Source organism: Pholcus phalangioides, unplaced genomic scaffold (assembly GCF_987345545.1).
Source record: "Pholcus phalangioides strain wild (caught in Gottingen) unplaced genomic scaffold, Ppha-v1.0 ptg000007l_1, whole genome shotgun sequence".
NCBI classification, from domain to species: Eukaryota; Metazoa; Arthropoda; class Arachnida; order Araneae; family Pholcidae; genus Pholcus; species Pholcus phalangioides.
The window spans coordinates 5,504,575-5,618,184 of NW_028301600.1; the positions used below are offsets into that span (position 1 = coordinate 5,504,575).

A 113,610-nucleotide genomic window follows, 5' to 3' on the forward strand; every position below is an offset into this window, starting at 1 on the left:
TGCGGGAATGTGCGTGTACGTGTAGTGCACCCTAACGTAAAGTTTGTTTCTGTGTAATGCTTGTTATGTGTAGTGCTGTCATCTGCCCCCAGTTTTACTAACTATGAGTGAAGTGTTATGGTTGAATGATTTACCGTTGTAGGACTGTTGCTCTCTGTGGCGAGACTTTTTAACGGGGAGATCGGCTCGCATTTGCGCCTTGAAGTTGGGAACCACAGAAAACCAACTTCAGCCGACCACCACTGTGGGGTTCGAACCCGGATCCTCGCATCACGAGTCCGGCACTATAACCACTCGACCACCACAGCGGCAATATGCGCTATAATTATTATTTTCCGGGAGAATCATTTTCTGGAAGTTTTTATTTTCGCTTATCATTTTTCATATTTTACTTTGGAATCAATCATAGAATTTTTACTCCTATTAAGGCAGCGGTTCTCAAACATTTAGCACACCGGCAAGAATAACGTTACAACTCAAAAATTCACGAATTTGGGTTAACTTCATATACAAAACTACAATTTTTTCCTTTACAAGTCAGTAATATTCACATTCCTGTAACTACAAAACTGGCCGCTAAGCAGCAAATGTTTCGTTCAAGTAAACAGCCTTTTGTACTGAAAAAGTGAAGTTTATTTTCGTTATTCTGCAATTTTAGTTTTGAGTTGTGACGTTATTCTTGCCGGTGTGCGATTTGTCACCCACGGCTTTTTTTACCCAATTCATGGTTCATTTGCGGCTCTCCAGAATAATTTGGTAGGTATTTTTCCCCTGTAAAATAACCACTTCAAAGCTTAAATAGACACACAAATCAATATCTCCAACTCGCCGCGACGTCCCTGACAAAGGTTGGTGACGCCCCGAAGAGGCGCGACTAACACTTTGAGAAGCATTGCATTATATAAGGATATTCTACGTCAATGTTTCGCAACCTTTTCTGAAAAAAAAAGACCAGTAAAATGTCTAGACAATTTGACGGACCATTTGTGTCTTTTATTACGAGAAATTCCTGTAATTTTCGTTGTTCGGATTTTTTTTATACATTCGTCCTGTTTTTTCAGCGATATTTATTTGAATTTGTAATATTTACCATTTTCGCGAATGCACACACACAGCGTTTTCATAACATAAATTATACTATGGCAAAAATTATAAATAATATTCATCCCGCACATTTGTCAGGTTTAATGTCTGTTTTGTCCTCAATTTTTTTAGAATTTTAATTACAATTGGTGATTGTGCCTACTTCTGACAGTGTTTCTGAAGACTATTGGCGATGTCCCGTATTTTTTGGATTATTATTTAAGATCACAGTTAACTGAATTTTATTTTTCTCAATGAAATATGGTCATCAGATCATTTGAACATTTTTTTTGTGAAATACGTTTTTGTTTACTATGATTAGTAGCAGCTCTTTATTTCCACACCTTTACCAATTTTAAAGTAATTTTCCGTAAGTAGCAAATTGAATTTAAAGCAATGAATTGCAATGTTTTTGGAAAATTTAGTGGTGTCCCGTATTTAGGATCGAAACTTCCTGCATTCTCATCGATAGATGTATGGTGAACCCAAAATATGGGATACCACTAATATCAATTACAACGGGTGAATAATTTTATCAAATCTGCCTGCGGACCACCTATGCCATCGTCGCGGACCGTAGGTTGAGAAACGCTGTTCTACGTGAAACATTCTGCATAAAATCTGTCACGTAAGTGCATCATAAAAAGTATGTCGGTATATTAAAAAATTTCCATTTAAAGTTTGCTGGAATCTTGGTAGATCGTCAGTTGCATTGTGTACTTTCTGTTAGAAAATATCCAACCTTTCTCCTGCATTGTTATGGGACGCGCATAAAGAGTGAAAACGACAATGAATGGATGAATGACACTGAAATGCATGGGAGCTCTTAACAAAGGATATCTTCTTTTGTTGCCAAAATATATTATGGAGATAAGCATCTTTTTTTTCCTGTGGGAGGGAGAGTTTCTTTTTAGCCTAATTCAAACTCGCAACGTGTAGGAAACGTAGAGCCGACAAGGCATACAATAAAGTTTCTTTTATCGAACGTGATTCTTTGGTTGAAAAAAAACTCTCGCCACAAAAAAAGAGGAGGAGGATTCATGTTCTTGCATGCATTTACAATGATGGTACAAATCCAAGCTGAATTCCTGTTAAAAGAAATTGCATCATATGGGCCGGTGGACAAATAAATTGGTGGTTGTGCGAAGTATATCCGAAAATATTTTATTCGATTTGTAGCACATTGTGCATGGTCCCCACAAGAGGTGGGCTGACAAGGCTCCAGCCCTTGGGCCCGGGACAATTTTCACAATTTTTTTTGCTTTTTCACGCTATAAATTCATCATAAAGGGGCCCGTGAAAGATTCCGGCCTAGGGGCCCTACTCCAGGATGTGGGGGCCATGACATTGTGTAGTGTGTAATTCGAGCGATTGTAACCAATAGGCTTATTGGTTTTTTTTTTTTTTTTTTTTTTTCAAGTTTTATCAATGAACTTATGTGAAACTTTTATAGTGTAATTCCGGCCTACGGGTATGGCCTCCACATACTAGACCGGTGCCCCTAGGCTGGAATCTTTGGCGGGCTCCCGGACCAAACTTTTCACGGGCCTTTCTATATTGAATTTATAGCGCGAAAAAAAAAACCGGTTATAATTGTCCCAAGCCGCAGGGCTGGAGATCTGTCGGCCCTGCCCTTGTGGGGGCCATGCCTACGGGATTACATTATAGAAATTTAGCAAAATTCTTTTACAAAACTAGAAAAAAACAACTAATAAGCCTATTGGTTACATTAGCTCGAATGTAATCGATACGCTTATTGGTTGCATATTTCGCGTTTTATGAAAGAACTATTTAAAATTTTTTATGGTGTAATGCCTGCTTTAAGGATAGGCAGGGATTACAATATAAAAGTTTAATAAAAGATATTTTACAAAACTTGAAAAAAAATTGGTTGGCTCGAATGCAACCGATATTGAATGCATTTTTCAAGTTTTATCAAACTTTTATAGTATATAATCCCGGCTTTATAACAAAAAGATATTCTATTTATTCTTAAATTTAAGTAAGGTGTGAAAAACTTTTAAGACAAAAAAAAAAAACTGAATATATATTACATATCAGGGGTGCTCAACCTTTAGGAGAGGGGAGCCATTTCTTTGTTTGAAAACATATCGCGGGTCACTCAAGTCATCTGTAATTGTGCCGCGAGAAACTGAAGTGACGTAGAACTGCACCGCGGGCCTCTTAGATGCTCTGCAACTGTATTGAAGGTCACTTAAGTGCATAGTCAGTTAAGTGGTATAAATATACCACGGGTCTTTTAGAAGATCTGTAAATGTGCCGTGGCTACTTTAGTGACCTGCAAATGTGATGCGGGCCACTTAAGTGATGCGAAAGTGCACCGCGGCTCACTTAGTTATCTGTAAAACGTACTGTAAGTCCCTTAAGTGATCTGGAAATGTGCAGCTTAGTTAATTTTTAAAAATTATGTCTGACGTAGCAGGACGTATCAGATGGCTCCGAGGGCCACATTTGGCCTACGGGCAATGGGCTGAGCATATATGATATACAGGGTGTCCTGCAAGTCCTAATTCGACGGGGTGTAATGTGATAGGCCTCCTCGTGGTGCACTCTGGGTAACGCCAAATCTATCACACGTCATTGTCATCGCTTTTTGTGCTCATATACTTCACCTTCAATAGCCCAAATTACACGTTTATTTCTACACATCTTGCAGTACATGTCTTGCGTCTCGTTTTGTCCTGTACATGTTTGTCTTCTGTGTCCAACCCCTCATTGTGGGCCCCGCTCCGGCGGGGAGGGGTCCTCCCGGATGGGGCATTGCTTCTAGCGTATGCTCCATCCGGGACGCTGTCTACCTGCGTGTTTGCCGTGCGTGGAGACCCGTAAGGCTGGAGATGGGGATCCTGGTTAGCCTGATGCGCTAGCTTTGGCCTCGGATTCAGCCGAAACGGGAGGCTTGGATTAGCCCCGTCCAGGTCAATCGGCTGTGGTCGCCTCGGTGGCTGAAGGGGTTACACTACTGGGCAGGTAGAGGGGCCGGGCCTGCCGGACGTCGTTGAGGTTTGTTGGTGCTGCTTCACGACGATCTTGGATCTTGAACGCGTCTGCTCGCCTGCTTTGGTGGTGTATAGCTCCCACCTAACCTGACGTTGCTACTAACCTTCACCGGTTACGTGTGCGCGTCCCCTCGTAGGGCTCCATGGTGGGCATGGTGGGTGGGAGTGGAACAATACCCATTCAAATATGGGAAAAACAAAAAATGCACCAAAACGTCAAAGAACTACTTTAAGTGAAACTATTGTCACAGAAACCGCTTCTTCAAATCTGTCATCTGTCTCATTCTTCTTCTTGCATAGCTCTGATACCAATAAACAGCTGTCAAAAGTATCACCATTCTTGATTGATAAAGCTCTCTATGGCGCAGTTGGAACTCTGAAATCAGTGAAGGCTCTCCGTTCAGGAGACCTTCTCGTCGAAACTAACACTCCTAAACAAGCCGAACTCATTCAAAAGCTCACATCTCTCGGGGACATTCCCATAACAATCAAAATCCACCCCACGCTGAATTATTCACGTGGTGTCATCTCAGACCCTAACTTAATTAACATGGATGAAGATGAACTAACTCAGGAGCTAGCGTCTCAAGGCGTAACATCTGCCAAACATATCATGAGCCGCAAAGATGGCAATCTAGCTCCATCACGTAATATAATCCTGACATTTTCATCCCCAACATTGCCGAAAGATGTCAAAATCGGTTACTATAACCTCCATATCCGGCCATACATACCTAACCCTGTAAGATGTTTCAACTGCCAAAAATTCGGTCACTCACGAATGGCGTGCCGTGGTCAACCCACCTGCGCAAAGTGCGGCGAGAGGGACCACATTTCGGACAACTGCACTAATTCACCATTCAAGTGCGTCAATTGCGGTGGCGACCACCCCGCATTTGACAGAAAGTGTCCGAAATGGAATGAAGAAAAAGAGATCCAGAAGATCAAGGTTCTCAATAACATCTCATATATTGAAGCACGCCGTCGTGTAATCCCTAACCAAACTCCAATAGCTGGTACATCATACTCTAATATGGTAACAAATCCATCAACAGCTAATAAGACTAACAATGTCACCAAAGCATCTGTGACAACTCAGACCGAACCCATAGCTGATACATCCACTCAAACATCATCTAACCAACCATGTAATAGTTGTGGCTGCTGTTGCTCTGCTGGAATACGGAAGGAGTCCACCACCTCCGAAGAAGCAGGAAAAGCAACAGCGAACACATTCAAAGTAACTACAGCTACTAAGCCAAAAATCAATAGTGGAAATAAATCTAAAATAAAACTATTCAAGACCGGATATTCAAGAAAAGCCATTCAGAGAGCAAAGAAGAACCCTACATTACAAAACATGTCACTGCTTGATGACAAATCAATTGGTGACATGGATCTCGATAATCCGCCAGAATCCGGTGGTACTCGCCGGAAATTAGACCGAAATAAGTTCAAGGACCTTGAACCGTCTACATCCATTTAAAATTTATGGCCAACATTATTCAATGGAACATTCGTGGTCTTAGATCCAATTACGAAGATCTAAAGGATTTAATCAATCGCTATCATCCTGTTTGCGTGGCACTCCAGGAAACTTTTACGAAGCCCTCGGAGACATGGAACATCAGGCGACATTCCCTGTTCCGTATCGATTACGATGACGGGAGTAGAGCTTGCCGCGGTGTTGCTCTGCTGGTTCCACATCACGTGTCGTCGCGCGTTTTAACGCTGCGCACGAACCTGCAAGCCATCGCGGTGGAAATCTCTACAGGCCTAAGAGTTACCATCTGTTCCATTTATTTGCCACCAAATGACACATTCTTACAGAGAGATCTAGAACAACTGATTGATCAATTACCACCACCATTTTTTCTTCTTGGAGACTTCAATGCACATAACATGATTTGGGGTTCTAACAGCAACACCCCTCGTGGGGAAATGGTTGAACGATTGTTAGATGACATGGACCTTACCATCATGAATGATGGCAGTTTCACTCATTTCCATGCCCCAAACAATAGTTTCACTGCAATAGATTTATCATTATGCTCACCTTCACTCTTGCCGAACTGGTCCTGGTCGGTTGATCCAGACCTCCACGGGAGCAATCATTTCCCTCTAGTGGTTAAGTGCCTTGATCGAAGCCATAGCATACCTGAGGGTCCTCCTCGGTGGAAGCTTGTGGCCGCCCGATGGGCAGACTTCACGGTCAAGGCAGAAATCACGGAGGATATGGTTTCGCAACCCGACGTCGACCATTGTGTCGATCTTGTGACCAGTTGTATGATCTCAGCAGCCAATGAAACAATACCGAAAGTCTCCTCGAAACTTCCTAAATTTCCTAAACCTTGGTGGAACCACGAATGTAATCTCACTATTAAAGCACAAAAGAAAGCGTGGAGTAGGTTCCGGCGGTATCCTACCCATGACAACAAGTTGGCATTTTTAGAAGCAAAGGCGATAGCAAGAAGAACCAGGCGCCAGGCTCAACGCGAGTCCTGGCAAAAGTTTACCACGGGAATCAATTCATCTACTTCATCTAAAGTCATTTGGGACCGGATCCGAAAAATCAATGGTCATTATCAGTCTCATCCCATCACTATTTTAAACACCAATGGCACTATCATCAGCGATGTGAGGGATATTGCGGATACCATCGCCGCCCATTTCGCCACTGTCTCCAGTGATGCGAACTATCCCCCATCGTTTCATCCCATTAAATCATCAGCCGAACGTACATCGTACACCTTCCGGCCTTTTACACCGGAAGGGTACAACTCATTGTTCACCCTTCATGAACTGACGACGGCCTTGCAGCGAAGTCCTGACTCAGCTGTAGGGCCCGATGCTATTCATTATTCCATGATTCGGCATCTCTCACCAGAATCACTGTCACATATACTCATTTTATTTAATCGGATCTGGCTCAGTCATTCATTTCCTGACACCTGGCGAGCAGCCATTGTTCTTGCATTCCCGAAGCCTGGAAAAAATCCTCAGCAACCTAACAGTTACAGACCTATTGCTTTGACCAGTTGTTTGTGTAAGCTCATGGAACGCATGGTCAACTATCGCCTTATGCACTACCTTGAGGTTAACAATATTTTATCTAAACATCAAAGCGGCTTTAGACGGTTCAGGTCCACAACATGCAATCTATTACGCCTTGAGACATCAATAAGACAAGCATTCGTAAAGAGGGAGCATATGCTAGCCATATTTTTCGACATAGAAAAGGCCTACGATCGTACTTGGAGGCACGGAATTCTTTCCGACCTCTATAATTGCGGCTTGCGGGGCAACTTGCCTATTTTCATTAAGAACTTTCTCGCTCGACGCATCTTCCAGGTACGGATCGGAAGTACATTATCAGCTCCCCAAATCCAAGAACAAGGTGTACCTCAAGGTAGCATTTTAAGTGTAACACTTTTTATTTTAAGACTCAACGGGGTGTTGAACCAACTCCCGTTGTCTGTCACTGGCGCACTCTACGTGGATGATCTGTTGATATCTTACCAATCAGTGAATATGAGGTCAGCCGAGAGACAATTACAAACCGCTCTCAACAAGATTAGCAAGTGGGCTCATAATAACGGCTTTTCATTCTCCGCTGACAAGACTGTTGCTATGCACTTTTGTCGGCGTCGAGACCTACATGATGACCCACAATTGTTTCTCAATAACAATCTAATACCTATTGTAGAAAATACTAAATTCCTCGGCATCACATTTGACAAGAAACTCACTTTCAAACCTCAAATTGCGCAACTAAGAGCTCGTTGCATGAAGACGATGAACCTCTTGAAGGTCATCTCTTCTACATCGTGGGGAGCTGACCGTAAGTCGCTCCTTCACTTATATAAAGCTTTAATAAGATCGAAGCTCGACTACGGCTCCATTGTATACGGGTCGGCATCTCGGAGCTATCTGAGTGTGCTCGACCCAGTCCACCATCTCGCCCTGCGGATTTGTTCTGGAGCTTTCCGGACGTCTCCAATGGAGAGCCTGTATGTCGAATGCAACGAACCATCACTGACATCAAGACGCCAACAACTTTCTTTGAAATATTATATCAAAATGAAGTCTTTACCAGGTCATCCACTTCATCGTGTCATTTTTAATCCCTCATTTAATAGACTGTTTGCTGCTCGCCCTTCATGTGTTCCATCTTACGGTCTTCGTATGAGGGCACTTGTGGAAGAACTAGAATTAGACATCAGTCGTGTGGCCCCAGTTGCTTGGCAACTGGCACCATGGGAGCAGTCTCTGCCAGATGTCTCTCTATCATTATCATTATACCCTAGAGCCACCACAGCAGATGTCATATATCGACAGATATTCTTTAGGCACAGGGGTAGGTACAACAGGTACTTCCCCATATATACCGACGGCTCCAAGAGCCCTGGCCATGTCGGTTGTGCCTACATTTGCTGTGAGGAGACATCTTTCAAACTTCCAGACACATTCACTATATATTCGGCTGAACTGTACGCAATCCTTCAGGCTCTACGTCATATACGACGCAAACGCCACCGACGATGCATTATCTATAGCGACTCTCTCAGCGCATTACAAGCACTGTGTTCCTGTACGTTTCACACTCATCCATTCATTCATTCCATTTTTCATGAACTGCATTACCTCATTCATCATGGTACCACAGTAAAATTTTACTGGGTACCAGGTCATGTAGGAATACCGGGCAACGAAAGAGCAGACACTGCAGCTCGAACAACAACTAACATTGACAATAACCTTTTGGTACCTGCCAGTGACCACTTCTCAATCCTCCGGGAAGTGATGCATCACCGCTGGCAGGACCATTGGAACAATCAAATTAATAACAAATTACATGCCATCAAGCCCACACTTGGCCATTGGCGTTCGAGCTGCAGAACTAACCGAAAGGAGGAAGTTCTGCTTGCCCGGTTGCGCATAGGACACAGTCGTATCACACAATCATATCTTTTATTACGAGAGAGTCAGCCACAGTGCCTACATTGTCAAAGTCCATTAACCATTGCTCATGCTTTTACTTGCTCACATCATCGTCATCATTTTACGACCGCTTTTGGTCAAAGTCATCTTTCACTTCATGACATTTTAAATGACCACAGCGATGCATCTCGCATTTTTAAATTCATCAAAGCCATTGGTTTTTATAACAAATTATAGATTTTTACAATTCATGTCATTTTTTTATGCTTTACGTTGCTTTTTATCATGCATGATTTTAGTATTTTGACATGACAAAAGGATGATTTTTCTTATTTTTATAATTTGTTTTGGCGCAGTTTGATCAAATTGGTCCTTGCGCCAGAAAATTTAAAATCCAATCCAATCCAATCCAATCCTAATTCGACCTTCGTCTCGTCAACCGTTCGTCGGAGAGGTATAAAACCCAACTAGAAAGTTGTTGTTCAGTCTCTTTTGAGGCCAACAAATTTTTTTTAACATTTCCATGAGCAATATTCGAGCAATATATGAGATAATTGAATTCAAAAATCGGAGAAAATCATCATAAACTAACGAAAAGCATTTCTTTCCCTCATTTATGCTGTTCTTTCCTATTTTTTCTCCGATTTTTCAAATATCTCAGCATATATTCCACTTAGAAACGTGGATTTTTTTTTGTCGTCCTTACTGGAAACAGGGCAACAACTTTTTAATCGGTTTTGGGTACAACGAGGCGGATCGAGCTTACCTGCCGCTCGAGTGTGAAGCCTCATGTGCCGCTCATAAAGTCGACTCTTGCTGGTGGTTGACAAGGCTTAGGCCTTCCTTCGGGACCCTGGGATGAACCTGATTTTATTTCCTGTAAATACCGCACACATTGTTTACTAAGCAAAGTGGGTATGGGCATGACCATACGTCCTGCTTTTACAGAAACTGTCTCGCTCTTCGGTCCATGATTATTTTATCGTTCTTGATTATGCCAGATAATAACAGATAATGATGAGCCATTATTACTTGCAATTACTCTGCATAACGAGTATAGTGCAACTTTTGATAAGAAATTCTCAATAATTCGAGTCTCGAAACTTCAAGGTTCCGGATAATCCGTCGTACTGGAATTTTTCGGAATTCCTTTTTCAAAACCTCTGTTTTTCCCGCCAAGTACGTATTTTGTTTCATTTTGTCCCATTTTCACACGAATGCGAGTAATTTCAATTAGAAAGAGACTCTGGTGGATCCCTAGGGACATCTATAGTAAATTTACAGTGGAAAAAAAAATTTATATCAGACCACACTAGGGCCTGAGATTCTGTCAGCTTCCCTCAACCAGAGTCTATGGGTTCTAGTAGGAGTTTTCCCCCCCTGGAAAGCCGTTTTCTATTATTTTTCGTATAATCCGAATTTTCATTAATTCGAGGTAGTCCATTACCTCCTAGAGATACATAAAGATGTATCTAGGAGGTAATGGGTAGTCTCCGTCCCGTTTACCACAGATTATCGAGACTCCGCTGTATATTTCTGGTAGTACGGTTTCAGGCCCTGTTTGTTCCCGTTTTCTGAACATCTGTGTCACCAAGGTAAGGTATGACTTAAAAGTGTGATGTCGAGTAAATTTTTTCACAATTTGAAATTTTTAAATTTTTTGGGGTCTAGCTATAGCCTATCCTACGCTGCCTTATAATTTGCTACCCGGGTGCACCGCACCTCTTGCACGCTCGCTTGAGCCGCCTCTGGAGCACAGGGTTTCCGTATAAAAAGTTAATTTTTCTGTTTGGAAAACTATACAGCCCCTTGCAATATGAATGGCGTATCTGAGGTCCACACGTTAATTGGATGCTTTTTCTTATTGGAAGTATGCCTCTAAGATCAACTGTTCGCCAGTTAAATGCAGTGCGAGATGTTAGCTATGCACCCTGCATAGGTGTTAACAGGATTTTCTCGGGGGGGGGGGGGGGGTTCAATTTTTTTTTCTTCTTGGGGGTTTACGTTTTTTCTTGCAAAAGAACACTATAATCTCGGTTCGGCCTTTGCGCACTCCAATGGCACCCTGTATATACAGGAATGCTGGAAATTATCCATGAAAAAAAATATAAACACAGAGTTAAATGTAAATTAACAGAAAAAAAATTAATGAAGATTTCCAATTGAAGTAAGATTTAAATTGATGAAAGAAATAATTGCAAAACCAATTAAAATTAGGACCTAATTCAGTTCAGTTCAGATTATTCATTTCTAGATGAAAAATTAGTATTCCTTAATGACGAAAATTCCAGAATTGACGCGAAAATTCAGAATTTATGTAAGAAATAATTCAAGAATTTTGATGAAAATTCAGAATTTATAAAAGAAATTATTATTACCGTAAGTGTGGGGCCCTGTGTGACCGCACCAGTCGCCCCCATGGTGGAGCATCACCATTTTTTTACTCACTAAACGCGGGGCCCCGCACCTGTGGCACATCCCTAAGGACGGCTCTGCATAAATCTCACCAAAGAGAGAAAACATCCATCTCTTCCCTCAAAAATAAATTAGCATCTTTTTGTCTCAGAAAAAATCTTTTACGACTGTCTGTGTGTGAAGTGGTTCCTCTCTAACCCCCGAATTAGAATTTGATGTGCTGACTTATGGGTCTCAGTTTTAACAAGTACTTGAGTGTTTAGAATGTCCAAAAAAATTAGTGGATTGCTCATTTGTTTGTTTCAGTCACGTGAAAGTTTGAAGCGTTACAGTATTTTATACATGTATGAGTTTTTACGCACTTCAAAACGGCAACCGTTACACGTATGAAACGCAAATTAACGTAAGCAGGATGGAAGTGCTTTATCCGCTAGAATTCATCAGATGATCAGATTTAATCAATCGGTAGCACTTATCTCTGTTGATGTTGCACTCCATATACAGTATTAACAATAGCTTGTGTCATAAAAAGGAAACGAGAATCATAAAAGCTTACACCAAAATCTAGGAGTAAATTAATCTACGCGCGAAAAAACAAATTTAATCATATCATATCAACATGTTTACGCTATCTAAGATTGTCGTGAGTTGAAAAATGAATTCTGTATTTTTGGGAACTGCGCTCTTCACACCCGAAGCGCCCAAAGCTATTTCAAGAATTACTTACCGATTCTATATTTTTAGAATCTGGATCAAAATGAAATATAAAATTATATGCAAGTATTCGAGGGACATTTAATTGACAGCATGCTAATCTAATGACAATTGCAAGCATGCAAGTACGCAGAATTTTCTCGAGGAGGGTTTCGAAAATTTTTTCCTTCTGAAAGGGGGATTTACGTGTTTTTCTGAAAAATAACACTATAATCTCGGCTTGAGAGGGGGGTTAGAATCCCAAAACCCCCCTTTGCGTACCCATGCATTTAAATAAGAATTAAATCAATTTAATGAAAAAAAATCAATAAAATGAAACCAAAATAGGGAAATTCTAACATGTAATTATTTTACTCACTAATGCTGAAGGTACACGTGGATCTCATATAATATCATTACTAGATCCCGGATTATATGCAACTAAAAATGCCAAAACATGTACTTAAAAATGCCGAAATACGCATTAAAAACCCCAAAATGCGCATAATAACCCAAAATAAGTTATGCACTGAAAAATCTTGAAAAAGTTAAAACTTCCGAGAAATATGTACCAAAAATGAGAAAATATGCATTAAAAAAAATCACCAAACACAAAAAAAAAGCAGATTTGTGTTCAAAATGCATGTTTTATACTGCTTAGTGTGTATTCATTACAAAAAGTATCCCGCTATATGCATATACTGCAAATGCAAATAACTTCTACATCTTTTCTATTCAGGCATTTTTAATTTCTAGTTTTTTGTAGAGGTTCAGAAACGAATTACCAGTAACCAAAGAATTTCTCAACACTATTTCTAAAAAATTGTAACACTTTTGACATACGTCTAGAACTAGCCTTACAATAAACCAGTTGATGTTTGGAAAAAATCCAGTATATTACAAACATCTTTATTAATTCACTAAATTTCACTTGCGGGAGAAAACCGATGTTATGAAAATATTATGAGCAATATTTATTTAAAAAATTACAAAAAAGAAATGATTGAGCTTATGAGTGAGTGATAAACCTTCAAAAATATGCACTTATTCTGAAAATTCTTTGTTAAGCATTTACACATGCATTAATGCTAAAAAAAAGCCAAAATACGCAAATGCATATGCACAGCCACCTCGTTGGGCAATTCGCCTGTTGTGGCCCTTGTATTTGTATATGCATTTGCATATAATCCGGGCACTAATCGTGACAACGTAGCCGGTCAATTTGTCGCAATCAACTTGTCGCGCTCAACTCGTCGCGCATCAATTTGTCGCAGTGCCAATTCGTCGCGGTACAAATTCGTCGCAGAGCCAATTCGTCGCGATACAAATTCGTCGCGGTACAAATTCGTCGCGATACAAATTCGTCGCGGTACAAATTCGTCGCAGAGCCAATTCGTCGCGGTACAAATTCGTCGCAGAGCCAATTCGTCGCGGTACAAATTCGTCGCAGTGACAATTTGTCGTGTAACCAATTCGTCGGGACGTCAATTTATCGCAGAGTCAACTCGTCACGCGATCTGTATGTAGGTTTTTTTGTCTCATACGTGAAAAAATAAACATGAAGAAAAGTTTTTTTCCATCAAGAAATGCACACAGTTTACTAAATTTTTTTTTTTGTCATTTCGAAAAAAATCATCGAAATTACATCGAAATTAAAATTACAATTGATATTAATGTTTTATTATTTAATTATTGTAAATGTTAAAAAAATCATTTTTTCTATGATAAAATTTTAAAATTCTGTAAAAAAATGTCGGTGTTTATGATATTCCCCAAATTACAGTACAGCGGAGGCTGTCTTTAAGTGTAAACTTGTATCTGTCCCATGTGGAATCGAGACTCCCACCAACATTAACCACTACAGTATCTCCACAAGAACCTGAAATAATTAATAATTTAATTTAATTAATATTTCATTTTCACCGGATAAGCCACACTTGTCGCTTTCTCTCGAGATTTGCATTACTCGTAGCGAGGGGAGTTGGGGCGCACACCGAGATGATAAATTGCGATCACATACATTTTCAAAATTTAATTTGCACCGGATAAGTTGCTCAAGTTAAAAACTCAAAAAATCCAACCAATAAAGTTCATAGGTTACATTCGAGCAAATGCAACCGATAATCTTATTGGTTGAATTTTTCAAGTTTTATAAAAGGACTTTTAGAACACTTTCATAGTGTAATGCTAGCCTTAGATATATTGTCGGTAAAAAATTCCTCAAAGATGTATTCCCTACATGGCAGATACATATTCAATAGTGAATTAGGGCCATTCAAGTATTACGTGAGCAGATTTTCAGCCATTTTTGACCCCCTCCCCCTTGTCAGCAAAAATCAGCAAAACACTGACCCCCATCCCCTCCCCCGTCAGCAAAATTTCACCAGAAGCTTAGAATATTTCATATCTTCAAAAAGGGGTGGTTGATGACGTAAGCGACCTTCAACCCCCCCCCCCGCCATCAAAAGTCAACAAATCCGAAACTCCCTCCCCGATCCTGACGTAATACTTGAATGACCCCTTAGGCAAATTGTGCTTTGGGATGGGCATTGATCCTAATTTATCATCTTGGTGTGTTCCCGCAACACCCCTCGCTGCGAGAAATGGAGATCCCGCCAGAAAGCGGGAGTGCGGCTTATACGGTGAAAATTTAATTTTGAAAATTTATTTTATCGTAATTTATCATCTTGGTGTGTTCGCCCAACGCCACTCGCTGCGAGAAATGGAGATCCCGCCAGAAAGCGGGAGTGCGGCTTATACGGTGAAAATTTAATTTTGAAAATTTATTTTATCGTAATTTATCATCTTGGTGTGTTCGCCCAACGCCACTCGCTGCGAGAAATGGAGATCCCGCCAGAAAGCGGGAGTGCGGCTTATACGGTGAAAATTTAATTTTGAAAATTTATTTTATCGTAATTTATCATCTTGGTGTGTTCGCCCAACGCCCCTCGCTGCGAGAAATGGAGATCCCGCCAGAAAGCGGGAGTGCGGCTTATACGGTGAAAATTTAATTTTGAAAATTTATTTGATCGGCGTACTGACTCTGCGACAAATTTGTACCGCGACGAACTGATTCTGCGACAAATTCGTACCGCGACGAACTGATTCTGCGACAAATTTGTACCGCGACGAACTGACTCTGCGACAAATTTGTACCGCGACGAAATGAGTCTGCGACAAATTTTCACCGCGACGAACTGACTCTGCGACAAATTTGTACCGCGACGAACTGACTCTGCGACAAATTTGTACCGCGACGAGTTTGTAGCACGACGAATTGACGCTGCGACAAATTGATTGCGACGAATTGTCGTGCGACAAGTTGATCGCGACGAATTGACCTAGACCCTCGTGACAATAACATCACTACATGTGTGGATCTCAATTTGCTGCTCTTGAAAAAAGAAGGCATAACCAGCTAAAATCTGTTTTCAACAGCCACCTGAAACTGCGCCGTTTTCAACTTTTAAAGAATTAAAAAAGAAAACAATTAAAAATTAATGAAGTTTCGAGGAAGACCTAATGCCATGATTTTGTTAATACGACTTTGTTCATCTTCTCTCGTTAAATAACTATGAACATTTGTCGGTATTATCTTTAAGTCCAGACCTGTTCAAATGTGTCAACAAGAGTCAGAATTGTGAGTGATACTTACCGTATATTTTAAAAATTATCTGTAGGTCCATATATGTTGAAATCAAGAATAAAGAGAGAGAGAGGATAATATCAACGTAACCAATCTCTAAAATGTAATATCTTGAGAATTGAAAGGTCAAATCTAACTACGATGTTAATTTAAGGAGCTTATTTTCAAAAGGGAATACCTCCAATTTTGCTAAATTTAAAGTAGAAGTAAAAAAACTTTTTTCTCTGGAATGGACTGCTTTACAAAAGTAGAAAATAGCTCAACAGGTAGCATCAATAAGGTAGTGGTCTAAGAATATTTAAATGCAGTAACCTCTCTTTCGCGAGCACTGACAGGATAAAAAAATTCGTCCGTAAAAGAGGGGTGGCCGTTAATCAGAGGTTTGAAATACATACTTTTATTATAGAACTCGAAATTATTATTTGGCCGTGAAAGAGGGGTGACCGCATCTGAGGGGGGTGTCCGTTAAGAGGGGTTTTACTGTATTATGTCTCTTGATCAACATTCAAGAGAGTTATCTACATTCAAATTTTGGAAATGTTCTGGTTTGAAAGAAAATTAGTGGAAATATTACCTTTTGATCAATATTGGAGCTGGTTAAGTCCGCTAACATTGGAAATTTCTACGCCACCCTTTGATTCCAGAAGGTTTCACCTAACTAAGTAAGATACCCTTACTTCTTTTTTCGTGAATAACATAAAAAACACGATCATTCTACAGTGGAACCTCTTATAATGTACATTCCGTTAGCGGACATCTCCACAAACGAACACAATTTTGAATTACATCAACGGGACTCAATGTATCTTACGTGATTATGTATTAGTCCATTAAAACGGGCTTTCCTCATTAGCGGACAAAGTTTTCGGTCCCATGGATGCCCGTTATCGAGAGATGAAAAACACCGAAGTGTATGAAAAAAGTGGATACTGTATGTTATCTTTTGATAGAAATAACTAACTTTACATTGTTATTTCTACCAAAAATATTATCGTTTGAATAATCCCGGTTTCATAATCTGACACAACTTAGCGCAAAGATTCACAAACCATTGGAAAGTGCATTAAAAAAAATTGGAAATGTTCCTTTTTGAAAATAAGCTCCTCATTTGCGTATATAAACACATTTGCTTTCATTCAACTAGAAAAAGTGTCAAGTTTAGAGATAAGTTCACAGATTGTTAATCACATTGGAGAAAAGCAACCAAAGAATATGGAATTTTTTGGTGGGGAAGATTCTTTTCCTAAATTTTTCTGTCACATTTCCAGCATATTTCTACTCCATAAGTAAATGGAACCATAAAAATAACAGTTCTCATAGATCTTGTTGTTGTTGTTGTTGCTAAGTAAGGCACTTGTTTTTTCAAAGAACGACTCAAGTCCACAGGTGAGATTGAGAACCTTCCCTTAAACTTTGTGTGTGGGTTCTTTTTTCCTACTTGATGACCTTTAAAAGCATAGAAAAAATAAAATGAAATAACCTCTAGGAGGGGTTCTTCTATCAGGGGGTGCATAAATATATGGGAGAGAAATAACCATCTTGACGCCGAACGCATATCTCCGCTTTGCCCTTTTGGTCATTGTGTCCTTCACGTATACTTACTGCACATACAGTATAAAAAAAAGTTTAAAAGGTCTTTCTCCCCACCATCGCAAGGGAACAAACAAGAGGGGGCTTCTAAAAATAGGATCCTAAAAATCTCTTCTGACAGGTATTTCTTTAGTAAAAGCACCTTCTCTCTCTCCACTTTCAGCATTCAATACCTTCTGCTTGTGCTGATCGGTCAGACATTTCAAGTTTGGTTTGGATATTAATTCTTTTGTGGGAGAGAAAAGCTGAGTAAGTATTCTTCCATCTATTACCCCAACTCAAATATATTTCTCGTATTATTTCAGTTTTGATTTACTTCAATATTATGTCCATATATTTTTATATTAGTTTAGAAAGTGATTTGTTGAGAAACCACAGATCTTGGTATCCTGTGGTCTATCAACTACTCTTCACGACCCCGTGCATGTTGTATAATATGTGGAATTTGTACGAGAAATATCTTGTTTCTTCGGATAAATATGTACAGGCATTCCTCGCTCTACGCTATTAATTAGTTCCACAAAATCATCGCGTGAAGTGAGTTGAATTCAACACGGGTAAGAACATAGGATTGAGATTTGCTTCAGAGAAAGATATAAAAATATACCAACTTCCAGCAGCAAAATAAGTTTTTTAATGAATTGAATTCAAACTTTTACATAAATCTCGTAAATTAAAGCTATATGAAGGAATTCAATTAATCCTTTTACTTCTCTGTCTTCAGTAGGTACTTCCGATTAATTTTAGTGTGAATGTTGATGTTTTCTTTTCAGAAGAGCCTGGTATGATCGGCTGATAACTTTCTTAATGAAACAAGTCGATATTCAGGTCACAAACTGCATTCTTCATCTCTATGAAAACTTCAGTGGCAAGAGAATTGCCATAGAATTATGAATATACTTCGCAAATACAATTCTAGTTTCATTAGGTTTTTTTCCTTTGATTAAAATTCTGATAGTTAATGATTAAAATTCTGATAGTTAATGATTCAAATTCTGATAGTTAATGATTCAAATTCTGATAGTCAATGTTATCAATAAATGTTGATTAGTGAGATTTGGTGAACTGGATTTAAACTTTTTTTCCCACATCTTTCTCATCCAAATCATAAAATCTAAAGGATTTTGTCATTTTGACTGCATCACATATCTTAAATTTGCAAGTCCATTTTCAGGATGAACATCAAAACTCCAGGCTAAATTTCACAGGTTACGATTTCTAAAATCAAATATTCAAAATCGCGTTATAGAGAAATCGCGTAAAGTGATATCACGTAAAACGAGGGATACCTGTATGTGAAAATTCGGTTCAAATTGTGTGGGAAGTAATTAGTGATGACCAGGAAAAAGATATGATTCTTTGAAGTTTATTAAGCAAACACATAATTAATTTGCCTCATCACTGCTAGTTTAAGTTATTTGATTTTATTGGAACTTATAGCAAATTCCCAAAAGTGATATCCATGAAATAGAGCTATATGATGATGAGAATAAAGCTCTAATTAATCTTATATGAAGCGTAATTTGTTTTAAACATGCATATCTTATTTCCATAGTTAATGTTATTAATAGTTTATTTCATGCTTAGATAGTTGACTAAAAATTAAAAGTAGGGTTGAATTTGACTTGGGGAAGAAAGAATTATTGTAAGAAAAACGCATCTATTCATAATTTGTATTCCATAAGAAATATTCTCAATTCCGTATGAAATTCTTTTCATGTATTTTACAGTAAATTTCAAAGGAACTCTGTGGTAGTATCAACATTTTTAAAAACCATCTTGCATAGTTTTAAAAAATATGAGCTTTCCTTATACGACTGCACTTTATACAGAGTGCATAGCTAACACATTGCACCGCAATTTGCTGGCGAACCGTTGATCCTAGAGGCATACTTTCGATTAGAAAAAGTATCCAGATAACGTGTAGACCTTAGAGGTTCGTAATTAATAATTAAGATTGCGCGTAATTAAGATTAATACTGCAAATGATTGTATAGCTATTAAAATAAAAAACTAACATTTTAAATGGACACCCTGTCCTCAAAAACCCAATTAGAAAGTTGTTGCGCTGTCTCTCTTGATGCCAACAAAAATATTTCCACGTTTCTAAGTGCAATATTTGCTGAAATATTTTTGAATTCAAATATCGGAAAAAAGTTGGGAAAAAGACAGCATAAATAAGAAAAAAAACCATTTTCCGTTACTTTATACTGTATTTTCCAACTTTTCTCCGTTTTTGAATTCAAATATTCCACTGAATATTGTACTTAGAAACAAGGAATTTCTGTTGTTGGCCTCAGAAAAGATAGGGCAATAATTTTCTAATTCGGTTTTTGAGCACAGGGTGTCAGTGTAAAAAGTTAATTTTTTTTTCCATTTGTTAACTATACAACCCCTTGCAATATGAATGACGTATCTGAGGTCCACACGTTATTTGAATCCTTCTTCTAATTGGAGAAGTACAGATATCTCTAGAATCAACGGTTCGCCAGTGAATTGCGGTGCAAGCTGCTAGCTATGCACCTTGTATAGCCCAGAGTGGAGATTTAAGGAAGTTTTGACGCTTGTGACACCCTTGGGAACTTAAAATATCTCGCTGCACTCCGGCTTAATTCCGAGGCACTTTGATGGCACCTTAAATTAGCGGGACACATTGGTTGAAAATTGAACTCCATCACTAAGCTCAGTGTAATTAAAAATCTGAAATACTTCGTGGCATGGCCACACCGATTTTCTAGTACATCTTGGAATCGCTACTGCCATATTATTGTAACCATTTTGAACTGCCTATATACGGCATATGTTAAGGTAAACCTGACAAATCCTATGATTGTGTATAATCATAGGTTATTTTGGCAATTTTGATAAATTTTGTTGTTGTATTTCGAATTTTTATTACATTTACGGGTGATTATGTATGACTCCAGTTCGTGTTGGTGGTTCGTGATATGATAAATCACCAATGTGAATTTGATTCACTATATTTAACAACAATTAATTGTAATTTGACCGGAATTATGCTTAAACTTCATTTGATATATAATGTTGGTTTTGTTTGACATGTTGATACATGTGAAGGAAACCAACCTGAAAATTGCTGATAATAACTTTTATCTTTTTGATAATTATTTTAATTTAATTTAATTTTCGTGGCAAAATACATGGGGTACATCAAAACTTACTGATTCCATTCGGGAATTATGCATAATCTCCAGTAAATGTGATAAATGTAGTGAAATATATCAAATTTACAAAGACACGATTTGCGATTATTTACAACAACAGGCGATTACGCATATTTACCCATTTTACATTTTTACCGTAACATATATATACTTACGTATTTGACCTTTTCCTCTTCTACGCCGGATCTCGTCCGACATATTTTTTCTTACGCGTACACTTCACAATTTAGGTCTATTGGACCCCCTAATTATTTTATGAAACTAATAGCAATAATAAAATCGTCAGATGAGATCACAATTATGAATTTAAAATTTTAATACTTAAGATTATTACATTTAATTTCCCAAAATCTTCCTGCTGAAAATAAAAGCGAGTTGTGGGCAGTATCCTCATCAAACCTGAGCCAAAACTGACAATGAAAAAAAAATTTTGATTGACTTGTATTTGGGGTGTCAATATTCCCTATAAAAAGAAAAAAAATCAATTAATTAGTTTGGATCGAACTACTGGTTACTAAGGTTACTAAGACCATTTCAGTTAGGTACCGTTACGCATACCTCAAGTCTTAACTTGAAACAAAAATCATTGAAGACCATTTAAAATCGTTAAAAATTAGGTACATCTATGCGTACCTCTGGAGTGAAGATGTTGTTGGCAGGAAAATAAGGAAGGTATAAAATTATTTTCGTGTAAGTAACCATGTACGTAGACACGGATGGGAATCCTTTAACGAGGATTACGGTGAAATGAAAAAAAACAAACTTTTAGGCCGGCATTACACACACTATAAAAATTTTAGAAAAGTACTTTTATAAAACTTGAAAAATGCAACCAATAAGCGTATCATTTGAGCGAATGTAACTAATACACATATTAGTTGTTTTTTTTTCAAGTTTTGTAAAAGAACTTTCTAAAACTTTTATAGTGCAATGATGGCCTTAGAAAAACATGAACCTAATCACATAATTAAAATACAGTATGCATGACATATAGTATACAAAGTGATTCCATAATTCTCGTTTGCCGCATTTTACTGACGAATCTTTGATCTTAGAGGCATACAAGAATAAGAAAAAGTATTCAAATAACGTGTAGAATTCAGATACGTCTTTCATGTTGCAAGGAGGTGCAACATGAGGGGTATAGTTATGCGGTATAGTTATTAAAAAAATAACTTTTTTATGCGGACACCCTGTCCTCAAAAACCTAATTAGAAGGTTGTTGCGCTGTCTCTCCTGTGTGTGAGGCCAACAAAAAATTCCGCGTTTCTAAGTGCAATATTGGCTGAGATATTTGAATTCATAAAACGAAGAAAAATTAGGAAAGTTAGGACCAACATTAACTAACGGATAACGTTCCCTCATTTATGCCGTTTTTTCCCCAACTTTTCACTGATCTTTTAATTCAAAAAAATATCTCAGCAAATATTTCACTTAGAAACGTGGAATTTTTTGTTGTCCTCAGGAAAGGCAGGGCAAGAACTTTCTAATTGGGTTTTTAGGACAGGTGTCCGTATAAAAAGTTAATTTTAATACTTTAATAACTATATAACCCCTTGCAACATGAATGACGTATATTTGAGTTTTACACGTTATTTGGATACTTTTTCTAATTGGAAGTATGCCTCTCTAGATCATAGTCTCCCAAACTTTTTGTTCCATCTCGCCCCCTTCATCAGAAATTTTTTCCTCTCATCGCCCCTCAACTCAAGTAAACCCATAGGATCCTATGTTAAATCAGTATATTTTATCGCCCCCTTGGACCATTCCATCGCCCACCAGGAGGCGATATTGCCCACTTTGGGAAACACTGCTCTAGATCATAGTTTCCCAACCTTTTTTCTCCCATCGCCCCCCAACTCAATCTAACCCATAGGATCCTATGTTATACCCGTAGCTTCTACAGCCCCCTGGAACATTCCATCGTCCCCAAGGAGGCGTAACGCCCACGTTGGGAATCACTGCTCTAGATCAACGGTTCACCAGTAAAATGCGGCTAGCGGAATTATGGAATCACCCCGTGAATAAAAAATAGTGTAAAAGTGGCTATGTACAAACTTTAATCTAAGCAAGTGCAGACCATCACTACGTTAAGAAGATTATGCTTTCTATTAAATTTTGAAAATGGCTTTATCAAAAAGGTGGTAATTTGCAAACAGCAGAACTTATGAATGCTTATATGAACTGTGGTAAAAGCGTATCTTGAGCGAATCGTTTGAAAACCCGAATTCCAATACGTATTCTTACTTGTTTCTAGTTTTAGAAGAGATTCCCAGCTATATTTGAGGCTGGAGAGACTCTTGAATACCACGAATAAATTATAACCTCTTAGTTTATAAATTTGGTCATTTGAATGAACAACAGGGTACAGAGATTGTGCTTAAGATGTGGTAAATTTATTTGGGGCCAAATTTGATTAACCTTTTAAGCGGCCAGCAGAAATCACTAAACTCCCTTCAAAATGTTGTCTTTTTTTTTAATGAAGTAGGCTTTCTTCCGATTTTTAACAGGTGAAAACTAAGGAGTATAGGAATAAGAATTTAATTGAGAAATCAACTTTTTTTTCACAAAATATCTGGATTGTCAATGCTAAAATAAGAGACTTTTAAGGAGGAGAGATATCTTGTCAAAGTCGCTTAAAGGGTTAAGGCCTTTTTATCAGTGTTTTCATTAAAGTGTCGATTGGTGAGTAATTTTGCATGTTAAGTATAATTTAGGGATGGATGCTAACCAGAGAATGAGAGCTGATCCCATAATATGTCAGTGACGTGCAATAAATATAATCAGCAAGACAACGATTATTGATTTTCCTCGACACTTTATCCAAGTTTTATGGGAATGTTTGCTTGTTTGAAAACTGCAAAAAGAGCGATAATATTATAATGTTAAAAATTTTTACCAAAAAAAATGAAAATTTATTATATACATATTTTACATAAATATGTTAATATTACAAAATTTTACATAAATTTTATCCCATTATTTGACAGATTCCGAAAATGTTATATTTATTTTATTTTTCTTTCACATTATTGATTGATTTTTATTATTATTATTTTATTGACGCAAATTCACCAGTAAGGAAATTACCATGATTGTGATGGTAGCGCAGGAAATCACCAGAATCATTCGGCAAATTTCTTTGATTTCTAATAAACGTTAAAAAAAGCCTAAGTGAACCGATATCCTGCTTCACAGTATATAAATGCCAACAGAATCTGATCAATTACAGTACACTAGTAAGAATGCATTTGGTATATAACAGAGAACAGAGTTCCGATACTTGCGTCAAAATGAGGGATCAGGGTAAACGCGTATAGTTTGACGTTAACTTAAAGTACTTATTCACACCCTGTTAATACAAATGATTTGGGTTCGTAAAGTAGAAGGAAAGAGAAACAGGGTTTTTTTTTGATAAATAGTGTTAATCGTGATACAGTCATACTACTTGGTTCAGAATAATGACAGGTATATATACATAATTTGTATTTATAAACTTACTAACAATTTATGAATTTTACTTGTTTTAGAAACTTAAAATTTTGGAAAATTGTAACTGAGATCAGGACAATAAAACCATGAATTTTTAAGGGAACTTGAACTGATTCGAGTGCAATGATTTTGTAATTTCTGTATGTGTGGAAACATTATTATATATATATTGTATACATCTACGTATCTACAGGTGGGTTAATTTATTTCGATTTTTTTTTTTCGTAGACTATGCACCCGGAAATGTGCTACATACATTTCTGCCTTCTGATGATTGGAGCTGTACATTCCAGTGAACCCGGTAAATATGTGAATGGATTTATTTTAATCAAAATAATCATTTTTACGATCTTCATCATTGATGAAGGTGAATGTATTGTTTGATTGTATACGTTTATTTTTTTTTATCATTTTCCGTAATTTAAACTGATTAAAAATCATATAACTATGTCATAGAACAGCGTTTCTCAACATATGGTCCACGAAGATGGAACACATATAAGGCAGACTTGAAAATTTAATTTTTAACATAATGCCACTATGAGGTTGATGTCACTCTCCGCTATCCATACAAAGGTTTTTAACAGCTGGGTTATGCGAAGATATATTTTGGAAAAAGAAAAAATACGACGCGTAATTACAATCCCTACTTACTTAGTAAGACAGGAAGCATTAGCACGCCGGTGATTGGTTACTGCGAGCAAAAAAGCTAGCAAGACATCACGAGAGGCGGAGTTTTGGGTGAAACTGAATTTCAAAGTTCATTAACGAAAAATGAAAGCATTTTTTATTGAATCAGTAAATGATAGCTAGGCCCAGCTTCGCGAGCCATTATTATTGTCGTCTCGATGCACGTGAACCGCATTTAATTAAATCAGAAACAAAAATTGAAACAATTTTTTAGTAATTCAGTGACAGCAAAGATTTAAGGATGGGTAAAAAAAATTGTACGAGTTTCAGACCGAATCGAACACACAAGCTTCGGTACGTGAGTTTCCTACTATAGCGATTATTCCAACGATGGATGCCGGATTCAAGCACAATTAAATGTATCTATTGTTAAACGTCGCCTGCAAAAATTTCACCATGTGACGTAATGATTCATCACTCATTTCGGCCAATCACGATGCGCTAAATTTCTACAATGTAGCTAAAAATGTAGGGATTGTTTATAAGTGGTCCGAGACCGTCCATTCATGGTCCCGTTCAGTGCAGACGAGCTCCAAGGAAAGTTCGAGATTTTCGTTGCCTTTGTAGTCTAGGATGTTCACCTGGAAAATGAAAGGACGTGGATTCGATTCCCTGCAGGGGCACAGTTGAGTTTTCTCTCTTTCCAAAATATATCTTCGCATCAGCCAGCTGTTAAAAACCTTTATGCCACTCTCCGCTGTATACCACAAATATTAGTAATATTTCAGACATTTTACTGTTCCTTGGTTTCACGCTGTCATAGAAGACTTTCTATTGCCTAGAAGCATGGCTCCCCACAAGGGTGGGGTCGACAGGGCTCCAGCCCTGGGGGGGGGCCTGGGACAATTAATATCGTTTTTTTCATGCTATAAATTTACTGTAAAATGACCCGTAAAATGTCTGGCTTATGTTTTGACCCGCCCATGATCCCAGTCCGAGGGGGCCATACTTTAACCCCCGGCTGGTGCAGTGGTAACATGGTCTCATGGTCTTCCACCATGAAGGTTGCCGTCAATGTCCACGGGTTCGAATCCGGCGAAGAACATCAGAAACAAGTTCCTTACCTACCGAGTCTGGGGTGACTACCGATATAGACGGTGCCTTCATTTCTTACCCAACTCCACTGGTTGGAAATTACCGTATGGCGATATATGACCGGAGTTGGTGTGCGGTAAATTAGACTGCGTGGCCCCACTCCGATAAATCATGGGGAGCCATTCTAGAGGATCGTGATATTCTTATCGTTTCTTCTAAAATTTCCACTTTACTCTAATAAACACTCAATACCTCTTAGATAGCTTAAAATACGTGATATCCAGGAGGAATTGCTTTTATTCCTCCGGTGTGAAAGAGTTCCGAAATCTGTGGCTGAATCATTACTCCTAAATTTTTATATCTAAAAAGATTTGTAGTACTGTATTTCTGTTTTTGAACTTATTGGGGTCTATAGCAGTGGTTCTCAACCTTTAGAAGCCCGCGGTCCGGTAAATTTCTTTTGCGCAAGTGTGAAAGGCTCAGTCATACACATAATAACGAGAAATTAATGGGAAAAATGAAACTGCGAATCACTCACGGCCCGGTGTGACTTGTGTTACAGTCTGGTACTGTGCCCTAACACTAGTCACATCAGACCGTGAGTGATTCGTGGTTCCATTTTTCCCATTAGAGGCCTTTCACACGGAGCGGATGCAGACGCGGGTCCGGAAGAAGTTTTAACAATTGGGATATACTGAGACTTTCAGACGAGCCGAAATATCTCCGCACCTAGGAAATGTTCATGCGGGTCCGGACGTCGTCCGCATGTGTCAAAATCTAAGTGCGGGCTCCGCATATGCACATAGAAGTTTTGACAATTGGGTTATTCGGGGCTATTCACACGATGCGGATGCGGAGCGAATTCGTCCGCATCTTTGGCTACTTTTTTAAAGATGGTTTTGCACGGAATTTTTTTAATTATTTGCCATAAAAACACCATATGAAGGTACCTGTTCATCAATAAGATGTACCCACATACGTCTATCCCTCCGGTTCCTTCTGAGATAAGGAGATATAGCAACTTTAACTGCCTTATGTTCATACTTTACAATTTTATCCAATAAAACCTGCCAACAACGGCCACTGACGGAACTAAAATAATAAGCCGTTCTGCTCATTACGAATATTTAATTGACTAAATACTTTAATAACTTTTAAATTTAATTTAAAAATTTAAATTTTTTTCTTTTTAAATTTTTAAAATTATTTAAAAAATAAATATTTGAAATATTATTTTAAATATTTATTATTTTTTTAATTTTTAATCTTTTAATTTTTTTAAACTTAAAAAAAAATACTTTTATTAAACAATGTTATCCACGTACGGTGTTCACTCAGGGCCAGATTAAGACGTTTGAAGACCCTAGCACTTGGATGTTTTTGGTGGTTCCCCCGAAACCTACAAGTTTATTTTACTCGATATTCAGTCTATAAACTGAAAAAAAATGAAATTTTATATTTCAGAAATGACTAATCTAAGGATGGGATTTCACTATAAAAAGTTTATGAAAGTTATTTTATAAAACTTGAAAAAAGCAACTAATAAATTTATTAGTGGCTTTTTTTAAAAGAATTACTATAAACTTTTTATAGTGCAATCTGGACTTAAGGCCGGGATTATACTATAAAGTTTTATAAAAGCACTTTTATAAAACTTGAAAAATGTAACCAATAAACACATCTGTTACATTCGAGCGAACTTAACTGATTCGCCTATTGGTTGCATTTTTCAAGTTTTATAAACGAACTTTTATAGTGTAATTCCGGTCTAAGACAGAATTGTGATGTGAATATTTCTAAGCACAGACATTTTGAAAGTCTCCACCCCTCCCCTTTTTGCTACTTGCAAATTCTTTGATATCTCCTGAAATTTTTTTTTTTTGGAACATCGACTGTTTTGGATGTTTTTGGATTTGATTTTTCGAACATTGGATGTTTTTGGAATTTTTCTTTCATATTTTTCCGAAAACACAGATTTTTTTTCAAAATATTTTGAAAATATTTTAAGACATTTTCTCCCATCGACTACTTGTGAGGATCGGAATGAAGACATCTTTGGACCCATATTCTAAGGGACTCTAGACTAAACCACCAAAGAATGCCTCTAGGCTGCCTATGGGCACTGAATCAGGGGTGAAGGAAAAAATAATTACAAAAATTGCGAAAAAATAGTTTTTATGCACGAATTTCAAGGACCCGCGTCCACATCCGCATCCGCGTCTGCTCCGTGTGAAAAAGGGGCCTTAATCTCTCGTTATATGTGTATGACTGGGACTTTCACGCAAAAGAGATTTACCGGGTCGCGGGTTTCCAAAGGTTGAGAACCACTGGTCGTCTGTCGATGATCATGTGATTACGTTCTCAATTAAATTTTTTTTTTCACTATTCTTGTATATACTTTACTGTATTTTCAGTCAATGGATTTTTTATTTATTTTTCCGGTGACAGCGGTATGGAATAAAATACTTCGAGGAGTACCAGGAATGGACTTTCCAGTGTTTAATAGTATACCACCAACAACATTCCAATGTCCGGAAGATGATACATACGGTACCAGATATTTTGCTGATCCTGAAACCGGTTGCCAGGTAATCAAGCGCAGACCATATTTTTATTTTAGATTTCTTGGTGTCTTGTAAAATAAATTACACACTGAAAAAAATCGTTATAATTGAGATGTAAACTATTAGTTACAGTTACAGATATGAAATAACTGTCATTTATGTGATTGTAGCAATTCAACTTCACTCATTTGCGCGGTAAGCAAAACCGATCTTGATATACATACCTTACGTTGAAGTTAAAAATTGCGACAATTTAAAAAACCATTATTTCCAGAAAATGTTTTCAAAGTACCATCCATTTTATATTAATAATACGAAACATTTAGTTGAAATTCTAACAAAATAAACTTTGTTGGAAATACTTTTTTTTCAACTTCATATCAGCAAGAAGTAGGAAGATTCAGGATGATTGGAAAAAAATCACTGAAAGTAAAAATTATTATACATACCTAGACAGGGTGCCCCGTAAGTGCTAATGCGGCCTTTATCTCATCAACTGTTCGTTGTGGAGGTATAGTTTCAATTTAAAAAATACTCAAAAATTTCCCTATAACAGTTTTGAGTGTGAAAATACAGTGTGTCACAAAATGAAAATCTACAGTTTTATACGGTCCCTTGTCCTTCCAATTAGAAAGTTGTTGCCCCGTCTTTAATGTTTAAAGATATTCGAATTAAAAAATGTGAGAAAAGTTGGGAAAGGAGTTGTTGTTCGCTACTTTTTCCTGTCATTTCCCAACTTTGTATTAAAATATCTCAGTGAATATTGCAGTCAAAAACATGGGATTTTTTGTTGGGCTCAGAAAAGACAGGGCAAGAATTTTCTAATTGGAAGTTAGAGGACAAAGAGACAGTATAAAAATTTAGTGTTGCTGAGGGTATCGTCCCTAGGGATTGGAAGCTTACGAATGTTGTTCCGATATTTAAAAAGGGTAGTAGAAGCGCTGTGTCTAATTATCGTCCAGTGAGTTTGACGAGCTCCCTCTCGAAAATTTTTGGAATTATTATCAAAAGGCAATTGGTAAAGTGGATAGACGAGAATAATTTATTGTCGGATAATCAGCATGGGTTCAGGAAGGGGAAGTCATGTGTAACTAACCTCCTTTGGTTCTATGACTACGTGACCACAAGCGTACGCAGAATTTTCTGAAGGGGGGTTTAATTTTTTTTTCTCAAGAGGGGTTTACATTTTGTTCTGCAAAATAACACTATAATCTCGGCTTGAGGGGGGGGGGGTTAGAACACCCCCCCCCCTGCGTATGCCAATGTACGTGACTAAGGCTTTGGGTAAGGGCAAAAATGTAGATATTGTTTACCTTGATTTCCAGAAGGAATTCGATCGGGTCCAACACGGTAAACTCTTGAAGTGTTTACACGAGATTGGGATTGGGGGCAACTTGCTGAATTGGATAGAATCGTGCTTAAGAGATAGGTCACAACGAGTTATGGTGAACGGGGACTTCTCCGATTGGACAGGCGTCACATCAGGGTATCGATGGGATTACTAGCAAATTCGCAGATGATGTGAAGCTAATGGGGGTAATCGGAAATCAATGCGATAGGGAGTTGCTCCAGAACAACTTGAACAGGATTGCAGAATGGGCAAATGAATGGAGCATGACGTTTAGCGTTGATAAGTGCATGGTCGTTCATTTTGGTTCGAACAACCCACGGTTCTCTTACGGGTTGAATGGTGTCCCTATCCCGAATGCAAGTAGGGTCACCGATTTGGAAATTCTCATTGACGAGGAGCTTAGGTTTTCTGAACATTGTTCAGCGGTGGTCAAAAAGAGAACAGAATGCTCGGTTTCATTTTCAAAAAGGTCTCTTCGATTTCTCCTAAAGACATTCTTCCGTTTTTCCGAGGCTTAGTTCGTCTTGGACTGTAGTATGGTGTAAGATTTTGGAGACCATATCTACAGAGGGACATAGACTTGGTTGAAGGGATGCAGAGAAGAGCTAAGCGTATCCTTGTTGGCACACGGAGCTTGAGTAATGAAGAGAGACTTCATTTTTTGAATATGTTTACATTGGATGAACGCAGGTGTCGAGGATATATGATCGAAGTGTTCAAAATTTTCAACGGGATGGATAGGACGGACCATGAACTTTTAGTATACTGCCAATCGACTGCTTTTGCAAGGGGACACCAGTATCGATTGGTAAGGGACAATTCTAGGTTGTACTGTTACAGGGAATTTGTCTCTAATAGGGTTGCTAATAAATGGAATAGCTTACCTATAGTAAATTCTAACAAAATTGACACGTTTAAAAAAAAAATACGATAAACTTGTTGGGGTAAATCGAGAAGCTATGCGTACTTAGATAAAACAACCGTAAATATATTTTATGGAATTGTATAATATTATAATATTTTATCATGTATATATAGTTTTTATAATTGCATTTTTGATTGGGTTGCTGTATTTTAGAAGTATATGACATCCATATTTGTTATGGACATCTTTTTCTCAGCCACCTCGTTGGGCATTTTGCCTGTTGTGGTGTTGTATTTGTATTTAGAATTTTTTATTTTGTGACACACTGTATTCTATCTTATTACTGGTACAGGGTAATTTTTGCACGCCTTTTGAGCATTTTTTATGTTGGAATCATACTTCTACGACAGGTGGTTGATGAGATAAATGCCGCATTAGCACTTACAGGACACCCTGTATAGTAGAATCATGGCCCCAGGGCCAAGGACGATTCTCATCATTTTTCATTTTTCTAAGCTATAAATTTACTATAGAGGGTCCCGTGAACAGTCTGGTCTGATGGCCAGATAAAGGTCACAGCCTAGGGTCCTTGCTCCAGGATGTAGGGACCATGAGTAAAATGTTGACCCCACATTTAGCTTGAATAACAGTACCAAACGTCGTAGTAATGATTCAATCAGGTGCTGTAAATGAGATTTTGCTATTGCCGTCCAGGAATTCAGAAATGACTGTCACCACGCATCCAGAAAGCCTGGTGATTGGTGAGCAAGAAGTGAGCATATTTCCATTAGATCTAGTGATTCTCAAGTCAGTGATTCTCAAAATTTTTCACCTACGGCAACCTTTCCCCTAGTCATAGTTTATTTGAGGCGCCGCAGAATGATCCTGAAGCCAGTTGTCAGTTATTGGGGTAGGGCATTGAAAACAGCGTTTTCATTCAGAAAAAAAAATGTCCTAAAAGCTGAGAGATGAAATAAATCTAATGAAGCATCTTTCCCCGGCTCAACCAGTGTACTTCTGTACAATAAATAACGTCATCATGCTCAGCTTCCAAATCCTCTAAGAATTTTTGAAACTGTCTATGGTTAAGCCTTTTGGATCGAATGAAGTTAACCGCTATCAATGCAACAGACATTACATGTTCAAAGTTGAAGAAAAACTTTCTGCACAAGTTTTTCTGGTGTATGGTGTAGTGGAAAGCCATCATCTTCGTATTTCCTCATATTTCAGCGCATCTGATGACTTTATCAATGTGATTACCTCTGTCTTCTGACCTATCATAGAGGGAGGACAGTTCAGCTTCGATTTCAGTTCATTGACTTTTTACTTCGAAAATGTCCCTCTAATCCAGAATACTTCTCACTATGCTTGATATCGTAATTTCTCTTAATATTGTATTATTTCTTCATGGCTACGCTCTCATTGCAAATGAGACAAACTGCTTCAGCTTTCTGTTCGACGAAAAAATAAAGGGATGACCACTTTTCTTGGAAAAATCTCACTTTTTCTTCAACTTTCTTTTTTCCGCTATCATGGTTCGCCATCATGCACTCATTTAAAGACTAAAAGGCTTCTGACAAAAGGCTTCAAAGACCAAAAACACAAGTAAATTAACTGTACCAATATTGTACAAATCCCTTCTTCCAACCAATCAAGATGCATGCATCCACTTGCTCCTTTCCCAACCATGCACCCGAGAAATACGATACCATGGAAATTCCGTTCATTTCTGCTTTCTCCCACTGAAGGAGGATGGGATGTACTCGAAGTTATTTATGATGAAGAAGTGTATGAATACTATACACTGTGATCAGCCTGTGCTTGCCTAAAAGTCTGTATGAAGCTGGGTGACTTTTTTGCCGAAATCTTCGTTTTACCCTATTTTTGAATGATATTGCGTCAATCGATTGAAATGTTTTAGCGGCATGGGTGGAGATACGGGGGGGGGGGGGGGCATTCCCCCCAGCGTCAAATTGGAAGTTGACTAATCTAATGTATATATGCATATATGAATTGACATAATCATCATCGTGCCCCCCACCAGAAATAATGACCGTGCCCCCCCCCCAGACTTCCAAGTCTATCTCCGCCTATGTTTGGCGGGTCACAGGTTGAAGACCCCTATCCTAGGCCACTAGACTACAGAGGCAACGAATGTCTCAACCTTTCCTTGGAGCTCGTGTGCACTGAACGGGACAGTAAATGGACGGTCGGACCTAACTCAGGCCAAAGCTCACAATTACTGACAATGCCACCAGATGGCGATTCCATTACTTTCTCTTTCCACTTTTTACAGGTTCACGGACATCCAGGTGACATTATATCACTCAATCGCTAACTTCCCGCACAAACTTTTTCTTCCATCACAAGAGGTACGATGGATGCTGAGGATTTCCAAGAAAATACTCCTCAAACTGTCACACAACCACTTGCAAGAGAAATACCTCTTTTTATGGAGTTTTTACCACACGTGCTATCCGACCAGATAACACATTTGATACCACATGAAACGGTATTTTGCAAACTAAATCCTCAAATCAAGAAATTTTCTGGCTATTATGCCGAGGTGAACATGGGAAAGAAAAGATGGTTGTATCTCCGCCGCAAATCTTGGACTTCTTGCAAAACGGGCAAGCTATCTCTATCGCCTCATAGTTGTGTGTCTTGTGATCGACATAAGGAAGCGAGAGAGATATGAACGTGTCTGCTACGATATTTCGCTTTGGTAGGGTACGGTGTGAATAGTCTTTGCGTATAGCGTTCATAAGTGCATGTTCGCTCATTTCGGTTCGAGCAACCCACGTTTCACTTACGAGTTGAACGGTGGTGCCATTCCGGATGCAACTATGATCACCGATTTTGGAATCCTTATTGACTAGCGGCTTATGTTTTCCGACCAATTCTTCAGCAGTGGTTAAAAAACGTATAGAATGTTCGGTTTCACATTCTCCAAAATGTCTCTTCGCGTTCTCCCAAAGTGATCCTTCCACTTTTCCGGGGCCTAGTTTGCTCTGGAATACAAATACAAATACAAATACAACACCACAACAGGCAAAATGCCCAACGAGGTGGCTGATAAAAAGATGCCCATAAAAATATGGTTGTCATATGTTTCAAAAATACAGCAACCCAATTAAAAATGCAATTAACACAAATTACAAACAATATATACACATGATAAAATATTATACAATGCCCATAAAGAATACTTATGGTTGTCTTATTCTAAGAATGGATAGCTTCCCGATTTACCCCAACATGTTTATCGTATTTCTTTTTAAACGTGTCAATTGTGTTACAATTTACTACCTCCGGGGGTAAGCTATTCCATTTATTAACAACCCTATTGGAGAAAAATTCCCTGCGACACCATAACCTTGCATTGTCCCTCACCAATCGATACTGGTGTCCCCTTGTAAAAGCAGTCGATTGGCGGTGTACTAAAAGTTCATGGTCCATCCTATCCATCCCATTGAAAATTTTGAACACTTCGATCATATCTCCTCGACACCTGCGTTCATCCAATGTAAACATATTCAAAAAATGAAGTCTTTCTTCATAACTCAAGCCCTGTGTGCCAATAAGGACACGCGTAGCTCTTCTCTGCACCCCTTCAACCAAGTCTATGTCCCTCTGTAGGTATGGTCTCCAAAACCTTACAGCATACTCCAGTCCAGGACGAACCAAGCCTCGAAAAAGCGGAAGAATGACTTTAGGAGAACGCGAAGAGACCTTTTTGAAAATGAGACCAAGCATTCTATTCGATTTTTTGACAACCGCTGAACAATGTTCAGAAAACTTAAGTCGCTCGTCAATGAGAATTCCCAAATCGGTGACTCTAGTTGTATCCGGGATAGTGACACCATTCAACTCGTAAGAGAACCGTGGGTTGTTCGAACCAAAATGAGCGACCATGCACTTATCTACGCTAAACGTCATGCTCCATTCATTTGCCCATGCTGCAATCTTGTTTAAGTTGGTCTGGAGCAACTCCCTATCGCTTTCATTCCCGATTACCCCCATTAGCTTCACATCATCTGCGAATTTGCTAGTAATTCCATCGATACCCTGATCGAGTTTATCGATAAAAAGTGAAAAAAGTATGGGGCCAAGGACACTTCCCTGAGGAACTCCACTTGTGACGTCTGTCCAACCAGAGAATTCCCCGTTCACCATAACTCGTTGCGACCTATCTCTTAACCACGATTCTATCCAATTCAGCAAGTTGCCCCCTATTCCAATCTCGTGTAAACGCTTCAGGAGTTTGCCATGTTGGACCCGATCGAATGCCTTCTGGAAATCAAGGTAAACCACGTCGACATTTTCGCTCTTACCCAAAGCCTTAGTCACGTAATCATAGAAGCAAAGGAGGTTAGTTACACATGACTTCCCCTTCCTGAACCCATGCTGATTATCCGACAATACATTATTCTCGTCTATCCACTTCACAAACTGCCTTTTGATGATAATTTCCAAAATTTTCGAGAGGGAGCTCGTCAAACTCACTGGACGATAATTAGACACCACTTCTCTACTACCCTTCTTAAATATAGGAACAACGTTAGCCAGTTTCCAATCTCTCGGGACGATACCCTCAGCAACACTACTCCTGTATATCTGTGCGACTGGCCCCAACAATTCATTAGCACCTTCCCTGAGAACCCTGGGATAGATATCATCTGGTCCTGGTGCTTTGCTTGCACATACATTTCTTAGAAGATTTAGGACCTCCACGTCTTCTACTTGAATATTGTTGAGGGTTTTATTACCCCATGCAACACCCGTATATCGAATATCATTATCTCCATTAAAAACCGACGCGAAAAAGTCATTGAAAGCACTACACATGCCTACATTGCTCTCTACTTTTGAGCCTCCTATCGAGAGGGGGCCAACTGTCCCCTTACATCCATTATTGACGTATCGAAAAAATGATTTTGGGTCAGAGCCAATGTTATCTGCCAACCTAGATTCAACTTGCTTTTTACTATCCCTTATCGCTTTCTTCAACAGTCTTCTTTTATCAGTAAACAATGATAGGTCACCTCGTCCACTTTTATACTCTCTGAATGCTCTTTTCTTTTCAAGATAAAGGTTCCGCACGCTATCCGTGAACCATAGAGGGTGTGATGTACAAACACGCTTTTTTCGAACAAAGGGTATGACGTCGTGCAAAACAGAGGACAGCTTCGTACTAAATTCTTCCCATTGACTTACCACCCCTACTGATTCCAACCGGTCTTTGAAAACTTCCGCTAACCTTCTTCGCAAAACATCAAAGTTAGTTCTCCGAAAACAAGGAACCAGTCTTTTGTTATCAACCTTACCCGAGGAAAAGTTACAGAGAAATCTGACGATACGATGATCACTGGAAGAAAACTCTTCCCCCACCGAAACATGTTCAACTAGATCCTCAGAACTAGTAAGAACTAAATCCAAAATAGCAGTACCCCTAGTGGCTTCTGATACATGCTGATACAAAAAATTTTCGAGCACCAACTTAAGAAAGTCTCTTTCATACTGATTTCCAGATGAAAGGTTCTCCCAATCAATACCCGGGTAATTGAAATCCCCTAGTATGAGAACCCTCTTTCGCTTACACATGTAGGAAATTTCATCATGCATTTTGGCGATATAATTTTGATCCCTATTCAGTGGATTGTAACAAACCCCAACAATAAGCTTATGACGTCTTTTGTTCTCAAGTTCAACCCATATGGTTTCAATATCACTTCTCTGCACGTTACACTCTCTAGCCTTCAAACATGATTTCACGTATATCAACACTCCACCCCCTTTCCTATCAGATCTATTTCTCAAAAAAGTATCGTATCCGGAGATGTGTAAGAAAGATTCATCCCCATCGTTTGCCCAAGATTCTGTAATGGCTATAAGATCCAAGTCCTCCACAACTATCATAGTTTCTAAAAAATCTTTCTTGTTACCCAAGCTCCTGGCATTTATTAACACACATTTTAATTTGCCCGGTGGTTTGTTGTCAATCGAGAAGCCATCCAAGTCAGAGGTGGGTAATTCCCCGTCAGTACTGTTGTGATTATCATTAACTAACCCGCATTCCCGACTACGTGGTCTGGGAGTAAAAAACCTGACCTAAGACTATCGTAAACCTCCCAGACCCCTCTCTTATTTAGATGGATCCCATCCGAACGAAGCCACCTATCGGTAAATGCGGGAAGCTCCAAGAACGTGACCCCAAGTGAGGAGCAAATGTCCTTCAGGCCTATATTGAATTGGTGGATCCTACTCCTATATCCCCTACTACCCCTTGGCAGCACTGGAATCACTGCCACATCTGAACCCCCCTCCCTAGCGGATAATAGTAAATCCCGGTATTCTGACAGAGACTCACTAATATTCGCTCCTACCTGATTTGTTCCCACCCACAGAATCACCCGCAAGGGCAACTTTCGGCGATGAAAAACGTCTCGAACGTTGCCAATCTTCCCCCCAGGAAGACAACAGCGCTCGAAACCCCGAAAATCCCTACACACTCGGTTCCCAAGTTCCCTAACCATAGAATCGCCGATGATTAAACCCCTATCACTATCCCCCTCTACCTCATCCACGACCTCCCATTCGCCCTCTAAAATGTCGTTGTTCGTGGAGATTGCTTCTTCATCAATAGGTGGCTCGACGACCAGAGGGTCCGTTATAACCGGACCCTCTAGCACCCTAACTTTTTCCCGTAAAGCTTCGACCTCGTGTTCCAGCCTTTTTCTATCCAAGCACCCTTTACAATTGAAACTATCAGCTACTATACCCCTAGACCAGGGAAACCTCCCGTCGCAAGCTCTACACAACACTAGTCGAGGTCGAGGCATACTAACACTATTGCTAAAGCTAGATAATAATAATAATACTTAACAATACGAAAATGAGAAACGTTAACTGGAAATTAAAATAATGTAAAATACATTACTATGCAAAATATACGTAAGAGATTATACGAAAAAATTACGTAAAGTAGAATGCTCAGCACTAAATCACGAAGAATAAAATAAATATGTATATAAAGAATACAACACCCTCTAAAAAAAGTATTAAGCTACGAAGTACAATTTATACTTATTAGAATTAGCTAACTATCTCAAAACACTAACACTACAACAATAGGCCCAAATGGAAGGAAAACAACGTTATTGAGAGTACCCGGGAAAAAGTATACACTGTTTGCTAACACTAACGTCCAAAAACCTACGAACTTATATCAAAGAAGCGACCGAACCTGGCGAAAAAACAACGACAATGAAATGCGAACGAGAAAAATAAATATAAGTCGATCGAAAATACACAACGAAAATTTAAAAAAAAAAAAATGAGAGCAATATAAAAAAAAAAAAAACCACTTATCTCACAATCCAACGTGCGCTAAAAAAAAAAAAGAAAATCACCGCAGAATATGACCCAACAATAAACAACACGCTAAGTAAAACTCACGAGAACGAAGAAAAACACAAAGAAAGACACAAAATGGCGCACTGGCGTGTCGGTGAGCGGAGCGCGATAATAGCACGATAATATGCGTTAAGTTTTCAAGACTATACTTCTAAAGGAACATTCACTTGGTCGCAGGGGTGCAGAGAAGAGCCAAGTCTACTCTTCATGACGCACGAGGCTTAAGCTATGAAGAGGGACTTTATATTTTGAAAATGTTCACATTGGAAGAGCGCAGGTGTCGGGGAATATGATCGAAGTGTTTTAAATTTTGAACGAGATGAATAAATACAAATACAAATACAAAAACAACTCCACAACAGGCAAAATGCCCAACGAGGTGGCTGAGAAAAAGATGCCCATAAAAATATGGATGTCGTATATTTCAAAAATACAGAAACCCAATTAAAAATGCATTTACAAAAATTATAAACAATATATACATGTGATAAATATCATACAATGCCCAAATTTACTTATACATAGTACTTATGGTTGTCTTATTCTAAGTATGGATAGCTTCTCGATTTACCCCAACATGTTTATCGTATTTATTTTTAAACGTGTCAATTGTGTTACAATTTACTACCTCCGGGGGTAAGCTATTCCATTTATTAATGGACAAATAGACAATGAGTATTAATACGCCGTCAATCGACTGTTTTGACAAAAGGACACCAGTGTCGTTGAGTAAGTGACGATTTCAAGTTCTGGTGTCACAGGGAGTTTTTTCTAATATGGTTGTTGATAAATGGAATAGCTTACCTCCGGTGGTCGTGAGTTCTAACACGATTGACACGTTTAGAAAGAAATTTGATAAACATATTGTGATAAACCGAGAAGCTATCCATACTTGGATGAGAGAACCATTATTTTTTTCTGTTTAATTTTATGGGTGGTGTGTTATATTTTTATCATTGTTATTAGTGTTTTATTGCTCTTATTGGGTTGCTGTATTTTATTATGGTTTAGATATATTTAATATTCATATTTTGTTTATGGGAATTTTTTTTTCAGCCACCTCGTTCAGCATTTTGCCAGTTGTGGCCTTTGTTTTCGTATTTGTATAGGCTTGTCGGTACAACTCCATTAAATGCTGAGGTGATTAGTTGCAAATAACTCTTTCTATTATTTAAAACTATGCGAGATAGCTCGTTCATCTCTAGAATCAATTCCTTGTTATCACCAGAGCTTTCTCTTTAAGCTAAAGTTTTTCCACATCATCCCATATTCATTCGTGCATTTACAAGGGGAGGGGAAACGGTTATAGCTCAGGGCAGCACGTCTAGAAGAGCGGCAAATATGAGTAACGAGTGGTCAAGAAGATTAGATTGAAAGGATGTTGGCAAAACCCCATAAATCCGCTTCTGCACTTAGTCGTAATCAGTAATTGTTTTAGCTTAATGTGCTACATGTGCAACTGTGCACAGGAGTAATAGGAACACCGTTGAAAAAAGTTTAATAATTGCAAAATGATCTTTTAAATACTGTTTCAAAGAACAAAATATGACCATGCAGGAACACGAAGGAAAGTGAAAAAACGGCCCCCGCACATTTTACGATTATTTTGTTTATTAGAAGAAACGGATGTGTATCTACATCGATTAAAACGAAAATACAGTATTAGCCTCACTAGTGCCAGCAGTAATACCCCTCCCTCTTTATTCAGTTATTGTGTTAATCTAGCAAGAGTGGTAATTGTAAACAAAAACTCACCCTGTCACCCAGGGTGAGCATCCATTTTCAAGTCCTCCTTCGTAATTTTTAACAAACAAATAGTAATTTCACCCCCTTCCGGTATGGAGCTCAGGGCATTTTATCCGCCTATGGTCGATCTTCCTATAGTTACGGGCCCTGGATCCAGCTTAAAGCTTGAGGAGAAACGGTCAAACGAAAAAAATTCTATCTACTTTAATGTTTTGCTAATTCATTATTTAATTTTTATTACTATTATTTTTAAATTGAATTAAAAAAACTGAATTAGTCTGAATTATACAGTCGATTCTGTTTATGAAGACACATATTGGTTATTACGATTTTCTCATTCTCTTGAACTTATAATCCAGAATGTGGATCGAAGGTACCACGAGAACTCATTCATTTGAATTTATTTCTTTTTTTATTTGCAGTCACAACACGATACAATTTTACTTTATTCATTACTTCTGTTTCAGAATAATAGTTTTGTAACGTATATTTAAAACTGATAACAATTTTCAAACATATTCTCACAGGTATTTCACCTTTGCTCTGAGGATGGTTTTGAAAGCTTCATTTGCTCGCCGGGGACCCTTTTCAGTGAGAAAAAGAATGCTTGTGATTTCTGGTACAAAGTGAAATGCCCTTCTGTTTCATCAACGCTGGAAAACTTGATTTTGCAACATCGAACACGTTTCGACCGTAGTATGTCCCATAAGCATACTACTAGGCGTCCTTGCCCTGGTGAAAGTACAACATCAACAACTTCCAGACCAACTACAACAACATATAAACCCAAACTTACTACTACACCATGCCCGGGATCGATTCCAACGACCACAACTAAATCTACCACGTTAACTAGTGAACGCCCCTCAACCAAACAGCCATGCTCTTGTAACCAAATGAAAACTTCAACGCAAAGAATCTATATAAGTACTACAGTTCAACCAGAAAAACCTTGCCCCATCCATACCACTACCACTCAGAGCTCGAAAGCTTATGAAAAAACATCATCTACTTCACGCGCATCTACGCCTTACCCAATTCAACCAACACCTTATCCAATTCAATCAACACGTAGTTCCACGAGAAGACCTGAAATACGCACACCAACTGCTGCACCCCGGAAAACAACTCAAGCAAGTACGATCAAACCTAGCACTACTATTAAAAGTAGTACGCCACCATGTGAGAATGACAGAGTTCCAACAACAACCACAACACAAAAGTCCACGACCATCACACCGTGTTCACCTAAAACCTCGACTACCAGTACACCGAAAACAACAACGCAAACATCTACACCATCAGTTCAAACCCGACCTACTTATCCATGTCCATGCAGTCAAACTCCAACCACAGAAAAACCTACAACTACAACAGTATATACTACAAGCACAACATCGCGATATACCAGCATACCTCCATGCAAATGTCCAACAGAACCTTCGGTTGCTGCGAGAAATACTGATAAACAGGAGAACAGACGGTTGGCAACAGAGCCTTCGGCTCCTGTGAAAACTACCCATAGGGAAGACAACAGACAAATGGTAACAGAAGAACCTAAAGCTGCTCCGAGAGCTACTCATAAAAATGACGACAGACAAGTGCCGACAACAGAAACACCCAAGCGAAGGCAGCAAATCGTGAGCAACATTCACGTAAATGTTAACGCTCAGCCTCGTGTGAAAACGAATACATATGTTTTAATTTTACGAGATGGAAATAAAGTCGAACTGGTTCCCGTAGATAATAATGAAACAAGAAAACCAATACAATCATTATTATCAAATCCACAAGTTTCACCCGATACTTCGGATGAATTTCCAGAGGTGTTCGTGGAAGGTGACATAGCTCCGGAAGAATTACAGACTCGAATTTATTCTAAGAGAGATGTTGGTGATAATGAGATGAAAGAACCTGTTGCTGATGAAACGACCACGATGAAATCGGAAGAGCAGAAAACATCTTTAGTCGAATCAGTTCTTTCCAGGGTTCTTAGTCACCTGAGCTCTTTTACATCAAGAAACTTCAACAAAACTAGCCCAACAAGTTCGAATTCGTCATCAAAAATCCCTGTAAGCGACTCACCGACAGTTTCTGACGTAACTAAAGACAAAGGCGGCGTCTTCTCTAGTATATCAGAAGGAATCTCGTCAGCAATGAAAACTGTTACTCCCGTTTTCAGTGGATTTTTACGCAGCGGAGAAAATTTAAGAAAAAAACGTGAAACTGGAGATCTTATCATTCAGCCAAGTAATGGAATTCCAAGACCTCGAGGCTCCGTATTCAACCAATTGCCATCTTCGTACAAAACTCCAGTAAGCTCTTTTCTGCACGAACTGTCTAAGAGAGTCAAGGAACGTGTCCTTCGCACTAACGAAGTCAAACATCAGTAAATTTGCTCACAAAAAAATAATAATAATTATTAAAGACAGAAAGAAAACATCAAAATACGTGTTTTACAGTGAATTTGAACTTTTTTATCTTTACTTTTTTCGGTATATAAGTTAATTAAGAAATCTTAAATGTGCTGCTCACGTGCAAAGTGTTCTAAATTGCTCAAATATCTTTGAATTATTGAATTTTTTTTTCAAAATGTTTTGCACTACATTATATTGTGTTCGTACTTTTCATGTAACATTTTAAGAGGATGTCTCTCCAGGTGTTATTCATTTTCAATAAATATGAATCTTCTCTAACTGATAGTCAATATTCAGTTACGAAATCGTGTTCTTAGAAATTAAATATGTATTAAATATAGTTCAAATACTGTATTCAGTTTCAAATATTTTTCGTATGTTTCGTGTTCTTTATTTTTGATTTCCGTTTCCTAAAACTTTTCATTAGTTAAACTAAATTAAAACTGATATTATAATTTAATTGTAATACATATACTACCATTGTACTATAATTGCATTATACTACTACTTAACATATAATACTGTACAGTGTACACCGTATTACTGAATGAATTGGGGAAATAAATCTACAGGGAAATTAAAAAAATATATATTATCCTATGGATATATAATATACAGAGTGATTCAGAAAAGATGGGAAAAACTTTAAGAGGTACCAATACAAACAATAGTCATCAAAGAATGCATGGTCTAACATGAAACAGCCACTCCCCAAACATTAAAACAGCATTTCTGATGGAACTTATCGGGAGAAAAAGAACACCATGCATGCAAATGTAACCTGGGGAAGAAGAAGAAACTGTATGCAAATCTGCGTCACAGTGAATGATCCCGTACGTTATAACTGTTAGAACAATTGCACGCTGGAATAACTTCACAGGGCTGGTATCTGCACTTTTTATTCACGGTAACGCAGATTTGCATACGGTTTCTTCTTCTCCAGGTTACATTTGCATACATGGTGTTTTTTTCTCCCGATAAATTTTAACAGGAATTCCGTTTTAACGTTTGCTGAGCGGCCGTTTCGAAACGCGCTAGCGCGTTTGCGTTTGCGTTTCATGTTAGACCATGCATTCTTTGATGACTATTGTTTGTATTGGTATGTACTATCACCTCTTAAAGTTTTTCCATCTTTTCTGAATCTCCCTGTATCCATGTTGCATAGGTAACAGGGCGTATGGTATTTTACTGGCGAACCATTGATCTTAGAGGGATACTTCCAGTTAGAAAAAGTATCCAAATAACGTGCAGTACTCAGACATGTTGTTCATGTTGCAAGGGGTTGTATATATAGATATTAAAATAAAAATATATAAACTTCCTATACGGACACCCAATTACTTACAATTATACAATGTTGTTGCCCAAAAAAATACCAACAAAAAATTTCACGTTTCTAATGTTCACTGAGATATTCGACTTCGAAAAACGGAGGAAATTTGGGTAAAAAAACATCGTTAAATGCGGGTGAAACGGTTCAACCGTATTTAACGCTGTTTTTTTCCTCCGTTTTTCGCATTCGAATATCTCATTCTGTACTAAATGTGAAAATGTTTTTGTTGGTAGCAGAAGATACAACAACTTTGTAACTGCACAGTCAGAAGCTAGCTCCCTAACCACTGGACTGCCAGGCGGCTTTCTAGGAAGATTTGTTTTTCATGTGACCTCTTTCTCTCTCCTGCCAACGACAGGCATCGTGTGGGCTGGATCAGACAAAGCATAATATTTAACACGCACGTGTACAACGTATTATATCTAATATTCATACACAGTTTAAGATAAAAGTGAAAAATTCGGTAATAATATACAAAGGCCACGGCAGGCAAATTTTCACGAAAAGGTGGCTGAAAAAATTATGCCCATAATAAATATGAATGTCAAATATAACCAAAATACCCAATATAAAAGCATATATCACCAAAATAATGCAATAATATATAATACACTGCCCATAAAAAGATTATGGTTGTCTTATCTAAGTATTTATCCCACTATGTTTAACATACTTTTTTTTAAACGTATCAATTGTGTTACCCCCGGAGGTAAGCTATTACATTTCATTGACAACCCTATTAGAGAAAAACTCCCTGTGACACCACAACCTGGAATTTTCCTTTACTAAACGATATTGTGTCCCCTTGTCGAAGCAGTTGATTGATAGTGTATTAATAACTCAAGGTCCATCCTATCCATCCTAATGAAAATTTTAAACACTTGATTATATACCCCCGACACCTGCGTTTCTCCAATGTAACATGAGGTACTCATGAACTCCAATGTATTCATGAAATCAAGCCTTTCTTCATGACTCAAGCTTTGTGTGCCAACAGGAGCACGCGTATCACTTCTCTACACCCCATCAACCATATCCATGTCTCTCTGTAGGTATGGTGTCCAAAACTTTACTACTCCAGTTCAGGACGAACTAAGACTCGGAAAAGCGGAAAAATGACTCCAGGAGAACGCGAAGAGACCTTTTTGTAAATGAAAATTTTGATTTATTATGCATAATCATTTTGATAAGTTTAATAGATTCTGTTCATATACCAAAACTTCATCACATTTATCGGTGATTATGTATATTCCCGAGTTCGTAAGGTCGTATTGGTAAATATAATAAATCGTCAATGAATTACTTGAATTTACCAAAAATTATGCATTTGATCGGCAATGTTGGTTTTATTTGTACATAATTATGTGTGTGAAGAAAATCTTTCGACATTTATTTTAATTTAATTTTTATGGTAAAATGCGTGTCGTGGACGTATCGCAAACTAATAAACAGGTTAAATGAAAACAACAGAAGTGATCATTTTTTTTACATTTACCAAATATACAGACTTCAATTAGGAATTATGGATAATCGCCGGTGAAAGTGATGAACACATTAAAATTCATTGAATTTACCGAGCCGATCAGTGATTGTGCATAATCGCAACTTTAGTGACTTTCCCGCAACATTTATGGGTAAAAAATAGTTTGGAGTGAAATATTCCAAAAACATTCGACATTCGAGTGATAAAAAAAATAGTTGAAGTAAACTACCAATGTAATGCGGATACAGCCCCTATACAACTCCTATCGACTTCAGGAAGGCAATAAAAGAAAGTAGGGGGTAGAAAGGGATTTTTTTTTTTTTAATGATGTGATCTTCACGCATTCCCAAGGGATCAGCATGATCCGTCCAGGGAATTTGTTAGTGTTAGTAAACATCCATGCCCGAACCGGGATTCGAACCCAGACCTGTACACAGTGAGAAGCTAGTTCCCTAACCACTCGACTGCCAGGCGACTGCTGAAGGGGCTTTTGATTTGTGCGGAAATATGTGTCCAAAATCCCCCTATGCGGAAATGCACCGTGCGGATCTACCGCCAAAACGACTCAAAGATTTGAGTATTTTAAGTCCACACCCTTATTCTGTAGAACTTGGCTTGCTCTTAAATTTGTCATTTTTGTATTGATTTGGTATTTATCATATTGGTTGGGAATGATAATGATTTGTTTTTTTGATGCGTGGGTCTCACCCGGACACAACCCAAGGACCTCGTGACAAGTAGATCTGTTTACAATTTGCGAGAGTTAGTATGCAGATTGGTAGGCAGGAATTTTTAGCTTGTAGAGGGTCCCTCAAAAACATCACTTTGCCAAAGGGCCTCCCATGATGCTGTTAAAATAGCTCAAGCTAACTTCATAGAAATTGAACGAAATCTCATTCCAAAAGCTCAGCATTAACGTGATCTCTAGTTTGCAATAATATCAATTCTTTTGATGAATATCTTTAACTATACAATCAATCGAAAATTGTAGGATTTTCTGCCGGATGCTTGATGCTGTACAAAAATGGTACATAAAAAAAACAAAAAAAAAACATTTTGGCAACTTTTTGTGGTGCCCCTTTCCTCTTGATGCCCTAATCACGTGCTTATTTTGCTTAATGGTTAATCCGGCCCTAGGTTGTACAGTTATTGAAATCAAAAACTAACTTTTTATACGGACACCCTGTCCTCAAAACTCAATTAGAAAGTTGTTGCCTCGTTTCTTTTGAGGCCAACAAAAAATTCCACGTTTGTAAGCGCAATGTTCACTGAGATATTGGAATGCAAAAGTTGGAGAAAAATTGGGAAAGAACAGCAAAAAGTGACGGAAAACGCTTTTTTCCCTTATTTATGCTTCTAAAACACGAACATATTTTTAAACTCGTTGATACTATACCCAAAAAGATCCGAAACAATATTTAGCAATATGAGTCATTATTTATTCTGTTTCCCGTGGGACTTTGTTATTCAAAGCAATTATTTATCCAAGTTTATTTACGTACCAAGTTTGGTACACGACATTTTAGTTTGAAGTGTCTAGACAGCCACTTAATTCTTGTTTGCGGTCCTGGACGAAACCAAACGTCTTCCTTTGAAATTTCCACAAAAGTAGAGGAAAAAGTGACACCGGTTGCGGTTGCCGATGGCATTTAGCAGTTTTATGTTCATATATCCAAAAAAGACTTTTTATTATCTTTCACATTAATTATCTGACCCTGCGTCGGGACCCAGTCATAGTGCGAAGGCCGATTTTCGTTCTTAGGCCTGGATGGTCACTTCTGTTTGGGGACCTGGACGGCCATTTTCATTCCCAGGCCTAGACAGTCACTTTCATTCTGGTTTGCGGGTCTGGACTAGAGATTAACGTTTCCCGGGTTTTTCTTAATCCCGGGATTCGGTTATCGTAAACATATGAGCAATTTAAGTAAATTTAAAGACATTTGATAACAAATCGAAAGTTTATTAACAAATATAATTAATAAAATTATGTGTTTATTAATTTATTATTAAAAAAATTCTACATTGATTTGTGTAACTAATACATTGATTTGTGTGTGTGGAGATAATTTTTTCTTTTCTCACCGAAGGTTCGACTCCAAAACAGGTCAATGTGTCTGCGAGGGGTGAATGTATCTTGCGGATTGCCAATATGATTTAAGTCTAAAATACTATTTAGTAAATGGTGCAGTTTATAACTTATTATAATTAAACGGTTATGCTATAATATTTTCATTAATTCGAAGAATTATCGCAGAGTAAACTATTCTACAGCATTGTTGACAATAACGTAATTTTATAAAACACATTCTTTAGAAAATAGATATAATCGAATTTATCAAGTGCCAAAATCAAATAAAACATTATATAAAAAGAGCTTTTCCTTCATTGCCACTAAGATATTAAACATTTTTCGCACTGAAAATCAATTTAATAATAATCAAAACATAAATCATGTGATTTTTGACTTCGTCAGACGCATAGATTACGAAACGATTTAGATGAAAGTATTGAAAGAGTATATGAAAACAATATTGAACCGAGTAAAAGTAGAGTATAATATAAAAAAAGAGAAATATATATGATGTGTGATAATATTATATTATACTAGCTATAATACTCGGCGTTGCCCGGGTTTCCTTCATTGAGGCTTTTTGGATCATGCGATATCTCCCTCTTTCTTTGACGGACATGCAAACCGTGTCAAAGTTAACCAACATGGCGACTTCCAACACGACTCATGAAAGAAACAAATCTAGATTTAAGGAAACGTAGAAATGAATATTTTTTCCCCTTTTTTAAGGGCGCTAAGTATTTCGATTCCCTGCTCTTTTGAACTTCAATTTATCCATCTGCCTATTTCAGCTTCCAAAAATGCCTAATTAAAGCTGTGGAATTTCTTCGATGTATTTTACGGGCCCCCTACACGTTATTTGGATACTTTTTCTAATTGGAAGCAGTGCGTAGTCGGGAGGGGGGAGGAGAAGGGGAGTAATTGCTCCCCTAATCAAAGTTTTACCTATATTGCCGCCTATTCTCTTAAATGACATTTGATCCACAAAAGAAATGTAAAAAAGTTATTTTTGTTCTGCCTCCATTCACTGAGAAATACCTAAGTGAGGAAAAAAAACCACTCCATTTGCATGCTTTCTCTTTCAGTTTCACTTTGACTGGGTTTGTGCCATACATTTGAAAGAAGACAGAGAAAAGTGTAGGGATAGACTGACTCTCTCTCTTCCATTTTTTAAAATTGGCGTTAAGCTCTGAAAGCATGCATGGTCATACTAGGCAATTCCAAACAAGATTTAAAAAATATCATTGTAGAGGCATTTATCGAGTGTTGTTGTAGCGAGGTTTTACTGTATATACAAACTCTGTAGCGTACGTAGGATTTTCTCATCGGGGGGGGGGGGGCGAAGGCATTCACTCAGCATTTCTTCCCTTCCCGAAAGAAGTTTCGTTTTTTTGCAAAAATAACTCATAATCTCAGCTGGGGGGGGGGGTGCGCGCAAAATTTTTCGGGGTTGAGGGAGGCCCGTGATAAATCCTGACCTGGGGGACATGGTTACAGCTGAATTATATGGGGTTCCTGGTTAAATTCGTTGGTTAAGTCCTTGCAAACACCGTATATAAGCCGACCCCAAAAAATCCGTGCAGTTTAGAGAAAAAAAACTGATATTTTCATGAAAAACTAATAGCTTGCGGAAACTTACAATAGAAAATGATTCAAACTTTTTAATCCGTTTCTTCTAAGTCTCCAAGCTCATGGTAATCCATCAGATCATCATAGGGGTGCGGCATCTTCGTTTTTATCCTTATCTGGGCTGTCATCGCCATTGTCACTTTCAAAGAGGATATCATCTTCAAAATGATATCCTCATTTTGAAGGATCGGATGATAATTTCGGCGGAAACAGAATTCCACACCTCATGTACCCATTAGCACACTTGGCCAATGTCAGGTTTCTTCAAGGTACCACTTTTTGTAGTTTCTTTATCATCGGAACTCATCCATTCAATCCACAAATTCCTCAAATAGTCTGAGAGGCTTGTTGATGCTCACATCTAAAGGATCGATGTTAGCCCACCTGGTATCAAACATGGAGGTATTAGCCAACTTCCATGGTATCAAAGCCAATGATGTTTTCAATTTCTTTTCATCGGCCTTGACATTATCGGTTCGGTTCTGTGGGGTTTGAACATATCCCATACCAATAATGCCGGTTTCTCGAACGCTGCTACAAAAATGACTACTGATTCCGGAGGTCGATATTTTCTCATCAAAAACTGACCCGAGTATAAGCCAACCCCTCCACTTGAAGAAGAACGAATTTTTCCACAAAAAAAACTCTGCTTATATGGTACTTACTTCATTTCGTTCATAGTGTCACCATGGGAGAGATTGACAGGTTCCTGGAAGCCCGTAATGAATCTGATTATTACTCATATAGAAACGTCCTCTCCACTTGTCAATACAAGATTAATCGAAAGACTGGTTATTTGTGGAGATGAAGATTACAAGGAAGAAAATTCATCACTGCCCCCACCGGGGACTCGAACCCCGGTCGCTCGCTTGCCGGACGAGTGCTCTACCATCTAAGCTATGGAAGCAGGTAGAATATTTCATCTGCCTTGGATACGCTCCAAGGTTGAAATATTCTATCTGCTTCCATAGCTTAGATGGTAGAGCACTCGTCCGGCAAGCGAGAGACCGGGGTTCGAGTCCCCGTTGGGGGCGGTGATGAATTTTCTTCCTTGTAATCTTCATCTCCACAAATAACCAGCCTTTCGATGAATCTTGTACTGATTATTACTGCTACATCCCATAAATTGGCAATATAGGGAGTCCACGATAAATCTCAGTCTGGGGTTTCACTAAATATCTGCACATTGGGTCCCGGCTACTGGATGGGGAAGGGGGAAGGGGTGCTGGATTTTATTCGATTTTATTTTAAATTTAATGCAAATGAAAATTTTTGTGACCCTTAGAGGGGAACGCACAGTCCGACAGGGATCCAGCTCGAAGGCCCCATGGGGACGTTCATAGGTTTCGGGAAAGGGGTCCTTCATGAATCTCATTGGTTTTTGTTGCTTTAACACAGCGGTTCTCAACATTTTTTGACTCGTGGACCCCTTGTTTTGGTACATAATTTCTATGGCGGAGCCCAGTAGGCCTATTTTTTATCTGTTCATTAAAGTTAGTGATTTATATTTATTATTTAAAAATGTTCATGATTATATTTTCAAATTTACTGTTTTTTTTCCTCGAGCGGCCACGGTTGAGACCGGTGCTTTAACATTATAAAATTCACAATAGCGGGAATCCAAGATAATTCAAGTTTGGGCCCCTACTAAAAATCTGCGCATTCGGTCTTGTCTATTGGATGGGGGACCCTGGATTTTGTTCGTTGGGTAAATGAATACAAATATGAAAACGTTTCAGTCCTCACGGGGGGGGGGGGAAATCTGATAGGGCTCCAGCTTGGGGATATCGCCATCTTGACGCCCCTAGGAGCCGCGACACGCACTTTGAGACCTCAAGTGCAAAGGGGACATGGGCGGAGATTCGGGGGGCGTGGGGGCATTGCCCCCATCGTCAAAGGTGGAGTCGACTGATCGAATGTATATATGAATGGACATCATCATCATCGTGCCCCCCCCCCCCGCCAGACTTCCAAGTCTATCTCCCCCTATGAAAGGGGAGCTGCATGAAAATGAGATGCGGTTAAAGTTTTTGAGGATATTTGTCAGAAGGCATTTTTAACCAGATAAGGGGCCTCTGAAAAATCACTTAGCCCGGGGGCACCGTGATATTCTCAAGAGGCTCTGGAGCTTTTTCAATTATTTCGTCCCTTTCCTTGAAGCTAGACAATAAAGACTCTTCCGTGAAGAAAAGACTATTACTATATCTTTGACTCGTTTGGCACCCCTATGACTTGGGGCCCTATTCATTTGCATAGGATAAGATCATCAGACATTCGTTGAAATGGAAAAGAACCATGTTACGAAATCGGTAGATTTTTGTAATTCTCTACGGGAAAGTAAACATGGAGTGACAAAATTCCTGTCATTAAATTCATATTTTTACTGAGGGTAACCAAGAATTTTCCTTGAAGCTCAAAATTAAATACCTTGAAGTAATATAGATTACATTTTTTACATTTTATTTAAGAAATTTCTATCAATACGATTTGAGTTGACAACATAGGGTCCGCCTAGATGTCACAGAACGGAAAAAAAAGCACAGCTGTTTGATCCAGTGTAGCTGCTCAGTGCATATGCCTTCCAAGCCAAACGCTCTGCTGATTGCATTTATTACCAGTAGCCATGAACATAAACCCTCTCAACTGGTAGTGTTAATCAATTATACGGTGATGTTGCGTTATTTCCCCAAGATGTGTCGACGACTGCATGCATGTTAATAATTATTAATTTAATTTCAAATTAAACGAAATTCATTATTGTTGGGGCACAAGAAATACTAATTCATCAAATTCGTCTTCGCTTGGCAAGGCCTTAGGGTTTATTCTCCGTCCTCTAGTCGCATGTAAGTGAATGAATATCATTAGTGATTGTTTGAATTCCTTTAAATTCCATCACGGGTTAATACAAATTGCTGTTATGGAACGACTCTTATCGATATAAGTTATATATTTTTACTTCCGAGGTACATATTCCAGTACGTTTTTAGTGATATTAAGTATCTATTACTATCATATGAGTCAGCATGTGAATCATAAATTATAGTGTATCTATTACGGAACTTGGTAATATTCTCGGAATGAGAATTAGAGTTTTAGGCGAGTGTTAAATTAAGGACCTTCTATTGTAATTTTTATTTAGATTTTTTGGTTATTTGCAAATGAAGCAGGTCTATTTGTTTTTTTTTAAATGATGGTTTAAGTAACCGGAAATTTTTGAACGTTAATCTCCACGTGAAAAAACTTTTTAACAATTTCGTGAATTTGACATTGTGACAATGAAAAATTTGTACTTTTTAAATTTTTTGAAAAAATATCTTCCACTGCTAAACAATATCCCATTGTGATGGTTAAGAAAATAAAGCAAAAGTTCTTTCGGTGTATGGTGGCTTAAGTAATTGCATGGATTGTGTGTGTGTGTGGTCATATCTTTTACAAAGGGAAAGCATGACATTTATTCAGTGTATGGTGCATAGTTGATAGCTTTTCGTATCCTAAAAAATGAAGTAAGGCTTGCATTCATTTGGTTCACTGTAGTTGACAGCTTGTCATATTTTTTAGAAACAAAGTATGACATGTATTTATTTAAGGACTAATGGTTTTTTGTATGTTTTAAGTGTTTATTCAGTGTACGGCTTACATGTATGCATATGAACATAGCTACGTGCCACCATTAAGGGTATAAGGGTATCACATTTTTCTGCATGCTTGTGTGGGATTGGTGCCAACTCAAAAATCGTCAACAGCATAATACATAAATTTAAAATACGAAGAAAACTACTATGAAGGAAAATTAATCAAAAATCATCAAAACCTTGAAGTTCACGAGTTTGATTCAAACTAGCTATCCTTGCAATGCTGATTCCACAGGCTATCACCTGGGTTAATTTTGGTTGCTGTTAGCAGACCTACTCGGGTTGTACAGAAATGATTGATACAAGCCCTCTCGCATCTTAAACTCTGCTCGACAGCGAGATACCAGGCGTTGTAAGCCATGCAGAATGTACTAATGGTACAACCAGCTGGTAACTGATTAAGGAGTGTGACCATTCTTTCCTTCACCACCATTGCAAGCATAGACAGCAAAGATGGATATGGTTTTTGTGAAAAGAGGGGTTTCATGAGGGGTGATATTCATTGTCATATGGTGTCGGTGTGCAGATAAAAAGTAACATCAGGGCAAACTGTTTGGCTGCACTTTCCTGTCCGCTGTTGAACTTGTCCAACCAGCCGAAGTTGTGAGCACCATCCACAAGACGACCTTCAACATTGCATATAGCAGCAAATGTCAATGGCATGTTGAGTTTGTCAAACAGTTGCATAACATTTGATAAGTTGCACCACGAAACAGGATTTGCTCGAGTAGTATTGCGCAGTCCATTATTCAAACAATTCACGTGAGGTCAACGAATGTACTGTCACAGGGAATTGCAGGCTATTGTCTTTAGATGGCTCAACAACATACCTATGAAATGGTTTACTGCAGCCAAACAGCAAAAGTGCATAAACTTGAATGGGGAGTTTGTCCAATTAATGCAATATTCAATTTTTGCAAATAAACTATTGTCCACCCCACCGGCGCCACAGTGGTGGTTGGCTGAAGTTGGTTTTCTATGGTTTCCAACTTCAAGGCGTGAATGCGAGCCGACCTCCCTGTAAAAAAGTCTCGCCACAGAGCAACAGGCCTACAACGTAACAAATATTTAATCATTACACTTAACTCACAATTTGAAGTATAGATGGCAGCACTGAAATATCAAGCACAACACTAGCTACACACTCAGACTGTTAGGTGCACTCACTTTGTTCCAGACTCTGCCATGAAGCTGGGCTGGAAGAGATCTCGGCAACGGGATAAGTCTGGTGGCAGCCTCTGGCGTTCATTCATTGTCCACCCTGTGACTGCATGTGTCAATCATTTCTGTATGACCAAAATAATAGAAAATTGCATATCAACTTCGACAGCAGCTTACATACAGATAACATTGCTTTTGCTTAGTCTTCTGCCTTATACTAACATATGGTGCTGAGTGCGTATCCACTGTGAAAGCAAAATTGATATTTTATTCCAAATATACCTGACATTCAATGCAATACATACGTTATGGCCAATGTTTAAAGTCCAGCCACCAAGCCTTGCCTAATTTTCTTCTTCAATTTGTCAACAGTCAAATTTCTTTAGAGCCGAACATGTTTTTTGCCAGAAAAATGGCCAAAATGTTTTTTCTGGCTCTTCTGGGACTTTGTGACCACTATTTCAAGTTGGTTGACGTGCTGATATAAATTTCACAAATTTTATGTTCTGTTTGGGCACAAAAAATACAAGAAAAAATTTTTGTCTGTGCTTGGCAAGACCTTAGGTCTCTTCTTGCTTCTCCGTCTTCTAGTCGCAGTGAATGAATATCAATAGTGATTGTTTGAATTCCATCACAGGTAAATACAAATTACTGTTATGGAGCAACTCTCATTGATATAAATTATATATTTTTATTTCCGAGGTACATATTCCAGTACATTTTTAGTGATATTAAGTATGTATTGCTATCATATATGAGTCAGCATGTGAATCATAAATTATAGTGTATGTATTACAGAACTTGGTAATATTCTCAGAATGAGAATTAGGCGAGTGTTAAATTAAGAACCTTCTATTTTAATTTTTGTTTAGATTTTTTGGTTATTTACAAATGAAGCAGGTCTATTTGTTTTTTTTTTTTAAATGGTTTAAGTAACCGGAAATTTTTGAACGTTAATCTCCATGTAAAAACACTTTTTAATAATTTCGTAAATTTGTCACATTGTGACAATGAAAAATTCAGCAGACACTTTATATTTACCATTTCCTACTAGTAGAAATTCCAAGCTCACATGGAGAAAAAACAAAATATTCCGAATTTGTTTGAATAATTTTCACCATGAAGGACCAGAACACCTTTGACTCGAATAATTTGTACTTTTTAAATTTTTTGAAAAAATATCTCCCACCACTAAACAATATCCCATTGTGATGGTTGAAAAAATAAAGCAAAAGTTCTTTCGGTGTACGGTGGCTTAAGTAATAGATATGACATTACGTGGATTGTGTGTGTGTGTGTGTGTGGTCGTATCTTTTACAAAGGGAAAGCATGGCATTTATTCAGTGTATGGTGCATAGTTGATAGCTTTTCGTATCCTGAAAAATGAAGTAAGGCGTGCATTCATTTGGTTGACTGTAGTTGACAGCTTGTCGTATTTTTTAGAAACAAAGTATGACATGTATTTATTCAAGGACTAATGGTTTTTTGTATGTTTTGAGTGTTTATTCAGTGTACGGCTTACATGTATGCATATGAACATAACTACGTACCATCATTAAAGGTATCACATTTTTCTGCACGTTTGCCTAATTTTTTTTTCACTTTGTCAACAGCCAAATTCCTTTAGAGCCAAACATGCTTTTTGCAAGAAAAATGGCCAAAATAATGTTTCCTGATTTTTCTGGGACTTTGTGACCACTAGGCCTATTTCAAGTTCATCGACGTGCTGATATAAATTCCAAATTTTATGTTGCGATGTTGTTGCGACACAAAAAATAATTCATCTAATTTTTGCCTTTTCTTGGCAAGGCCTTAGGCTTTATTCTCCGTCCTTTAGTCCTAGATCTTTTTGGAACTATGGCCCGATGAATCAAATTTCTACGAGTCTAGGGCCCGGTCTGGAATAGCTAGCTTGTTCATAAGTTAATTAATAAACAACCAATTACCTTTTGATTACAAGCTAATTAAAAATCCATTTAATCAATTAAACCCTCCTTTAATTGAATAAATTTTAACCCTTTTAATTAATGAAAACCCAATTAATGAATTGAATGAATTATCTTGCGGAGGGATGCAACACTTTTTTTTGTAGTGTATTAATAACGTGCAGAATTCAAAACATAAACCAAGCGTTTCATCAGCAACTGCAATAAACATCCTCATTGTTTAAGTGTCGGAACCTGGGTACTAAGGTTGTTTGAGCGTCCCAATAGGCCTATATTTTACGAGGTGACTGAGCCACCAATAATCAATATACAATGCAATTCTCCACTCCCTCTACTGCATAAGGACTTGAGCCCGCATATATGGGACAAATAGAATTTTCTGGAATTGTCCATGTATTGCGAGGAAAGTTTAAAAGTAACTGAAGATACATATACTATTTCAAAAAAACAGTGTCCACGAAACATTGAGTCTACTTTTAAAAGATTATCTAGTGTTTTTCAATTAGCACTTATCCGATTGCTTAGAATACTTTCCAATATGAACTATGGTGTCATGAGGTTTGCCAGCTTACCCAAATGCCGTCTGGTCAAATTACGAGGGGAAAAATCCAAGAATCTGGACTAATGTCCAGAGGATTCTCAAACTGTGCTTAACCAACCTTTGTCGGGCACCGTGGAGCATCTCAAAGGTTTTTCAAAGAGATTTTGTTAAACTGCTCTGGGGAGCCGCATACAAGCATTGATTAAGTGGACGAGCTATAAAAGTGGACGAGGTGACCTATCATTGTTTACTGATAAAAGAAGACTGTTGAAGAAAGCGATAAGGGATAGTAAAAAGGAAGTTGAATCTAGGTTGGCAGATAACATTGGCTCTGACCCAAAATCATTTTTTCGATACGTCAATAATGGATATAAGGGGACAGTTGGCCCCCTCTCGATAGGAGGCTCTAAGGTAGAGAGCAATGTAGGCATGTGTAGTGCTTTCAATGACTTTTTCGCGTCGGTTTTTAATGGAGATAATGATATTTGATATACGGGTGTTGCATGGGGTAATAAAACCCTCAACAATATTCAAGTAGAAGACGTGGAGGTCCTAAATCTTCTAAGAAATGTATGTGCAAGCAAAGCACCAGGACCAGATGATATCTATCCCAGGGTTCTCAGGGAAGGTGCTAATGAATTGTTGGGGCCAGTCGCACAGATATACAGGAGTCGTGTTGCTGAGGGCAGGGGCGTTGGAAGTGTTTCGAACCTGTGGGTGCCCGTCTTGAGATTCATGTAGGAAATTTCGATTTTTGAATCAATTCTGTGGGTGCTCGGACCCTTTCTACAAACTTCCGTGGGTGCTCGAGCACCCACAGCACCCCCGGCTCCGACGCCACTGGCTGAGGGTATCGTCCCGAGAGATTGGAAACTGGCTAACGTTGTTCCAATATTTAAGAAGGGTAGTAGAGAAGTGGTGTCTAATTATCGTCCAGTGAGTTTGACGAGCTCCCTCTCGAAAATTTTGGAAATTATCATCAAAAGGCAGTTTGTGAAGTGGATAGACGAGAATAAGGTATTGTCGGATAATCAGCATGGGTTCAGGAAGGGGAAGTCATGTGTAACTAACTTCCTTTGCTTCTATGATTACGTGACTAAGGCTTTGGGTAAGAGCAAAAATGTTGACGTTGTTTACCTTGATTTCCAGAAGGCATTCGATCGGGTCCAACATGGCAAATTCTTGAAGCGTTTACACAAGATTGGAATAGGGGGCAACTTGCTGAATTGGATAGAATCATGGTTAAGAGATAGGTCACAGCGAGGTATGGTGAACGGGGAATTCTCTGGTTGGACAGACGTCACAAGTGGAGTTCCTCAGGGAAGTGTCCTTGGCCCCTTTTTTTCACTTTTTATCGACAAACTCGATCAGGGTATCGATGGAATTACTAGCAAATTCACAGATGATGTGAAGCTAATGGGGGGTAATCGGGAATGAAAGCGATAGGGAGTTGCTCCAGACCAACTTAAACAAGATTGCAGCATGGGCAAATAAATGGAGCATGACGTTTAGCGTAGATAAGTGCATGGTCGCTCATTTTGGTTCGAACAACCCACGGTTCTCTTACGAGTTGAATGGTGTCACTATCCCGGGTGCAACTAAAGTCACCGATTTGGGAATTCTCATTGACGAGCGACTTAAGTTTTCCGAACATTGTTCAGCGGTGGTCAAAAAAGCGAATAGAATGCTTGGTCTCATTTTCAAAAAGGTCTCCTCGCGTTCTCCTAAAGTCATTCTTCCGCTTTTTCGAGGCTTAGTTCGTCCTGGACTGGAGTATGCTGTAAGGTTTTGGAGACCATACCTACAGAGGGACATAGACTTGGTTGAAGGGGCGCAGAGAAGAGCTACGCGTGTCCTTATTGGCACACGATTCTTGAGCTATGAAGAGAGACTTCATTTTTTGAATATGTTTACATTGGATGAACGCAGGTGACGAGGAGATATGATCGAAGTGTTCAAAATCTTCAATGGAATGGATAGATGGACCATGACCTTTCAGTACACCGCCAATCGACTGTTTTTACAAGGGGGTACCACTATCGATTGGTGAGGGACAATGCAAGGTTATGGTGTCGCAGGGAATTTTTCTCCAATAGGGTTGTTAATAAATGGAATAGCTTATCCCCGGAGGTAGTAAATTGTAACACAATTGACACATTTAAAAAGAAATACGATAAACATGTTGGGGTAAATCGAGAAGCTATCCATTCTTAGAATAAGACAACCATAAGTATTCTTTATGGGCATTGTATAATATTTTATCATGTGTATATATTGTTTATAATTTGTGTTAATTGCATTTTTAATTGGGTTGCTGTATTTTTGTAACATATGACATCCATATTTTTATGGCCATTTTTTTTTTTTTATCAGCCATCTCGTTGGGCATTTTGCCTGTTGTGGCGTTGTATTTGTATTAAAGTAACAGGGCAGCATGGATGGAAAAAGTTCGAGAACCCCTGCGCTAGTCTGTACCATTCATCACTCTACATATTTCCATTCTTCTGATTTGTTATAAAACACATTGCAGGAATTTATTTCACTGTAAATAAATATATAAGGGGTGATCAAATAAAAAGGTACGAAACGACACAGTACAAATGTAGACTTTATTCAAAATATACACCATAGGCCTGAGCACAACGATCCCACTGATGAACAAGCCGCAGGATTCCTTGTTCCCAGAATTCCTGTGGCCGTGACGAGACCCAGTCCTTGAGTACGTCGTCCGAGTTGAAGCGCTTCCCTTTCAGGTGTTTCTTCAGTGGACCAAACATATGGAAATCGCAGGGCGACATGTCCGGACTGTAGGGCGGATGGTCCAACGGCTCCCACTTGAACTTGGCCAGTTCCATGTGTGTGACTTTGGAGATGTGTGGACGCGTGTTATCATGGAGCAGAACCACACCCTTCGTGAGCAGCCCCGGTCTTTTGTTCTTGATGGATCTGCGTAGGCGTCGGAGTGTCTCACAGTACACATCGGAGTTAATGGTTTTTCTGTGCTTGAGGGATTCCACAAGTAGCAGACCTTGAACGTCGAAAAAGACGGTGAGCAACACCTTGCCTGCTGACGGCATGGCTTTGAACTTTTTAAGGGGAGGTGACGACGCATGCTTCCACTGCATGCTGTCCCGCTTTGTTTCTGGCTCGTAGTGGCACCAGGTCTCATCACCTGTGACGATCCGCTCCATGAAAGCGGGGTCTTCCTGATACCGAAACAGATGTTGCAGTGCTAGCCCCATACGCAGTTCCCTTTGCTGGTCGGTGAGCTGCTTTGGAATCCAAGCGGCACACACCTTCCGATATCGCAACCTGTTGTGAACAATTGTCCACACGGTTCCATAGCTGACATCCACCTTCACCGCCAACATTCGCAATGTGACACGCCGATCACTTCTCACTAGGTTGTCCACCTTGTTGATGAGATCGCTCATGATGACAGTGTTTGCCTGGCCTGGTCTCGGGTCATCACCCACACTCTCACGGCCTGCACGAAAACGGGCACTCCATTTTCTGACAGACTTGTCAGAGACACATTTCTCTCCGTAAACTGTCACCATCCGGCGATGAATAGCTGCCGGTTTCTCACCTTCCACTGTCAGAAATCGGATAACACCTCGCTGCTCCTCAGTCGTCGAATTTTGCAACACGAACGCCATCTTGTCCTCATACGGACTACCGCATCATTTGGACGCCGCTTTTGATAAGAGCCTCTGTTCTCTCCTGCGCATGCTCCGATCCCAGTCAGAGACTCCAATCGCATCCCGAGATGTCTCGCTACGTTCTCCCATGGCGGAATATGCAATATTTAACTGTTACGTTTTTACGTCGTTTCGTACCTTTTCATTTGATCACCCCTTGTGCATATACTATGTGTAATGCCTTTTTAAGTTTTTCAACTTTGAGCAGAACTCCCCTTCTCCAAAGGAAGCGGTAGATAATAAAACAAAAAAAATATTTCAATCGATTCATACACCTGCCACTTTCACTTCAATTCGGAAGATGAGCAGTGGCATTACAAACATGCCTCAGAGATACTTAAATAGATTACGGACACATACGACAATTTCTGGTGCACACTGATTCATTTGAAGCAGTGGTTCCTAAACCTTTTTGGATTCAGGCCACCCTCTACTTGTGCGTCTGCAATCTAGTATGTGATAACCACTGCGATCGTGTGGGCATCATGATGGATTCATCCCGGTTCGAACCCCCACTAGTGGCAGTGGTGGTTGACTGAAGCGAGTCTTTTTTTCCAATTTCTAGGTACGAATGCTAATTGATCTTTCGTTTGGAAAGCCTTCCCACAGAAAGCAGGCAGGCTTTCACCGTAGTATTTGCATAACACAAAACTTGTAAGTCTTGTCTTCAAACTTGTAAACTTGTCTTCCATATTAGAAGTAAAACTGGCATCTGTCAGTTTTACTTCTAATATGGAAAACAGATGGCAAAACTTCTCGAACTGAAACCATACATACGTTATGGTCACACATAATATAAGAAAGAACTTTCCAGCATGCATTAATTTGTTAGAAATTCCGTAACAAAAATGTCTTGGAAGTAATTGCATGATTGAGTAGAAGTAGTGTACACATGATATGTGCCTACGATAAGAGTAACATGATAAAAGCGATTAAATGGAAGCATGAAGATTTCTCTGTACTTTCATATCTTGAAATAAATTTAGAGAAAAAAAATATTTTTTTCTTTTATTTTTCCTATCATTTTTTTATATTTCAATCTAAATTTTTTTTGAACTACCTTTTAGGGTGACTTCCCACTTGTTTTTGGTGTTTGCATTTGTATAAGTATTGTTTGTTATAACACAAAACATAAAATGGAATTTAAAATTAAAAAATTAAAATTCATTAATCTCAATTTAATTTGAAAAATAACAAACTGAAAACAATAAATTTGATTTTTTTGAATCAAATCTTTATTTATTCAATTTAGAGATGTAATATTCGAGAATATTCTCTAGTAGGACTACTATTATAAATAACTTGAGAATATTCTTATAAGTTCTTGATGAGAATATTCTCCTGTTATTTATAATATAGTTACATAAAATATCTTTCTATATAATAATCTCCGAAAGATTATTCTCAAGAATTTTACAAGTCTAGTTTGTAGACCACAATATTAATGTTTGAAAGTAAGAAATTTAAACCAACAGGGCTGAATTGCACAACTTTTAAAGAAATGTGAGTGATACAGAATTAAAGTGTATGTGCATTGAAGAAAACAGTTCTGTATCTTAGAATGAAGGCAATTATATAAGAATAGCTTCCTTTATCAAACAACTTTGATTTATTTTCTTTTGTTGTGAACTTATTTCTAAAAATTTATCTAATTTTAAAATAATTTTTTAAGGTTTTAATATGAAGGTTTCCAAAATCTTTATAACCAAACTTTTAAAACCTCATCGTGATCTGGAGAATATTCTCGAACTAAAAAGTTGTCATTGGGGTGATTACATCGAAAATTGTTTTGTTGTAAATGTTTCAGGCAATGAAAACTGATTTATATTTCACAATATAAATAAAATTAGTAAAAAAAATTTAAATTATTTAAATGAAAAATGAATATTTGATTATTCTCCAATCTTTACATCCAGGAAAATATTCTCAGAATATTCTCTTCTCCGAGAATATTCTCACCTCGCATCTCTAATTCAATTATTCATTGGGAAATTTAAAGTTCATTCAAACAATGGTGGCATGTGGATTCATCAGATCCCCAGATGCGCATCCCCCCAGATGCGCACATTATGGCGGTTCACTGTACCGTTTATGTGAAATGTCGCTTCATTACTGAACACAATCTTGAACAGGAAGGACTCATCGTTATCGAGCTCATGAAGTATGAACTCACAAAATTGTTTTCTTACTACTTTATCGTTTTCAGTAAGCGATTGGACTAGCTGCAACTTGTATGGTTTGAATGCTAATCTCCTCTGCAACACTTTCCAGACCGTCATAACAGGCATTTGCAGTTCTTGGCTGGCATGTCGAGTTGATTTGCTCGGACTGTTAACTAAAGCGTTTCGAACACGTTCAACATTTTTTTTCACTCACATGTGGGCGACCGTAGTTTTTACATTTGCAAATGTACCCTTTATCATGAAATTTCTAAAACCAACGTAAGCTACTCCATCGATCGGGTGGAGCAATTCTGTATTCATGACGAAATGCTCGTTGTACAGTTGTAACTGAGTCACTTTTTGAAAATTCAATCACACAATACTTTCTGTTGCGCGATAAACATCTTAGCGAGAAATGAATCGCATGGGGCCTACGTTAAACTCGCAGCATTCAGTCTGACAGCCTCGTGCCGCCATCTATCCAAATCTTCATGAACTTTCAACTTTTCTTTGATTTTTGATGAGCAACAGGTTTGTATTTTGTTTAGTTTTCTTTCAATAGCCCTGTAAAGTTGGGATATTAATTTATGTACACACTGTATTATAGTTTGTAAATATCTGAAAACCTGTTATCAATGCAGCATAATAGGCCTAAGTATTTGGATGGAGAGAGAAGTGATAGGTTTTTTTTTTTTCCTCCCAGATGGATCAAGAAACAGATCCGGTTTCTTCAAGTTCAAGTTTGTGTCGTTCTGGTTGTGGCTTTTATGGAAGCTCATCAACTAATGGTTTGTGCTCAAAATGCCACAAAGATGCTGTAAAACCCAAACAAGCTTCAATTATTTCAGGTAATAAAAGTCCAGAATTCTGATAAAAGTTCATGTAATTAGGTTTGTAATTATTTGGTGTATGTCATTGGTGATAATCTGTTAATCTGTGCAGATATTAAAACATATCTTGCTTATGCCTTTCTGCAACATACAAATTTCTATGCTTTGTTATTTTTTTCACGGCTCTCATTTAGGATTGTCAGACATTTTTAAATGAGATTTTGTTCTAAAATTTTTGAAAAAGTGTTCTTTGAACTCTTATTCTTGAGTTTGAACATGGTCACCACAGCTTGATTTAAAAAAAAAAAAGCCAAATATTTTAAAACTCGAGCATTTTTTCCCTTGAGAAAAATGCTCAAAAATTTTTTTTTCCTGTACGTATTGACCTCTATGTTGGTGCACATGATATAAACTTTTTTATATGGTCTTCAGACTCCAATTTAATAATCTCATAAAATTCTTGGTGCCGATAGCAACATTTAGTCCCCATAACAATCTGGCACTTTCAAGCCCTGATAATCCCTGTTTCATTGCATGGACTTGCTTCAAACTTAGCAATATAGTGTTGGCCTCTGTATAACAGACTAACATCAAAAGATGAGTTTATTTACAACCAAATTTTTTTACAGTGTGATGGAATGATACACAAATTTTTTCATCTTCAAATATTTTCACCAGTTTGAAAGTTTCTTTGGCAAATATTCGCATGGCACTTTTAATATCGTAGCATGTCGAGGATCGACCATACTCATTTAATGGATCATTTTGTTGTATTGTTTATTCATCTTGAACCAGTGTACAACTTGTATCATGGACGCCGGTGTTTATCATTTATGTAGCCTATATCTTTCAAAGAAATATAGTGCAAGTCAAAGAGGAAGCATTAAAAAAAAGTCCAACTAGGTAACTCTTACTAAAGACATTTTTACCTGACTAATATGAATATCAAACTAATGAACCTTTAGGCCATATATTTCTAATTCTGAACCATTGAAACAGTACAGATCGTTCATGACAAATAATTTCATGTAAATTGGATTTTAGTTATTCTATCACTTATGCTAATGATTCAATAACAATGTATTCATGTCATGATCTTGGCGCACTCAAGTATCGTAATGATGACAGTTTAGTTTTGATTCAAAAATGGTTCTATGCTAATGATTTAAAATTAAATTTACAAAATACATTTGTTTTAATGCATCAATTTTTATATAAACTGATTTACATCTAAATCTCAAATTTCACACCTTTGCTTGCGATTTGCAGCTTCATTCTTGATTCAATTCCAGAAGGAACAGTATTTTAAGTACTTGAGTTTAAATGTAGACAAATTTTTAAAATGGAAATCCAGTTTTCACAAAATATTAAAACATTGTTTTATACAATTTTTATTGTTTAAGGAAGCTCTTAATTTTCTAAAAGACTTAGCACTGCTTAAAACAGAGGAAATGCATTTATTATTCAATTAGTGATTTTTAAACATTTTGATTGATAAAGACTTTATTTTTTGAATGTTTACACTGGGTGAAAGCAGGTGTCATGGAGATATAATTGAAGTGATTGGCTTCTTGCAAAAATTTCACAAGCAGCCAATCAAAATAGAAGAGACACATGCAGGCACTCAGCTTCATTTTGGTCACAATGTTTTTGACTTGGACAGAAGTATATTTTTTTTCTTTCTGCTGAGCAACAGAGTTAAGATTTGGTAATCAATCCAAGTGGGATTCTTGGTCAGCGTTATAGTTTATCCTTTGAAGATGACTCCCATAAAGTGTTGAAATGCATAAGTTTTCGTATTTTCCTTGTATTTGTCTTTCGTTGGTGATTTTTTCTGAGTATTATTAGGGAAAGTTTTACCTATAAGATAACTGAAAAACGCTGATTTTGTAGAGATATTGATTTTTGGGAAACTTCATCTATGCTGCTACCTGGACTCAAACCTGGGTCTCTCAAATGCCAGTCGAGTGCTCTACCAACTAAGCTATAGTGAGATAGAATATGTAACTAGTGGATCCTATATATATATATATATATGCTGAATTGTACCGTGCAATGGTCGGTGACAGCAGTCAGCTAGTAATGGCTTGGTAGAGCACTCGACTGACATTCGAGGGACCCAGTTCAAGTCGCAGTAGTGGCGATAAAAATTTTCCAAAAATCAATATCTCTACAAGATTAGCCAGTTTTTTTGGTATATCTTGTATTAACAAGTAAAAAGTATATCTTTCTCTGAAAAGTTTTACCTACTCATCCAAAAGCATTTTATAATTTTTTTACAAAATTTCTTTTTCTCTCAGAGCATTCTAATAGTACAAATACAAAATACAAATACAATGCCACAACAGGAAAATTGCCCAACGAGGTTGCTGACTTAAGAACATCATGGATCCTTGATCCATTGTTTGGAGGCCCTACCTACTACTGTTACACCACACATGCCCCCCTTCCCCCGCGGAACCCCCAACAAATCTGTACATATGGGAATGTGCGTGTACATGTAGTGAAACCTGACGTGAAGTTTTTTGTTTCTCTGTAATGCTTGTTATGTGTAGTGCTGCCATCTGCCACCAGTTTTTTCTAACTATGAGTGAAGTGTTATGATTGAATGATTTATCGTTGTAGGACTGATGCTCTCTGTGGCGAGACTTTTTAACGGGGAGATCGGCTCGCATTTGCGCCTTGAAGTTGGGAACCACAGAAAACCAACTTCAGCCGACCACCACTGTGGGGTTCGAACCTGGATCCTCTCATCGCGAGTCCGTCACTATAACCACTCGACCACCACAGCGGCTAGTAATAATGAGTGTTTTCTAGTTCATTTAATTTTGTCTCGTACGACATTTCTGGATGTTCTGATTATGTGTAATAGCTTTAAAAAAATGATTGTTTTAAACAAAACTTCAAATCCTTGAGATAGCCCAGGTAGATGAACCTAGCTTGAAATAGGTGATAGACAAAGAAGACTTTCAAGAAAGTATTTGAGATTTAAACCAAAACATTGAATCATGTTTTATATATGTGCCATAGATAAATCTTGCAATACAAATTTAAGAAAAAAATTTCTTATGAAAAACCTTTGTGTTTGTGTCCTGATATTTTTCCCATCTTAAAATTTCCACTCTCTTACAGCCATTTAGGAATTTATTTTTACATCAGATTTAAATCTGGTAGCACTTTTGAGCTCATTGAAGCTTACTTTTTATGCTTGATCAACCATTTTGGATTAGACTTTAAAAATGAGTCAAGATTCATGTTATCTAATAACAAATATTTTTTCATTTTTGAATGTCTCCTCTTATATCAATGCCATAATTTTTTTAATCAATATTATTGAGTGACAAGCCATTACTTTTTGACACCTTTAGCCCAGATGCAGGGCCATAACTGGAAACAAATATTTACCCTTCTGCCCTGGACCAATACTCATCATGCCCTCAATTTTCATAAATTTGAATTAGAAAACAGTAAGCTCAGCATCTGCGCTGGGCACCAGACTCCTTCCTGCCTGGATGCCCTATATATTTTTCGAAATAAACATACTGGTCAATATTTTATACCTTTCCAGCTTCACCAAAAGAAAAAAATAGGATAGTCAAGTTTTTTTTGTTATCCAATGAGATCTTGAGAATTCTGAAGCTGGGTCTCTGGCATTGGATGATGTATGCCATTCTGTTAAATCAAAATTTTTAGCAAAATACTTAATTTTCAAGTAGACTTGGAGTAATTTTAAAGAAAAAAATTCCATTTGGAGAAAATTTTAATGTATATTATTTATTGATAAAGTGGAACCTCCCTTAACAGACACTACCGTTAGCAGACACTTTTCTGATCCCTGGTCCCATGGAATAAGTCTTTAATGTATTTCACTACCCATTAACAGACACTCGATAGCAGACAATAGAATCAGGCAAACTCTAATTTTTTTTTCCTAACTATAATTTGTGAATTTTTGTTCATAAATCAAGAATTTATCTTATTCAACTATGATTATATATAATCTCAAGTGCTCTCGTATTGGTAAATGATAATCTGTCAATTCATTACTTGATTAACCGAACATAACTATGGTCCAGGATGCTAATTTTGAATGGTAATCTTGGTTTTGTTTGCACATGTTGATACGTGTGAAGAAAGCCAGCATTACAAGACTGATAGTGTGTGTTATCAATGTTTATTTTTTTCACTTATTTTAATTTAATTATTTTTATTGCAAAATGTGTTGCACTTATGTACGGGTAAAAATAATTGGTTTGATGAGAAGAAAGGTCATAAAAATTTTTCCATATTTATCAACTTTCCAATTTCATTTGGGAATTATGTATAATCACTGCTAAAAGTGATAAAAAAAAATGTAGTGAAATTTAATCAAACTTTCTTCATCAACGATTATTCATAACCACTGGAGTATCACTTCCATGTACAGTAACATGTAGGAACCAATTGCAACTAAACACAAACATCGTATAAATGTGAAAGTCATATAAACAAGGTTCTACTATATATCTTACCTCTCCAATAGTGGACGCTTCCCATTAGCGGACAGAAAAGTCCCATGGGTGTCTGTTAACAAGAGGTTTTACTGTAGTAATGCTGAAATGAAAGCATAACTAACACCTTAAGAGTAACTGTTTCAATGTTCAAAAAAACTTCTGACTTAATCAGAGATGCCATTGACGTGCTATAATGAGTCAAATACCCGGAATTCCGAAAAAGGACTCGTAAAAAATTTTGTTAACGCTTCCTCCGGGACACGTTCTTTCCTAGTTGCTTCCCTGAATGAGGGGCCGTGTCAAATTTTGGAGGTTTTTATTTATTCCCCTGCAGAGTTTTTCCCTTCCGGTCACAAAGCTGCCAAGTCTCCCGAATTTTAGCTTCATCTCTCGACCTCCCAAAATGTTCCTAAATCTGTCTGAATCACAAAAAATCCCTAATTGTCCCTAAAAAGTCCCTACTTAATTTAAAAAGAATCTCCGCTTTTGAAAACAATCCCTAAGGAATTTCTTGTGGAGCAAAAAGTCTTTTGCCTGTTTTTTCCCCCTTTCGAAATGACGTCACACAGTTCGTGAATGGGGGAATAGTGGGAAATTCCTTTTTAAGGAAGTTTTACAAACCCTCTGATAGTAACAAGAAAAGTTGTTTGTCTTATCGTGCAGGAAAATAGCTTAGCAGCTAATAGTCCAGGATAATAATACGTACTTGCGATAACAAAACATGAATACTGATATGCAAAAAATACTAAATCAATTTTAAAGATATTCAGATTAATTTCCTTTTATCAAACATTCCAGAAAAAGGCAACATTTTCTTTTTGTACAAGTTGTGTTAAGGAAAAACATGGGCCATGGTGGGAAAGACTGACATCACCCATGTGAAATCAAAAAACATCAAGTGTCACAAAAAGTCATGTGTTTAAAAATTGACGCTTTTTCCCTTCATCTTCTGATGACTTTGGGGTCATTCACGCAGAATGTTTGTTCACATCGTTTCTGATTAGATACAATTTTTTTTTTAGATCAACATTGAAGTTTTGGCCTCTAATTTCACTTGTTTTTTGTGTAGGAATTTTATTCCCAAGAGTTTAACTTCCATGTGGGGAAAATCCCTATTTTATTTGAAAAAATCCCTTTTGTATGTATTAGGGAGTGGTTTTGGTATAAAATACGGGTCTGTGCGAAAATCTCCTTAATTTTCATTTTCAAAAGTTGGCAGCTATGCATATTGGATATTACGGTAACTTTCGTGACTATCTGCCAGCATTCAAAGATAGTCTGATAAGGCATAAATTTGCCTTGTTCCTACAATATTGGGAATGCACATTTTTTATTTTTTATTTTAAATCGTAAAGGATTGGAATGCCCGTTCAAATTGTAATACTTTCCCGAGATCATGGAAAAAAAAAACAATCTGTAAAAACTCTACCTTGAATATATACAATTTTGTCCTTTAGCTGCTATGTGGTAGTCACCGTTTCGCATCGCGAAAATCACGAATGTGTACGCAGAATCAGCTTTTGGAGGGGTACAAGGATCTAATTCTTCACAGCAAGTTTGAGTCACTAACACTCGGAAACAATTCTAAATTAACAGATAGTATAAAAATTATTTTATTCCAATATTTTAATTCTCTACAAAAATATTTTTAATTTTTAATCTTTGGAGGGGATAGGTATAAGGGCCCTCCATAGCCAGTCAATTTGTCACGCTCAACTCGTGTGACAACCCAGCATAACTACCCAGGATTCTGATCTGGGGAAATCGGTGCAATCGATACACAGTAAGAGAAAGATAAATAAAATCTAGAAATTCTCTTGAAATCAACATAATTGTTAAAAGTATTAATAAATTTACTTAACTAGGTTACAATTAATGAAACTGTCACAAAATTATTTCCTAAATCATACCAATCGCCATGCTAGTCCATTGATTCATCAGTGCGGAATGATCCAACTCCTGGCACCAACCATCTCAAAAAAATACACATCAGAGCACGACCAATAGGAAAATACAACATCCAATTTGCATAAAGAAATGACAATAGATTTTTTATAGGAACTCTCACAAAATAAAAAATGGCAATAACAATTTAAAATGGCGATGTGATCAGGATTGCACATTTTTCCGGACTATGAGCAATGAAAATATCACGGACTAATTTAACCAGCCGTGCACGGTTATAAAAGGTAAGAAAACATAACAAATTCTATTAAAAATTATACAATTACAACTATATAAACAGGTTTCAAAAATAAGAGATAGAGGCAGGTTTGGCAAAATCCTCAGGTTCCCAACTATTGTTACACTCGTCGCAGTGCCAATTCGTCACGGTATGAATTTGTCGCAGTGTCAATTCATCGCAACTCCAATTCGTCGCGGTACAAGTTTGTCGCAGTGTCAATTTGTCACGCTACGAATTTACTGCAGCTCCAATCCGTCGCGGTACAAATTTGTCACAGCTCCAATTCGTAGCTGTACAAGTTTGCTGCTGTGTCAATTTGTCGTGACGTCAGTTTATATATTACAGCACACGTTTTTTCTTACACGTGAAATAAAAAACATGAACAAAAAATTTAAACGTAGTTAATTGAAAATAATTATTTTTTGTCAATGCGGAAAGGTCATCGAAATTAAAATTACAATATCAATTACATTTAAAAATTTAACTGCACATAAAAATTTAACTATATTTGAAAATTCAGTTATAAAAGTTTGAAATGTTAAATAATTGATTTTTGCTGTGATAAAATTTCAATATCGTGTGGAAAAATTTTGGTTTGTATGATATTCCCCAAATTACAGTGAGCCTACCTTCAATAGTAAATTTCTATCTGCCGCATGGGCTTGAGAGTTTCTCCCCCTCTTCTGAGAGTCACCACCAACATTTACCATTACAGTATCTCCATAAGAGCCTGAAATATTTAATAATTCAATTAAATATTTAATTTTCACCATATAAGCCGCACTTCCTGCTTTTGTTGGGATTTATATTTCTTAAAGCGAAGGGAGTTTGGCGCAGATCAAGAGTAGAAATCTACAGTGCTTATGAATGAGGATTCGATGAAGTTTTCATATTGCCCACAGGGGATGAGCACTGACAAAGACCACGTAATCACCAATAAGAAAGACGAGTATGGGTAGTCGCATAGATATAACCTTTAATCTTATGTTTATAATCAGTCGCATATCTGGCTGGCTTGTTTGAATATTTTCACATAGTTTTCATTAGCGTCTAAGCTTTTGGTACAAGGTTGGTGTGCTTGGTCTACATATTTCTGTTGGCAAAAACATGGATATTGCAAAACCGAACATGAAAATATGTTGGTTTGCGTGTGTTTAAAAGTTTTCCCTCCACAATTCATGTTCCGAAATTAGAAAAACTTTTAATGCAATTGAATGAATTATCCTATTATTAATTTTCTTTATTTGAGTTTTTTGTTGTATCATAAAATGGAGATACAGATTCTACAGATGGCAAAAAATAATGTAGTACTTTTTAAATTCAATTGTTTGAATTCAATTTAAATTGCAATAAATTGAAATCTATGTATTGTTAAAAAAAAGAAATTATGATAGTTTCAAATAGCATCACTTCTTATTCTATTAATCATCTGGCTTTTTATTGTGATATTCACGTTAGATAAGTGTTTAAATAAAATGTTACTCAAAGACACTGGAAATTAATAAAGGTTTAGATATTGTTGAGTGTTTATATGTACGATACAAATTGCTTTTAAAATTAAAATTATCTTGATAAATGTAGGCTATAATCAGAGGCGGATTTATAGCTTTCCCACCTGTGGGCTATCCAAACCTTGCTTCTCTTCTCCCTTTCTAATTCATGTTCTTGATCAACTACTCAATTTTGATTACGCCCTTTTACTTGAACTTGTCATCTTGGGGTAAAACCAGCATACCCCCTTCCCACCCAGGAAATATGCCTCTGAATATAATCCTTTATTGTCTGTTCATGTTAATTCACTTGTGTTGTAAGAAGAAATTTTTACTAATCTTTGACTGGAGCTGTATGAGTGTCATGTGCATGAAGTTACATACAATGGGCTAATTAAAAGTCTGATTTCATTCTTTTTACTTGAGAGTTGAAAAAAAAAACATCAAAAATCGATTGACATTTGCAGTAGTGTCAGAGAAAGGGATGCTGTGGGTGCCCAGGGTACTTTATGGAATGGGTATGAGTACCCAGAGAAAAATTTCCTACTGCAAGATCAAGACAAGAACCCACAAGTTCCAAACACTTGCGTCATCCGTGGCCAGTTAAAGGTGCCGACATGAAGGAAACATTGAGGAAGGAAGGGGCTGAAAATTGCCATTCATTCCTTATATAAGGGACTCAAACCCATATTCAGGAGGCGGAATGGTACATTGCATAACCATTAGTTATTGGAGTGAGGAGTGGCTCAAATGGCATCAGGCCCCAGTTTCTGGTGCCTATGGTCAGAGTGTTTGAATATTATTTTGATGTGATAATGCAAAGCGATTTGAATGTACGTTGCAAAAAATAATTTGAAAATAAGACTTTTCGCAGTTGTTACACAAAACTTAAATACATTGGCGATAAAAAATTACTTAAAGATATATTCTATGCATGGATGCATTTAATAGTGAATTATGGAAGTCGTGCTGGGGGTCATATTGATCGCAATTTATTATGTGCACCTCCAACGCTCCTCGCTGCAAGAAATGTAAATTTTTACAGAAAGCGGGAAGCACAGCCTATACAATGGAAACTTATTTTAAAAATTTATTTGATCTGAATTTATTATTTGGGTGATCTCCCCAATGCCCCCTCTCTGCGAGAAATGGAAATCCTGACAGAAATGCGGCTTATGTGGTGAAAATTAAATTTTAAAAATTTATTGGATCCCTCACACACACAATTTATTATCTTGGTGTACGTTCCAATGTCCCTTGATGACTTCAATGAATACTTTCCTTCATTTTTTAAAAATTAAAACATGAGAAGGGGGAACATTTCCAATGAATGAGAAAAAAAATTAATTCCATTTTTTACGCATAAAGCAGCTACCCTATTTATAAGATCACAACAAACATGAATGTTAAAGCAATTTAAATTTGTCGCGGTGAATTGACATCGCGACGAAATGACTTCGTTACAAATTTGTACAGCGACGAAATGAGTCAGAGAAAACTTTGTACTGCAACAAAATGAGCCTGCGACGAGTTTGTAGCATGACAAATTAAACTCGACAAGTTGAGCTCGGCGAATTGACCTAGACCCAGGGGCCTCTTCCCCCCACCCCCCAAATTTGGATTTTGGTGAAAATCCCGGTTTGGAACTCGCGATTACACAATGGTAATCGGCTAAAAATGTGATTTTTCTAAGGTTTTAAAATTTTGAGTTGGTTATTCCTTTGAAAAACTTCTGGTTGCCATGGCGATCACACGGACCAACGACACAAATATGTATACATTAAACTTGAAATGCACGTATTACCAGTGTGGAGGATGGATGCAGGGTCGCAACTGGGAGGGGGCCACCAAATTCACCCTTTATAACTGCTGCTTTTACATTACATGGGTGTGCCAAAATGTGTGCTTGCCCTGTTTGAGAAAGTATCTAGTTGTGGTGCTAGATAGATGGCACCACCTACTGAACATAAAACACATCAAATGCTGGGGCGCACACACATAAGCACACTGTCAAGTTTTTCAACACAAATCTGACATAGCTCCCATATTCAGGTGTGAAAATATGTGGCAGTTAAATGGCAACAGATCAGAGTGGTGGACCATCAGCGAGGGAAAATAAAATCATTTTACCAGGAAAACCGAAGTATGAATAGGGAATCACAAAAGTGTCTGAGAGAGGAGAGAATCGAGTTTGCTTTAAATTTGATCAGAAGATATTGAAAGTGCTAAGATTTTTTGAACGAAATGTAAAATCAATCGGAAGGGAATTTAGATTTATTTATTAGTAAATGTATAAATGAGTGCCTCTAACTGTTAATTCAAGTAGATCCTGCTTATAACGTTTTTCAAAAAGCCGTCATAAAAAAATAAAAAACGTAAATAGGAAAACACTAATCCCATTTATTGTTAGGACCACGAAAATAAGTTGTACTAAGTGGAAAAAGTTCTAAATGGGAAGAAACATAATCTGAATCAACTGTATTTTTGTTTTAGATTTATTACATGTGCGGAATTCCATACGTTAAATTCTCAGTGCTAATGAGCTTTGCAAGCTTTTCCTGCTAGTAGATAATGAAAGTAAATGAACCTTTTTTTTTTTTTTTTTTTTTTTTTTGGATAGAACACATGTTTTTAGAAATGAATTATACTTGATTCACAGATACCTCCTTCAACCCAGAATATAACCACCTGCTTATATTTCTTCATTGAGACTGAAAGGTGGATTAAAGACCTGGGACATGCTGGAAGAAAATTCAGAGGTACCAGTGAATTATGGGGAGGGGGGTCATGATTTTTTTTCAAGATGAATTTTTTTTAGAGGTACCCACTTTTTCCCTCAAAAAGGACCCAGGTAAATTAGAATACAGCAGCATCTTTGACTTAAAAGAGGAAGCTATTGAAATTTAATTATGCACACTGAAACAAGTGCACTTTTTAAAGCTAATATTAGTTGATATAATAATTTAAAGGGACTAGATTAAAACTAACAATAAATTACAAATAAAATTTATTTGAAAAACTTTCAAAAATAGACTTGTCTCCTTTGCATAATCAAGTTTGGGCATTAGTTCTTAATACTAAGATACTCAACATTTACAAAAGCAAGCGACTTGTACAAAGGCATGATTATGGTAGTTTGTTGAAAGTGCAGACCACTTTAGCACCATTAGACTTTTACTGATTTTTAAATAGCTCAGAAGATATCCCTTTATATAGAGTGCATAGCTAACTCCTCCTTCTCACAAATTACTGGCAAGTCATTGATCCTAGAGGCACACTTCCAATTAGAAAAAGTATTGAAATAATGTGTAGACCTTGGATATGTAGACCTGCCAACTCTCTGGATTTAGGCGGGAGACTCCAGATTTTTAACCCTTCCTCCTGCTTTCTGGATTTGTTAAAATTTCTCTGGATTTTGGCAGAAAATTTGATTTTTCACGAGCTTTCATGTTGCCGTGACATCAATGACTACTGTCATCGTTAGGGAAAACACCCATAGAGAGCAGCCGTGGTCATTTTCATCGAGCAGCCATAAAAATAAGTCTGATCGCATTTAAGCAACTGTCAAGGACGACTTTGTTTACTTAGCGTTTATTGGAAATCATTTATCAGGGGGATGACCATGGTTATCAAAATTCCTCTATAATTATTGTATTCCATTAACAGCCATGCGGTAAACACAATAAGTTTTTTCGTCAGCATCTTTGTATTTTGAGGTTTTAATTTTTCCTCTAATTAAATATGTCATTAGAAAGAAAATATAAAACTCCTTTTAAGAGTTCATATACCCAAGATTATCAATCACTGATATCATCCACAAAAGGAAACACTTATGTTTTATGAACATTATGTAGATGTGATTTCTCTATTCTGCATGGAAAGACTGACACTGAATTATATTTTATTCAGGGACAATGCAAAACCTGCTTGGGGAGGAGGGGGTTGGGACTTAATTTTTCTTTTCTCAAAAAAGTTTTTGTGAAACTTTTTTTTGATCAGGTCTATGAGTGCGATGGTGGGGGAGGGTACACTCTCAGGAGAATTTCTAGATTCCAAAAGTTGGCATGTCTAGATACGTTATTCAAATTGTAAGGGCATTGTATAGTTATTAAAATTAAAACTGACACCCTGTCCTAAAGACCCAATTTGTTGCCTTGTCTCTTATGAGATCAACAAAAAATTTCTTATTTCTAAGAGCAATATTCGCTGAGATATTTAAATTCAAATTTAAGAAAAGTTGGTGGGGAAAAACAGCATAAACTAACAATGCCTTTCCCTCATTTATGCTGTTCTTTCCCACCTTTTATCTGATTTTTTAAATTCAAATATTTTTTTCACTTAATATTATGCTTAGAAACATGGAATTTTTTGGTTGGCTTCAGGAGAGATGGTGACAACTTTCTAATTGGGATTTTTAGGACAGTGACCAAATAAGAGAGATGCTGATTTTTTAATTTAATAACTAAAAAATCCCTTGCAATATGAATGATGTATTTGAGGTCTACACTTTATACCTTGTATATGGTTAGGTACATTAGCATAGCTACCAAGTCTCCTGGAAAACAGGAGGTTCCTGAATTTGTACTCTATTTCCCGGACTCCAGGAAAATTCTTATCTCCCAAATTTCACCTGTGATTAAAAAAATCCCTAAATTTAAGGAAAAATTATTCCCTAAGAATTTTACCTGAAAAGCATTGCTTCATAAGCATTGTGTAAGTTATTGTCATTTTGTCGAATTACAAAAAAATATTTCATTTTTGGGGAGAAAATACAATTTGCCTATCAGGAAGCATCAATCCAGCCTTTCGAAATCCAAAATTGGCATGATCGCGTGCATCTGCTTTATCCATATGTTTTGTGCCGACTGAGATTTTTTTGGTTTGCGACGTTTGATTTTTTTAGAGGTAATTTAACCCATGGACTTTTACCTATTAGTTGGCCATGACTTGTATGGTGTCATGGTTTTTGTAATGGTAAAATATCCCTAAAATTTCCTTTTTACAAATGAAAAATCCCTGAAATTTTTTAAAAGATCCTTTTTACATTGATTTTTGTACAGAATTTGGATCCACACAAAAACCTCCTGAATTCTCATTCTCCAAAGTTGGCAACTGCATTAGTTTTGTGTTTTACCTGACAACTGCTTAAAAAATTCTTTGCTTTTGTTCCATTTTTTATGAACGAAAAATTAGCTGAAAACATTCATTATAAATGATTTTCTCTGTAAATTGCAGTATATAAAAGCAAAAGAAGTCTTGTTTGTTTTATGAAACTCTTAATTTTTTAAATATCAGGTAATCACTAACATGATTTGGCAGTAAAAGGGTTAAACAAAAATAAATCTTTATCCCATATCATTTATAATATTAGATATTATGAATGTATAGATATATATTTGTATATGATATATTATAATTCAACGCGACTTTGATGTCTTGGCTTTGCAATATTTGCTTGTGCATTTAATCTGTTTGTTTGCTATGACTTGTCTCCAGTCAATTTTTTTAATTTGGTTGAGATCATACAAAATCTATCATTTTATTGATCAAGTCAGACTTCATGGAAAATATTAATTTCTGGGCAATGATTTTATCTTTAATAAATCCTTTTGAAACTTGTTTATACAGGGTGAATCACACCTAATCTGCCAAACAAAAGGGGGTGATAGACAAGCTCAAGTGGAACATAAAATGCCATAGCATAACTCTATCTTTTACTGTTTTCGAGTTATGGTGGATCGAAAGAAAATGTCATCAGAAAAACCAACATTTTTGTCAAGTTCTTGATAAACTTTCACACAAACTAAGCACATATTTGGAAAGAGCAGAAAATATCCTATAAAATGCCATCATTTACATTGAAATATCTGGATTTTGAAATATCTGAGCTACAAGCATTGAAAAATTTGCCAAGTGTACAATTGAATTGCTATTAAAATCTAACCCATGGGCGGAGATCCAGGGGGGGGCATTGCCACCACAACGTCAAAGGTGGATTCGACTGATCTAATGTATATATGTATTGACATAGTGTCCCCCAGCAATAATGACCGTGCCCCCCAGACTTCCGAGTCTATCTCCGCCTATGATCTAACCCAATTCTTCAAAACACCCTTCTAGCTACAATGGGTCAGATTTATAAAAATTCTATTCCAACAGCTTTCAAAAGAACCTACAATTAACTATCTTTTCTAGTTCAGGAGAAATTTAGCCTTTAGTTTGCAATACATCACTGAAATTGGTGGTAAACATTCAGTATTGGTGGTTACAGATTTTGGGGACTTTGATTTTGCAGAAAAAGCCCCTATAGGGTAACACCTATCAGAATTATCTAAGTTTAAGTGTGAACTACATAAGCTGATGGATTGGCAAAGTGTAAAATTGAATTGTTGTTAATTTCAGTGATGTATTGCAAATAAAAGGTTAAATTTCTCCTAGACTAAAACACATGGTTTTTTGTAGTGCAATGGTATGGACCTGGGGCGAGTGAAAGGGACCACCCCATTCAAAATAAGTGCTTGTTGATTAATATACTTTTAATAATTAATTATTTTTCTCACCATAATATCGCAACTATACAGTATCTGTCCGATGTCATTGATTGTGATGCATTACCGTCTTCCACAGACGCCCACCTGATTGCTTCACCTGAATTGGCATTGTGTTGCTTTTACTATGTCATCCTTTTGAAGTGAAGAAAAGGGATTCACAAGATTTGTAAATCTGGCTTGATCGGCACTAATTGCCCACCTCCTCCATAGCTGATGCTATATAACATAACGATGAGATTGTCACTGTGCTTACTTTTCCTGATCTCTTCAGTTCTCAGATCATGTTGTCAAATCTTGGCTCCATCTGGGGAGCCTGTATGTCCGAGCTCTATGGATTAGTTCTCCCATCGATACCATTCCTGAATGAGTGCCACTTCTCAGCATAAGGACAATTGGATGAAAGGAACAATTAACTCTGTTCAGAGAACTCTAAGACGACGTCTGGGATATGGTCAAGACTGCAATTTCTATAGTTTGGATGTGGTGGTTGACTGATCATAATTCAAGAATATGTGGTGATAAATTTGGTGATAAATGTGGTGTGACAAGTAATTCATTACAGTAGGCTCTTTCAAAAGCTGGTAGAATAGACAAGTTTTTGGTAAATTTGAGTGATTGTAGCTAGAATAGTGTTTGCAGAATCAGATTTTGGCATCAATATGAATTTGCACCTCATCTTTCAGCGCTTGTAGCTCGACATTAAATCCACACATTTTTATGAAAATTGTCACTTTATAGGATTTTTTCTGCTCTTTCCAAATATGTGCTTAGTAGTTTGCATGTAGGAGAGTTAACTAACACAAAAGTTTAGTTTTTTTAAGATTTGACACATTTCCCTTCTATATACCGTAACTCAAACGGTAAGAGATGTGACAGGGTTGTGGTGGTGTTTTATGTTCCACTTGAACTCATCTATCACCCCTCCCCCTTTTGTTGGGCAGATTAGCTGAAATTCAATACCCTGTATATTACAAATTTTTTGCATTATGTACAATATATTTTCAAATCGTAGAAAGTGGATAAGCAAGCCAAAAAAAAACTATTTGCCGTGTCCAAAAGCAGAAATTGTATGTGCATGTTTATGTATCTAACAAATTTTTGTCCTACACTTAAATTTAGCAAAAATTATCTTAAATCTTTGGGAGCTTCTATATAGATTCAAAGGAACAGCTTTTTATTCATAGGTAAGTTTTTTTTTTTTTTGCATTGTATTTAATATTTTAGATTGTTGCATAAGGTGAAGTGGGCCAGCTTCAGGCTGCTTACACTTGTATGTTGCATGCAATAATTTTATAGATCATCTTTGAAAATTTTTGTATAATAAAAATAATTTCACACTTTATTAATAAGCATTAGGGAATTTTCATTTGCTGTAAATATTTTTCTTTTGTAGGAAAGAAAATGCCAAGAAAGTTTATTAGAAAGAAACCATATTATTGTGTGAGTCTCCAATTATTTGGTTAATAAAAAGGGGCTGCAACAAAGGAAACAAGATTTCCATATAAATCTTCAAGAACTTGGGAAGAGACATGATATTCTTGGGGAAGAACCACAGCTTGGTGTTATGAGAAGAAAAAACATCTGTTATATAACAATTTTTTTTACTCCGATAGATTTAGTAATAATTTTTAGATTTAATAAGCTTCAGAGATATACATACAATAGTTGTTTTTTGAGTTGACAGAATCCCATTTTAGAAAAAACTCAAGTATATCTTTGAATTTCAAAAAAAGTTATTGGAAAATAGAATTAGATCAGTGTCTTCCAAACTTATTTCTTTTATCACCCTTTTTTCAATAAAAATGTTTTTCTGTGCCTTTTTTTCCCAAGCAAACCATAAGATCCTGTATTATGCTTCTGTTACATGATTCATTGCCGTGCCCCCAGACTTAGGCAGTGTTTGGATGATAGTGCCCTCTATCCTTAACCCAGTGTTTCTCAAAGTGTACATTGCAGCAAGCTTAGAGATATTGATTTTTTTTTTGCCTATTTATGCTTTGAAGTGGTTCTTTTATAAGTGAAAATATCTACTATAAATTATTCAAGGGGAGTCGCAGAAGAACCATGAATTAGGAAAGGGAGCTGCAGGTGACTAAAGTTTGGCAACCACTGCCTTATGTCTCAATCCAAAGTGTATGTCGGAGACTCTTAATGGCCATTATATATGCAGTTGGAAGGATAACTGTTCCATGAATAGAAAGCAAGCACTTAACTCTTTATGCAGCCCCCCCTTGGAATGATAATATATTATCTGCCCCCCCCCTTTTGATGGCTTTTTAATGTTTCTAAAATCAATGCTGAAACATGTTTTGTCTTTGTGATGCCTTTCATATCTTTGTTATGAATATAATCTTAGAAGTTTTTAATTGATTCAATCTAACCCTTAGTGAATTGGAAGTTCAAGGGGACTGGGAAAAGAGAGTTTGGACTACACACAAAATTCACTAATAAAAGATCAATAAGTTGACCTTGAATCAAACTTTATCTTCAACATTCAAGTAGGATTCATAAGGGACAATGAGTGACAATTCATAAGTTAACGAGTTATAAATAGTTGCCACATTTTTTTTTTTTGGAATTGGTATTGTACAACTTTTTGAGTAGCTTTAGTTTTTGTATGAAAAAAAACTTTGAAAACAAGTTTTTGCAACAGACTATTACAATCTTTGCTAATCATCGGGTATCTAAGAGACCTAATTTCAGTTACACACATGATGGAATTCAAGCTTTCTGATATTTTTCATACATTTAGTGATCATAAAATTGTTTGAGATTATGGATCAAGGTGCGAATCAAAGATTGAATAGGCTAATCTAAGTTACATCAGAGGGGGCGTACACAAATTTTCATTGCACTTCTGAGCAATGAGCATGCAATTATCAAACAGGTAATTCTAATATCAAATAGTAAACACAGGATGTTTTTAAAATTTCCACACTGCACCGTTTAATTGCTTTTAAATGTTTTTTCAAGCAATTCAAGTTTTTATCAGAGCAATTGTCACATCGGATTCCAACCTCATCCTTTGACTTTTATCATGACAGATAAAAATTTAAATCAAAGAATGATGCAGAACTTTATTTTTAAAAAATTAATATTTTGAAGTGATAAAAATCGCAGTATCTCATTTAAATGTAGTTAACTGTGCTTAAACCAATTTTTTTTTTTAATTGTCTAAATTTTTAAGATTAATTTGTTCATTTTTTTGTATCAAAGTAAGATAAAAATTGTTTTTATTTTGATTGTGAATTCAATAAAATTTTACCTCGTTCGACTAGTAGTAGAATTTTATTTTTGATAGCTCATTGACAATTTAAATTTTTTCCACAATACCTATACACTTGATTTTTGAGAGACTAAATGTAGATTTTGTAACGAAAGTTTTGATAATCAAAAATTGTCAATTATATTGGATATTCATATTTTCAATCCTATACATTGCATGTGTTATTCAGGGACTTCTATAAATAATAAACAGTTTGATTACTTAAAATAATCGTTGTTTGATCAATGATTCTTGAAGATTTTTGTCTTTCATGGAGACTAAACATCAAGTATAGTTCACCGATCACGAGAAGAACACTGGCTACGTGACGTCGGACGATTCTATTATTTACTTTTAGGTAAAGCAACTGCCCATCGAGAATAGCGCATTAGCAACGGCGCTTTTCCGTTTGGCGTCTTTAGCGCTATTCTGGCCTCTTAGAAATTTCACTAAAAGCGCCACGGCAGTGCTCTCGATAACGTCATCGCAGTGTTTTTGTTGCGTAAACATCGGCTGTTCGACAGTGTCGTCTTAAGGCATTGTCGCATTAGATTCACAAAAATAAGATCTGGTTGAAATTTTCCAGCATTTACGTGGTAGGGCTCAGAAAAATCACTTGGCCTAGGAAAGTCTGTGATGCTCTTAAGACAGCTCGGCTGCTCCAGCACTTACAGCACATTATTTTAATACAAAAAATATATTTTTTATTTACAGAAGGGATCGAAAACTCCAGCCTTTTTTTAATAATCAGTTCCATGCATCAAGCTGAAGCTGAACACTGCTCGTATAAAACATTTTCGACCATGGCCACCCCCGAAGGGTGGGCTACTACACTGCACACCAACTCCGGTCATATATCGCCACACGGTAATTTCCAACCAGTGGAGTTGGGTGGGAAATGAAGGCTCCATCCATCGGTGGTCGCCTTATGCTCGGTAGGTAAAGAACTTGCTTCGAATGTTCTATGCCTGGATTCGAACCCATGGACCTTGATGGTAACCTTCGTAGTGGCAGGCGAGCTGAAGACGAAGGATGGGCTGACAAAATCCAGCCTATAGGAGAATTCTTATTTTCTTTTTTTTTCCGCACTGTAAATTCAGAATAGACGGCCAGTGAGAGATCCCAGCCAGGATCCCTGCTGCAGCATGAGAGGACCATTCTCCCGTTGCCCTTAAGCATGGCCCCACATCTTGCAGCCGGGCTCTCAGATTGGAATCTTTGACAGGTGACTCTAAAATGAATTTATAGTTGTAAAAAATTATTAGAATCATCCAGGGCCCTAGGACTGGATCCCTGTCAAACATGGGGGACATGCTATTAAGGTGGCTATAGACGTAACTGCAAACTTGACAAGCAGGCATGCTTAATCTTTTTATTTGTCACTACTGCATGTCACCTACTTAAAAAACCCATATGAGTAGCTTCTGTCGAGAAAGTAAAGAAGGGAAAAAAGCAATGATATGGCTATAAGACAAGGTAAACAGAAGAATGGGGCTAATTGCTAGCAGGTGGCATTCTCTTGCTGTGGTATAGAAATTAAACCAAAGAAAATGCCATATAATGTACAGTAGTAATAAATTATATTAATAATACTCCTTTTGTATTAAATTATTAATTTAAAGTAATTTTACTCCCTTTATTACAAAATGATCACTACTCCCTTCGAATTTTTTTCTGTATCAAATATTTTAGTTCAAAATATTAAATTTAATAAAAATTCAAATTTTTTAAATTAAAAAATTTAATTTACTTCCAAAATTTATAACAATTTAAGTACATCTTTTAATAAACGCCAACACAAAGTGCAGCTCGCTGAAGCATGAAGAATACCTTGGCATACAGAGAGAACTGATTTGCGCCAAGACTGCTTTTACTGGCAACCCGGGATAATTTTTATCCTTTCCCCGTGCCGAAATGGACCTTCTCCAGAGAGTGGGTTCGCGTAACTCTTCTCGTGATCTGAGGACTATATGGTAATTCATTCCTGATGTGTTTCAAAACCCTTCCACAATAATATCAAAGATGGCTGCAAATGTGTCACAAAATATTTTCCCACAGATAGACATTATTTTTGAGGATCTTGCAAACAGAATTGCTCTTATAGAGTTGTTATTTTATCAAATTCATCAATACTTTGGTTTTTATAAAGATTAATAGATGTCCTTTGTACAAACCTATAATGGATAAAACGAAGCATTAAATGTTTTTTGAATTGCATTACATGATGCTGTTTTATTAATAAATTGTATAACAGATGTTCATTGCTCTAATAAAAAAAATATTCTCGTGTCTACAGTATATCTGTTCATGGAAGTATTCCAGAGATACTTGCTTTACCATACTTTTTGTATCATAAAGTGAATTTTGTCTAGAGACCTGGATTTTGATAGGTTCAAAATGTGTCTTTAAAATTTTTTTAATGTTGAGTGTTATAAATGTTTTTATAGTGAAGTTGAAAATGGTGTTGATGCCTTCCTTCTGGATATAAAATTTGGCAGCCATTTTTATCTTATCTAAATTTTTTTTTATGAACAATTTGTGAAATGAGTACTTTGCTAAAATTTTACGTAGCCCTGGTCTGTCACCATAGAGGCAATTTACTAACATTTTACCTCTGAAGAGGTGGCTGTGTCGGAAACATGTATTTTGTGGAACCTAACGATATATATTAGTTTCATGCATGTATGTGTTCAGTGCTGTCATCTGCCTTTTACAAATCAAAAGCTGGCAATGAATGTTCTTATGCATGTAAGGTCTGTTACTTGCTGTGGTGAAATTGTTTTTAAAAAGACCAGCTTCTCAAATTTTGAAAACCACAGAAAATAAACTCCAGCTGACTGACACTGTCCTCTGCAGGGATTGAACTCAAGTCTTCCTAATGCAAGACCACTGGGATGCCCACAGGACCGCTCAGCAGCATTGAATGATAATTGAAAATTGTCCATTTTTGTTTTAAGAGCTGAACGAGTACTGAAAGTTATTGTGAATGGGTTTTTCATTCTTTTGAATGAAATATTTGATTGTATGTAAACTTTTATTGCTGTCGTATAAAAAAAATGTTCTAATTTAGTAAACACGTAGCAAGTAGAGATGGGACGAATATTCTGTTGCTATTCGGCCAAATAATGCTGAGGTATTTGGCTTAATATTTGTGTAACTCCAAGTACAACAAACTAATTTAAAAAATTATATTCGGAAATTTTCCCATAAATTGAAAATTTACTGATTATAGTTTGTGTGATGTGTACCTATCCCTTTCTGTGAAAGGTTGTCAAAGTGAATTTTTAGGGTAAGGAAAACATGAAACTGAAAATAAAATTTTACTGCAATAAGGTGGAAACGAGCATGAATTATATATACACATTCACTACTTGAAGGATGAAATACATAAGAAGCAAAGAACAGCTAAGGAAGAAACATAAGTTGTAAATCTTATGCTGCATTGCCAGTTGAGAATAAGTAACAAGTGTTGAAATAAAAATGATTCTGTAAATGATATATTAAAATGTAATATATTATCATTAAATTTGATTGTCAGTATCATAGCAATAAAAATCTTAATTGCCAGTTTTTAAATATTTATTTAAATAATAAATTGCATAATTAAAACTATCAATCATTTGAAATTACCAATAATTTCATTTTTAATTCAGCAGCCGGTTATTCGGTCAAATCACTATTCGTTCCCTCTCTAACGGCAAGTATGCCATTACACAAACTCCATAAATTCTTCAAATAAGGATATTTGGATAAATGAACAATTTCAAGTGTTTATAAAATTTCTAGTTAATTTTTTTTTACAAAGTTTCAAGTTAATAAAGCAGTTGTCATGTGAAAATTTAATTTGTATTTGGATGGATAGTGTCATTGTTCAAAATTTAAGTCTAAATTTAAAGTCTAATTTTGTTTAAATTGCAAAGGTTTAAAAACTGCAGTACAAAAAAAAATTCAAATTTTGTGCTTTTTAATTCTATTTATATAATTTGAAATTCACATTTTTTGTAGTAGAAGTCTTGACTATTTATTTATTTAAAGGAGAAGAAGAAACTCCATCCAGATTGCCTATAGAGCACAGTGATCAGAAAAGTATAGAAACTGCTGTACCTACCATACAGCTTGCATCATCACCTAACATCCAGCCACATGAAGTAAGCTATTCATTATATCGTATTATATCATAATTTAGAAGAGTTCAACTAATTTCTGTAATTCTCTTGGCCCTGGTCGGGATCAGACATGTTTTTATCACGCTCTGCCACGACCTCCTAAATTACACAGGCCTCTGCACATGTGATCAAGTGAACAGCAGCAGTAGTCTTCCCCTACTTAGCAGAGCACGATTGAACATGTTTTTTTCCATTTTTTTGTCTGTCACACATTTTTAAAATTTCACTTGGATTTCCCGTTTTTTTTCATTCATTTTTTTTCATATTCCCGGTTTTTTTCATATGCAAGTGTATATATATGTTTATTTTTGATGCCATTCACGTGTCGTTCTGAATTGTCGAGACAATTACAGAAATGGACCAAAAGTTGCTGTTTTCAGATTCCCCTCGCATCAGAAGAACAAAAATCTATGGATGCACGCTATCAAAAAAGTTTTCAAAATTATCAGCAGTAGTAGGGTAAGAACGCCTTTTTTTATTTATAATATTAATCATAAATTTTATGGATTTTATTTATTATATTTGTAGGAAAAGCATATTTTTATGATGTGGAAGGCTAGTCAAAATTTAGTCATGCAGCTCATGAATTTGGATTTTTTCAAAGAATAAAATATTTTTCACTTCAATACAAAATAAAAGCATTATTTTTTTGGTGTATTGCTGTTTTATGATTATCTCTTGATTAAGTACATTGAACATTGATTTTCCATCAAACATGTTTACCATGAGGTAGCTGTTTTTAGATAGCATGCTTCTGTTTATTATTTAATTTTTGTCCATTTCAGCAATTTTCTCAGTTTTTTCTTTACATAATTGTTGATAGTTTACATTGGTTTAACTTCCCACTGATGATTAGCTTAATAAAGATTAGTTATACATAGTGATTTAAAATTCTTGAGAATAGTCTTTAGGAGATAGTATAACTATATACTAAGTACAGGGTGATCAGCGAATAAGCCCTTATTTCAAAATTAAATATCTCTACAACAAAGATAATAGAATTATGTGGTAAACGGTACATTCATTAGCAAAACTGTAAGAATGTTGTACAGAAATTTCGAAAATTTAGTTTTTTTAAATTTTTTAAAATTAAAAAAAAAAAACCAAAATTGGAGATTTTGGGGTTCCGAAAATCCATTTGTGTGAAGAAAAACCATTGCATTCGCCTAAAGTTACTGCATGGGCTGCGGTATGCGCCATGTGTGCTGACAAATTGTTCCAGAATTGTAACATAACGTTCAGTAGTAATCGTTTCTCGCATGAAGGGGCCAATAATGCCTCTGGCGCATACCGCAGCCCATGCAGTAACTTTAGGCGAATGCAGTGGTTTCTCTTCACATAAATGAGGATTTTCGGAACCCCAAAATCTCCTGTTTTGTTTATTTACGAATCCATTCAAGTGAAAATGTGCTTCATCTGTGAACCAGATGCAGCCCACATCAAATCCTTCGTTGTCGATCATTGTGAGAATCTGATTCGCAAAGTCAACCCTTTGTCGAACAGCTTTCATGGGTATGGCCTGATGACTTTTGGATTTTGTATGGAAACATCCGTAGGCTATTTCTCAATATTTTTTGCGTGCTCGTGTACTCCAAACCAGTCTCTGATGCGATTCTTCGAATGCTTTTCCTAGGATATTGCTGAACAATTCCAGAAACTTTGGCTGCATTTTCAGGAGTGACTACAGTTTGCCTAGGCCCAACATTTCCCTTTCGATCATCATCCACGCTGCCAGTCCGTTCAAATTTGGCGAAGAGCATGCGAATGGTTTTCGCATCGGGTCCAACTGGAACATTGAATCGGTTTTGAAAACTGCGCCTTGTTGCCGTAGGACTGTTCTAATCTGTGATATTCCAGTACCAAAAAAACAGGTTGTTCAATGGAATACATTATTGCAATTTCTACACGCTAGCCTCTTTTCACTATCCAGCAGTCGTACTGATCGCTTTAGACTTCGAAGCACGTTTTAAAGGTTATTTATAGGTATCATTCCGATTATAGCACCATCTGTTAACAGTTTTTGTAACTAAATTTTCGAAATTTCTGTACAACATTTTTAGTTTTGCTAATAAACGTACCGTTTACCGCATAATTCTATTGATCTTTGTTGTAGAGATATTTAATTTTGAAATAAGGGCTTATTCGCTGATCACCCTGTATATAGTTAATGTTATTAAGCATATAGTTATATATTATAATGAATGATATCTATAGATAACTTGAGAATATTCTCTGGAAGGACTATTATAAATAACTTGGGAATTATTGTTATTTTTGATAAGAATATTCTCTTATTGAAGAGAATATTCTATACTTGTCAGAGATATAATCAAAACATTTAAACCCCTATAATTGTCTTGAGATGACATTGAACATATTGACATTTATTGATATTGTTGAAACCAAAGCAGAATTCCTTGGTGTTCTAAGATGAGATTTTCTTATATGTACGAATTTGGCCAATGTTATAAAATATTATAAGGGTTTTTTTTTTCTTGTCTTGTAGGTATGTGAACAACATTTCAAGCCAAATAAAATAATTAGGGAAGCAAAAAATCTTAAGAAAATTACTGTCTCTTTGAAGCATTCTAAACTGCAGAATGGTGCAATTCCTTCACTATATCCAAATTGTCCTGCAGAGAAAGTCCAGAGATGAGAAAAAAAGAGAGCGTTCCAATGTAAAAAAAGCATTAGAGAACAGCTTTAAAGAAAAAGATGATTGATTACAAAACCAGTAGAAAAGTTCAAAATATATCTGATATATTTGCTAAAATTGACTTTGTCGATATTGGGGAATATTGGACATCAATAAAAAAGACATTGTTTCTTCGTATAGTGGATGTTCCCAATCCAAGAATACAATCATCTGTTGTCATTGACAACAACCTGATTGTTTCCGCTGCTGTTGAAAACTCCCCAATTGAGGAGGTATGGAATGCATGTGTAATCACTAACATCACTGAACTTAACTCTTTGTTGAATTTTGTAAAGACTTGTGATGCAGGGGATGTATCTAAATTTGATTCAAACTTGAAATTGGTGGAACTATTGTTAAAAAGAACTTTAGGGGAAAGTACAGACATGTTTCATTTTAGAACAATTGAAACATTTGCATTGAAAGATAATCAAAAACAGATTAGATATTCAACTGATTTGTTAGTTTTTTCTTCCCTTTTTCTATACGTGGCATTTCATGTCTATAAGTTTGTTATTGACAGTAGGCTTATATTACGGTCATCCTCTGAACTCAAGCACCAACTCAATATGCAACCGCTTTTTACCCATAGATATATATCTCAATTATCTTTCCTTTTCAAAGTCCGTCCATGGCTATTTTCATATCGACACTTCAAATTTTCTAACTCCAGCTTCATACTTTTCAAAAAGAATTAACCATTCACAAAAATTGAAACCCATCTTTGCATCCACAGATTGTTTCAAATTTAGTTTCTTTCCTCGAACAATAACTGACTGGAATAACCTCCCCTCAAACGTTATTGATTGTATAACAATATATTGATTGTATAAGATTGTATTTCTGGTTTCCTTCGTAACATAGTCTCTGTCAAACTTCAACCATCGCTTTCCCTTGTATAATCCTCTGCCAAGCAATATTGAATAAATAAATTTATTCATAGAAAGGGAAATTTTTCCACCTGAAGGATGTGAAAAATATTCTATGGATAATATAAAGTCAACTCTATGGGCATACTTGAACAATTTCTGTTAAAAAAGAATGACTTGCAATGAATTAAAAATGAAAAAGAAAACAAAATCCCAAGCGCCAGGAAACCTTAATTGTCTCTTTTAAATGTCAGAAATATAAATGTGTGTAAATTTTGGGTTTATCAGCTGGTTAGATCATTTATTTTGCAAAGTTTTGCCAGAAATATTAGAATGTGTATCCCATGTTGAAGCTCATATTTTACAAAACATTGGAGAGGAATAAAATATGAATTTATTTGGGTAGAGTTTAATAATCAAACATCATTTCCCAAACTTTTGATATTAACACATTCATGTTTCTGGCGTATAGGGGACGATAATATATACGGGGTGATTATAAAAAAACTATCCCTACATATGGGCCCCTAACTATCATACCATTCACAGAAACTGAATGAAATTTTGGCATAAGGTATTTTGAGGTATGCGCTCAAGAATGATATGGAAAACAAGTGTCACTCTAACAGTTAAGGTTACAGTGAGAAAATTTCGAAAATATCAAATGGCAACACCAAGTTTTTTGTATTGGAATGCGATCTCCATACTGAAAAACACTAAATAGCGTTGGAATGGCACCTGTAGCACGAAAATCCCCGGAGCTAGGCAAGGAAAAAGTAAAAAGGACTTTGCCGTGCACCAGAGCATTAATGTTCGTTTCATTCGTCACACCGTTTCTTCGGCTGAGATCCCAGCCTGATTAGTCCTCCACAAGGTCATATGGAAAATTTGTGAAACACAATAAAATGCTTTATTTTATGCTGCTTCTCTGTCCTTATTGGTTGTCCTCACTTTTAGCCTATCTACCGCTGGTGATTTTCATGCTACAGTTGCCGTTCGAACGCTATTTAGGGTTTTTCACAATGGGGATCACATTCCAATACAAGAAACTTGGTGTTGCCATTTGATATTTTCGAAATTTTCTCACTGTAACCGTAACTGTTAGTGACACTGTTGTTTTCCATATCATTCTTGAGCGCATACATCAAAATACCTTGTGCCAAAATTTCATTCAGTTTCTGTGAATGGTATGATAGTTAGGGGCCCATATGTCGGGATAGATTTTTTATAATCACCCTGTATATGTATTGCAACATGAGTATTTTCATGTTAAATTCTGATATCTTTCATGGTACTTACCACAAATGATCAAGATGAATTGGTTTATTTTATTCATAATCACTGACTTTCATAAAAAATAAATTGTTTTTTTTAAATGTTACTTTGAATATTTTCATTTTTAAATTTATTTCATGTACACAGATTGGATTTTCTTATGTCAATGAAGTGATTTGTATTCATATAAAATAAAGCATGTAAATAAACGTTTTCTTAATTGCACATTATGGTATATTTTATTGATTGCTGTCAAAGAACAAAGAAATTAAAAAAAATTTTCAGCTTTCAAGGTCTCTAGTTTTGGGAAATAGTTTTGAGAATCCTTGCTTTTCTTAAATGTGTTTCATAGAAAGTTGTGTGTGATCCAACTTGGATTCTTTAATTTATTTATATTGTGGCGAGTTCTCAAATGAACAGACAAGTAATCTCATCACTGACAAAAAAAAGTAAGCGAAAAAAGAAAATGGAACTATTTTTTAATAAATCATTAACGTATATATCATTGGAAAAAAATATATTTCAACGTTCTGACAAAAAGTTCTGACTGGTTTCGTAATTCAATCTTCAGGGAGAAAAAAAATCAAAAAATATCCTAGCAGTATATCTCATGGAATCATTAGATGTGGTCGTAGTTTAGCATTACTTGTGATGTCACAACGTTATGCAAAGGCTGGTTATCTAGGTGGTCGTGGCTCTGCTCACCATCCAATAGCTGTAGTTTTAGCCAGGACTATTGCCAAGGCATTACCTGTGCACGATTTTGTGATTTTTTTTTCCCCCCATTTTCGTGAGATTTATACAAATACGACACCACAACAGGCAGAATGCCCATTGAGGTGGCTGAGATTATTTAGCATGTTTATTTTTTTGGGTCAAACTCTTCTATTTTTATTTTTCTAGATTGTGTGTTCTCAGTTTGATTTTCTCAGTTGATTTTGTCAACAGACTTTTAGAAGGATTGTCATTGTTGGATTTGTGAGATAAGTGTTTATTTAAATTGCTCTCAACTGTTTTAATTTTTGTTGTGTATTTTCGATCAACTTAAATTTTTTTTTTCTCGCTCATTTCATTTTCATTGTACTTTTGCCAGGTTTGTGACCGTTGTTTTGATGATCAATTTCTTTGCACACATGCTTGTATAGGAGGGAATATCTGGTTCTTTGTTTCCTGCCATTTTGGTGTTTTTCCCGCTTTGATATAATTTCATGGGTTTTTGGGCATTAGTAAATGGTCTAGACCTTTCTTCACCACGCCCCCCTTCTGGGTATTATCAGTAATTTTTGCTATTTTGATTTGGACCTGAGATTGTTGTGTTAGTGAATGGATAGTTAGCTAATACTAATAAGTATAAATTGTACTTTGTATCTTAATACTTTTTATGGGTGTGTTGTATTCTTTATATTTCTTAGTGATTAAGTGTTGAGCATTTTATTTTATTTTTTCATATCGTCTTTTACGTGTATATGTAGGTATTGCAATACCTTTTAGGTTGCTTTGTAACGGGATGTTTTGCTTGTGATAGGGAACTTTTATATGTTAGAAACAAATTTAACAAAGTTTAATTTAGGGATTTTTTTCTTTAAAAAAAGACAACTAAGAAGATGGTTGCAAGGTATCAGATATACAAATGCCTTTTTTTCTCTTTTGAAAGCAAGGAGTTCATGCGCAATGTACCCCACCAAAGAAAATAAAAAAATAGCTTGTACCGTATACGTCAAAACCAAGATTTGCTTTATTTTAAAATGTTTGATGTGGCCTTTTGAAACATTGTGCTACATGTTTAATTTGTTTTCGAAAGCAAAGTTTACTGTTTTTTTCAGCATCTTAATTTCTTTTATTATGCAAGATTTTTTTTTTTGTGAAATTTGAAAGAAAAAAAAATCGTACAGATATGTTGGTTTGTCAAAAATTTCAATTTCAAAATGGAGATTTTTCATTTACAGGAGTAAAAAAAGTTTGTGATTTTTTGCTATTCTTGTGTGAACAATCGGAACTATTTCCCTCATGCAAATTTGAACATGAATTATAGAACCAACATTTGTTTTAATTGCACAACCCATCAAATTATGTTGATAAATACCAAAGAAAATAAAGAAAAAAATGTGTGTTCTCAAAGTTTGATGTTTTGGATTAGGCATTCTGAACACTTAGTTTGACAGGATGTGTTCTTGTGATTATCGTTGTGGATGTTGCATATAAAATCTATAATATCCTTTCTCTCCTATAATGGGATTACGTTTGGCATGCTTTCTGAGAAGTGTGAAGGCATGAAATATTCCCCTCAAATACACCGTATTTCATTGGCATACCCAAAAGAGAGCGGGTTTCGGGTTAAAGCTTTGGCCGAGATTATAGTGTTATTTTTCAGAAAAATCTTCAACCCCTCCCCTTCAGAAAAAGAAAAAAATTGACCCCTTTTTTCAGTAATTTCCCACTTACTAAAAGAAAAGTTGTATTTTGTATGCTTATTTGGCAAAAATGATTTAAACGCAAAATGTTTGACATCCACAATCATATCAAGAAAAAAATAATTGGCACATACTTTTGTTGAAGTATCCAATTACGTGAGATTTTAAATAATTTTATTTTTTTTAATTTCTATTAAAATGTTATTTTAATCTATTCATTGTAAGAGTGCTCAGATTACTGAAAAATGTGTATCATGCATGCAAAATGTGTTATTTGCTTAATCTAATCCTTTTTCAAGCAGATATGGATATAACGAATACATTCACTGTTTTTTCCAACTTCGTTATAAGCAGGTACAACTGCATATGTATGCATTTTTTTTCAAATACGTGTATAGAAATCCTATAACAAATGTAATTTATGCAAAGTGTAAAAATTCAATTATATAATGACCAAGTGAATGTGACATTACATTGAGATAAACCATGAAAAGTAGTTGTCATTAAATCAATTTAAATTTTGACAGATATCCCATTTCTTTTGTTAGCTTTTTTTTATTTGGTCAGTAAATCATCTAAGAAAGTAAATTTCACCAAAAGAAAAAAATCTGAAATGCATCGTATTGCGGAACATGCCACCCAGCGAAACAAGGCTCAAATAGGCTACTGACACGTTTGTATTTATAATGTATCTTAAATTATTGATGCATGAAATGCATCATAATATTGCTTCCTTCCATATGTATATTTTAAAATATGGAATCAATATATTTTATAATCAGTTTTTGTGTATGTGAAGTATAAATCATTTCATGTTGCATAGATTATTTCATGAATAAAAATGAAGATATTTTCCAATTCATTGCATATTTTAAATTTATTCATGAGATAGATATTTATGTAATTAAAATTGTCGACTGTTATTTTCGACTTTCTAAGAAATTCAAGATACACTATTCATATATATTTTTGTGCGTTATCATAATGTGTAGCTCTTGTATTCCTTATACTATAGTTATTTTAAAAACTGCAGTTGAAGTGGATAGAATCATAGTTGAGAGATGGGTCTCTGAGTTATGGTGAATGGGAAATTGGAATTTCTGATTGGACAGGTGTCAAAAGTGGAGTCCCTCAAGGAACTGTCCTTGGCACTATAGTTTTTCACTTTTTATTGATGAACACTATCAGGGTATCGATGGGATTGTTGGCGAATTCGCAGATGACGTGAAGCTAATGGGAGTAGTCAGGAATCAAAGCGATAGGGAGTTGCTCCAGACCAACTTGAACAGATTGCAGCATGGGCTAATGAATGGAGCATGACAATTAGCATTGACAAGTGCAGTCACTCATTTTGGTTCGAACAACCCATATTTCACTTGATTGGTTGTTTGGATAGTTGATTGGTATCACTATCCCGGATGCAACTAGGGTCACCGATTTGAGAATTCTCATTGATGAGCAGCTTAGGTTTTTTTAAACATTGATCAGTGGTGGTCAAAAAAAGGAATCAAATGCTCTTTCATTTTCAAAAAGGTCTCTTGAAGTTTCCCTGAAGTCATTCTTCCACTTTTCTGAGGCTTAGTTCATCCTGCACTGGAGTATGCTGTAAGGTTTTGGAGATCATACCTACAGAAAGGGACAAATATTTGGTTGAGGGGGGTGCAGAGAAGAGCTATGTGTACTCTTGTTGCCACACAAGCCTTGAACTATGAAGAAAGACTTTCTTGAATATGTTTACATTCGAAGAATGCAGGTGTCAGGAATATGATCAAAGTGTTCAAAATTTTCAACATTGTGGATAGGATGTGTAATTAGTTCACCTTCAATCAACTGCTTCGACGAGGGGACACCATTTATTGTTCAGTAAGGGATAATTCCAGGTTGTGGTGACAAGTTTTTCTTGAACAGGGTTGTCAATAAATGGAAGCTTACCTCTCTAGGGGTTGCAAGTTTTAACACAATTGATACGTTTAGAAGTGCTATATACATGGTGGAATAAATCGAGAAACTAATCGTACATAGTTAAGACAACCATAATCTTTTTATGGGTAGTGTATCGTATTAAATTTTTTTTTTGGTGGTAAATGCTTTTATATTTTGGTGGTTTTACATCCATATTTTTATCATTAGGCAATTTGCCTGTTGTGGCTCTTGTATTTGTATATATATAAATCAATTTTCCATTGGTTTTCAATCAAGCAGCATTGAGTTCCTGCCAATCTTATAGAAATGACACCAGAAATTACCATAAAAAAAACATGTTGCTTTTACAAGAAGTCTCCCAATCAGAGTGAGCACACCATCTGACAGACAGTGCCACAACTAAGGCAGGGCAGAGGGGTCTGGTGCCCTGGGTGCTGGTCCAGGAAGTGCCCTCTTTTTTTTCTGTTGATAACTACGGGGTGCTGCAAAATTGATAATGGCCTTGGGTGACAGTAAATTTTCATTTTTACTTGCGGCTCTGATGACAGATACGGAAGGAAAAGAATTTGGAAAAAATTACATCAGCTGTAAACTATGCAGATTATAGCCATTTTAGTATTGGCTACAAACTAAATCCTGTTCTAGCCCATGTGTGTAGAAATTGACCTTGGTGTAACAAATGTTATCTTCCCAATTTTATCTACAAATATTTTTGTCTAAATACTTTGCTATAATGCATTACCTTTTATCTTTAAGATTTGGCTTAATTTTAGCCTTACAAAACTGGTCATGTCTCTTGCAGCATTTTCTACTTATAAAGTATTTTTGCTTCATGTCTTTAAACCTTTAACTGCACAAATAGTCAAATGTTTTTGTATGAGTAAAGGAAAAAGTTTTCTCTACTGCAAATCATCAGAAAGTTATTCAACAGCTTAGTATACTTATCTATTTATGATAGGAATTGTTTAATGTTTAAATCTCATTTCATTGGTAGGAAACCTTCACAAATGCAGTTACCTTAACACTTTTAGCCTACTTCACTGCTCGTTAAACTGAGACATTGGTTGCACTAATGTTATAGTGTACGAAATGACTTAGGGAATGTCAAGCTCAAATTATTATGCATTGCTTCAGAAACTGGTCATACAATTGAAATAAAAATGTGAACTTCAAAAGAAATTCAGTATTCTACATCACTCGTTATCCATGATTTTGTAAAGCAAGTTGAATTTTTCTGATGAATAAATAGATTAGAAAAAAGGAATGTATAAAACTTCTTTTCAATATTGTATTTATCCAATTATATAGGATTTGATTAAATTTCTATTTGATTTTCTGAATTGTTTTATTTTTTAAAAATGCGAATATCAATAAAAATTAACATTTAAATCAGGGTTGGCGAGTTTTTGTCATAGGTGGAAAAATGGTAAAAACTGTCCCAGCAAAAATTGATTTTTCCCCGATTTATGCATGAGAGACATTATTGTGCATTTGATTTTTTTTTTTTTTTAAATGCAAAATAGGAAAGCTTTTAACACAAACTTTACTATAAGAATTAATAACTTTTTGAGGTGGTGAGTTTTTTTGCCATTGCTGGGAAAAACTGCAGTAAAAAATACCCTGACAATAATGGGTTTTTCCCAATCAAAAACCTAGCAAAAAATGAATCTTTTTTTTTCTTTTATACATTTTTATTCAAAACTTTATATATATTTTTTTTAGCCTTATTTCAGAAAAAAAATAAAATATACAAAAAAATTGGTTGAAACACAAACTCTGGTTTAAGAATTATATTATGATATAGACTTATGCTTATTGACTTTATCAAAGAACGAGCACAAATTATGTTTTACAAAAGCCGTTAAAACGTCTAAATACCCTACCATTCACACAATTGTGTTTATAATGAAAGTAGCAAATTTTGTCCAAAGTAAACTATTTCTTTCTAAAATAGACAAAGCACAGTAATACCCTGAAGTTATGCAATAGGTGAGATCAATAACCGCAAAAGTCAGGGTACAGTTTTCTATAGAATTAATAATAGTAATTGGGATCAAAATTTAGAAAGAACACATGTCTTTCTTACTCTGATTATAATGCTATGGTATTCTCCTGTTGGGCTTCATAAATTCAACTTGTGACTGCAATAAGGTCTGATAAAAAGATATTAAATTACATAATGGCGAATATGAAGTACAAATGACTGGATTCCAACCTCACTGACTGTATTGGTGGTTTGATTCTCCACAGAGGAATGGGAATTTTCTTTCAGAGACTCTTCTTTGCTTGGCATCCAGTCGTTTGTATTTCATATAATTAGTAGAGAGACGCATTGTTTTTCTGTAGTTCAGAATAGTTTAAAATAATTTTTAGCTACTCTGTACAAATTTATATTCATTACCAATCTGTTGGATTTTTGTTTTTTCTACAGGTGAGCAGTAGTAGTGGTTTGGAATCAAATACAGCTTATCTTGATGTTGCTTCCACTAGTTCTGTTGATAAAGACAGAGAAGCTCAGCAACAAGACCAAAAGAAAAAAAACCGTTGCAATATTTGTCGAAGGAAATTAGGGCTAACAGGTAAACTGTGATAATATTTAAATTTACATTCTTTTGTAATACTGTAAAACCTGCATAGAACAGAATGCGAAGGGACCAAAATTATTTTCCATTTCAGATAGGTTTCTATTTTATAAAGGTTTCATGTAAAATATTTTTTAAATAGTCTGTTTCAGTTCAAATACAGTGTGATAGAAACATCCTTTTGATTGTTTATAACCACAAAGTGTATATGTATACATACTTTTGAATAGAAAATTTTTTTGAATACCTTGTCTACATTTTAGATACATCAGTCATTTCACTTGGGGCTGCAGACATGCCAACATTGGCTTAAAGCTTGTCAGTAGTGATGAATGTTCAATTTTGTCATGGGGGGTGGGGGGGCCCTAGGACAACATAATCATAGTGCAATAAAAACACTCAAATTTAATTTTTTTTTAATTGAAAGTTCATTAAATACATCAGCACTGGCACCTAGAAGGCTTGGGCCCCGTGAGCGGGCGGCACACCCCTTTCAGGTAGGAACTGTGGCTCTACTCGGCACTGTTTGATTTCCAAACGGAAATATTGCTCCAAATGGAACCATGGTTTCAGAACCATGCGCAAGAAGGGACAAAGACTGGGGTCTCCATGTGATCAGAAATAGATAACTGAAAATATTTAAAAAAATTTAATTAAAATATCGTATTGGTATGTAGAGAAAATACCCATGATATTTTAATTAAATTCATCTTAAAATGCTAATTTTTAAGATTAGTACCACAAGATTTTTCTGAAGATATTTCCTTTATCCTTCCTCCCTATGGCTTCCCGTAGCAGAGCCTCAGACAAAACTTTTCATGTGCCCTTCTATAGTTAATTTGCAATGTGCAAAACAAAAAATTATAAGAGAATCGTCCCGGGTCCCCGGACTGAAACCCTGTTAGCGAGCTGCTCCTGCCCAATATAGTCTTTTGCTATACATTAATGTAACGAAGTTGTTTTACATAAACAAATTTAGATATCAGTGGTTCTAAAAAGTGCACATTGTGATTCCTAGTGGGTTTACTGTGACTTTGCAACATTGATGCGTGCCTGTTCCGTGCTCTAAATTGATTTCTTTTAGCACTTCTAAAAGGCGGAGGAGAAATAAGTGGACCAGGCTCCAATGGCTAGGACCAGGGTTACATAAGGGTGAGGCTGACAGGGCTCCAGCCGATTCTCGCCATTTTTTGTTTTTCACGCTATAAATTCATTATAAAGGGACCCGTGAATGTCAGGTTGCGCCCCCCCCCCACAAAAGATACCATTGGCCTGGTTTCTTTAGCGCCCTCACAATCTCATGTCCTCCACATCCTGGAGGGGCCATGCACGAGAGAGCCGTGGTTGGCACACACTTGAGAACCACTTGATATTGTATAATTAGCTGCTTTAAATGAAAGAAGGTCCAAAAACTCAAAGGACTTGCCTTGATGAGCAGTCTAAAGCAGCGGATCTTAACCTTTATCTACTCTCGCAGTCCTTTTTAGTATATAATTTCTATGACGGAGCTCCGTAGATTCTTTTATTTATTTATCAAATTTACTGATTTATTTTTTCTTTGAGTGACTGCGGAACCCTTCTCGAAGTGCACATGGAATCCCAAGGACTCTGCGGAGCACCGATTGAGAACCACTGGTCTAATGAAATGAATGCACTCGCAATTGCACCACTGTCAAGACTTGTAAGCAAATTATCCCATATCTGCGGCATAGGCGTACGCTGAATTTTCTCGAGGGGGGTTCAGATTTATTTTCCTTTGGGGGGTTTACGTTTTTTTCCTGCAAAATAACATTATCTCGGCTCAAGGAGGGCTTAGAACCCCAAACCCCCCCCCTTTTGCGTACGCCAATGTCTGCCGGTATCAGTCATAAACAAGGAGACATTTTCTTTAAAAAATCTTTGCAGGCATTCATTTATTCGACTGAAACGTGTCTGCATCAATGCAGAATTTCATTTATTGTAAAATACTTTTATCCTGATGTAAAGGAAGGACTTTGTCACCCGGGGCAAGCTGGAATTTCGGCGCCCCTTGCATGAAGGGGAAGCAGTTAAAGAATGAATTTGGCGCCCCTCTTGGTTCAACGCCCAGACCCGCCTGCTTCCCGCTAGTTGTGCCCCTGCCTGCGTGGACAGAATAGTAGAAAAAAAGTTGATGTGGGTTCCAAAAATACCCGTCGTAGGTGCCTGAAGCTATTCAAATAACCACTGGATAAGTAGATTGACAGAACAAGAGGTACAGGATGAAGAAAAAAAGATTTTTAATTTTTTGCTACGTTTTTGTTTACTGCAAAACACTGGGTGCTCAAGCAGCAGCAGCACCCCCCCCCCCCCCGGTTCTGATGCCACACCAAAACATATGCATCTGGATACCCTCCATCCCTTAGGCAAAACAGGGAAAAAGGACACAAGCAGAAATGTGAGAAACTGGGGGGAGGGGGGTTGGAAGCAATACAGTAAAATGTTTGCTGTATTGGTGCCTAAAGGCTCTATCAGTTGTGATGGCATTGGGTACTCCAGCAAGATTCAAGACGCATAGAGATAAAACAGGCAGTTTTTCCTTTGATTTTTTTCCCTGTAAATATCGGACATGTCCGATATTTACAGGAAAAAAAAATCAAATCTATATATAGGAGGTTTTTATTCCTGAATCAATTCTGTGGGTGCTCTGTCCCGTTCTACAACCTCAGACTCCAACGCCACTGCATAAAAGGCGTACTTACAACAAAGAATTTTTTCCCCTCTATTACCATTCATTCTTATTTCTCCATGTTCTCACTTGTTCTTTCATTTCATCTTATTTTAAAATTAGTCCTTTATTTTATTTGTTTTAAAAATTTTTAGTCCTAAGGGCAGAATTCCTTTCTTGGAACATCGAGCAAGTTACATTTGTTTGTTCTATCGTTACTTTTGTTAATTTTTTAATGTTATTTGAAATGATTTAAGAGAGCCCGTGCAGAAACTAACTTACGCGCAGCGGGAGAATACCAAAGCGTATTAAAGACGCGTATTATTAATACGCTTTGGAGAATACTTTTGTAGCTGGCCAAGGTGAAAGAAGCTCGCAGGTATTTTCAATTTACTTACAATAAAAAAATCATCCGATTAAAAATCTCTGTCTAGAAATAAAATTCATACTATTTTTCTAACTGGATTTAAATCTCAGCAAGAAACCGTAGCCCGAAATATGATTGAAAGGAGAACTATTTATGAAAAGATCACAGAATCCTGCAATTCAATGTTTAGTTTAACATTAGGGTTCTAAATCAGATGAAAATTGGTCATCAGGCTGATAAAAACTCGGTTAACGTGCGTGCGAGCCGTACATAAAGGCAGATTTAACGGTTGGTGCACCGAGCGCGCCTTTGGCCCGTACTTTACTTTTTTCCTAATTTAAGGGGCCTAATATTAATTTTTTTATGCCCGGGGCCGTCAACTGACCTTTATCCGCTTCTGGCCGTAACTTAATTTAGAGCATCTCACGATACTGATTGCTGACTTAATATCGACATCTTGCATTCCATTCTTGGTGTTGTGTAAAAAATATCCCCTTTTTAGACCTTGGAAGTTAAAACGTTTGTCTCGAGTCGCTGTTATGACCGCAATAGGAGAGGGTGGGGGTCTGGTTCCACGGGTGTTGAACAAAGAAGAGTGCCGAGTTTATTCTTTTTCTGTTTAAAAAATGGATACTGGCCATTTTCATTCATACTTGCGGCCCGGGTTGTTACATATCATGATCAGATCCAAAAATGGAGGTGGGGGGGGGGCAATGCCTCGCACGACATTTTTGATGGAATGGTATATTTAAGAAAAGGCAATAAATTCCTTTGCAAAATTATCGAATTTCACAGTCAAGGGGCAGTAAAATTACATTTCCTCTCCAGAAAAAAAAATTGTATTATGGTAAATCCTGTGCCCCGGTTGGGATGTGAATTCACATTTTTTTCGTTGAAAATTATGGGAGGAGTCAGCGCTAATGTGGCGACTTTTTTTCGCGCTAAAATAGGTAGAGCCCTGACAGCAGCATCCATAAACTGTGTATCAGCTGCATTTATAAACCCTTTATATCGTTGATTTGATTTTTGTGTTCATTTGTTAATCCTAATTTTCCATATTTACCGATATATTTCTATCGATTTTCGCATATTAGGTTGATTCATATTATAAATTATATATTTTTTTGTAATTTTATGTCCTTTGTCAGCCATCTTGAATTGACCACCGCAAAACGACGATTCCTTGGCGTGAAAAAAAGTCGCCACGTTGGTGCTTACAACGTTCATGGGAAATTTACCGGGGAAGGCTGTAGTCTATTTTTGTGTTGAAAATTATGGGGGGAGGGGCCAAAATTATACTGTTTCTGGGTAAAGGAGTAATTGTGTTTTTTCGCAGGGGTGTATGTTGTGTGTAAAAAAAAAAAAAAATTTATATATATATATACACACAAAAATAAAATTTACAAATTTTTCCTCAAAAACCAAGCAATTTTTCTCCCTCACCCAAGGGCAGTATTATTTTGGTGCCCCCTGCCTGTAAAAGAGTAGACTCACCCACCCTTCCCAGTCCAGCCATAGGTGGAGATAGACTTGAAGGTTTTAGGGGTGCGTCACGATGACAATCGATATACATCATATATACACTGAAGAGCCAAAAAAACTGGTAACCCTGCCTAATATCGTATAGGGCCCCACGAGCACACAGAAGTGCAGCAACACGATGTGGCATGGACTCGACTAATGTCTGAAGTAGTGCTGGAGGTAATTGACACCATGAATCCTGCAGGGCTGTCCATAAATCCGTAGGAGTAAGAGGGGGTGGTCGTCTCTTCTGAACAGCACGTTGCAAGGCATTCCAGATATGTTCAATAATGTTCATGTCTGGGGATTTTGGTGGCCAGCGGAAGTGTCCAAAGTCAGAAGAGTGTTCCTGGAGCCACTTTGTAGCAATTCTGGACGTATGGGGGGGTGTCGCATTGTCCTGCTGAAATTGTCCAAGTTCGTCGGAATGCACAATGGACATGAATGGGTGCAGGTGATCAGACAGGATGCTTACGTACCTGTCAGAGTCGTATCAGGGGTCCCATATCACGCCAACTGCGCACGCCCCATACCATCACAGAGCTGCCTCCAGCTTGAACAGTCCCCTGTTGACATGTAGGGTCCATGGATTCATGAGGTTGTCTCCATACCCGTACACGTCCATCAGCTCGAAGCAATTGGAACAGAGACTCGTCAGACCAGGCAACGTGTTTCCAGTCCTCAACAGTCCAATGTCGGTGTTGTCTGGCCCAGGCGAGGCGTAAAGCTTTGTGTCGTGCAGTCATCAAGGGTACACGAGTGGGCCTTCGGCTCCGAAAGCCCATATCGATGATGTTTCGTTGAATGGTTCGCACGCTGACACTTGTTGATGACCCAGCATTGAAATCTGCAGCAATTTGCGGAAGGGTTGCACGTCCGTCATGTTTAATGATTCTCGTCAGTCGGGGTTGGTCCCGTTCTTGCATGATCTTTTTCTGGCCGCAGCGATGTCGTAGATTTAATTTTTTACCGGATTCACGATATTCACGGTACACTCGTGAAATGGTCGTACGTGAAAATCCAAATTTCATTGCTACCTCGGAGATGCTATGTCCCATCTCTCGTGCGCTGACTATAACACCACATTCAAACTCACTTAAATCTCGATAACCTGCCATTGTAGCAGCAGTAACCGATCTAACAACTATGCCAGACACTTGTTATATAGGCGTTGCCGACCGCAGCACCGTACTCTGATTGGTTCCCAGGGACGCCGGAACATATCTGCTCGTGTTGCTAAAGCAATACCAATCATACCAATCACCATTTGAAGATAGCTCAAATATTGCACTGAAAGCGTTTTCTTTTTAAAATTAAAATTTTTGAAGACACATTTGTGGGACCCTTTCCTTGTAAGGAGTTGCATTGCTGTAGCTCTTTTTGTTTGCAAATCATTTCAGGTCCAAGGGACTTTCCCATACACCCTATAGGCCTATGTACATTAAGCATGAGAATAAAATGAGCATCATAAAATCTCAATACCGCAATGGTAGTCATAGCAATAGAGTGGAGACAGTATATTTCATCGCTGATTTCAGATGGATCTCAGTCCTTTGAGTGGCATTAACAAGATATCTTGCCTCATTATTTTAGCATTGGCAAGCCCAAATATTTTGTAAAGTTAAACCCTCTCTCAGTGGAACACTTTTCCCTACACCAATGGTTCACAAACTTTTGTCAACCACGGCTCCCTTGCCTAATTCATGATGTGTCAGCGGCTCTTCAGGATAGATTAATAGATATTTTCCCGTATAAAAGAAATAGATGCATGAATCAATATCTCAAGCTCGCTACGACACCCCATATGAAGGTTACCGATGCCCGTAGAAACAACGACGCACACTTTGAAAAAACTGCTCTACTCATTTTACTTTTTCATTAACTTTATATACTCATTTACTGCTGAAAATCATAAGGAAGCTTATTGCTATTATGCTGTGTAAAGGGTTAAAAGGCATCAATCAATAGTCTCATCGATGTAGTATAAAAAAGTCGCTGAGAAAATAAAACAAAAAATAAAAATAAAACAAAAAATAAAAATAAATGCAATAATGGCATAGCTTTGTTATCTGAAGTTTATACTGCATAAAAAAAAATCAGACTACAGAATTGTTTATTACAGTGCTATTATCAAAATTAAAATTCAAAGCTCAACATAAGTTTAAATAAACAAATACAGACACAGAAACATGTAATTAAAAAAAACATTCTAGTAAAATGAGATGCTGTATATTGAGATTCAAAGAGAGGAGAAATGGTTCGACATTTGTTTTTCCATTTTTTACGACTTCTGGCAGTGTGAGGGATAATTTGTGAAGGAAAAAAAATACATAAATGACTTTAAAACGTTGTGTATATTTTCTTTTTATTTATAATCATGAAGTTATCGTCTAAAACAGTGTTTCTCAACCGCGATGTGACATCAATCATACCGGGCCATGAGAAATATATGCATTACCCTTTCATTTTTCAAGCATTTCCACGAATAACTAATTGGTTTATTTAACTATTATAGTACATATTACTTTAACTTTTCAGTCTAAAAATCATTTACAAGGAGAAAGATGAAAAACCCTCCCAGAACAAAGGCTTGCAGCTGCATTTGTAAATTATAAGAATTTGGAGGTTCCCTCTTCCCCTTATCGCACTGGAAATCCTTCGTTTTGTTGCAAGCCCCCAAGGAAGGGAAACATGTCTCTGGTCCCCCCCCCCCCATTGAGGCCTTGGCTGGACTTCCTATGGTGTATTATTTTTTTCCCGCTCAATGTCTGTCGGATGACCAAAAAAAAAATGCTTAAGATTTGTTTTTTTTCAAAGTTCAAAGGATTTCATAGTGGCACATTGATGAACTAGATTCTACCCCACGTAAGTTTGATTTTATCTAAATGATTTTTTTTTTCTTTTGTGTAATTAACTGTAGAAAACCCATCTGCTGTCGTTTAAACTGGGAATGTAGCCAATAACTTTCAAGTTGAAGTCTTAAATTCCGTAAAATTATTGTGCAGATGTCGACGCCTGATTTCCGTATGGTCAAGTTCGGCATTTCACCCCACAAGGGTAGGGCCGACATGAGAACAGCTCTGGGGCCTGGGACAATTACCATAAATTTTTTTTTCAAGCTGTAAATTCGCTACAGAAGAGCCCATGAAAAGTTTTGCGTGGGGGGGGGGGGGACAGATGCGGATTAAAGTCAGTCGAGGCCCCGGACGCAAAAGTAAATACTGGACCCTTTAAATTAGAAAAAAGTATAACGTTTGGGTTTTACATGGCCCAGGGTGTGTGCCTGGTGTGCCCACCCCTAAATCCGCCTCTGCTTTGGGCAGCCAAAAATCCCAGCCAACGGGATGTGAGAGCATAGCCCAGTCAACAAGAAATTTAAACATATATTCACTGACAAACGATTAAGGCTGTCAAAGAGAAATGAGAAAAAGTGATTTCCGCTGTGAAAGTCAGAGTCGCTTTTAGAAATGCGTGACAGGAGCGGTCGCACCGTGCTTTGTGGGCCCCTGCACTCACGGTAAACTATTGGAGGCTTTCATCAATTCTGAAATTACTTCTTGCATTAATTCTGAAATTACTTCTTGCATTAATTTTGAAATTACTTCTTGCATTAATTTTGAAATTACTTCTTGCATTAATTCTGAAATTACTTCTTGCATTAATTCTGAAATTACTTCTTGCATTAATTCTGAAATTACTTCTTGCATTAATTCTGAAATTACTTCTTGCATTAATTCTGAAATTACTTCTTGCATTAATTCTGAAGTTTCATCAATTCTGGAATTATTTCTTTCAACAATTCTGAACCCCCCCCCCCCGTAAATTCTGAATTTTTATTGTGTGTGGTGCAGGAATTATTTCTTTCAATTATTTTTGATTCATCAAGTCCAAAATTTTTATCAGTTTCAGGATTTTATTTTCTCTGATTAGTTTAAAATTACCTTCAGTGCTGAATTTTCGCCAGTTTTTGTGTTAATCTATTGAATTGTGTGTATTTAACATTTTGTGTATGGATATTTCACAGCATGGTTGTATATTTTGAAATGGATGCCGAAGCCAGAAATTTTGTTCGGGGGGGGGGAGGACCAAAGTGATAGAACAATAGATTTGTCCATCTTTTCCCCTTTTTTTGGTCATTTTCTCACATGTCTGGAGGGGACCAGACCCCCAATTCCGCCTCCCCCCACTACGCTCTTGCGATTCCTACCCCCAAATATATAAAATCGGGCAAATATTTTTCTTGTCCGAAACTATTGAGATGCACCGGGCCCCTTAGGTAAGCGGTCATACAAGTATTACGTCAGCATCGATAGATAGGGGGGGGGGGGTGTTCCCGATTTGCTGACTTTTGATGAGAAGGGGGGAGGGGGGTTTTGGATGATGCTTACGTCACCAACCACCCTTTATGAAAATATAAAATATTTTTAATGGCATCTTACTCGGTCCGTCAAAAACAAAAACCTTTGGATAGATTGTGGGCGCCTGAACTAACATTCTCTCTAATGATAAATTCCTTACAGAGCCTCTTCAGCGATCTCTGAATGTTTCACGAATCCTTCAAGTGCTCAAGAAATGTGTCCGGGCTGCTTAAGTGCTCTGGAACTGTACAAATGATCCGTAACTATGCCACGGATCACTTAAGTAATCTGGGAATGTTCCGCGGGTAACTTGAGTGATGTAGAACCACACCGGGGCCCCGCTTAAGTACTCTAAAACTGTGCCATGTTTCACTCAAGGGATCTCTGAATGTGCCACAGATCATTTAAATGTTCTGGAACTGTGTCGCGGGTTACTTCAGTGATCTTTGAATGTGCCACGGGCTTACTTCAGTGATCTGAAAATGTTTCACGGGCTTACTTCAGTGATCTGAAAATGTGCCACGGGCTTACTTCAGTGATCTGAAAATGTGCCACGGGCTTACTTCAGTGATCTGAAAATGTGCCACGGGCTTACTTCAGTGATCCAAAAATGGGCCACTTAAATGCTCTGGAATTGTGCCACGGGTTATTTAAGCGATCTGTAAATGTGCTGCTTAGTTCATTTTCACAAAATTGGGTTTGAGGAGGCAGGCCACATCAGATAACCTTCAGGCCCACATTTGTTCCGGGGGTCCAGGGTTTATCATATATGGCTTAAAGGGAGGGTCGCAATCAATTTCTAAAAGAGAAATTTTGAGTTCTTACTCTTCAAATAGCATTGAAATTAACAGAAATCGATTATAATAACACATATAAAGGTATTTTCTTTCAAAATTTTAATTTTTTTCGTCTGGGGGCGCACGAGCCCCCTATAGCCCTCCCTCCTGCGTACGTTTCTGATCCCTACAATATGGGGTAGGGTTCGGTGCTGACAAGGGATCAGTTTTGCTGACGGGCAGGAGCGCTGTCAAAAAGAATGGGGCCCACCCAGGCACGGCTCGGGGGTCCAAGAGAAGAGGAGCCTCACAAAAATTACATCTGGTTGAAACTTTCGATAATTTGCTTAATAGGGCCTCAGAAAAAATCACTTGGCCTGGAGGCCCGTCAAAGATCCTAGCGCAGGCAGCGTTGGAAGATGTCAGGGGCTCTCAACCTTTTTTCACCAGCGGCACCTCCTCCTAATCAAAGCTTATCCGTGGCTCCCCAGAGCAGTTTAGCAGTCTCTTCGGAAAACCTTTGCAGGATGACGCGGCACACAGTTCGAGAACCCCTGCATTATGTATTGGCATCACTTTCTGTTTTCAATGTAAGCTTCCCCAATATTCTGAAACACTATACTCAAATGACTGCAACGTTACTGTGTAGTGATGGTTGTCAATTTAAATTATCGGAGAACTTGAAACTAATTCAACTAAATCATCAACAATCCAATCCATAATTATTGATTAAAAACTATAAAATACATACCACAGAACTATTCGATTTTAGAATACGCATTAAGCATGGTTTTAAAGAATTGATGATTAAACTCATTTTCCACCAATTTATCGGTTTATAATAGAATTTCACTGTTTTATGTGAATATTATGAGGGGGAATCTCAGGGCATCTGTCCCAGAGACATTTTGAATTCATTAACTTCAAAAAACATTTTAAATTAACAGAAATTAAAAAATATAGCACACAAAAAGGTATTTTTTAATATTTTAATTTATTCAAAAAATAATTTTTTGTCTTGGGCAGGGCTGTCTTTAGAGCATCATGTGTCCCTGGGCTAAGTGATTTTTCTGAGATCCCAGCCAGCAAATTCTCAAATTTTAACTGGTTCTCATTTTTGTGAGACCCGCGTTCTCTTGGGGCCTCCGGGCCGTACCCAGGTGGGCATTAAGACTGCACTGGTCTTGGGGTAGATACGGACCCCTATACCCCCTCCTGCATAGGTTTGTTACATTTTACTGTAGTAAAAATCTTACCACTGTTACAAAAGTACATAGGTTGAAGAAGGGTCATCGCTAAAATCAAATAGATAGAAAAAAACTGGACACTCTACTTTAAAAAAGGGATGTACGGCGAGGCAAAAATATATGTAAATATTATGGCCTGTACAGAGACATGTCTCGCATACTTTGAGCAACACCAATCATTTCTGACTTCCGGCGTTCCTGTTGGTTCCATACCTCTTTATTTGCATACGCATGCCTGTACCAGTTTTTTTGGCTCTTCAGTTTATATGTATATATCAGTAGGCTCTGCCATTGACGCTGGGGGGAGGGTGGATTGTCCCTCCCTCAACGTATAATAATTAAAGTAATTTAGTTAATTTAATTAATTTAATAATTTGAATACTTTATTCAATTTAATAATTTAAATACTTTATTCAATTTAATAATTTAAATACTTTATTCAATTTAATAATTTAAATACTTTATTCAATTTAATAATTTAAATACTTTATTCAATTTAATAATTTAAATACTTTATTCAATTTAATAATTTAAATACTTTATTCAATTTAATAATTTAATTAATTTAATTCAGTAATTTATGTAATTTTTTAATTTAATTTAAAATAATGTTAAAAATTTAATTTTAGTTTTTAATCGTTATAGTAAATTTCTTAAAATTTGTTGGAACATATTATACAAACCTAGGTATGTAAATCAGATTTGTACTAGTTAAAAAAAGTTTGAGTACATTTTGTATACTGTCATTCATAACATAAATGAAAAATTCACTGGAATGTAGATTCTCTCATCAAATTTTGTGTTATTTCATTTTCTTTTCCTTTTTTGAATGTGAAAACTTTTTCCCATTTTGAAGTTTTTCCTGCTTAAATTGATTTTAAGATGGGTTGTGGAAAGCAACATGGGGGAAAGGCATTGCTACTGTTACTTAGAAAGGATGTAATGTAGTTACTCTCTCACATATAGTTGATAAATTTGATAAGTTCAAAACTTTTCTGGTTAGCAGAATGTGTTTGAGTTTGATTTAATTATTTCACACTATTATGTAAAAAAGCAATTTCGATGAGTTCCATTGAAATGCAAAGTTTAGTAAAAACTAAATTCAATTTCAATTCATTCAATTTGGTAATAATAAAAATTCATTGTCCATTTGGTCTCTTTCTAAAAATATTTTGGTCACTAGTTTTGAGGCCATGATCCGTGCTGAGCCTTGTCATCAAAGGGAAAATATTTTTTCCATCAGAAGTTCCATGAGCTGAACCATGTAATGAAGGCAGGTCCAGACCCACAGCACTGAACCACTCAAAAACCTCCTTTATAGAATGCAGCATGAACCAGATTTTCCATCAAAATCTGGTTTTGATGGAAAACAGATTTTTGCGCATTTGGCATCAAGTAGAGTGGCAGGTTTAGATGTAGTTTACGCCTTCTGCGCAGAGACAAAACAGATCGGCTCTGAGTTTGTCTTCTCTCGAACTCTCCCACTTTCATATATATGAATTCATCGTTATGGTAAAGATTGAGATGCAATTTTAAAAAAAACACTGCAAGAAACAGACCCGGTTTTTAAAAAAAAAAAAAATTTCTTTAGTATTGACTCCCATAGCTCTATAGTTTAGCGGCCATCTGTAGCAGTTAGCAAATCTGGGGCTGTAATATGCAGGGCTGGACAAATCCCACGCACCAGGTTGCCATGGCGACTAAAAAAGGAACTACAGCAGATTGTGAAAAACTACAAATCTGGTTTTTTTTAGAAATTTCTTTTGTCCAAGGAATTTTTTGAGTTCCATTATCCTATTGGATATAAAATGACATCACACAATGAGCCCATCTCCAAAGAATAAATATAAAATTAATAGCAAATCAACCAATTGACATAAAAAAGTGCGGTTTGCACTGAGGTAATTTATCATGGCCTAGAATTCTTTTTGATAAATGAAAGTTCTAATTTCACTCACAGGCGACAAGGTAAAATGTAATACTCGACACCTATATACATGTATATAGGTGTAAAATTAAAATTAATTTTCTGTGTGCATGTTTTCTATACAAATCTATTACTTCATGCCTAGCTTCCCCAAATTTTATGTGTACCAAACTGGTCCCAACTTAAACGATGGGTTACTTTAAAACTTTGTTATTTTTGACCGGTTTTTTGTGGAAAATATTTAACGCCTAAAAAGTTGTTCTGGCACCTAGATCTTTTTGTGATTTGTCATACCCTGGTATATGTGTGTATTGAGGTACAAAATTTTTCTATACAGTCCCGTTGTTCTCTAACCTTAAATTGGAAAGATATTGTCCTGTCTCTTTTGACCTAAAAAGAAAATAAATCCATTCTTAGTGCAATATTAGCTGAAATATTTGAATTCAAAACTTCTGAAAATCAGGAAAAGATCATTTATTAACCCTTAACCCTCATTGATACTCTTTCCCTACACCCCTTACTTTGCACCTGCTGAAAATCAGAAGAAAGCCTACTTCACATTAAAAAATGACATTTTTACCAGGGTTTAGTGATTTCTATTCTGCAGAAATGGGTTAAAAGCATAGCATTTCTTAAACTCAAATAGCTATTGCACATATGAACTTATAACTTTTAAGCATATGTTTTTGAAAAAAAAATGGCAGGAAAAGGAAATAAGGCACACCATCCATACATATAACTACTTTAATATTGTAAAAACATATTTTATTTCAAGTTTCTATTTTAACCTTTGAATTCAAAGAATAATTAACATTTAAAAGGAAGTATTTTTTTTAAGGGTTAAGAAACACACCCAAAAAATTTGAAACATTCTCTTGTCTTGTGCAGTTGCAGTTTATTGAAACTTTTCCAAATTCTGATATGGTATACAAGAAACTTCAAAAAACAAAACTCAGACTGAAAAATAGCTTGGGATATCTTATGCATTCTTAATGGCTTCCTAGATAATTTCATGATCAAAACTATCGTGAATTGCAGAAAAAAAAAAATCTATATAAAAATTTAATCCCCAATGTCTAAGCAGCACATCACATCCTCATGACAAATTCAAAGAAAACGTGGGCGCTTACTCAGAGGAGCAACTTCACCAAGAAATTCCCCAGACTTGGAGCATCTATATCAGGGAGAACACATGGAAAATATTATGGAGATCAGTTTTGGGGGACTAAAACATGAGTGATTATAATCAAGATGGAAAAATTCCATTATTTTTTTAATTTAAAACGTAATTTAACTAATTTTATTTCCTGTGGTGTTTGAAATTTAATGGTATCTGAAAATGGTTTTTCTTATAGTGATATCAAGCTGACACTATAAGAAGTATTTGAAGATAGATTTGCTGGGTGAATTAGAACTTGTAGGACAAATTTCATAGGGTAGTAGAACACTTACTAGGACAAGCATTTTTTTATAGGAACATATTGGCATGTTTTGTATAGGAAATACAACCTCTGACAAAGTTCGGTGAATAGTCCTGTAACATTAACGTAGATGAAATGTTAATGAAAGTTACCTTACTGTCCTTCGAAATAGTCACATCCCATTACTATGCACCGCTGAGATCTCCTATACATGTCCTGGAAACTTTGCAAGAAGTCTTCTTTTGGGATGGAGTTCAAAAGTCTCGTCACGTTTCGTTGGATGTCAGGAATATCGTCGAATCTCTTTCCTTTCAAAGTGAGTTTCAGTCGTGGGAATAGGAAGAAGTCTGGAGGATTGAGATCTGGCGAGTATGGTGGATGTTCAGTTTGCACCACCCCCTTTTTTACCAGGAACTGTTTGATGATATTGGCTGTGTGAGGGCGAGCATTGTCGTGAACAAGAAACCATGAACCTTGTTGTGCGTACTGTGTTGTACCCTGCGTAGACGTTTCATGAAACGGGTCAAAATTTCAATGTACCTTGCAGCATTCATCGTCGTTCCCTCAGGTAGAAATTCCTTGCGGATAATGCTTTGACTATCAAAAAAGGTGATTAGCATCGTTTTGATGCGTGATTTTTCTACTCTGACCTTTTTCCGACGAGGTGATGCAGGAGAACGCCATTCCATGCTTTGCCGTTTCGTTTCAAGGTTGTACCTGAGACACAGGACTCATCCTCAGTGATCTTTTGTTCGTTCATTTTCCTGTTCTCAGTTAAGAACCAACGCACTAAACAAGCACTTTGTGAAACAAGTCTTTCACAGGACACAAACGACACTCAACTGAACAATGGTGGCGGCAGATGGTCAACACCTGCCGCTACGCATGTGCAGCGTTTTGCTTCGCCAGTGCTGCCAGATCGGCCGTTCTGACTTCATTCACCGAACTTTATTGTCAGAGGTTGTATATTGAGACACATGAAAGGAAACAAATTGTTTTCTTACAGCATAATTGACAAGTTCTTTTTTACATAAATATTCACAATAATTGCTTAAAATTTTCTGAATGTTATTCCACAAATCTCTAGCACTGGTACATGAATAAAGTATGGTCTTTCAGTTCATAATTTTTTTTTGTAATGCCAGTCAAGGAAACTTTGGCAAAAGTTTGAGATGCTGTTGATGTGGTATGTGTGTAGTATATTAAATGCGCAATAGCATGCAAAGTTTAAGGATCTAATTTTTTTAAATTCTATTCAGGTTTCAATTGTCGTTGTGGTGGTTCTTTTTGCAGTTCTCATCGATATGCTAATGAACATGATTGCACATTCGACTACAAGTCACTAGGAGCTCAAGAAATTAAAAAAAATAATCCAGTTGTAATTGCTGAGAAAATCAAGAAAATATAATATTTCATTAGGTATAACTACAAATTGGATTGTTGACATTTATTTCTTGATGCATGTCATAATTTTTTTTCTTACAAATCACTCATTGGCCTGCTTTTGTTGTAATTATATATTTTTTGCATTGTTAATTATTTTTTTGAAATGTACAAGAATTGAGATGAATATCAAACAGGAGAATATTTATAAGTAGGTGCTTGACCTATATTGTAGACATTTATTTTATAGCTAGTTACATTATGTGAAAATACTACCTCAGTTTGTTATTTGGTCTTTTCCCATTTTTTGACATTCTAAGCTGTATTTAATATTGGATTATAAACTAACATTCATAGCTGTCATTTGTCTGTTTGCTTTAGTACATAATCAATAAGTCATGGAGACCTTACCAGAGATGTTCGGGTCAGTGTGTATTCAGTTTTGTTTTATGTATGATTTATATTGTGAAATCTTAACTTAAAAGAAAAATAGAAAGTAGATGCATATATAAATAACACTATGTAAAAAAAATAACACCTGCTTTACTGAAAAATGCATTGCAGTGAATAATATTTTTCAAATAAAATCGGGCACTTCCTAAAAAAATACATTCATTGTAACATGCTTGGACATATGGGTTGATTTTTCTCCATATGTCTACTGTAAATATAATAGCATGTAATACAATTAAAAAAAAACAAAAAAAACAAAAAAATCTATCCATTCACTGCAATCCTAAGTGTTATTTTATTTATTTTTTGCTAGTGAATGAGATTGTTCACTAATCTATTTCTAATGTTTCAGTTACAAATTAATTTCCAATATATATCAGCTATTCCTTTCTTTAAGCTGTTACTCAATGGTAAACATTTAAAAAGTTAACTTTCCCTGTAGTTGCATGTTAAGATACTTCTTTTGCAACATAAATATGAATCACTGAGCAAATATTAAAATTTGATTGTATTTCAACTTGAATGACATGATCTATATATGATGCTCTTAAATTGGTATTTTTCTGTAGAAGTTTATCTTTTAAATACTGCTGTATGAATTTTCTGCTGATAATGTATAGTATATTACTATGGAAATTGAAAGTCTTTGTATTATGAATTTATATAGTGAATGTATATTGCATCTGATTTTATTAAAATGATTTTCAAGTTTTACTAGTTCTACATGTATTTATTGCTTTCTTGAATTGCCTCTAAGTATTGTGCATAATAGACCAACCTAAGTGAACCTTTTGAACAGCTAAGGCCAAAATGAGGTTATAGTCAACATTTCATAAACCATTTTTTTGATATATCTAACTCAGTGGTTCTCAAACTTTTGTCATCCTCAGATCCCTTGCTTTGGACAATGTTCATCCAAGTCTCCCCA

At 36.7% G+C, this 113,610-nt stretch overlaps 3 protein-coding genes across 3 annotated transcripts; 2 read left to right on the forward strand and 1 right to left on the reverse strand.

The window, feature by feature from the left end:
- The first annotated feature begins 17,443 nt into the window (after positions 1–17,443).
- On the forward strand, positions 17,444–42,503 carry LOC149084831 (uncharacterized). The gene is made up of 4 exons (XM_089232572.1): positions 17,444–17,637; positions 24,294–24,366; positions 28,239–28,378; positions 40,260–42,503. The coding sequence occupies exons 2-4, from the start codon at positions 24,297–24,299 to the stop codon at positions 42,123–42,125; spliced, it is 2,076 nt and encodes a 691-aa protein (XP_089088698.1). The 5' UTR covers positions 17,444–17,637; positions 24,294–24,296; the 3' UTR covers positions 42,126–42,503.
- Positions 42,504–51,217: 8,714 nt separating this feature from the next.
- Positions 51,218–113,395, forward strand: LOC149084832 (uncharacterized). The gene is made up of 5 exons (XM_089232573.1): positions 51,218–51,508; positions 62,512–62,656; positions 84,658–84,770; positions 96,393–96,540; positions 112,106–113,395. The coding sequence occupies exons 2-5, from the start codon at positions 62,512–62,514 to the stop codon at positions 112,252–112,254; spliced, it is 555 nt and encodes a 184-aa protein (XP_089088699.1). The 5' UTR covers positions 51,218–51,508; the 3' UTR covers positions 112,255–113,395.
- On the reverse strand, positions 58,555–59,604 carry LOC149084833 (histone-lysine N-methyltransferase SETMAR-like). Its single transcript, XM_089233810.1, has one exon. It carries the CDS (start codon positions 59,602–59,604, stop codon positions 58,555–58,557), a length of 1,050 nt encoding a protein of 349 aa, XP_089089936.1.
- Positions 113,396–113,610: the final 215 nt, after the last annotated feature.

Bases quoted from the DNA above. Each gene is read 5' to 3' on its own strand.
- LOC149084831 (XM_089232572.1), top strand. From the start codon at position 24,297: ATGCACCCGGAAATGTGCTACATACATTTCTGCCTTCTGATGATTGGA. The intron at 24,367-28,238 runs GTAAATATGTGA...TTCCGGTGACAG, and splicing joins TGTACATTCCAGTGAACCCG to CGGTATGGAATAAAATACTT. The intron at 28,379-40,259 runs GTAATCAAGCGC...ATATTCTCACAG, and splicing joins ATCCTGAAACCGGTTGCCAG to GTATTTCACCTTTGCTCTGA.
- LOC149084833 (XM_089233810.1), bottom strand. From the start codon at position 59,604: ATGGCGTTCGTGTTGCAAAATTCGACGACTGAGGAGCAGCGAGGTGTT.
- LOC149084832 (XM_089232573.1), top strand. From the start codon at position 62,512: ATGGATCAAGAAACAGATCCGGTTTCTTCAAGTTCAAGTTTGTGTCGT. The intron at 62,657-84,657 runs GTAATAAAAGTC...ATTTATTTAAAG, and splicing joins ACAAGCTTCAATTATTTCAG to GAGAAGAAGAAACTCCATCC. The intron at 84,771-96,392 runs GTAAGCTATTCA...TTTTTTCTACAG, and splicing joins CTAACATCCAGCCACATGAA to GTGAGCAGTAGTAGTGGTTT.